At 42.4% G+C, this 134,377-nt stretch overlaps 3 protein-coding genes and 1 long non-coding RNA gene across 5 annotated transcripts; 2 read left to right on the top strand and 2 right to left on the bottom strand.

The window, feature by feature from the left end:
* Window positions 1-25,810: 25,810 nt before the first annotated feature.
* On the bottom strand, window positions 25,811-35,364 carry LOC121340301. Its single transcript, XR_005953277.1, has 3 exons — window positions 35,283-35,364; window positions 30,593-30,651; window positions 25,811-25,932 (listed from the first exon to the last, which is right to left on the bottom strand). It is a non-coding gene; the product is annotated as an uncharacterized LOC121340301 (long non-coding RNA).
* Window positions 35,365-52,916: 17,552 nt separating this feature from the next.
* PTDSS1 (phosphatidylserine synthase 1) lies at window positions 52,917-80,367 on the bottom strand. Of its 2 annotated transcripts, none has more exons than XM_041412882.1 (13): window positions 80,063-80,367; window positions 74,670-74,761; window positions 73,129-73,173; window positions 70,878-71,002; window positions 67,708-67,866; window positions 64,953-65,104; window positions 62,816-62,957; window positions 61,813-61,925; window positions 60,270-60,335; window positions 57,351-57,450; window positions 56,113-56,181; window positions 55,510-55,579; window positions 52,917-54,179 (listed from the first exon to the last, which is right to left on the bottom strand). In XM_041412882.1, the coding sequence occupies exons 1-13, from the start codon at window positions 80,239-80,241 to the stop codon at window positions 54,067-54,069; spliced, it is 1,425 nt and encodes a 474-aa protein (XP_041268816.1). In that variant the 5' UTR covers window positions 80,242-80,367; the 3' UTR covers window positions 52,917-54,066. The 2 variants fall into 2 exon arrangements, with proteins under 2 accessions (XP_041268816.1, XP_041268817.1); XM_041412883.1 differs by having other exon boundaries at window positions 52,917-54,176.
* Window positions 80,368-80,498: 131 nt separating this feature from the next.
* MTERF3 (mitochondrial transcription termination factor 3) lies at window positions 80,499-94,959 on the top strand. Its single transcript, XM_041412658.1, has 8 exons — window positions 80,499-80,600; window positions 81,021-81,363; window positions 83,715-83,867; window positions 84,856-85,045; window positions 88,007-88,154; window positions 89,383-89,454; window positions 92,173-92,334; window positions 94,702-94,959. Exons 2-8 carry the CDS (start codon window positions 81,036-81,038, stop codon window positions 94,894-94,896), a joined length of 1,248 nt encoding a protein of 415 aa, XP_041268592.1. The 5' UTR covers window positions 80,499-80,600; window positions 81,021-81,035; the 3' UTR covers window positions 94,897-94,959.
* Window positions 94,960-97,195: 2,236 nt separating this feature from the next.
* LOC121340141 (cytochrome b-c1 complex subunit 7) lies at window positions 97,196-101,950 on the top strand. The gene is made up of 4 exons (XM_041412659.1): window positions 97,196-97,283; window positions 98,485-98,556; window positions 100,288-100,454; window positions 101,713-101,950. Exons 1-4 carry the CDS (start codon window positions 97,265-97,267, stop codon window positions 101,788-101,790), a joined length of 336 nt encoding a protein of 111 aa, XP_041268593.1. The 5' UTR covers window positions 97,196-97,264; the 3' UTR covers window positions 101,791-101,950.
* Window positions 101,951-134,377: the final 32,427 nt, after the last annotated feature.

Here is a 134,377-nt window from a genome sequence, read left to right as displayed (position 1 = left end):
GGGCTGCAGGCTGCGCGCTGCCGGCTCCGCCGCCCTCCCTCCGCCCCGAGTGCGCGGCGGCGGCGCCGCGGCTCCCAGTTAAACCCCGCAGAAATTCCTGCAGGATTACAACACAGATTGGCAGCTCCCCCAGCCAGTGGAAAGAAGCAGCGCGCCGCCACCGCCGGCTCTCGCCCCTCGCAAATTCAAGCAACTTTCTCCCCCTCCCTCCTCCTCCTCCTCCTCCTCCTCCTCCTTCGCCGCCCTCGTCTCCCCTCTCTCGTCCTCCCCCCCAGTGGAAAACATGAGCAGCGCCGCGGACCGACTGGACCGACTCAGAGAAGACTGGCCCCGTGTAAAATCGGGGACGTGGAAAGGCTCCCCCTTCGCAAGAGAAATGCGGCCGCGTGTTGTTGGCGCTGTGCTGCCGGGGCTCGCACCGCTGCTCCGTTAGCCTCGGTGGCAGCTTCAAGTGTCAGAAAACAAGTAAAATGGAGGGGTCAAAAATCACGGGAAGCAGGGCTATCCCGAAAATGCCAGCTCACTGTGAATCCCCACTTAGCTTTTTGCCTCAGGATTCATTTTTTTAGAGTTTACACCCTCAACAAGAAGACTAGAAACTGTTGAGGGTGAGGGGCGGTAAAGTAAGAGAGGGCTGCGATTTGTAGCTAGTTACATGGATCCAGAAGCTGTATCTTCAAAATAAATATTGCAGCAATTGACAGCACCAAGAATGTGTGCTCCAGAAGCCAAAACAAGAAGTCTTGCTACAACTAGTCCATGGTATTTCTCAACTGGGGAAAATAGTGCTTTTGCATAGCTTAGGAGCCTCAACCCGATTCACTTGCATATGCCAGAATGTTTCCACCACTGAACGTGTACACACATGATATCAGTCATTGGACATGGGAAAGGAGCAATAACCAGGAAAGCAAGATATCTCAGTCTCACTTGCAGACTACAACTGGTGATTTAAGTCAGAAGGTAGCAAACAGCGTTTTATAGCCTGAATCAAATGGTCACAAGGATCATAATGGTCTCTTTTGTTTGACCAAATCTATCTCTCTCAGAGGACCTGGGCCCTGGAGAGGGCAAGAAAAACCCAGGGATAAACCCTGGGGAGATGTTTTTCACAGGTCGATGTTTTTCCATGCCCTTCACTTTGCTTACCCTGTGCTGTGTGAAGGACTTTGGCCAACAGGTTGTGTTGAGATCCCAACTGCCTCCAGTTCCCAATCTGGTTGCCTTCCTATCAAAACAGGCATGCCATGTAAGAAAATAAAATAATCTGGCACAAGCGGTCTCTCACCCCTCTCATCACTTTCCCTGCCTCTCCCAGGCAAACACGTCCCTGGCGATGCCTGCGCAGTGTGGGTGCAGTGGCTGGGTCTGTGCTGGGACAAGGCAGGACCCTTCTCCTCAGAGAGGGGGCTGGCCATGCCTGGATTGCTCTTGCTGTGTGCGACCCCCTCCCAGGAACGTGATACCTCTCAGCAGTTACCACACTTGCTATTTCTAGATCCACCTTCTGGACATGCCATGTCATTGATTTTTAGGCTGCATTCCCCACTGCAATCCTACTAGATTTTCAGTGGTCTGCTCCTTGTTGGTGTCACACACACACAGATTGTTTAATATATTCCTTATATTGAACAGATTGTTTAATATAATCTTTCTCCTTCAAAGTATGTTGCAAATACTTAAAACCTAATTCTGTGTATCCTCTTCCTTTGTAGGCAGCCGGATTTCAATTCAACTAAGCAACAATTTCAGCGCTGTTTGATGTGGGTGAGTAAAGTACAGTGAAGCAAAGGGAGCAAAACTCCGTTTGGGCAAAATCTGTAGGACCTCACTTAGGCGTGGGGTCTTACAGGCAGCCCAGTCTGCAGGGAGGGGAGACATGAAGAGGTTGCAACTTGCCCCCAGTCAAGGGGGAAACAGAAAAAGCATTCCTTAACAGTAGGAAAACAGAACACCACATTAGAAACAAAAAACATTAAAGAGCAAATGTGAAGACAAAGACGCTGGATACAGGAAGCATCCTAAGGGTCATCAGACACCAAGGGGCAGGTGATTTACTACATTAGGGTGTTTTTTTTAGCATTCTTGAACACTTTTTAGTGTTCTTTAACAGGCATGTCTTTTAACTTACAAACCAAGCTCAGCTTTACTTCCATGTTACAATGCATGATTATCAGGGTTTTATATACTTGGCAGAATCTATCACAGATCAAAATATCATCTGCAACAAATGAAAAGCAGGCTTTCCTCAGGCAAAGATGATGGGAATAAGTGGGCTTCTCAGGGACCACCAGTGTACTTATGGGCAGAGCCCTAAAGGATCTGGGGCTTAGACCTGCAAAACCTCCAAATCCTTCAGCCTCTGTGGTAATGATGTCTGATGCAAACGTGAAGATAGATACAACACATTAATGCTAGAAGGAGCTGAGCTAAAGACCAGAAGCCAGACAGATTATTTGAAAATATAGAAATGAGCATGAGGATTAAAAAATAGAAAACAATTAACCCTTGTAGTTCACAGAAATAACAAAATATTGTCCTGTATCCCACTTACTCCCTGCCCACTCACCTGAGTCTTCTGTCTGAGAGCACTGTAGAGAATTAAGAGCATTCTACATGTGGTCCCAGGGAGAAGCAGCTGCAGGCCTGGGCATTTCTTACACAGACTGTCAGGCAGTGTTCACCGAGTTGCTTTTGTGTCACCCTGGGTCCCCCCAGCCCTCCAGGGCACAGGCAACCCAGTCACCACAGTGACATTGAGTCAAACTTGGCAGGAGTGGGATTCAGGTGAGATTAAGGGACAAACTTCACCAAAGGCCAATTTTTTTTCAAAATATGCTATATGCTGGAAGGCTGCAAGGAGACCTCAAATGCAGCATGTGCTGTGTGGTTATCAACTACAGAAGACCCCAATGTCCACCAAATTTGGAAATTGAGTTTTGGGTCTCTCCTAAGGGGAGAGTTACTGGAATTTTAGGGGAGTCATGATTAGAAATACATGGGAACTGTGCAAAAAGCAAGTTGGGAAATCTTGGGAATAAGTTTCCAGCCTATGGCTGCCAAGGAACCATTGAGGATAAATGTGCATCACAGTTTTTTGAGTGCTTCCCAATAATTTGTTTTTTCATGGCCAGTCCTGCGGGTGACTTGCACAACCAGCAGGGCTAAGGAAAGAGATCTACATGGGGAGGAGAATTCCTAATCATGCCATGTCTCCATTAAGATTTGTTCGGTAATACAAGTTGTGGTTGAGAACACTTGACCCAAAGCACAGCCCTGGGCCTCACACTGCAGTGGGTGACAAGGTTGACCAGAGCTGTTTGTTAGGTAAATGACTGATTTGTTGTATTTGTTGTATTTGACTGGTTGTATTTGTACCCAGGATGGGATAGACTTGGCATCACATTCAAAGATCATAAGAGGGGGCAAATTTTCTCAAATAACTTATTCAAAGAGAGACAGAACCTGTGAAAGGGAAAAATACAGCTGACATTAAATCTGTTTGAAGCCACACTGACAATGACCTAAAAAAAAACTTGGTAAGATGTGTTGGTAGGACAGTTTAAAGAGATTTATTACCACATCCCCAACCTCCCAAATTTTATGCTTCTAATTTAAGAACAATAGAACTGCTCATCTCTTCTATAGAAATATTTCTAAGTAATATTCTTCTATGTAATGTTTTTAAGTGCAATTGTGTTATTTTCTGTGGTATAATCTGAATTTAGGGGTGTGGTAGAATGGGACTAGTACTCATGGGGCCATTGAGCCACAGGAGAGGTGCCAGCAATTTTTGGTAACACGTCAGTGAATGCTGGCTTTTCTACATCAGTTCTTAGCTGTGTAATTACATGAACACACATCCTTCCTCAACAGGCTCTTGTTGTAAAGGGTAGCTCTTCTGAGCAGCCTCAAAATACCTTAGGACATGCTTGCTTCTCTTTGATCAGAGGCTTCTTTTGCTCTGCAGTTTCTGAATCATAGACATATGCAGGTTATTTAATTTTTATTGTATCTATAGTTTTATTTTGGTTAGATATGAAGTTCAAAACATGTCTGCACAAAACCAGGCATCCCTGATAGCTGAAACAAAGCTCAGCAGGAGCTAAGGGCATTGCTGAGCAACCAGTGCTTGTTGTGTCTGCTGTGGCACCTCTGGGGCTGCACAGCTGGACTGTATGGGGTTATAATGATAGGCTTTACATGAATGCATCAGAAAGTCTGAGCATGGCCTGTAACAGCTGACAAGAGAAACATGCAGCTGACAAAACTTTATTTTGTTCATTTTTCATAGACAAGTACAGTGGTGGGAGGAGTAATAAGAAAATGAAAGCTGGCATTAAAGGCAGAGCACAGGCAGCAGCCTCCTAGAGATGGTGGGTTGGGTGAAACAGTCCAGAAGTAGCCTGCAAATGGGACTGGTCCGTGTTTGTCACTCTGCAACAAAAGGAGTGAGTATCCATGCAAAGAGACAGAGACAAGCACCTGGGCTGGGGGCTTTGCTGCAGTGAGGGGATGCAGGGGGATGTGCAGGGCAGCAGGGGGATCTGGAGTCATCTGTGCTCATTGGGAATGGTGTCAGCCAGCTTTCCAGCAGAGCTTCTTTCAGAAAGTCCCCACCCCTACTAGAGGGAACATCTGAACCAGTCATTAATCCAGATTCAAAGGTGGCCTTTACACCTGGCATTAAAGTGCAGCTCTGGCAGCACTCTGGAGTAGGGCTCAACCCCTGCCATTCAGCAACTCGCTGAATCTTTTAAATGTAAAATACATGCCCCAAGTGCCTTGCTGATTTAAGAATCTCTTTTTCAGGGTAGGTGCCTACCAAGAACCATAAGTAAAGTGAATGACACAATGCTGACGGCTAGGACTACCAAAAATTATAAAACTTGGCCAAAACCCACTTCTGTCCTGGGTCCAGAAGCTTTGTCTTTGGATGTTAACTGCAGTAAGAAATTCAGTGTCACTTTGTGCTGACCTCCCGAACAGGGTAAAATTTACCACTCTGACAATTCTAGCCAAGGCTATTGCGCCTTTTTGTTTGTTTGTTTGCTTTTTAAATTAGGACAAAATGTACCTTTAAAATATAAAAGGTATTTTTTTATCTCTGAAAGTTCTATTTAGAGCCATGGCTCAGTATTTACCTGAGACATTTGCATACCTGAAAGTGTCTCATGTGATGATCTCTGCAAATGAAATGTGTTGTTGATTTAGTTTATTATCCCAAAAGATGATATCATAGTTAAGGTTTGTATGCAGTACATCAGAAGAAAAATACAGAAGGGTGGAATTGAAATAGATTTTAATACTGCAAAGTATACTGCTCAAGTTAATGAAAGTCAGACATACATTTGGCTGCTGTTGCTAACTGAATAATACAAGTAATTACAGAAGCATCTATTCAATTCCTGATGAACATGAGTAATTTCCATTATCTTAAAATGTGTAGGAGTTATGAATTAGAGGTACAGTGATTGCCCAACACTTTTTCATTATTATATCTTGTTGTCAGTTGCTTATACATTTGCCAAAGTTTAATGCAGCAAGCTGAAATTTCCTATACTGGGTATCAGCCTCCAGCTGACTTAATTTGTTTCATTTTATTTTTGTTTTGCAAGTTTTATCAAGAATGCTGCATCTGTTTCCAAGAGCAAGGTTAGGAGAAAGTATGTTATTTTGTCTGTAGTAATACAAATTCCCTACAAAATTCCAAATTCTCTTCCTTCCAAAGAAGATGTTTTTCCTCCATGCATGGAAGGAAAGCACAAAAATTTGGCAAAAGAAGTCAACCAAACACCAGAAATTTTCTTTTCAACGCATTTGGGAAATGATTCCCAGCTTTGGACCATGTCTAAGCATTACTGTCTTTGCAGTTTGTACATGCTCAGTAGAGACTTGTTAAATTCTGACATCTAAAAATCCCATCTAGGCCAGACATATTCCAGCTCAGAGCCATAGAAATCTTTCTGTGCTTGGTCTCCAAATAAAAGAGCTGTAGAGTTCCCCTTGGCACTTGTGAGACAAGGTCTGCTGTGTGTGCCTGTGCAGCAAGGGGAAAGAGAGGGGAATTCGGTTTACTCATGGAGGAATAAAGAGAAGTTCAGTGGTTGTAAGAGTTGGAGACTGAAGAAGAAGAAGAGGGGGCATGTAGGGGGGATATGGGGAGGGAGAAGGACAGGAGTGAGGGTAGAAGGAGACGTTGGCACAGAGGGGAAAGTGTCAGGACATCAGGCCCGTGGTAGGTGATACCCATGGGGGCAGCAGGGGAGGAAAGCAGGACCTTGCAGTGTCTGGGTGGCTGGGAGAAGAAGGGGAAGGATACAGTCCTGACCAAGACAAGATGATAACTTCCATCATTGAATAACTGTGTTCTCCTCCTTGAAATCACACTGCCAGACGTAAGGCACCATCTTCCTGTGCTGTCAGCAAATAGCAAAGGGAAGATGTCTGTCAGCCCAAATGCTCTGCATTGGCTGATCAGTATAAATAATAGGCTTTTTAGTGAGAGATAATGTTGTCAGTAAGATCCATGCAGCAGTAAGGTCCATGCAATACTTTGTTGCAGAAATTTAAAGCTATGAAGACAATGACACGGATGACTATAATTGAAGATGGTATCAAGAAGCATTAGATACAAGGACAACATTAATTTTGATTTTTCTCAACTTCAAGCACTTTGTCTTGTAGCTCAAATGTTTTTATAGCAAAAATTTGCTTCACGTTGTTCTCAATATACAATGCCCAACATGTCCCACTTAACTAATTTCAGTTGTCTGGCCCTGGAAATCTGTACCCATATGAGTAATGCTTGCACACATGAAAAAATCACCAGAATTAGCTGACACCACTTATCACCTCCTAATTTACGAGAGTGAACAGATCCTGAAATACTTGCCCATTTAATTTACTGAACATGCTAAAGTTAGTCCAGTTTGTGTGTAATTAATGAAAGTATTTTAAAACAGGGTCTGCTGCCTCTTGCCTGCTCCTGCTTTGTTGTTCAGATACAAATACATTTTAAATAAACATATATTCCTATTCCAACAGCAAGTGAGCATCTGTCTGTGTCAAGCCTTATCACAGCTATCTGGGTTTTTTGCATTTCTGTTTCTCTCTCTGTTGGTGTTGCTTTTACCTTCTCAGGATGGAACTGGATCCAGAGTCAAAAGAATGAAATAAAGATGTGTCCAGGTTGTGCATGTTTCGGCATATTTATTCCAACTTCAGGATATACATCCTGTGAGCATCAAAACAAATTAGTCTACAGTACAAGGAGTCTATGGTCTGGCTGTTTTCAAGAGAAAATGCAGCTGGATTTTTCGTGCTAGAGAAAAAGCTTCATTTTCCTGCAGCAAGCTTTTATTTTTTGAGTCTAATTGCAAACTCCTCAGGTATGTAGAAGAAGCTGTTTATCAGGGGTGAAATAAAATAATAATCACTGTCCCTCAGAGCTTGTAGAGCGGTCTCCAGGAAGTCTGGTACCTGGGTGAGAAGAGCCACCCCCTACTGCCATGAGATGGGGCAGTGTGGGGCTTCCCCTGGCTGGAGTATCCCTCATTTCGGGGTTCTTAAATCAAAGGGTAGTTAGTACACACATTCATAATAATGACCAGCTTTCTAAAATAGTAAAATGGCAATTATGTAGGGCTGCAAGCAAAGAACAGTTTCTGAATGAGAGAAAATTAGTTCAAAGCATGTGATTAAATAGTGGTAAGCTTAAGGTCTTAATTCTCATCTGCCACTACGTGAAGCAGGAGTAACTCATTTGTAGTCAGTGAAGCTGCAGAGATGTAAAATGGCATTGGGGGAGAATCAGGCCATTGTTCTCTGCAAAACTTACTGATAAGATATTAATTACTAAAGAGAAAATGCCATCAAAGTATTTGAAATGCTTTGCAGAATTCAGGAGACAAACTCATTAAATGCTATGTCATACAGGGAATTAGTTCCAAATTTGTGAATGTGGAGAAGGCAAATGCTGCACTACAGATAAATGAAAGATCATCTTGAAAGCCTTCTTCGGAAGACCACTTGCTTTTGGAGCGGGAGCCAACCCCCCACATTACATCCAGAGACATGAAACAATTCCAGATAAAATAAATCACCCTGAACCTTGGTCCATCTCACATACTGAATGCCAGCCAACTGCAGTTGTTTAAGGTTTGTAGAAGTTCACTGGACTCTGTTTCCTGCCCAGCCTGTCTCCCCTTCCTCCCCTCCACTCATAGCTCTCATCTTAGGTCAAACAAATCTTGGAAGCAGAAAAATTAAACACCATGTGCGGTCTTTCTAACTGAACACCCAGTTAAGGCGCAAGAAATCTCTGGGGAAAATCCCACCTCCAGGGATATGATAAAATCTATGGTAAACTTTTCATTTGATCTCTCCAAGGGCAAGATTTTATGCTCATCCTCAGGATAATCCCCAGATTGTTTTTCAGACCCTAACTGCTGAGACAGGGTGACCAAGGGTTTGAAGATTCTGCTGTCTTTTTGAACAAAAGCCCTGAGCAGTTAACCCTCGATTAAGTCCACCATACAGGAGATGAAGCATATTAGTTTACAAGAAGGAGCAGCAGAGGAGTTATGGAAATGACCATGTCACAGGGCACAGTGCTGTGAGCCTCAGCCACCACGTGTGCTGTGTCCTGCTGGCAGCCCCTGGATGCTGAGGTTCTCAGTCCAACATCATGGCTGTCTTCCCCTAGTCTATTTGCCACAGGCAGGGGCAAAAGCCCTATGGCAAAATGCTGGGAGTGAGGCTTCTCAGGGTTGAGTTCCACATCCGGCTGTGCGATGCAACAAGCGAAGCAGGACAAGATGTAGTTGTCACATGAGACAGGGCAAGGTGAAGATGCCATGGTAATATGTCCAGAATATATGACCTGTGTGCAACACTGTCCTGGGATCTGATGGGGTGATTACATTCCTGTCAAGAGATCTTTGTGGAGGGAAGAGCCCTTTGAATGTCCCTTACATCCAGCTCTTTCTTGTCGCTATTGTTCAAACCCAACCTCTCAAAGCAGAAGGTTCACACTCTGCCATTGGCGTCATTATGTAGTGATCACACTTTGGGACTGGTGGCAGGAGCTCAAAAGGATTATTCACAGTCCCTTGAGCTGCCAAAGAGGCTGTCCACTGCAGAGCAGCAGGAGTGGTTCTCTGGCTCACGGGAAGATGTGTCTGCCAGGACAGCAGTGTCCTCAGCTGAGGGCCATGTCTGCCAGGACAGCAGTGTCCTTAGCTGCAGGACTCACCTTGTCATTACCATCCAGTCCTGGGTGCCTGCAGTTCAAATTTCTGGGTGACAAGAAGCATAACAGGTATATAGCCATTGTCAAAGTGGTCATGAGAACACAATTTCACTCCTTAAAAGAGAGATGACTTGTGCATCAGCCAGAAACTGCTCTGATTATGTCTCTCAGTGAATGGTGCTGCTGCCTCACAGACATAATTTCCATCTTGAGTGGCACAATGCAAGTGTCACCTTTTCCTTGCACTCTGGGATGGATGCTCTCCCGCTACCAGATAGTTCAGACTAATCTTTGAGTTTTCATGGTTTAGAGCAGTGCAGCTGTCAATCCTGTGGTATAATTCCAGGCAATAGTGCAGACGCTCAAGGAGATCCTGTCTGACCCAGTGGGTGTAACCACAGAGGCTCACAGGCAGAGTCCCTGGAGGTGCAAAGTCTTAGACACGATGCAGAGACTGACCTGAAGAGTGTCCAGCTGCCCAGTTTGGAGAGGGTGGAGGTTTTGGTCGTCCTGTTGCAATGGTAGTGGTAGCTGTGAGCACCCTGGTGCCAGACAGTGTTGCTCACTGAGGCAGCATGTGGCCAGGCTGGCTGACTGCAGGTGTTTGAGACCGTGGTAGGAAGGGAAATGTGTGCCACTGGCTAGAGATAGATGTACAGCATGAGGTCCTTCAGTGAAGGTAGCCACTGTCTGTGTGGAGAGTGGCTGACCTGGCCTCTATTGTCTGTGATTTCCTAAGGCAGCAAAACCACGTGGGCCTGGGTCAGGGCAGGACCCAGAGAAGGTGTGAGCCAGAGAAACCACCTAGTGCTTCTGGGAAGGACCAGAAGTTGACATATATCAAAGGTCAGGAAAAGGCTTAGATGCAGCCACAATGGGCTTAATTTAACAAGTGAATGAATTACAAGCAGTGCCTGGAGCAGCCACTCGTCACATTAACATGCAGCTCCAAGGCCAGCCGGGAGAGTGTCCTTATCCAACAACAGGTCACAGATCGAGGAGACATAGTAGAAAGAGTGTCTTTTTTTGTGAGTGATGTGTTTTCAATCCAAATATACATGGAACCTATTTTAACAGGAAATTTATACTAAATTGAGGAAAATTTTAGAGATACCCTTTTTCATTCTTGCAAAGGTATCTTTTCAAAACAGACCAAAAAGTAGATTAATAGTCTGGAATAAGAAACAATTAAAACAGCAAACATCAAAGTCATGGCTGTGCTGCTGCAGTGTCTCATCACTGGGCATCAGCTTGCTGGAGCTGTGTCCGTTCCAGTGTTTTGTTAAAACACTGCATTGGGAACAGTAATTAAACAGATTCTGATGATGGTTTTCAACACATGCCAGCTGGCTCCCAGCCAGTGTTGAAGCAGAAACATTGTGGAAACTCATGGTCAATGATGACTTTGATCTTTGAAGGGCTTTGTAGTGGTGGAAGGAAATGGGAGGATAGGAGGGAGGGAGAAGGATGCAGGCAGTAGGGAGAAAAAAGACTAATGTGCATTGGAATTATCACCTTGACAAAGGCAGTGGCTGCTTTCTTCTTTCCCCTCTTTCTTTACATGGGATAGTAGGCACAGTCATAAACTTTATGGTAAAGATTCATGTTTGTTAATGGCAACCCATATGAGCAACAGAAGTCCCGTTAATATTCCCACACATGTCGTTGGGATTGCTCTGTGAGTGCCTTCCTCTGCACGCTGGCTTGCAGTGGCAGGCTCTGCCAGCATGTGGAGTTGCAGTGGACACTGCATAGTGTTGGAAACCTTCAGGACAGGATCCAGAACAAAGATGAAGAAGAGCTCTTCTGCAGCCAAGAGAATCATAAACACACATGCTATTCAAATTATCTGCTTAGACATTGCCTGAAATGCTACAACAGCTACAGCTCTTTAGGCACAAGAAGATCATTGCTTCTGTCCCACAAGGTTCACTTTACAAGGTTTAGCTGTTTCATGAATGAAGAACAGATATAATGGACAGCCACATCTGGGATGAACGAGCACAGAGGGATGTTTCTGCAGTTCTGACCAGTTAGTTGAAATTTGGTATGACTTTCCCATGTTAACAGCAGTAGGCACAAAGAAGGAGAATAATTTTGTCTTTTCAAAGCCTTAGAGACTTAGAGAGGTAGAGGATGCTGCTGATTTTCAGGTGTAATGCCAGCTGTGACTTGGTCAGAAATGAGCCCATGTTCCCAGCCTGTGCTGGAGGGCTGTGAATACTGGTGTGGTCTCTCTAAAGTAAACCACTCTTCTGAGATCACAGATGCTTTCACTCTATTGTTCTTAGGAAATTCTTTGCAGAAGTAGGATTTGCTTGACAGGAACTTACAGAACTACTTACAGAAGTGGGATTTGCTTGTCCTTCTGTAGGACCCCAGGAAAGCTGGAAAAACTTGCAAATATCTTCGCATTGAAAAAAACCAAACCTATTTGCCTTCCAAATTCTTCACTAATATTAGCTGGTGATACTTACGATTTTTCTTTCTTTCTTGTTTTCTGTAGTGAACAATATTTTAAATTCACTAAATCCTAGCTCAGGAAGGACACATTTAGCAGCTGCAGGGTTTTGGTGCAACTCCTAAGAATTTCAAAGAATAAAGTCCTTAATGACTCCTCCTGTGCTTTTGCACACACAAAAGATGCTGTCAGTGAGAATAACCTTTATTTTAGTTCAAGGATTCTAGCAGATAACTGAGTTAAGTAACTAACCTTGCATCAGCTGAGCTCCTAAAGACGTCAGTAATCATTTCACTCCTCACCTGCTTTAATTGCAAGGTGAGACAACTAAGCATGAACTCTGGTGGGAGCATTTTAAACTAAAGCATTTCCGCCAGAACTGAGTGACAGTAGTTCAGTTTTGTATCTGAGTCATAAGAAAACAATAAGCTGGAAAAGATAACCCTATTGTTTACAGGATAGTGTCTGGCCCCACTGCGAGGAGACCTTGAACTGGAATGAAAGTACAAGCAATCTGAGAATCATTCTTGTCTTTTATGTCAACCAGGTCCTCTGTGCAGACATATTTAATTGACTTACAAACTACTAATAGCAAAGGAATTTATGTAAACCAGTTATAAAACAATTTAAGGGTGCAAGATGGATCTCATCCTCTTAATTAAAAACCTATTAATTAATGTAATTTTTTTGTTTATACAATACATATTGCAAACTTCTTCATGTAGTGTAAACTTTGAACCTGGAACTCTGACTGCAAAAACAAGCATGGCATTGAATGCCTCAGCAATATGCAGAAGTACAAATGCCATTCCCAGAAAAAATATTCTGGTAATTACATCCACTGTGGACTCTTAGGTAAGGTATATTTCTGTGTGCTTCTCCAAGTGCATCACATAACTTGAGCATCCTTGCTTTTTGTATTTGTTTGTGTGCTGAGGCAGGCTTGCAGAAATGTGGAAAAGAAGAGCAGCATGAAATCAGAGGTGCTTCCTCAACAAATGGAGCATGTACCCACTTGGTCTTCCTGTTGGCTTGCAGGAAAGAGACCTGTAATCATAGCAGAGCCAACTAAAATGCTCAGCCTCTTTGTCATTATTTCAGTGCTATGACAAAATCCTTGTTTAAAAATTGGGAATAAAGAACAACTCTAGCTGCTGCAGTAGTAAGGACTAAAGCAGGTCAGCAGCCACTGCTGGAAAAGCAGGCTCTTCCTACAGGGCTCTCAGCTCCTCTCACTCCCAGCTCAGCAGCCATGGGTGCTGCCAGGCCCCTGACATAGAATAAAATCCCTGAAATTTTGTCCTATACAAGGACACCCCACCTTGCCCACCCTGCAGGGAGTCAGGAGCCAGGCCTGCAGCACAAGCAAAGGAGTAATTCTTTACAGAGAGTGCATGGCTGCCTCTCTCTGTCCCAGGATGCTGCTCCCAGCACTGGGAGGAGCTGCAGAGCTGCACTGCAGCTGGAGCATTGGCCACCTGCATTTTTAACTGGATTTTTCCCAGGTGGGTAGACATTTATCCATCCATGGCTGATTTTCTACAGCAAGCTGTGGTTTTGCTAAGTGAAGGTAGTAAGGCAGAGAATCTTGGTCTGAAGCAAGGCCTGGTTTACTGCAAGTGCAAAAGGGAAACAAGGCCAAGGTAATAATCTTCTACAGCGCTGCCAGTGAAGCCACTCTCACACTGGCCAGCCCTGGGGGCACGTGGCAGGAGGGGCTGGCACCTGTGGGGAAGGACAGGCACACTTGTGCTGCCCACGGGCAGCTGCAGCCATGTGTCACTGTGGGAAGGTGTCCATGGCCCAGGCAGGGGAGTGACAGCCACATGTGGCTTAAAATTGTCTTGTTGCAAGACCTCAGCACCAGGCTGGGAGCTCTGACCTCAAGCCTCTGCCCTGCCAGGAGCACCCACCATGAGGCTGAATGTTCAGCTCAGCTGCAGGTGGAAGGAGAAGGAGGGGGAACACTTCTCCACTGCCCAGGAAGAAACAGGGACAGGGCACTGATGGCTGAGAGGCTGTCATGTAGCAGGAGCAATGTGTCTACAGCTTTGTGTTTTGTTGGAAGTCACAGTATGAATGGCTAGGAAGTCACATCTGCATCCCAGTGGAGAGCTACACAAAGCCCAGTAAGAGTAGCATTTCTTGATGACCCTTCCTTTCTTAATTAAGCATTATTTTCCAAAGTACTTGATGAAACTGGAGCCACCATTTTCCTTGGTGAACCAGGTTGCTGCTACCCTTACTCTTCTGGACTGGCCACGTGAGAGGTGAAAGGGGATTCCTAAGAGATCTTTAGTCATAGTTTAAACAGACCTTGCTTTTTTGGTGGAGTGCGATGGCACAAAAAGTTACTCCTCCCTTAATGAGCCCCTGGGGATCCAGCTGTGTATTTTTTCAAGATCTGTGATGCACATATGTATCTATATGGCATCCTCCCAAATCCTTTCAAAGATAAAATGTGAGATGAACATCTGGTTTGCACTATTACAGTCCTTATTAAACACTAATTTCTTCTTCAGAAAAGCACCATCTGCCACAGCTCAAGCCCTTGTTTTCTAACATGGATTTTTCTTCAGAAGTACACAATGAAATAAATCCTCACCAGTTATAGTCCCCAGAAATTTCCTGAGATGAAAAAACACAGTGACAGTAGTAGACTCCAAGAGCTGATTTGTTTCAAAAGTCCTACATTCTTATTTGACTTGGTAAGAAAGTATGTTATCAAGGATACTAGTTCCACTTCACATTATGAAGAGTACACTTAAATGTTTTGATAAATCCCTTGCTGAAGAATTTGATACTTTTTCAGCAGCTTAGAGCCCTGCGTCTTCAAGCCTTAATAGTCAAGGTGCAGATTTAGCAAAATCTCTCTTGTTTCTCACAAAATTTCTGGAAAAGAGAGACAGCTTGTTATAGATATTAGAAAGTTAATTTTCATGCCAGTTCAGTTTGTCTTTATGACCCCTGTTCTTCTGCCCAGCAGCAGAAGAGAGGAAAACACCTCTGAGCCGTCCATCATCTGCTGCCTCATTCAGAGGCAACAGGATTCCCTGCATTTCCTGTGGTTCTGAGTCTCTCAAGTCTTTTACGTGACATTGGAAGGTTCACCTCACTCTGCTCAGGAGCTTGAGTGTCTAAAAGGATTATAGCCTCCTGGGCTCTTAGGCCCTTATTCTTGCCCATTACTAAAGCAAATCTAAATAAATGCTATTAAGAGGCTAAATTCAATTTGCTGTCTCCTGGTGTTCTGGTATCTCACCCATGAGAAGCTGTGTGCATATCACTGTGCCACGGAGCACCACAGAGTCAGCACCCTCACAGGGCTTTGTGAAGTGCTGAGTGGGCAATGGGCAGCAATGGGGCATGACTCCCACCTCTGCAGGCAGTCCTGCCTGGAGAAGATGAAGCTGAATGAGCACATTTAGTTTGATTTCAACCCTGCTCAGGTACTGGCAGCTGAAGAGATTTGCACAGAAAGAGCTACTGCCAGGATCAATGTTGGAAGACCAGGGTGGACTCAGCCCCTCCACCTGTAGATGGCTGAGGATCTGACTTGACGAGGACAGGCAAGCCCCTGAGGGGACTTTTTCTCCAAACATGATACTGTGGGTCCTTTCTCTCTGAAGAGACCCCCAAACCTGCTGAATGGCTGGTGTCAATGGCAGGCTAGAGTGTGGCTGAACTCCACAAATGCCTCACAAGGATGCTTTTCCTCATGTCAACATCCAACTGCAGCCTCCTGCACCCCCAGCTCTCTGTGATGACAACATGCTTGCAAAACTTGTGTTTGCAAGTTCTTGCTGCATTTTGATGCCTGTGTAATTCCCAGGTGTTTGCATGGTCCATGGTGCAGCGCAGTATGGGCACAGCCATGGAGACTGGGACTCCTGCTCTTCTCTGCAGCCTGCTCTGCTGAGCTGCCTGCCCTGCCTGCTCTCCTCTCCCAGCAGTACTGGAGTTTATGGTCACAGCAGCAACAAAAGGGAATTAAGAAAAGTAACCTCATCATGATACAGCTTCGTGGTGAAATTGTTGAAGTTTACATACTACATAAGCCCCATTTTTCTAGTCTCAACCTGCTCTCTGAAAATTACTAGAAAGTTGTACCAATTAGTGACAATGCAAGAGATGGGGGTATGCCTTTTAGTGTAAATCTGAAATTGATCCCAAATTTGCTGCTGATAAAAGTGCTTCAAGAAAAACCTTGGGAGGTATAAACAGTGTAGGGATTTTCATCAGTTATGACGTGTTGGGTGGAGGTTTATATCTGTATCAGCTTGACAGTAAATTTTACGAAAGTGAGGGATTGACAGGTAGAAACTGATTATAAAGAGTGGGCGAGCATCACATGGAGCCAGAAATGCCTGCTCACACCTTGGTGAACATGGGGAAGGCACGAGTGCTGGCATGCTGACTTAAGGGGAACTGTTTTCCTGCATGTCTGTATCTGATCCAAAATCTGTACACCTGAGGGGAGGGAAATGTTCAGCCTCCCATGGAAATTGACACCAATAAGAAGGGCTCAAGGGAGACCCGGGCATGGCCACAGCTATTTCAGGGAAGAATGACCTTTTCTTAGTGGTTTCTGGATTTCGGTGTTGATCCAGGTCAAATAGTCCTCACTTGCCCTCTGGTACCAGAACCAGACCGTGAGGTAAGGTTCAAGAGAGCAGCTGAACCACTGCACCTCTCCTGTCGGATACTCCTCTGCCTGTGGTGCTGCCCCTCAGACACCACACTGGAGCAGAGCAATTTCAGAAGCTCTGTAATTACCTCAGCAGGAAATGGGGCCAAAATCACAGTGGGTTCAGTGCATTGGTATCTTCTCGAGCTGTGCCTATTGCATAAAATCCTCCTGTTGGTCCTCCCGTGGTACATCTTTGCCAAACAGCTGGGGAGGTCTCAGTATACCTGCTACTAAAATGGAAACACAGGCAAGTGGTAAAATTTGCTTCAGAATCACAGGCAATCCTGTTCTTGAGGGTGGCACTGGCAGAGCAGCCCAGGGCGGGCAGGCTGCTGCTCTGCCCATCACCCAGCCGGGTTCTTTGCAGGAAGGGGGGTCAGAGGTGGAGGTCGCCTCTGTGTCGCCCTCCAGGTCAAGGATCAGTCTTGTGGCATTACTTAAAAAACAGAAGAGTGAATGTGTAACCTCAGCAATGTCACCAAAATTCCTTTTGACCATTAAACAAAATGAAAGAGCCATCCAGAGCCACGGGAGTTTCTGTGCCTGAAAATTACCTATGCAACATTGCTGTATGGTTGCTACCAGCTGATGGATATCCACTGCAGTTTTATATACCCCAAGTGTGAAAAATCCAATACAAACTCAAATTCCTCAGGACTTACTTCACAGGAATTTTAATTTTAAATGGCTCATGCACACGGGCAGACTTTGAATGAGAAGCAGATGTCCAGATCCAATACCTATTGTCAAGCATATGCAGAGGACGGTAAGATGCAAAGCAGCAAACTCTAAACATGTGACCTGAGTTGGTTGTGTGAGCCACGTCCATGGACTGAGCTGAGAGTTTACAGGAACTTACTGCACAGAATAATTCCAGCAGGGTACGAGGAGTTTCATCCCGTTGCCTGAGGGAGGTTTGATGACTCTGTACTGCATGCTGCAATCCTCAATCAAAACGTTTCACTATGTTCAGTTCACCGAATGGGAACATCTGGCAATTTACAGCAGAACGTCTTGTAGCATTTAATGCCCGAGTATCTCTTTCCTACAACCTATTTTCATTTACTGAACAGAGTCCCAATTTCCTGAATTTTTAAACAGTCTTGCTAACATAATCAAATTACCCTGATTCCTCGGCAACGATTTCTAAAAGTCATAAAAGCGCTGTTCTGGCTTTGCAGTGAATCCCTGTTACATGTAGAAGATTTTGTAAACACTTTAAATAGAATGCTTTTAATTCAATCAGACGAGTAAACAGTGTTTGGTTTTGACTATTCAATGTATTTGAGCCACAAGCATTTTTTCAAGTGAGTGGCTATGGGAGTTTGTAATGCAACACAAAGCAAACACTGAGAATATAAAATCACACTTGTTCAAACAGGATTAGAGAGTTTATTCTAGCAGAGTTTCCAAGGATTTAAAAGAGAAAATAGCAATTTTTTTTTTTTTTTGCTTAGAGAGGTGGAAACTATGTGATGCCTGGTCAGTGATTGTACTTGGTAGAATCCCAGTGATACCATGCAGTGGTTCTTGCTGGGTAGCAGGGCAGGGATGCCATTCATTTTTTACAGTTTCCCAGCCCTCTGCATCTCTCTCCAGTTCTGCCTTTGCTCAGCAATTGCTTTCATTGTATTTCGTTTACATGAACTGGAAGCCAGAAAAGAACTAAAAGCCTATTTCTGGCACACATGCAGCAGCTGCTGAAAATAGGAGCTGCTCCATGTGTCTTCATGTATGCTTTTTACAGGCCCTGTGTAAGACATGGGGTAAGGAAGGGAGGAGTTTCCTTGGCCTGGGGTATGGGTACAGTGCCTCAGCCCTTGCTTGGGCTCTTGCTCTCCTGCCCACATCACTGCACCTTCCCTGCATCCCTCCTCCCTCTCCATGCCTCCCTGTGCCTCCTACAAAGGTCTGCAGTTACCTTTTGCCAGCATTTCCCAGTAAAACCTCCTACACAGTACTGAAAACATCCAAAAGCATGGAGTGGGCATCATCCCTCCTCCACTTCCAGCATGGTGTCTGGCCATCCCCTCTCCCACAGCCTTCCTCCCCAAAGCAGCAGCACATCAGGGTGACATCAGAGCTTCATAGGAAATGACTGCAAAAACCTCACCCCATTCAAAATATTAGGCAGCACAGATGGGTCTCTGCAGACTCCCCTAGAAGTATTTCCTAGGTACTGCATTCCAATTTTCCGTGATAGTAAAGTATAGGTTGTGGGGGTGTGTGAATCCTTTGTCCTGGATGATGGTTATTTGTGAGCCCCTACCCATTTCTGCAGAGGTGCTTGTTATTTGTAAGCAGACATTGAACTGCTTGAACACATGATTTGTAGAATATGGGTTGTGCACAAACACAACCACACAATTTTTTTGTTTAGTTTTTTTTAATTTTTTTGGGGTTTTTTGTGGGTTTTTTTTTTTTGTGTTTAGTTTGGTTTGGTTTGGTTTTTTTTTTGGCTTTTTTTGGGGGGGGCGGTTTGTTTGGTTTTTTTTGTTTTGTTTTGTTTTGTTTTTTTTTTTTTTTTTTTTTTTTGTTTTATGCAATTGGCAATTTAAATGACACAGTGTTATTTCTGATCCTGCATTAGATGGCTGAAGTATTTTAAAGAGAAGAGGCGAGAACAGTAGGCAGAAAACAATGCCATTCTGCTGCAAAGACACATTTCTTCTACTACTCATCATCAACTTCCATGGAATTTTTGTAGGCCTGAACAGTGGTCCAAATATTGTCAAAATGTCAGTAATAAAATTCCGTTGTACCCAGGGTATTAAAAAAATATACTAAAAATGTAGATTGCTTTTACCAACTGACCTCATGTGTCTGCATAAACACCCACATTTGTACAGGGACACGTGGGGATGCAAAACCAGAAAAAAATATATTAATCTTGTGCAAATACCATGTGTACAAACAGTATGTAAGCATCTACTGTCAAAATATACAATTTTGCAATCCTTCTGCAAAGTTTGAGGAAATGTTTAGTGTTACCCATTATTGTGTAGAATCTCTTAATGCTGTCTTGATTAGTACTCTGTTAGTAGTACAAAATTCTTGTCAAAAAAGGTTAGAGAGCTGAATTTTTATTGTCAATTTCCTTAAAGTTGATGTTCAAGTAATGTTTAGCCACTGCAGTGGTACCTAATTATTTCTGCTTTTGTTCAGGACACTGGAGTGCTCTAGAGAGCCTGGGTAATACGAGTGAGAATTTATGAGTCATTATGGTGAACAGAAGCTCTGATACAAGATAAAACTGGCTATTCCCCATGGGTATTTCCAAGAAAGGGTGACAGTCGTCCCAGACATTTTGGGTCTGGGCAGCACTGCCCTGTGCTGTGCCCCTCTCACTGCTCCACAGCTCTTCATGCTGAGGGCTGAGCAGCTCCACTGCCCCAGGATTTTGAGGCTGTGGAAAAGCAAAGCTTGGAAGTGCATCCCTATATCAGCAAGTCCTCCCTATATCAGCAGATTCCAGAGCTAACAAAAGGTGCAGGTTAGGGCTCCTTTTCACCTCATTGATGATCTAATGCTCACTTCCATTTGACCAAAATAGGAAGAATGGGCTTAAAATAGGGAAAGTGAATGCCTTCAGTGGAATATTTAGATTCTGAAGAGTTATCAAATATATTTGTCACATGGGTGGGAGAATTTCCCCATACAGCTTGCAAGATGACATTGCAAAAAGACTACTTATAAGGGTAATATTAGGCAATAGTCATATTTTTAGCAACATTTTAAGTAATTTAGCATCTGGAAATAAGGAGAGAGAATCACTCCCAAGTGATTCACACTGTAGAATCTGCTTTGTAGGCCAGAGTTTGGGATGCTCTCTGCTATCAGTAGCTATTTCTGCAGCAGGCTGCAGTGTGATACCATGAATCATTCAGCACCAGTGTTTAGTGCTTTCTCAACAGCCTGTACCCAGGTCAGACCTTTCTTAGAATCCAACCACAATGGCAAAGCTTGCACAGGAGGATCTTCAGACATGAGACAGTCTCAACCTAGAAAATAACCTTGTCCACAAATCTAATGGTGAAGAATTCCTCTTTTTTCTCAGCTATACGTGTGGCATGCCTTTGACAGTGCAGGGACATGAAAAAGTCTATGGCCCTAAACAATGGTAATGGAGTGAGTTAAATGGTAATAGTTCTCCTGCTGGAAGACCTCTTGCAGTTTTTCAATCCCTCTTTCTTGGTTATTTTTATTTAGATAAATGAAACATAAATTAACAAAAGAATTACTGAGCATTTTGGAAACAAATTTCAAAACTTTATAACCAGCTGATATAGTTGTCTGTTTACAAAATACTGAAGCAATGAGATTCTCATTGCATTTGTTGAGAAGGGAGGGCTAGGGTATTTATAGAATTTATTTTTCCCTGACCAAAACCATGCTCACAATACATTACACCTCTTGCATCCAGGTATTGGTCTTTGAGGTTTTTTTTCTAGATTAAAGCCCTGGTAGGGTAGGATTGTACCATATCAAGATCACATAAAATAAATTAAAACCTCCTTTTCCACAGCTGCATGCTACAGCATCCATGGGGCTCACTGTTGGGGCCTCCAGTCAAGGCCAGCAATTCACTGACACGACAAATCAGATGGGGACACTGGCAGCTAGTAAGGCACAATATGAAACTTTAAATTCCTGCCTTTTATCATTTAATCTCATCACCTTGTCATGGAGGCAGCATTTTATTGGTAAGCTTTGGAAGTCGGTAAATAACATCGTGTAGAAAAGTGATGTGAATCAAGTGCTCATAGAGATTTCAAATACCTCTGCAGATGGTAGAAGCAGGAGATGGGCACTGGAATGTATGCTTTTTTAAAAATTTATTTTGGTTTGTGTTTGGGTTTTGTTTAAACTGCTGCAGGTTGTATAGTTCATTTGCAATTAAAATACGAAAGACCGAGCGGCCCCAGGAACAGAGTCATTTCCGATTGTGGCAGTGAAAGACAAGAATGTTGAAATTTCAGTAAATGTTATTCACAGCCTCTTACTTATCAAAAGAACCATGCTATTTAGAGGTAACTAATGGATAAAATATGAACAAAGATTAAACTACAAAGGCTAAAAAAGGATTATTTAGAGCATTGCCATTATGCAAAATCCTGACATTAATATTTAGACACTCATGAACACTTACATAACTGCAGCTTATTTTTAATGGTCCTCTATCTTGCTTTGACAACAGGCTGACAAAATGTAATTTAGGACTATAAGCTGTGAGCCCCACATGGAGAAGAAAAGCCTGTAATTCACATCATGCCCAGGCTTTTAAGACTTAAGAGACGATAGCAATTGTATGGCAGAGTGCAGCTTGCAGGGCAATATCCACTTACATGCCATTTGAGCACCTCAGGCTATACAAAGTGCTGCAGAGTGCATCATTAAAAAAACAGGATGAAAAGCCAGTTTAGTTACAAGTGAGCTGACATGAAGGCAAATTAATTCATAAAGTACGAAGAAGAAAGAAAGTCCTGGTTCTGTCAGTCCAGCCACATATCCACTGACTCGGGCACATCTGTGACTTCACTTTGTGTTGTTGATTCATCACGCCAGATTTTCTGTCCTTCCCATGGTATAAAACTGCAGGAAAGGGGTAAAGCATCAGATCAGTATTTCCCAGGCAAATAGAAAGTCAAGCAGAGCCAATGTTTTAAAAACCCCCATGGTTTGTGTGTGCTAGGAAATCAAGGTTATTAGTTAACATTTGTTTTTTCCTTATCCAGCCTTAAGTTAATAATTATTAAGCCTGTTTTGAGAAAGACAGGGCCAGGGCTTGACCCCTGTTAAACATGGATGTCACCAGTAATTAGTCAGGGCTGCCCCTGACGTGCTCCCTGGGAACTCGGTGTGGGTGACAGGCTGTGGAGGTGCTGCTGCAGCACCTGAGTGGCTGATCTGCCCCTGGTTTGCGTTGCTGCAGCTGTTTTTCGCTTGGAGGAATCTGTTAGTGGTTCCCTGAGAAAGACCCTCAAACCCTGGTGTGTGGCTGTGCTCTGAGTTTGGAGGTGAAGCCCTGCTCCTGCTCTCCACACTCAGGTGCTAGGGGTCGGGCACATGGGGCTGAGGACACTGAGGCCAGGTGGCTCTAAAGAGAGAGGAGCCCCAGACATCTTGGGGTGAGGGCTGATGATGCCTTGGAATGGCTACCTAGAACAGAGGCTAGACAGAGTTAAAGCAGGTATTTACTGAAGCCTTCAACAGGCCTTATTGAAGGCCTTGGGCAGTGCAAAAGCCTTGCAGAGACTACACCCAAAGTGGACGATGGCCACAAGTTTTTCATACAGATATAAGTTTGGACTGTTTGCGTATCAGGGGTTAATTGTCCAATTGCAGCTTCAGGTAATGAAGTCATATTCCCCAGTTTGCTCCTCCCCAATTCACTTTTGTTTATACTTTTTGGGGCCTGAGGCTGTGAGGGTGACCTTGGTTCTCAGGCCTGGAAGGATTTTTTTGTCTGACCAAAATGGGAAGAGAGCTTACTAACATTCTATATGGAGTTCAGAGTTAGATGCTAATGCAGTACAGGATCTGAAAAATATAGAAGCTAAAAATTTAAGGCATCACTGATGCTGCTGCTGTGCTGGGGCATGTCTCAGCGTGGCTGGCAGGGTGGCTTCCCCTTGGTTAGACCTCTCAGGGGCCAGTGGCCTCTGAGGAGTTGAGTGGGAGTCCCATCTCTTTGCTTGTCATGGTATGTCCTCGTTGTCTCCAGTTTTATGGCTGCATGATTTGGCCTTGAATTTATATGCATAAAAATAAGTGTTTATATTCCCACTCTAACAAAGGTTGGCTTTATTGAGAGATTGCAAGCAAGAGAGAGTGAGTATAAAAGTCAGATGAAGACAGAAGATCACAAATGCTCAGTCGGCATACCTGCCATCAGTGAAGGTCTGTTGCTGCACTACATTTCCAACCTTCTCCTCAACTAAACTCCCAGTGGAGGCTCATGGTGGAGTGTTGGTCTGGGTCTTGGACACTCTGGGAGAGACCGCAGACGTTGTTCCTGTCCTTCTCCTCCCAGAGCTCATCAGGGAACTGAGCAAGGCTCTGGTTCAGTGCTAGGCTCTCCTTGGCCAAGCCCTGGAGCCTGGGCTGCACACCACCACCAGTGGCCAGCACTTTTCACTCCTCATCCTCTTTTACGTAATGAGCTCTCAGCTGGGCTGTTTGCTTTATGTCAGCTCTGCAATAACTGGTTTAATCAACACCTTCATCCACTCTGGCTGGCTACAGAGGGAGGGAAGTAACAGACAAGGTTATTAGCCCTCTGTGTGACCTCCAGGCCTGCCTAGTGCTTTCCAGACCAGCATAGGTGTCCTGAACCTGGCTGACACCTGGCTCTTCCTTTTGTTGATGGAGCCTTTCTTAGATAACAGCCCTCTAGAAGGTGCTTTGTGGTTTCACAGCTTTCCCAAATCTCTAACTGAGATGGTGTAGTCCATCCCTGTAGAAAAAAGAAGCCTGATAACAGTGGTGACTTGCTAAAGAGGTGTTGGCCTCAATGTCCATGCAGATTATGGGAGGGAACTGGGACAATCTTAGTGGATTAGTCTGGGACAAGGATGGGCACCCATGCTTTCTGCTGAGGCTGCTGGAGAACACCCTTTCCCTGGAGATATGCTTGAGATTTCCACAGGATTGTATCACTTGGGTCATCCTACATATTGTTTAAGGATCATTCAGGCAGCCAGCCCAAGGGTGTGATCTTAAGACAATATTATCATAGAACTGCTTCCCTCAGCTCCTGCTGCCAGCAGGTAACATGAGCATCTCCTGAAGGACTGACCCTCCCAGATCAAACACTGCTGCAGAGAAGACAGTGGCTGATGGCTCTTAGTGGTGCTAATGCAAAGTGTGGTGGTGTAACTTCATGAGACTCAACATGCCACTGTGTTAGTGTATTAAAATGACTGTGAGAAAAAGTAACTTCAGATCTGACAGTTGTAATTTCTTTCTTCACTTCTTGCTATAAACTCTTCCTCTTCCATCTTTTTCTGATCATCTTTACTGAGAGAACTTGTGTCTTGAAGACATTTGTAATAGGGAGCTGGAAGCATCCTGTTTAATGTGTGACACTCAAAGGAAGTGACACTCAGTGCAGGATTAACCTGACAGAGGACAGGCTGACTTCGTCCTGAGCTGGAGCAGGCACTGTTATGGCTCTGTTGGAAAAGAGGCATCAGGCAGAAAATCTGGGGAGCCTGAGCTGGGGTTGCACACAGAAGCAGCACCAAGTGGTACCATCTGGGAAAAGCCACATTGCCCTACATGGAGCCATATGAAACAAAAGGGACACTACAGGTTCTCTGCCCATTAAGGGTATTGTAAAGAGAATATCATAAGCCTGGAGGGTGTCTGCCATGTCCCTACCCAGAGGGCTGCTGCTTTGGAACAACAGAGAATGATGAAACAGGGTGAACAAACCATAAACTGGAAAGAAGACTAACATCTCCTTCACAGAAAGTGGAGAAAGTGATTGGGGGTGCCTGCTCGGGCTGTATGAGGATGTCACCTTGGTGTGCAAAGTTTCAACTTCCCCAGACTGCAGGAGGGGCAGGAAATGCTCCTGAGACAGCCGTGGCTGCTGGCGATCTTATGCCTAAGAACATGAAGTGATGGTGACATTACAGAATTGAGCTAATGAACTCCCTCCACAATGACACCAGGTAAACCTCACAGGTCATGAGACTGGGCAGCTGCTGTCTGCCCTTGGACCAGGAGCCTAAATCCCACCAGAAGTACTGATTCTGGGAAGGAGGAGGCATGAAACTCTTGAGCCTTCTCTGACATCTTGGGCAAATATGGCAAATTCTGAGGTTTTTTAATGTGTGCTAGGATTTCTGTTGTGCTAATAATAATATCAGTGACCTTTTGGTTAGGCTGGGAAGGGCAAGGGAGAGGTTGGTGACAGCCCTACAAACAGCCCACCAGAGCCAGTCACTGTCTTGTGCAGCAGCTCATGTTAGCACTTGTTAAGTGGTTTTGACTCAGACTCAGCAGAAGCACATCCGTGATAATTCCGTTGCTAGAAGAGGTTTCCAAGTGGCACATCTACAACCGGCTTATATTTTTATGTGTGTAAAAACATAAGTGTATCACTCCAGTTCTATATGTATGCATAAATATATATATATATATATATATATATATATATATATACTATGCAAAAACCACAGGTAGAGTAGCTGTTAGCGCAAGCACTTCAGCAGAGTTGGAAAAGGGATGACAAGAGATGCTGGGGACTGCACACATTTTGCCTGCACTCTGAGGAAGCTGGTTGTTAGTGCTGTTTGTTATGTCAGTGGCATATTCTCAACACAAGGTAGTCCATTAAATATCAGATCACAAATCAATGATGTGCAAATGCTGTGTGCCACAGAGAGACTTCTGCTCATTTCCTGTGTGAAACTGTTTATTTATTTTCTTCAAAACCTGTAGACTGGAAATTCAGGCTTCTAAATTGAATGTAATTCATCCATCACAGCAGGATAGCCGTCATATTCCCCACAAAACCATCTGTAGTAATAAAAACACAACATAAAACCCAGGCCTCACAGTGAAAAGTCCACTTCATTTTTAAACCTTCTTCTTTGCAATAGTGATACTCTTCCCTTCCCTTTTGCTTACTGGTACTGAGAGCCCAGATGTGTCTGCCACACTGGTTTCATATTCTCTTTGGAATATGAAAAATATTTGCTACCAGCAAACCTGCCAAAGAAGGACTCTTTCCATGATTCAATGGCTGCTTTCTTCTATCAATCTGAAGTTTTAACTTCTCTGTTTATGATGGATTGGGCACCAGAGGAAGGGAATTATTTTGGGGTGCTGCAGAGCAAGATGCTTAAAGGATGTTTGGCTGTGGAAGTGTTGATTTGCTGGAGGGTAGGAAGAACTTCTCTGTTTATGATGGATTGGGCACCAGAGGAAGGGAATTATTTTGGGGTGCTGCAGAGCAAGATGTTTAAAGGATGTTTGGCTGTGGAAATGTTGATTTGCTGGAGGGTAGGAAGGCCAAGGCTGGGCTTAGACCAGTTGTGTGAGGTTTCACAAGGTGAAGCGATGAGTCCTGCACTTGTGTCACAAGAACCCCAGGCAGTGCTACAGGCTGGGGGCAGAGGGGCTGGAAAGTGGCCACTGGAAAGGACCTGGAGGGGCTGGTTGACAGTGGCGGGATGTGAGCCAGCATGTGGTTGAGAAGGCCAATGGCATCCTGGCCTGTATCAGAAACAGTGTGGCCAGCAGGACCAGGGCACGGATTGTCCCCCGGGACTCGGCACTGGTGAGGCCACGACTTGAATTCAGTTCAGTGTTCAGTTTTGGGGCCCTCACTACACAAAGACTGGTGTCCAGAAAAGGGCAATGGAGCTGGTGAAGGGTCTGCAGCACAAGTCCTATGAGGAGCAGTTGAGGGAGCTGGGCTTGTTTAGCCTGGAAAAAAGGAGACTCAGGGGTGACCTTTTCACTCTCCAAAACTGCCTGAAAGGAGTTTGTAGTGAGAAGAGGGTCAGTCTCCTCTTTCAAGTAATAATCTATATGACAAGAGGAAATGGCTTCAAATTGTGCCAGGGGATGTTTAGATTGGATATTATAAAAAAACATCTTCACTAAAAGGGTTGTCAGGCATTGGAAGAGGGTGCTCAGGGAAGTGGTGGAATCACCACCCTTAGAGGTATTTAAAAGATATGTGCCATTTAGTTTAATGGTGCACTTGGCAGTGCCAGGTTAGTGGTTGGACTTAATGATCTTGGAGGTCTTTTCCAACATAAACCAAAACTGCCTGAAAGGAGTTTGTAGTGAGAAGAGGGTCAGTCTCCTCTTTCAAGTAATAATCTATATGACAAGAGGAAATGGCTTCAAATTGTGCCAGGGGATGTTTAGATTGGATATTATAAAAAAACATCTTCACTAAAAGGGTTGTCAGGCATTGGAAGAGGGTGCTCAGGGAAGTGGTGGAATCACCACCCTTAGAGGTATTTAAAAGACATGTAGATGTGCCATTTAGTTTAATGGTGCACTTGGCAGTGCCAGGTTAGTGGTTGGACTTAATGATCTTGGAGGTCTTTTCCAACATAAACAATTCTATAACTATTTGTTTTAAACATTTCTTTCCTTGATCACTCCTCAGTTGCCAGACCACAGGGCAGCATGGAAGCCCTACATGAGTTTTGTTCCCACTGTGGTCTGCAGAGCAGCACAAATAACCAGAGAGAGCCCTTGCTGTTCAAATTCCTGAAACTTCACTCCTTCCTAAGGTCCTGAACTCAGCTGGGGCATCCTCACACTACAAGCTTGAAGCTTCACTGTGTCAATGGAAATTGAGTCTTTCTGGGGGAAGAAGAAGCCTTTGTTTCCGTCCATGAATGTCCTCTGAGTCCAGTTCATTAGGTTTCCGGTAGGCAATTTTGCCTTGGATTTCATCACAGATTTATCTTGATGCTCTCTGGGTCATTTCCTTGGCTTTACCTGCTGGCGTCAGGACTGTGGCTAGAGGCAAATTGATTCTCTGATGTCCTTGCAAATGAATTAAAAAATCATTTCAAATACAGTTGAGAAAGGTTTTTCAGGTTCCTGTGAACAGCGACCTTTCAATGCTAAATGATTCTGGGTCCAAATCTTTTCCTTGAAAATATCTTGAAAATAAACACTGTCTCATAAAATCATTTAACTTGAGTAAGACTGAATCCATAATTGCTGTTCATAATAAATGATTAATCCAATGAAGGAAATTTTAGCATTAGCTCCGTTTTCATTTTCAAAATAGAAAATTATATCAAATAAGAAAATGGAATTGCTTTTCTAACACAGAATTTACGGGATGGATTTCCCCCTCCTTTACATGCACCTGGAGTCCCTCTGGGTGAGTGTAGGATCTGTAAGGGGGGAGCCTAACTTACAGGTTCAGGTGTAGCCAAACCCAGGCCTGTTGCAGTCAGTAGGATGTTCCCCTTCACTTTGGGATGTGCAGACTGAGTTTTAGATGCACATTTTCCTTTAAAGTAAGCGCACACCAGTTAATTGTTTGTGTGTGTATGTGTGTGTATGTGGACCAGATGCACAGATTTGCAGACCCCAGAGAATTTCAATGCTTTCAAAGGATGTGATGTAAAATTCTGTACACTAAATTTATTTCTTCCCATGCAACTGTGTACAATCAGTTCTAATAGGAACTAGACACTTCCTGCATGTCTGTTTTTTAATGGAATCTGCTAAGTTTTACAAGGGCCATATTTAGCTGTACATCCTCTCAACTGTTAACTGTATTATCCTTTTAAGGAAGTCATTAGCTGCTCACTAAACACTCTTCCTATATTGGTTTTACAATGCATGCACACTGAAATGTGGTTCTCTGCAGGCTAAATAGCTCTCCGTAGTAAAAGAGTGCATATGTATGTGACTAGAATAAATGAGGAGAACCTCTTAAATGTATGGCACAATTAGCAAATGATTCCTTCCTCTCTGCCCTTCAACAGCTCCTAAGACAAACTTCATATTCTTAAACAATTTCCTTTTTTTTTTTTAAAGCATCTGATCCCAGGACTTTTGCTTATGCCACCTGGTCATTATATTTCCTGCTACATTTTTGTTCCAACTTGAAGGAGAGAAATTATTTTCACATCCTGACCGCTTCAGCATTTGCAGCTGAAGCTGTTTTATTCCGTGTATTATTCTGGACTAGCTTCTACTTTTCATCTCACACCATTCTGTTATGCTTTGCATGTACAAAGTGGAATCATCAACTTTCATCAACAACAGAGCCTAAAAGGTCTATTTTAATATGAAGGGGAAATAAAATGAGGAAGATCATAAGTGAAGTCTCCATGAAGAAGTTCACTGTACTTCCTTTTTATGAAAACAAACTGGAGGCTGCCTCTGGCAAATACAAGGTTTGTTTTAATTTAAGTGTACAGGAAAGACCTTACTCCTTGAACCTGCCACAGTCTTGCTCTGTGAAGTCTGTGTAAAGTTTACATGGGAGTCACAAATCAGGAAGAGAGAACAGTGAAATAAATGGTCTTTACTTCCTATGGAATAATGGTATTGTACTCTGCCAAACTGCATGTTGGATTTTTGCTGCACCTCTTATTGCCTTGAATAATCAAATACCAAGAAATTAGAATCCACATTCCTTTCTTTACTTACCTGCATCCACTTCCTTTACAAAAGCAAAAAATAAAGACCCCACCAATTCTTACTTTCCAATGTATATGTTTTTGTCCTAAGTTTTGTGGCTCTTCCTCCCTTTAACTGAGACTTGTGGAAGTATGTGAACAGGTGTCTGAACAATTTCAAGCATTCCCATGTCAGAAAAACTTCCCATTCCGACTCTGGGGGACTCTGTAGCGCCTGGAGGCGGGTCATTGGTAACAGGAACTGCCCATGGGCTTGCATAATCCACCTACTCTGCTGCTCACTTTTGTGGACTTCTCCCACAGCAGTGGTAGACAGCAGAAAAAAACAAATGGCAGACAAATTGTTCTGCATTACATTTTTGAGAATTTTCATGTTTGGACTCTTTCCTCTTGTCTGAGCCTGTCATGGGCAGGTCAAGGATGGATGGGGTCACAATCCCAGTGCAGAAGCAAAATGCTGAGGCATGGACACAAAAATAAGATGTTGCTATCCCAGTTGCCAATTGGCTGGCATATTTGGAGAAACAATGGGATGGCTGGGGAAGATGAAACCATGACAATGTGTGTGCTCAGAACAGGCAAGTAACAAGCCTTGGGCTCATCCTAGGATGCTGGTGGATTGTGACATCAGCATGACTTCTGCTCGGATGTGCTCTAGCCAGCACAGGGGCCAGGGAAGTGGGAAGGAGCTGGTAAGTCTTGTCTTCAGTCTGGCAAAAAGACACCTCACTCTCAGCCTCTGTGAAGCCAAGGGGCCACACCACGTCATTCTTCCCAAAAATGCAAATCCCAGGAGTCTGATAACTGGGAAAATCCAGAGTAAAATGTGAAAAAACTTTTTACAGAGTTTTCCCTTCATCTGCATTTTTAGGAGGTGTGATCAAACTCTCAAGGTTGTTAGCCTAACATTTGGCATCCATTAAAAAAATATTTATTTTCATCGTCCACACAAACAGGATCTTTCTTTTTTTCCCTCCCCTCTGAAAGAAAAAAATACCAGCTGATTTTTTTCTAGGAAGCTAACAAGAGCAAGAGAGGATACAAACCTCGATATGTCCACTTCCCACAAAGCTCTGCTATGTTCTGGTGTTTGTAGAACTTGGTCCTTTATGAATGAAAACAAGATAAATTAATTGAATTCAACATGACTTAAAACAAAGATTCCTGGAGAAACAATATAAGAACAATGAAAAGAAAGTGTTTCAATTTTTACAGAAATTATGGAAAAAACCTACTTTTCAAAAAATCCCCAAGCTTCAAAAAAACTACCTTTCAAAAAAATCCCCAAGCCTCTTTGTAAAAATAGTCAGAACTTAGTTTTTCAAAAATTCTCCTACATTTTGTTTTGCTCTTTGGAGACTACATCCGTTGGTGGAGCAAAGAAAGCATCAGGATGCCATGTGTGTAGCAGACATGACTCCAGTCACACAGAGGGCTGTCATCTCCATAGTAGGCTTCCAGGGAGAGCCCAGGGGTCTCATTCACAACTTGCCCCCCCACCCCTCCAAACTAGGCCCTGCAAAAATTCCCTGAGACACACACAGCCAATTTACTTTTAAGAGCAGAAACATACAAGTCACTGTTATTGTTATTATTGTTCAATAGGAAGTGGATGCGGAGGGTACGGTTTTGATTAAGGAGCAGTTTACCACTACTACAGGGAGGATTAAATGACTACACAGAGAGTGGAGCAATGGGGAAAACAGTCTTTTTGATGGGGATCTTCAGGCTAAAAGCCAAAGCTTGGTGTTTAGGATAAAGGCAGACCCCTGCCTCGTGAAGCTGGTGGGGAAACCACTGTGCACTGGCTCTTGGCAGATGCAAAGGATGAGAACACCTTGCTTCTTGACCAGTGACTTCTGACAATACTCCTCACCAGAGCCCTCAGGCCACTGCAGGCTTGGTTCCAAAAAAGGAAACAAATCACAACTTTTTTACAATGGAGGAAGTCACGGACAGACTTTATCAATTTGTGCTGGGACCTGCTGATCAACAGACTCATAAATGACCTAGACAGAGAGGTGAGTAGCAAGACAGGGCATTTTCTGATGATAGCAAGTATTGAGGATAGGAAGGCACCCTGCATTTACCAGGGCAGGGTTATGAAGTTCAAGCTGATGCATAAAACACACAAGATAAAAACTGCACATGCATCACCTAGTGGCAATGCTGGTAGGTCTAAACTGCCAATGGTGTGTCATATGCATAACTACACTGCAAATAGATTTATTTCAGTTTATCTTTTAATTAAATTCATGTTTATAAGCTGCAAAACCCAAATACTTCCTGTGGACTCAGAAGGGCTGTGCCGGATGGAATGACGTTCTTCAGCTTTGAATCAGATCTAATGGCCAGTGAAAGAGTATGATTAAGAAAGGCTAAAACATCTGGAAAACAGCTGATGATGATGTCCCCTCAGGGGACATCATCAAAATATCCTGAAAGAATATTTTTGTTGCAGAAGCAAGGCCGGTGTTGTACACACAGAAGTAATTTTTCTTGGGAAAATAAAAAAATGTCCTCATCCAGAAGTTTTTTCTTCTCTCTATTAAAATTCAGGAAAGAAAAAATTGAAATAGCAATTCCTCCTTTTTCGGATAATGAAAACAAATGCTTACTAATATCTCCATATTTAGACAGGTCAGCATTCTTGGGAGATGTAGTCACTCATTTGATATCAAGGGTTCCTTTGTTTGCAGAAGCAAAAATAGCGTTTGAACAACCCTCATGGACACTTGGGCCTTCAAGCACAGCATAGCTTTAATACAAAATTGCAAGTAGTTCAAACCCCCTTTGAAATTTATGTTGAGATTCAGCTCTTTAAAACGTCGGTGGAGAGGCTGGCTCAGGAGGGGTTTGCAGGGTGTTTGGTGTCACCAGCCGGGCTGAGCCCTCGCAGAGCTGCGCCTCTGGGCGGTGCAGCAGCCTCCGCGGGACAGCCCTCACGGGCCTCGCTTCTTAGTTGGACAGACAGATAACTGCACATCATAACTGCACATCAAAGCTCCTTCCACAAAGAAAGAGTGACCTGCCGCTCTTGTCCTTAAGGCCTGGACTCATTTCCTCCCTGGCAGAGTCAGACACTCCCTCTGGTTCAGCGACACAGGGCTCGGCTCTGTCCTCCATGGCCATGTGCTCATGGCATGGCACAGAGCCGGCATGTCACCAGCACAGCTGGTCAGGACAAAAGCAGCACAGCTAGACAGCTCCTTGACCTCGGTAATGAAGGGAATAACACCTCAAAATCTTCCTGAACAGTATTTCCACCTTCTGGCTTTCTGGCTGTGCCAGTCTCCTCTTAATAGACAGGAATGCATGGGGCTGGCTCCTTCAGCTTAACAAAGCGAGACCTTAGCAGATGCTCTCTGTAAATTCTTACCTGACCATCCAAGGACATGGAGGTCATGGGTCAGCTTCTTAGTCGGGCAGTAGGGACAAAATAAGCTGATGAGTTTTAAGATGGAGCTTGATCCTTTTTGTAAAGGACTTCAATGAGTTGTTGGGCTGCTTTGTAGCAGCCTGGGAGACCCAAGTTCCTAGGAAGCTATAGGCTCTGTGTTTTTCTATCTGTATGGTACCAGCTGTGTTCCCAGAGGATGACAGGCAGCATCAAACAGCTCAATCTTGGAGTGTTGTACAGTCACAGAAATGCTGGCCAGTACTGTTTTCAGACATTAACCTTTGATGATGGTGTGTAGTCAGTCATTGCGCACACTATGGTGGCAAAAGGCTCCTCCTTATTCCTCATTATGGGTATTGTCAAGTCGTCTTCTATTTCTAAGGTAGTTTTCTCTACTTCTTTTACATTTCCAAAGAAGAAACTAATGAATCAAATGGCCTTAAACCAACTTTTTTTCAGCCTGATGTTTTTCCATTATGTCTTGCGGTCAGCAGCCTCTTGTGCCTGCCTCCACGGGATTCATTTTTTCCCTCATGGCAGTATTAAGTTTATACAATCCTGCCATTACCTGCTGTGTTTCCAAGGTGAGTCAGGTAATTCTGGCGGGATCTCAGAAGCAGGCATGATTGACTGCAGCAATTTCTGGCACATGGCAAGTAGCACATTCCAGCTTGCCAGAAGCAATTACCTCTTTAAGGCAAAGTTAGTCTACATTCAAGGTAAGGGAACTGAGAACATGGCAAAGAAACTGGAGAACTGCAATCCAAAATTTTGTGTAGTCAGAGCCATCTGAGATCCCATGCTGCAAAGACTGGACAAGATATCTAAGGCTGCATCACTTCAGTCCCTCTTCACATCCTCATGCAGTTCTGCTGAAGCAAGGGATAGTCCATGTGGTTTCTACTATTTGGAGTTTCAGGATTTTTGCCTGAGTTTCAAACAGTTACCAGAATGTTATGGGAAATGTGATCACAAGGGGTCCAGACTTGGTAGTTTTCCTATATAGTTAATAAACACATTTATTTAAACTTAGCAATTTCCTGTGGTCTGCAGCATATTTCCAGAAAGGAAACTCAAGTGCTGCTGTACAACTGCTGTATATAAGCAGCACCACAGAAAGACAATGCACAAGCCACTTTCATTTATTTCACAATTCGGAAGTAATCACACTCCTTTGTAGTCATGTGCTTTTTACTCAAAGCTCTCTGTGTACTTCCCCTCAACACAAAGTCACGTTCTGTTGCTAAAATTAATGCTTCCTGAGTAGTGATGTCATGCCAGAAGAGCTGGTAACACCACTGACTCAGAGCCAGCCGCATGCATCACTCCACCCAGCCAGCACCTTGCCAGAAGAAGTCAGCCTGCCCTAAGGTGCAAGCTGACCCATGCAGAGTCCTCTCCCCAGCGCCGTACCCAAGGCTCCTAATGATCAGTGGATGGATGGAATGTAGGAGAACAGAGATAGTGATGAAGGTAATCTCACCCCTAGGGCGTTACAGCTGAATTAGGAACAGGCCTGCCCTTAATAGACCACAGCTTGATCCAGTTAGGATGGGTATTGTAAAAGAGTAGGTTGGCTGGTCGAGAAGTTAGATGGAGTTTATTTGCTGTGCTGTGAGGAAGAAGGAGTCAGTACTGCAAGGAGCTGCCCATGAGAAATCACCAATAAGGTATGGAGCTTTTGCAATAAGATAACAACAATTATCTGCTTTGTTTCTGGCTCCATAGCACAGCTCTCACACTATCTTTCTCCATAAGAGGTACTCAAAAGATTTGACTTGGCCTATCCAAGCTGGGTGTAGGACTTGATTTCCAGCCCTTAGTTAAATTCCCACCTGGTACTTCAGTGGTGTTTATTTAAAACAATAATGAACTCTCAAAGCAGTGTAGCATCCTGCTGTCCAAAAGCAATGCGTTTATGAAGAAGAGCATCATCACTCAAGACTACAAAAATAAATAGAAAAGGATGGTTACTTGGGGTATGTTACAACTGGATGCCAGCTCCAGGCAGCTCATGCTGTGCCATCAGACCTTCTCAGAGTCCATCCCTATAACACCGATTTAATCAGTTGTCAGTAATCTGGCTAAAGATGGTCTGTGGGGATGACTTAAAACAGAGGAAAGAAAACTACAGCAATAAAGGAAAGTGAATCTGAGAAATTATGCATAACAGTAAACAGCAAGAAACCTGGCTCCTCTTTTCAACACATAAAGGGTTATGAAAATTCTGTGTGACCATTACGGGGGGGGGCGGGGAACACAGGAAGCATTAAATACTTACAATCCAAATTCCTGCAGATTTCAGCTGTTAATGCAGGCACTGCTGCGTGACTTACCATGTTGCTGGCCCTGGGTGAGCCTACACTCCAAAGTACTGGATAGTTTGCCATGGGGAAGTCTGGGAAGAGATCTAGAAAACACGTTCACAAAGATATTATTTAAGATGCAGAAATTCAAACCAGCAAATTTGTGGCCAGATTTTATCATAATACTTACACTTATTACTTACCCAGAAAATGGACTAATTAACAGTTCTTCCTGTATCCACAGTAACTGAAAGTATTTGTACTGCCCAGGGACTCTCAAATCAAGCTAAAGTTTGAATTTCTAGCCAAGGCTCTTCACTGAGACCTTTGCCACTGCGGGCTTTGGAGTGAAATAATCTCCCCATCCTACCTTGGAAAGACTATCTCTTAATCCCATATCCTCTCTTCTGTTCCCTGTTGTTCCCTGTTCCCACGCCATCTGTGCAGGTGCTGCCACCAAGGTTTATGATCCCTTCCCAGTGGCAACTACTCCTGATGGGGAACTGATGGGAGTAAGCAGAGCAGGTCCCAACTGAAAGGAAAAATATTGCACCTGAGGCCAGCCCCAGTCTTACCCACGCCGTTGGATACAAACAAGACACCTCACTCAGGCTGGCTAGCAGTGGGGCAGGAGCAGGTTAGGTACCTGGAGACTTCCACAGGCTGGTGTGGAGGGCACCCAGCCGAGCAGGTCCTGCCTCCATCCATCCCAGCAGCCACAGGCAGGGTGTGCTCACCCACAGCAGCTGGAGCTGCTCAGAGCTGGGGATAAGCAAGCATGCTGTGGCCTAGAAGTTGGAGAAATGTTGACACATGGGTGGACTTTAATTTGTGCAGGCAAACTCTAAATATCACCGCATTGAGGGCGATTGCATACTGTTCTTGCTTTTCCAATTAGTCTGAGGTAATTTCATGGGAAAGCACTTAGAGTCTCAGGTGGGAGGTTTTCTCTGAAGCATGGACTGGGAGGGACTTTTAACTGGTTTTTCATGGTTCCCCCAGGGAGCTCCACGGGTAGAAAGTCTGAAGGTTGGCGAGCTTCACAGTGTGCATGTTGTTTTACATACGTGTGGGGCTAGCAATGCTATCCCTCCTCACACAGCAGAGCAGGATGTCTTTCTTCTGCCTTTACAAGCCATCACAGCATTTTTTTCTGCTTTTAGCCTTAGAAAAGATTGGAATAATTTCTCAGAGAGCAGCCAGGTTATGGCTCTAAACCTTAGTTTCATTTGGTGTAGAAATCCAACCAAAAGGAAAATGGCATTACAGAAAACTTGTCCTCATACAATCGTTGCTGTCTCCTTTTCTTCTCAGGCTTAGGATTTGTACTTAGGTTAACTCTACATTTCTAAATGTCTTTTTAATTTAACAGGGTTGGCAGGGAAGGGAAGAGCTGTCATAAATTGTTTCACCATCCTTTTTTAAAAATTATTATTCTAAATCAAACAAACTTTGAAGGAAACTGTTTTACAAACCAAAAAAATAATCTTTAATGAAACTTGGAGAGCTGTCTTGTCCCAGTTTCACACTGATTTTTGGAGCAATCACTCACACATGAAAATATGGATGTAAAATGCTGAAGAGGATCTGGTTCTGGAAAACTTCATCTAACCTATGTAATGAAAAGTATGTTTATATTATGAATGCTAAATATAAAAATATAGATAAGATTTTCAGGCCAATATTAATACTCAGAATGTTAAAAGGTGGCCCACTGTGCCCATTTCACACAACAGAAAAATTGATAAGTGATTGCTACCCTTTTCCTCATGCTTGGGTCTAAAATCACCTCCTCTGTTTGCAATGCTTTGGGAGAGGTTGCTTAAGAAGAGAAGGTGTGAAGTAAAGCCCAGCTTGTAAGAAATTAACACTTGTTGGCTCCAGAAGAAAAACTACAATGAGAATTAGATTTGGCCATTGACTATGGAGCAGCTAATCACCTAAGCTAAAATCAGATTACCCAAAATGAAAATCTTGCCTGGCTGCAGCTGAGTTTCAGATATTCTTATTGTAAGTGTACCAAGAGAAATCACAACCCTGTTATCCAGACGAGGACCAAAAGCCCAAATCAAATACCAGACAGATTAAACTGAGGCTTCCCATGTTCCCTCCCTCCTGCTGAGCCCAGAGCCAGGCACTGCCCCTCCTTGGACACCTCCTGCCAGGCACTGCCTTCGGCTCTCCACCAGCAGCCTCTGAGCCAACTCTCAACACCCAACCTGCAGATCCAGTTTAAAAGATGATGTAAATGCTAACTGAAAACTTTTTGTCTCGTTGGTCTCAAGCTTTTCCACTCTGTGTTCACACTTTGGTTGCAAGATGGCACATAAATTCAACAACAAATTTTATCCTCTGCAGGACAGGCATGCTGTGGTCAGAGATGGTGCAATATCATGTTGGCAAACATTTAGGCTCCTTGGTATTTTTGTAAATTTATTAATATTCAGCCAAAGTTTGCAGAAGGGTTTAGCTAAAAGGTCAGTGAAAGAATATCTGCATATTGTAAATCTAATAATCAGAGAAGATGTAGTTTGTGTAAATTTGTAAAAAAGCCAAAGTAAACACGTTAAAGAAATTGCTCATATATCTGAGGCTAGGAGTGGAGTAATAAAAATAGAAATTGTGTACATAGGACCTATTGTGGTATAGAAACTTAACCTCAACATATTGATTGAGGCAGTTCTTTTCCCTGAATTAATATATGCCTACAAGTGAGTATTTGTTTTAGGAAAGTTAAATAGAAAGGCCATGAATAAATATAAAGGCTGAGATGAAATAGCCATCTGGACTACATTAGCCCAAACTGCATAATTGAAGCAAAGAGAGCATACATCCTTTGATCCAGTCACGAACAACTGAAATGAAAGTCAATGGGCAATTCCTCTTATCTAATCATTGGAGCAGCACATGTGAGTAAGAAGGACCACTGGAGAGATCCAGCTGGGGCCACCTCTGCAGCAGGAGGACCCCAGGTGCACAGCCCACAGGTGTCCTCCTCTCTGGTGCTACATCAGGGACAGGACTTCAGTGCAAGCCCTAGCTAGGCTTATGTTTAAACTGCTAAATCTGTGTGTCCAGCCTTAGCATCTCTGCAGTTTCCATACAATTAGCAGCAGAACCATATGGCAGGGCAAGCTTGAGCTTGGCTCTGTGCAGCTGGAAGAGGTGGGGTGGCTTTGCAGTGCCCCATTCAGCCACGGTGGGGGCACCCAGTGTCCCACAGTGAGCAAGGGTGGGTAGCCAAGCAGGGAAACACCAGCCCCTTTGAATGCAGATTGGCCCTGCCAGAAATGGCATGGAGAGGGGGCATGCAGTGTTGTACCACTGCCTTGGAGTATCCTCCATTTGGTTAAAGGTGAGGACATGGGAATGGAATTGCCAAAAAATAATAATAGGAATGACAGCCTGTACTTTCAGAGCTTGAATTCTGCCTCAGCCTTTGAATCCAGGGCTGGCTCTGGTTTTCGAGGTGCGCAGATGTACTTAACTCTAAGGTGAAGGAGCAGACAGAATTGAGGTCTTTGAATAGGATTTGTAACCTGCAGTTGAAATCCCAGCCAAGTCCTGTATGAGTTATAAACTAATCAGAAACTGCCTTCAGTAAGCTCCACTTCCCTCAGCACCTCCTTGGCCAGGCCATGCACAGCCCATCAGGAGGGCTCTGACTCTTGGCCCCTTGGTGAAAGATGTTCTGTTTGTCAGGGCTGCAAGTACCCCTGGTCCTAGACCAACAGTGTTGTGCTGGCAGAAGTCTAGAGTCTAAGCCATCAGAGCATAGGAAACCTTTTACTGCTGTAGATGGTTTGAGAGGACCGCGTGGGGGGACAGGGAGTGGCAGGGGGCCAGGAGGCAGAGGCAGCTGCTCAAGAGCCAGGCAGGAGTAAGATGCCTCTTGATTTGGTGGTGGGCAGCACACTGCCTGAGCGAGGAGACAGCAGTGCTCGGGAAAGCAAAGCTTGCTGAAGGCAGCTTCTGATTAGTTTTTTGCTTACTCAGGAGCTGGCTGGGATTTCGACAGCTGGTTCAACCACAGTGAACCAAACTGTCTCCTAGCAGAGCCCTGTCTGGAAAGGGGGAAGAAGAAATTTAGTTGAATCCAAGGAAATAATTTTTCAAGATCCCGTTGTCAACTGCCAGCTTCTTGAATAGCTTTTCCATTTCTCCTGTGCTCCTCAGTTCTGTGCCTGTGGTTAATGTGTCGGGTTTGTAAACAGGCAGAATGTAAAGTCAGCCCTTCTGTGCAGAGAACACCAGCTCTGTGGCCAACAGCATAATATTATCTAATAATCTTTCTTCATTATTTTCACAGAGCAAGGGAAATGATATGCAATTGTTCACATATATACACACACACCTACATTACAACCTGAAATAGTCATATGGAGAGTTTTTCCATTATTTCCCAAGCTCAAGCAGAAATTTCTTAGATGGGTTTGTCTGACTGGCATTATGTAGATAATGTTATAGTTTTTAAAGGGTTGAGATGATGATTCCAGAACAAAATGAAGTAATTCTAAAGCCTGCTGCTTTTGAGAGTGGGAAAGTTTTAAAAGTTAAATTTTCAAATTCTTGAAAATCTCTTCATTGAGTAACTTCCAGACTGAGACAGACCCTGTCCAACTAGCTCTGTTATGCAGTGGCAAGACTGCCTGAGTAATTGAGAGATGTGTTAGATATGGCTTTCTTAATGCTATCAAAAATTATATAATGGGTCCTGGGACATATTAGTCATGATGGATGTTCTTTGGTAACAATCACCAGTCAAGTGAATGTGTGTGCTCTCTTCCAGTTAGTTAGGAAAGTCTGTGTGCCAGGCCATTATATCCAGAGTACAGACCCAGCAGAAAGGGCAGCTGAAAAAATACACTACGCCTTTGAATAACAGCTCTGAGTCCTGTCAGCTCCCTTATTTAATCCAATCTCCAAGCTGGAAAATAAGATGAAACAAGTTTTCTGTCAGGGACTGCATCACCCGCTATTCTGTCCATCCTCTCACTGGAAGATATCTTCCCTTTGTCCTCAACAGTTTGGAAGAACCCTTTTTTTTTTTTTTTTTGCCATTTGCATTTCACCATATTAAATGAGTAAAACTTGCACAAGAGTTCAGAAGAAAAGAGGATGCCCCATATCCCCAGCACTCAGTCTTTCCCACGCAGCATGGCCACCCTCCTGCACTGTCCATCTGCCAAGTAAAATTCAACATCTTGGAGACAAATGGGAAGGGGGAAAGATTTTTCATGAGAAATGGTGAGTTTTCAGAGCAAATACTATATTCATATTTGTCAGGAACAAAAAGTACCATTTATAGCAACGTGTGGCTGAATATAAATGAGTTTGCACAGCTGAGTTAACTTTAACCCTGCTGGGGAGGAAGAGATTTAGCTTAACTGGAAAACCCCACACCAGATTTCTCCAGCCACAGCCTCATGCACTCCTGTACTGGCCCTTTTGGTCACACCACTGCAACCTGCCAGCAGCATGAAAGATTTGTAAATGAAACACCATACTCCAGGACCAGGGGAAAGAAATACAGTTGAAGATATTTTCCACCCCATCGATCCAAGCCCAAATGCATTTGCAAACCTACCAGGAAAGCCCTCAGTGCTCTTACTTATCCAGACTTCATCGTGGTTCCATGAAGTCTGAAAATGAAGTCAGGGTGACCCATCTGAAACAGGAAGGATGAAGTCAGAGGGCGAGGCAAACAAACACAATTGCTACCTTTTGTCCCATTTCCAAGTCAGTCTCTCAGGGTCTATAGTTTCTAATTTAGAGATGTGGCTTCAAGTTCCTGCTCTGACCCAGCTATTCCTAGTTTTTCTGATGGAGCTGGCTGGTTTCTTGGCCTGCTCTTGCACGCACAGCACCTCTGTCCCCCCTGAGGTAGCCAGCTCTGTTGCTTGGTCACAAGACCCTGTTTCTCTCCTGCAGCCTCCCATTCAAGCCTGGTTTAGGGCTCCCTGGTAGACTCCCCATTGCTGATGTAGAGCTGAGTGTGCAGGCTGGAGAGAGGATGTCTGCATGGGACAGTGGCTGAGTGTGCCACTTGCTGCCTCCATGCCCTGTGGGGAAGCCCAGAGACCAGGGCTCTCTTTGATGAGAGTTGCACTCTGCCACTTTCTTCATCATTTGTCAAGGAACAGCTGGAGATACTCAGGACACGCTGTGATTAGCTGATGTGGACTCACTATCAGTCAAACACAGGCTGCCAGAGAAAAGATTAAGGGATAGAAAAGAAGGGGAAAACAATATATCTAGGATTTGTCCTCTTTCCACCCCGTGCATGTTGCTCAAGTTGTTTCAAGGCCTTGTACATGTGCCTGGCTGCCAGCTGAGAGCAGGAGCAGCAGGTGGGCTGTGACATCCTGCAGTGCTAGGGGTGTGCAAGCTCCAGAGCAGAGCAGGACAAGAGGTCCCAAGCTTTCCAGGCATGACTCTGGCTGGGCCCACTCAGGAAGGCAGCAGCTGCTCTGCAAGGAAAGGTGTTTGTGTGGCTGTAGGCTGGGGGAGCTGAGATGAGATGTCATCCCTGTTGAGCTGTAGGTCTGATATTGCTGGAGATATCGAGCTGTGGCACCAGTCAAGTGTCGCAGGCACCAGATGACAACCTTGCGTTAAGCAACTTCTGCCCCACAGTGAGAAACAGATTTAAAAGAGAGCATCTCCAGGATAGTACATCCTCTAGTTCATCCTTTGAATCAAAGTTAGTCGGTTGTGGGTATAAATAGGCAACCTGAGTAACTTGGCCTTAAAATTCACATGGATGGATGGATGGATCCACCTTCGATAAAACTGCCCTGGCCTTGGTGGCCTTGTACTGGATCAGCAGCTGCCCACATCTGGTTCCTGCTTGCTGACAGCTGGAAAGGCTGAAGCAGGCTGTGATTCACCTAAGAGTTGGACCGGATGATCCTTGTGTGTCACTTCCAACTCAGAATATTCTATGATTCTGTGATGGAGGAGCTTCTCCAGATTTTTAGTCTGTCCAAGGCCACTTCAACATCAACCAATTTCTTAAAGTACATGCAGTCCCTGGAGGGAAGGTGGAGCCCTGGACTCAGCAGGGGAGCTGGCAGGCACATGTTTAGTCCTTGATCCCTGAGCAAGAGAGTAAATACAGGACAGCAAAGAAAAGTTTTCCACAGGAAAAGGAAAAAGGGAGGGGGAAGAGTCAACTTGCCCACATTTTTATATCGAGATGAACTTGTCAGGAGCCATGAAACCAACACTTCACTAAGAAAGCAGGAGCCGTGAAGGGCTCATTTGCTGACAGGCTCAGCCTCCTGTGGCCGGTGAACTCAAGATCTACAGGGAGGTGAAGTACAATCATTTATATTGTTCAAAAAACCACTGGGCTTTATCAGAGCCTGCCACAGGAGTACAGTCACCTACAGATCTGGGAGTGTAGCTCAGATCAATGGCAAGACTAGAAAGGAGGGAAAACTTCCCTGGGGGTATTGAAAGCAAAACAGCCCCTCAATCTTCAAAGGCAGGTTAGCAAGAGAAACAGATCCCACAAGCTGATTTCTGCAGGCACTGCTTATCTTTTCCAGTGCTGGAGGTTTCACACTTTAAAGACTCACTTCCTCTACAGTGCTCACACAACATCAGTATAATATTATTTCCCCCTCCTCCCTGGTGTCGGTCATGGTCTTCCAGTCTCCCATATGTCTTACTCAGATCATAAACACTGTTTGTGGGCTCTTGTGCAGTCACCCCTTCACATGGACAAACAACAAATAACTGCAAATCATTCCCAAGGTTTGTTTTCCCAGTGCTGCCAGATTTTTCCAAGAGATTTTATAAAAACCATGCAAAATTACTTGTCATGACCCATGGGCAGCAATGCCTGTAGCTCATGGCAAGGGAGCTGCAGCCTGCCATTCTCTCCTCTCCCATACACTAAGGTCTGTGTCTGTCTGTCCTGCCGTGGTCTGTCAACCCACAGCCCTTGGCTTTTGGGCAGTCAGGAGTCTGGCAGAGGTAACATGGGAAACCAGACAAAAATCCTGCTCTTCACCCCTTCACAGGCATCCACAAAAATGGTACAGATAGTAGTCCTGATATGTTACTTGTTTTCAGAATGCTGTCATGGTCTGGGAATGCACAGCTCTGCATCTTTCTAAGTCATCCTTCCTCTAAAGAAAGCTGAAAGCCTGCTGTTTTGCATGTCATGTGCAGAGACAAGCAGAACAGACTGGATCCTCTGCAGAAAATAGACAACACAAGAAAATTAGTAACATTTGGGGTGATTTTACCCAACCTGTTAAGAGCTGTAGTTCTGACAGAAGATAAATTGCCAGTAGCTGAAGATGGCATAACAAGGAGAACCTGAAATATCCTATATTAGCATGTATGTTGGCTCAGTAAATTATCTAATTTCTGGTTTTCTATCTTTGGTCCCTGCCTATCCACAGCACTGCTTCATTCAATAATAAAATATTTTCTAAATAATGCTCCAAGCCCAAAGACCCCACTCTGGGTAAATTAACGGAAGTAAACAAGCAACCAGCTAACTGGAGCTAATTATATATCTGCCAGCAGCCTTGCTTTTAAGCACCTTACAGGTGAACATTTTAATTACTTAATGTGCTCTATTGTTCTTGAATTAGATGTAAGAAAAATAACATTGATCCAATCCTTTTTTTATTTTTACACACTGGAGTTGGAAGGCAAGTGGCTTTGTAAGGGGATTATGCATGCACTAATCCTCTTTAGCTATGATAAAGTTCTCTGCTTCCTAGTGAGGTTGTTTAACCCTCTTCTAACAGCTGAAGGGAGTTGGAGAAGACGAGTTACAGCTTGGGAGAATTGAAAACAGAAAGAAAGAAATGTTTGTTTCTTATCTTTTGACAGGCTGAATATTGCTTATCACACTAGCAGGAATACAGTCTCTAATTTAGCAGGTGCTGTAAGGAAACAAGTGAATGTCATTCCAGCATGGAACCCTTAGTTTCCTTTTTTCTGCTGTAATGGGCTCAGAGTATCAGCAGCATCCGAAAAGCACACCATCAGGAAGAGGGGTGACATGTAATTCCCATCTCATCAGATGGAATTATCCATTGCTGAAGTACAGTATTCCTGCATCTAGAAATCAGCATCATGCTGTGAGGACCAATGAGGAAAAGAGATGGATGCCTCAAATCAGTGGAGCACCGGGAGCATGTACCTGGACTCATCACTTGCAATCTGGGTGCTTGCAGGAAGTGATGCAAAGTGAAGAAGGCTGGTGTAGCTACACACCTGCTCTCAGCACTGAAGGCTCCTTTGGAGGTCACCTGCATCTCCAGAGAATCTGCAACCTCCCTTCCTCTTTGAAGACGCCTATAGAATATTCTTGACTGGCAAGGCAGCCTATGGGGACTCTGCACCTAATTAAGGCTCTTCTGTCAATTGTCTTAAGTGGAGATGAATCCAGGCATCCCATCCTGCTGCTGGGAGAGGCTGACTGCTGCATGACAGAAAGTGGCATGGCTGCTGAGGGAGAAGAGTGAAAAGTCATTGTTAAGGGAGCAGAAGAGAGGCTGATCCAGACTTGTCACCAGGACACATCTGTCACCCGCTCAAAGCTGAAGCCTTGTGTGGGACCATTTTAGATGGAAGGATAGAGATGAGCCAGGAACCCAGCTCAGAAACAAAGGCTTTATTTTAGTTCCTTTTTATTTTCACTGTAAAGTGGCTGTTATCCTCTTATCAAGTTCAAAAAGTAATTAGTCCTTAATGAAAGATCTCTGATGTGTCAAGGCAGAAGAGCATGGCTGATGGAAACAAACACCAGGGTCTGACAGGCTCAAGAACAGTTTCTGCTTAAAAAAAAAAAAAAAAAAAAGCAGAAACTGAAACTTTTTAACCTGGTACAAAGACCCTTGGGTCATTACCTCTTTAATTCTTGCTATAACAAAACAGGGAAAACACCTTTATGCAAAGATCAGCTCACTCAGCAATTACAATAAATGCAAAACCAAAACCATGAGGGCCTTAAGGTCCTGGTGTTAGTGGCAGGCCTTTACCAAATCATCCACTTTCACAAATTACAGTTTCTTCATGCAGGAAGGTATTGGATGCCTGGGCAATAAACCCACAGCAAACAGGTTCCTCTGGAGCTGTGCACAGCCCTGCAGGTGGGGTCTCACCAGAGCACTGCAGAGGGGCTGAATCCCCTCCCTTGCCCTGCTGGCCACTCTGCTTTGGATGCAGCCCAGGACACATTTGGCTTTCTGGGCTGGGAGCACACATTGCTGGGTCATGTCCAGTTTTTCTCCCACCAGAACCCCCAAGTCCTCCACAGGGTTCTCAATGAGTTTTCCCAGTTTGTATGCAAGATCTTCTCCTTTGCCCTATGTGTGCTGATCCACCTTTAGCAAACCCTACTTTTACATCAACAGCCAAGGTATTGGTCAGAAAGCTCACTGGAAAAGGTAGGTAAATTGAAGGAAGGCAGTGAATCAAAATGAAATGAAGATCAGAATATAAGAATGGAGGGGGTATCACCTTGCTCCTGTTCCATCTTACATTATATTTTCATTTTTAAGGACTAAGAAATGTGGATAATATTTCTGGAGTTACTACACAAGCCCTTTATTAGGAAGTCCCATGGTAGTTTTCAGGTAACAGCATGGAACCCAAAGGTCTGGGATTTTACTCTTCTCTTTGTCTTCAGCTTCCTGAGGAAATGTAGACAAGTGACTGACCCTTTGTCCCCATTTCTGTTCTTTAACATGAACTTACTGGCCACTCCCCCCATCAAGTTTGCAATGACCTATGCATTGTTCCAAAGAAATTTCTTCAACATGGAAGTGGTACAAGAAAAAAAACTCTACAGCATGAAAGATCATTACTGGTAATCATGTTACCATCCCCGTGAGAAGCACTGGGACTGAATGAACAGCGTGTGCTGCTGAAACCCGAAGTCACCGAGTGGAACATTTCACCCTGAGAGATATTTTGGGATGTTTAGAGAACATGTCACCAGGAAATTGCAATTCAGCTCTATCTGGTTTCTCCACCCCAACCTCTGTCCTGCTATTCCAGATGCATTTTAAATGTGGGCAAATGGAATGCATAGATGTGGATTTGGGAGCCAAATATGGCAAAGTCAGCAAAAGGGCAGAAATAATAGTATTTAAAAAGTTATAAGCATCATTTTGCATCACCTACAACCCTTACAGCACATAAATAAGAAAACACACAAACCCAAATGTCTCAGCTAATGTAATAAAAGGACTTGGTTTTCTTCCAGGTTATTTATTTGATTAATGGAAAAATATGACTCTCAGCAATATTTTTCACTGTATTCTTTTTCCTCTCCATTAAGTACTGAAGTCAGGCTACAAGAAAAACCAATACAGGCTTACCTATATTAGTGGCTTCCCTATGTAGAACCAGACTGAGAAGAGCAAGGACACTGGTTCCTCCTGCAAGGAATGACTGCAATTTCTTCTTCCAGCTGACCATATTAAAAGTTAAATGATTTTTTTCCCAATAGCCATCTAGCATTAATAGATAGAAGTCATAGTAATTGGTACAAGTTGGGTGCCTTGTTGAGGTTTGCGACCAGAAGGATTTTTCAAATCTTTAGAAAAAATGACACTTTAAGGAGAAATGGGAATTCTTTGTAGATGATATGAAGTTTTGAATGCTTGCTGATAAACACTCCGAGTCATCCAAAACTCTGAGCCTCATAAAGACACGAAGCAGTAACAATCTGCACCCAGTGGCTTCCCTGTCCCAAAGAGATTGGCAGGGATGAGGGACAGGCTCATCTGAGCAAGGAGATACTCACAACTTCATGGCTACAGCCACAAACTCAAGGGAATGGGCACCACTGGAAACCGTGCCCTGGTTCAGATGAGCTCCTGGGAACAAAAACCAAACCACCTTTTCAAACAGCAGTCATCCTATCCCTCCCAGTGTCCTACACAAAGCCCCGTGGGAATAGGAGGAAAGCCTGCACAGAATTTCATCCCAAAGAACCTCGGGAGGAAGTAGTGCTCCCTTCAAATCAGCAAGGTACTCAGACAAGAAATTGGTAGTCTGTGTATGGTGGAAACCAGAATAGAAGTCCATTTCTCTTGCTCTCCAAAGCCTAGAGCTATCATTTAATGCTTTAAATAAAAGTCTTCTCAAAGCTACTCATTTGATTTTCTTTTGCTTTGGTTATTCTGTAGCAAGTTTGACAACAAGGGCACTTGTAATTAAAGTCAACGGGAGTTATGAAATCTTTAAAACCAAGCCTGGGTGGCTAAAGCCAGTGGCTCAAAATTAGAAGCAACATTTGAAAATCCAGGTCATATTCTTTGTGTTTGTGCTACAGCATCACCTAGGGGCTGCAACTGAGATTAATGCCTGCTGCTCCCGGACCTTCCAGGGGTACAGACAGACTTGGATGCTTCCAGATGCTCAGGTGTGGTGTAGTCATGGTCACAGAGACTGTACTGAACCAGGCTCGAGCATTTTGATGAGAAAGTTCATCTGGTAGATTTATACGAACATGTACAAATGCACACAACTATTTTATGCATTGTTTTTTGAGCAAGAACCACTAAAATGCTGAACTGGAGGGCACAGCAGTTGTAGAACATACTTTGGATCACAGCCACAGGAATGCTGCTGCTGTAAATTCCCCTACTCTAAAAACATTAAATAAGCCATCCAGTTATTTCATGATCATCTGAAAGCTGAGATCCTCAAAAACGATGAAAATTGAACCCATGTGTATCCTTAGTATAGTCTGGCACTCACATTGTTGCTGATTATAGGAATTCAATGTTTATAATTTGCATTCTTTCCCACACTTGCTTTTTTTCTGCATTGAAGTAAAAACTCACTTGGTCTTACCATAATATAATTTAGACTGTTGAGGGCAAGACTGCTCCTTTGTGAGAAAAAACAAAATCCAAGCATGAGAGACCAATTCTTGTCTTTCATTGCGAAATGATAGAAACAGGAGAAGATACAGTCCAAATTATACACAGGAAGGAGCTGGAAATAAAAATTAACACCTTAAATTTCCTAAGTTCTTTGAGATAATCATGACTTGGACTCAGAGTACAAAGGAATTTGATACATTTTGCTGAGCAGCTGCCCAAAGTGAACAGAGAGGTCACAAACATACAACAGGAGACTTGTGCAGGATCTACTCTTTGTGGTGCTCTTCAAATGGATAGCATAATTGCAAAAAAGCAACAGCAGATCTAGAATCATCCAGAAACAAACAAACCAACCAAACCAAACCACTTTCTCCAGACCCAAACTCGGTTCTTAGAATCACCCTCATGGTTTATGCATCAGCTTTTAGGTACAGGCAGGTTACTGGCTTCATTGGTACAACAGAAACGTGAGCAAGCCTGAAAGCCTACTTCTTATTTTACTTATTATCTTCCCACTGCCAATGGTAAGCCCTCTGGCCCCAGCTGTGCTGACATGTCTGAAAGGTGCGTCACTTAGTCCAAAAAAAGCTGGCAGCAGCACAGCCTGACTATCAGCTGGCTTCGGGGGGGCTCATACAAATGAAAGCAGGACAGGGGGAGGCACCTGAGGTGCACCTGCAGCCAGAGCACTGAGAGATGAGTGAGCAGGCATAAAGGTAACAGACCATGCACCCTGCTGGGCATAAGCCAGGAGGTCTGGATGTCTTTGTACTTTTTAGCCTACTGTATGAAGAGCTTATGGTCTTCTAGTCCTACTTTCTTTGAGTAATATATAAGTGCCCAATTCCTGACCAGCCATGCTAAAGCAAAAGTGAGTAACATGGGCAGGGTGTTTGTCCAAAACATATTTTCACTCAACTGAGAAAATGCACCTTGAGGGAACTACATTAATTTGCTGAATTAGGACCAGGGTCTGCCAGGGCTCCAGAGAACAAAACTGTGATGTGGATAAGAAGGCAGATCACACCTGCAGACAAAGGGAGCCAGTGTACTGCAGGAGGCATTTTGAGCATCCAAGCAGCTCAGAAACCTCTGGTTAAAACTAATTGTGTGTTCCTTAAGAGTGCTCCAGCAAATACCAGAGGGAACAGGTGGCTCAGCAGTCGTGCTTAGGCCTATGCATACATTAACAGGACGTAGCTGAATGTGAGCACTCAGACACTGAATTAGGCACACCAACACCTATTTCAATCAGGCTGCCAGCTTTTGGCTCCAGCTTCTAGTCTGGGCCAAATCATATGATCTTAATAGTGTGCAAGTTGTGCCAAGGGTGACTGAGCACAAATGAAGCCACTAAGCCCATCTGACACTGCTGATTAAGCTCCACCCTCAACAGCAACTACCAAGACATAAAACAAAGATTGATCAATGTTCAAATGTAGTAGGGCTCCATGCTTATAAAAGAGCACATTTTTAAAGCATTGCTTCTTATACAAAGTTTCTTCCACTGTTCCAATTTTTTCCCAGTATTTTTAATGCTTTAATGAAGAATGGAAAGATAAAACATCCTCCCTTCCCCTTCTCTAATGTGGTAAGCAGTATTTTGAGAGGTGGCTCCTACAAATTTTTTAATCAGGTATTTTCCCACCCTTCAGATGTTTACAAACTGAACACTTGACTTTTAGCTGTTCTTCCCAAACTATGAAAAAGCTTAAGTCCTTAAATTAGGCTATCCCTAACTTTCCTACAACCTCAGAAGGTATGGCCTCTCTGTAAACCAGAATTCAAAAAGATAAGTCACGTTGAAGGAAAGTCCTTCCCAGCAAATCAGAAAGTCCCAGTATTCAAAGTCTGTACAGAGAAGGAACTTAAGAAGAAAAGAAAAGCTGTGCTGCTTTACAAACTACACATCTGGCTCTGAAGAGCAATCAACAGCTCACAGTAGGTATGAGGTATAACAGAACTGGAAACTGCTGTTGTGGGAACTGTCAGCAGTGGAAGCCAAAGTGTTTTAGGCACTCGGTGGCACCTTTATACTGGCTGTTTACTTGGTGACAGCCTGTCCTACAGCCCTTGTACACGAGGCCTCGTTTCTTCTTTGAAGGTCTGCCATGAGACCATCTTGCAACTCAGCTCTCCCATCCAATAATAAATAAATCCCAAAAAGAACAAGTAAGGCAAGAACTGATCCTGTACAGTAGATAAACTTCAGAAGGGATAATGTAACTGTTCTTGTTATCAGACCTGCTGCTCCAAAATAATAAATTACAGCAAAACCTTACAGTGCACTGTAGGCTGCTCAGGAACCATTGCATTTGTCAAAATTCATTTACTTAGAATAAAACATAGGAGCTTCTAAAGGCAGTATGTCAATTTCCTATGCCTTACAGGTACAGACAAACACATACCAGTGACATGGGTTGATTTACACAATTATTGCAAAATACAATACTTTGCAATCAATACAGAGCAATTCTATTCAAAAATTATTAAATATGTGGTAACATCTGTGTCCGCTTGTGATAACAAAGTAAAAAAAATTAAAGTTTTAACAGCTGGAACATCAAATTATGATCTTCACAGAAGAGTAACAAAAGAATTGGTTGAAACCATGCTCAAATATTTAATAAGATGTGGTATATGATCTGTGCAGCAACCTTAATACTGGAATTCAGTACTCAACATGAGCTCTGGTTCATAGTATAAATCTATTTTATAACTCTCCATTTTTAGTTAATCTACTACTTCATGTTCTTGCCACTACCCTCTGCTTACACCACGCTGCCTCAAATTAGCCTTCCTTCAATGACTGACACTGATGGACAGCCTCTGGAGGGCCAATTCCAATCTCTCCACAGCAGCACGGGAGATCGCTGGAGGACAGAGATAGGAAAGAACATCAAAAGCAGGAAAGCAGGAACGAGAGGCTGTGGCAGAACAAGTAGTTTAAAACAGGACAGCACATCCATGACTGTTACAAAACACTGTTCAAGCAGTAGAACTCACACATGGATGCTTGCTGCTAAACAGCTCAGTGATTTGTCATTCATAGGTGTTACACACATACAGAATTCAGCAACAGCACAGTAGCTGATAAAACTGGAATCACTAATTTTACAGCAGTGATCAAAAGCACCTTTCCAATGCCTTCCAGTGCAAAGCTCATATCCAAAGCGATGGGCTGAAAATGCAGTTGTCAGTCAGTGGAGGATCTGTGAGAACACATGTGAATTCCAGCCAGAACTGCTGATAGAGGAGACAAAGTGCCATTTACCAAGCAGCACTTGAATAGTTTACTTAAGTTTCCCTTTTCCCTAGCAAACTCTCTTTTAAAGAAAGAAAAAACCCCAAAAACACAAGCAAAAAAAAAAAAAACAAAAAAACAAAAAAACAAACAAACCAAATAACAACAACAACAAAAAAAACAAAACCCCAAAAAAACCCAAACCAAAAAACCCCCCAAAACAAATGACAACAAAAAAAACCCCCAAACAACCAAGACCCTCCCACCCCTCCCCAATGAATCAACACACACAAAAAACCCAACCAAACACAAAAATTTAAAGTAAAAAGACTTAATTTGAAATAATTTAAATGTGTTGTCAAACAACATTTTTACAGGACAGAGCTGTTGTAATAGTATACAGAAGTCAGCTTCCATCAAGATGACACTTCAATATTTCTCTTTCCAGTATTTTTAGGGTGCAGTTCAGCAATATGAGCACCAGGCCTACATTTACAAAATATGTGCTTGTCCCCACAGGCAGGTAGATGTTGTACTTCAGCATCTGTTTACACACATAAGCTTTGTTTACATAGTTGGCGTGTATACCCCTTGCAAGTACAAAATAGGCTCTCACATTGGAAAACCACAGTACTTAAAATACCTAAACCATTAGATTTCAAATCTCTTGCTTTGGTATTGAGTCAATAGAAAATTTACAATGTCATTCTTCAGTCTTACACAGACTGAGTTTTTAACCAAGGAAATAAAAGAAATAAGTCTCAGTATCCAAAGAAATCTACAAATACATTCATCAATATGTAGTACATTACAAATACAAAGGCAATATATGGAATTGCTATAGTATGAATGAAAACCAAGTTGTTGTAGGAGAGCCCGAAAGTCTTCCTAACATATTTTTTCATGTAACATTAAATGTCACTGTGGCAGTGATGATACAGCAGCTTCTACTACATTACTTTCCAAGTTGTACACTCCATGTTTGATTGAAAAGCAGGATAGGAAATTAAAGGCCTCTGAAGAGCTCAGCAGCAACACTTAAGTGCATTGCAAACATTGATAATCTGTGGCACATAGGAATTCATGGATTACACAGGATACTTTCTTCTATTTACAGTATCATACACTTGTATAAAAGTCTCTGCTGCATTTTTTCTTTAGTACCTAGCCTGTGGCAAATCACAGTAACATTAGTCAAAGAAAAAGCAAATCCTATCTTCTCATAAAGACTAAGTAACTAATGGGTATTACTTATCCTTGCTTAAGCTACCTACCCCTCTGAATGCCTTGAATCCCAAAACTTAATTGGCACAAAAACATTTTGATAACTTAATACAGAAACTGATTGCTCATGATTGCTTAACCTCTTGACTTAATCATTACAATCACTGCTGGAGAATTATCCACTCTGTTAGATGTCACAATTAATATATTAAAAAAACCCCAAAAGAACACCCAGACAAAAAGTAAATCACCCCTCTCAAAAAAAAAAAAAAAAAAAAAAAAAACAAAAAAAACAAAAAAAAAGCAATGTTTAAGATCAGTCCTGCAAGAAAGAAAAGAAAGAGACTTGGCTTTTGAGTATCTGATACACGACAGGAAACACCAGTGCAATGGGGTCTATCACATCATGCTGCCGCTCAGACACCAATGACTACTGCAAGTCTTCACAAATAATTACATTTATGGAGATAGTAAACAACTCAGCTTCAGCAAAAAACTGCCTTATCACCAAGCTCAGTAGGGCATCTGAGCCTTCAAAGCAGTTTCTGGTATCAGTCTGAAGACAATAGGATTTCTGGGTCCAGCTAGGATGGAAGCAAATAGAAGGAAGTAGGAAGAAACATTGTACACAATGTGGCACAGATGAAAAAAAGACATATTTACACTTGAAAATGCAAAACACACTAGAGTAGAGGAGGAAAAACAATGAAATAACATGACCTTTGTCACTGAGGACAGGAGGCGTGGCCCTCTACTATGACGCAGATTTTTATATATGTATTTTAAAAATTTTAAAAAATTGAATATGTACGACTCAAGCAGGAGGACAATACAGAACAAAAAAAATCTCTGTGTTTGAAGATCAATTTCACATCCTTTACAAGAAACCTGGACCCATTTCCTTCCTGGTAAAACCCTGACATAAGGGCTAAAGAGCCTTTAAATAAAAGCAAGCAATACGAAATTTTTAAATACTTACTAACAGTTGCATGGGAAAGTTTTGTTGTGAGACTGAGAAAGAAGGGCAGAGCTACTTTTAGTCAAAGGGTTGCATACTCTTCTAGAAAAAACACAATAAACCAAACCAAAAAAAATTCAATCAACTACACCAACTTCAGTATCAGTTTACTAACCTTTGGGTTGAAATCCTCAACTAGTCTATTAAAAATGGCCTTGCAACACCTGCACACAAAACAGGGAATACCTGCTATGATAAAATGACTTTTTTTTCCAATATACCCCTCATCAACTTTTGATGCCACACACTGAAGAAACTAGATTTATATCAGTGAATGGCAAGTGTCATCAGGCAACGATCTGCACTACACTGGTGGCTCCATCTTCATCATCCTTCTCTTCAACATCTCCTTTTTTAAACTTTAATTTAAAAATCAATCTTCCATTTGGTAATTCAGTGCCATGTCTGATCTTCCTTGTCACTTCTGGCCACACTGCAGGATGTCTATAGATACCATTCTTATTTCTTGCCAATTCCATTTGATACTTTTGATTTGGAGTGTCGACTCCTCCTTCTAGATGAATGGCTTTCACTATTGACTGAATGTTTTGGTGGACTATTGTCAGGACCTGCTGAGAAATAAATATTTATTTAATACATATACATATTTATTTAGTTGACACTGTCAAACTCCTATCCGAAAGGCAGTAAGGTTTTTTAGAGCTACAGTGCTAACAGTATGGATTATTTCAGGCTAATACAAATTGGTTGATACTTGTACTCCATCTAGTGGCCTATTTTTTTTTTTTAAAGCAATGTTTAAGACTCCTGTAAAATTCTTCCTTCTCCCCCGCTCCCCCCAAAAAAAAAATTAGAAGCTTGCTATAGCAGAGTGGTGAAACATCTTCCATTTTAAATCATATCAATATTTAAACCTCCTCATTTTTCTTAGTGGCAGGTACTACTATTAGAAATTAAGAATTATGTAAGCAAAGTCTTTTAAATATCTTTTAAGAGTATACTTCTAGATTTCCGTCTTTCAAATGAAAGAATATGTTTTATTCTGAGAAAAAATGGGAGGGCAGTGGGCACCAAAACAAGAAATCAAGAACAAAATGTGAAAGAAGCTTGAAGCCTGTAATTAATGAAGTAACAGGAAGTTACAGAGAAGGGGTCAGATTTCTCCAGCATGCATAAATGGGAAAAACATTCTGAGTTCAAATAATTTTTCTCCAAAATATAAAACTATAAAAGTCCACAAATTTACTAAACTGAGAATAAACATGCAGAAAAATCATGAATGAAATATAAAGAAAATCTGCTTTAGGTGCTTTTCAAGCTTATGATAAACAAGAAACATTTTTAATTTTACAAACACCTGGAACATAAACTCTGACAGATAACTTCCAGGTGTGAATTTTTGATATTTGTTCAAAAGCAAGATCACACCAAAAAGCCTACAAAGGAGGCAGATAACTGACCTCTAGTGTAGGGAAAAGAAATCAGAAAGAAGCTGCCTTTGCTTAGTGCAGAGAAAGCTGCTTATGACCATCAGGACTGCACTGACAGGGCAAGTGTCAGTAAGAACACAAGCTCCAGGGCCAATTGCTAACTATTTCTTAACAACCAGAAATAAAAGTCCAGCAAATCAAACATGCAATGTTCAGCGAGAAAACCTGTTCACAACAGCTATGAAATGCATAATGCCCAACACCTACAATAACGGCCTGGAGTAACAGCAGAAAAAAATCAGTTGACATATTAAAAAATAAATACATTTCCAAGAATCAGAATTTAAAAGTGAGCAAAGAAAAGTAGTTTTGCAGATTATTTATCTGCATTAGTCCTGCAGAGATGTTAAAACAAGTCCTGCTGAATCTAGGCAAGTTCCTCAAGCCTCATTTTCTAGTGCTGAGCCTTAATTATACCATTTCACGAATACAGCTACAGTAGTACCAATACCTCTGCTGAATTTAGAATGAAGCCAGGAAGCATCTGGACTGTATGGACTGTCTTCACTTTCTGATAAGGTCTGCAAAAACAAGGACATATGTCATTGGGATGCTGGTGGTTCATGTTGTCAGTACTCCTCCCATTTGCAACTGGACTTAGAAACTGTAGCAGAAGTCCTCATAAAACATTCAGACAGTACTTTGAACTTTTCCCTTCCTAGTCGGAAGGCACCACACAGATGATACAGTAAGAACTCACCACTTGCCACGTGATCTGTTGTGTAACCAAGTATTCTTAATATTCCCCTAGCATTCCACCTGTACAATGGGAACATTAGCTAACCATTCATCCTTGAACGCTTTGCTAAAATTACGGCCTCATTTTGAGTAACTAAGAGGACAGCATTCTTTAGAAACCACAGTGTAATTTGGGATTAGTCCAAGGCCTGCTGAATTCAGAGTTCTTTCTATTGACTTCAGTTACACTCTAGACCATCCCCCCTAATCCCTATTTATGCTAACTCTGGTAAAGAATTCCAAAATCTAGGCGCTTTGGAGTGTTAACTCTGGAATAAAAAAAAAAAACAAAAACAGGCTTCTTTTATACAAGTACCTTTTCTCGGTGGCCATAGTACTCTGCATACCAAACCATTCCATATAAACACAGGAAAGTTGTAAAGGCCTAAACAAGGGAGGAGAGAAGAAAAAGAACAAGAAAAACAACCTGGAAAACTTTTTCCAAATTCCTTGCTGATTCAAGGTCTCAGAGTCCCTGGAGATGCCACATTTAGACCTTCATGCTCTGTTTCTCCCTGTATCTTTTGTCAGGATGAGTAAGACTCATGCGTCAACTTCAAGCTACACACAGAGCCTGCCACCATGGGGTATGCAGAACAATTCTCAATGGAAGCACTAAAATACATCCAGATCACCCACAGGAAACACTGCCAGCAGGATTTCTGTCCACACTGTACAGCATCACACAAAGGCAGTTGGTAGGCACTTGTAGGTATATTATCAGGAGCCACCAGTCTGGGGGAAAACCAAATTTTCCTCCTCTCTGCCCCATGCTTCAGGCTAGGTTACATACTTAGTTTTGTGGTACTCTGATCTGAGAAGCAATTCAACACTTTTCTCCTCTGAAGTATCAGGAATAAAATCACCATGCTAAATAAGAGAACAATAAATTCTGACTCCCCATCACCTGTTCAAACAGTGTTCCCAATTAGAAAGAAGAAGTATTTATCTGTCAGCCCATTATAAATGCCTTATTTTTCACTGACCATGAAAAATGTGCTTGGCATCAGAGTTACAAGTCTGGCAAGACAAATGTCCATTTACTGTTATAAAATGGGCATTTCATGCTGCATTTGCAGTAATCACACTGAAGTACAGAAAGTTACAGGCTTAGTGAGAATGATTTGCTTGATAAATGAGGGTTGTTTATGTAGCTGTAAGACCTCAGTGTGGCACAACACACATTGCTTATTATCACTGTCCATTAACTCCTGTTCATTTCCAGCAGGCACTACAGCAAGCTCCACCAAAGCCAGGCTTGATCGAACTGACATGATCTCTCATCAAGATAAAGCATCCTAGAACTACTGCTTGTTTCATTGTTCAGCACACCAGTAATCTGCTATGTCAAGAAATGAGAAAAAAAGTTATTCTAGTCCCTTCAATGTGAGTTCTAAGCAATCCAGCATTTGTTTTTACTAGGACATGCATAAGGCTCTTTACCAGCATTGCCCCACAATGATCCCCTGCTGCCAGTGTTCCAGAGAGGAAGCTATTTAGATGCTTTCAATGCTTTTGTCATGCTTTATGTTTCACATGAGAAATTTCACTTACCACACAGAGAAGCCAAAACACAACATACAGTATTTGTGTTTTGGAAAAAAGATCTTGTCCAAACTTTATGCACACAATAGCTTCAAGGAAGGCAATTACCCTGTGGGTAAATGAAAGCAGGGAGGAGAGTGATTAAAAACACTAAGGATTTAACTCACATGTTCACAACTCAGACGCCAGACTGTCAGCTCTAAACAAGCACTACTCTCTAGTGAGCACACACCTCCCTGACAGCACCATTACATGAAATCCTTTGACAAATGTAATTTTCTTTCTATACTTTTCTCAGCATAAACAGCACACAAAGAGTGATTGACTGGCAGTTCACTGTTCCATGGGGCTCAAGGGAACAAGGAGTGTCTGCCAATAGCAGAGAATCTTCAATTGTGCCTACTACTGTGCTTCAGCTCTCACCACATATGAATTTCTTTTCCATGCTGAACACCCAACAGACTCCCTTGATGGATGAACTAGAACTGTGCTTTGTTTATTTCTCTACTAGATGTAAATTTACTACAATTCTACATTGTCTAGTTTGTTTACTTCACATGTATTTCCCCTATGAGAAAATTCATATGGAACAACATTTCAAATTCTCTGAGAATCCATGCATTTGCTCTGGTTTATCTGTAAACTCAGGTCCACATGACAGCCTCAGAGGATTTGGGGAGAAATGTGAGAGAAAAAAATGCAGTTTTTACATTTTCTGATTCTTTTAATGTCAGAGAGGAAAGTATCACCATCTCTCCCCCTGCTAACAGGTGTTTACATCTTTTCAGGTTCAAAGCTATGAGGGCTTTTCCACCACTTGTTTATGAATCCAAAGTTTCTACTGTCTGCCATGAAAATAAATCTAGTTTGTATTGTTCCTGAAGAGAAAATTACGTATGTTTAACAACACAAGTGTAGAAAAGTGCTGCATTAAAAGTGTAGGAAAATGACTCATCTCAATCTGAAGCAAATAATGAGAAATACTATTAAATTTAAAGCGTAATAGTTAGCTTGTTCAATAGAGACTTTAAGGTTGTACATCTGAGCAATGCATGAAATCTCCTCCTCACCAATGTGCAGACACCATTAACATCATGTCAAGTGTTCCAGTCTCCCCGGCTTGACACTGCAGGACACATTCCCTACCAATACTCTCAATAACCAGTTCACAAAAAAATGGCACTACTGCCTTTCAGGGAAGATCCACTTTCCCCCATGAAAGAGGAAAGAAAATGTGTGCTTGACTAAACCACTGGTATTGCAGAGATGGTCCTGGTGCAAGTAATAAATCACAGCTTTCCTGTAGTATTCAATGTGACTTCCAGCATGATGAATGGGGCAAAAACTTAAAAATGTGGCAGTAACACCCAAGTGACAAATACACAAATCAGTGAGATGCATATTAGCAAAAAACTGAGAGCAGTACTATTCTCTTGAGTCACTAACTATTTTTCTTTCTTGGTTTTATACTATTCTTACTGATCCAGCTGCAGAGTTAAAAAATCATGAAACTGATCTACTGGAGTGGGAAGAGAAAGACCACCATCAGGAAACAAGCACAGGGTTATGATACACTCAAAGGCATAAACAAAACAACAGGTTATTTTAAATAAGGACTCAAAAAAAATACAGCTGTTTGCCCTGAACTTATAGTTCTTTCTGTTATTCCTGCCAAGAATACTTGGGTTAAGCACATTTTACAATAGGAAAGCTATTACAGCTGATGAAGTGGTAAATCAAGAGAAAGAAGGATGCTAACAGTGAAGGGTATTAGTGTCCTGCTGAAGGGTGATGAGAGTACTCCATAGAACTAAATATGCTAAGTTTTCATTCAAGCAAAATGGTCTTGTAACATTCTGACAGATTTTCCTTTTTGAAAGGCTTCAACTTAATGAAAATAGTGCAATTTCAGCAGGGCTGTTGCATTGGCCTTGTTCATGCTTTACATCACCTACTGTACATCTATCAAGAGTGATGCAATAGTTATGTCAAGTTGAAAAGAAACAGTTTCGTACTAATGAAAGGCACTAATTTTAATTATACCCATAGTTAGGCTGCTTAAAATTCCATTTGTGCCTTTAGAAGTACCTTGGTTACCACAGAGATGAATGTTCCATATACTTCTATTAATTGCTTCAGAAATTATATTCTAGATAGTTACATTACTGGAAGATTTCCTCTTTTTTGCAGTCATCAGGAGCTCCTAGTGATGCTCTGTTGTTTCTAGCAGATTACAGAATTAAGCAGTAGGAAGGAGAATACTTAGTCCATGCACTTTTCCCACTATTAGACCAGACTGTGGGTGAATGTTCTATTGCAGTTCTTGTTAAGCAATCCTGCAGACATATTTGGTTATCTATTTATTGACACATGTTACATTAATGTATTCAGTGAGAGCTTTGGACTAAGGATGATGGGTTCTGTAGTGCTTAACAATTTTTCAGAAGCAACTATGCAAACTCTTCATTTAAAGGTATCCTCTAAGAGAAAAAGAGATTGCAGTCAAGGTCCCATGGCTCATCGTACACTCACAGAAATGGGATAACCATGGCTTGTTTCACTGTCCTCTGCTGTGATGCTGCTAACAGCAGCAATGCCCACCTTGGCAACCAGGGAAACATTACCCTCACAACCATCAAGCAAAGGCAAGCTATAGAGATAAAAGCTTTTTCCTTCTCACCTAAGAATATGGGTAGAAAGGCCAATGGTGCCTTGAAAGACCCTAGCTTAATCCAGCAGGTCATAGTTATCCCTTCTGTTGTCCTTACTCATTCCATCACTTCCCATGTTCTGCCTCCAAATTCAGAATTTTCCTTTCCTCTTGCAAAATGAAAACAAGGACTGGCTTCATGGGAACTGCCTGTTCCTGTGCTGGACCCATCCTTAACACTTGTCCAAGTGCTTCAGAAATGCAGCAAGAACACTTACCCGAACACCCAGCACTGAGTTCCCACCCTCTTGCACTGTGTGTCTGTGAGGTAAGCATAGTATTGCCTGAGAAGGGAAGAAAGAAAATTCTTCAGTGAAGTTGAAAGTCCCCAGAATATTTACATATAGAAAAAAACCTGTGTTACAGATGTATCTATAGTGAAAATGAAGTGCTGATGGTTAAATTCACATGCAATCATTCTGGATGTCTACCAGATGGCTTCAATTCTAGTAGGACAGATTATCACATATATCAAATAGCTTGAGACAACACAGAAAACAATCCTGAGAGCAAGAGCTGGGAAAGTACCCAAACTAGTAGGCTAGCAGCATTTGTCTCCTGCCTCTCCACTGATTCTCCAGTTCTTACAGGCAAACTGCAAGAGTTTCCAAAGAATTAAGAGGATTCCTTCATTTTTTTCCCGCAGTTTGTCTTTTATTTATTAGCAACTGCATTTTCTTCAGAAATGTGGGTTTGAATCTCAAAAGAATATGGCTATTCCATATCCTGTTTGAATGGTCTAACCACTGGCATGTTTTCCTCTCAAGAACAGTAGCATTTTTCCCTATTCTGAGAACAGTATGGAGACCATTCTGCTCTGCTCTCTATGCTCCAGAAATTTAAGAGTTTAGAGAGGGGAATTCCAAAGAGTGGAATCAGAGTTTCTGTCCTCAGTTTTTGATTTCCACTGACAGATGGAGAAGACAAGTGTTATTACTCCAACAATACAAGGACTGCTAAAGAACAAAGACTTCTACAGGTGTGCAAGTGCTACAATGGAAAAAAAAAACCAGACAAATTCACCTATGCAAGAGCTCACAGGGTATTTTGGGTGATTTAATTAATAGTGTGAAATCACTGCACATAACTTAAGACACTATTTGAGGAATAAATCAATTCATGGCTGCCATTTAACTGTCCAAGGGAACATCACTTTGGACATGAACAGGGAATTCTCTGCTTCTAACTTCAGATCTGTGTGCATCCTGTCTACCTCCAACTATGGAATGTGGAAAAAAAGGAAATTAAGGAACTTTGCTAACAACATAAAATGGCATGCATGACCGAAAGCAGATTCATGCTCCTACACAGCTGTCAATGCTGCATATATACTGTTCTGTTCTCACAATAAGCTACTGCTCAATCACAATCAGGAGATCTTAGAAAAACCAGCAGCTCTGGTTTTCCTCATCTACACTTTTGGGAGCACCTGACTCATTAACTTGAATACTTTCACATGCAGTCCTCAAGGATAACATATGCAGCTAACTCACAAAACAGGGAGATGCTACACAAACAGGAGAAGGAACAGACTGGCTCTGCATCCCTATGGCAACACATTGTTATGTACATTTTACCTCATTAGTTTATTTGTGAGGAAATACATGTTATTGATAAGAGATTATTGTTTTGCATTTCATGGTGGCAAAAGCATGTATTTTGTGAAATGTGCCATTCTTATTCACTAACTATATGCAGTTCTTGGATGCCTAGAAGTTAAGCTACTTTAAACTGAAAAAAACACTGAAGCAAAAAAATTACCTGACAGTGGGTGCTGTAATGATTCCTATGAAGAGAATTCTCCCCCAGCTTAAAGGGTGGCTTGCTTGGAACACAAAGATATGTTTCAAAAAGAATGTGTTCAACTCAGTTAGCTAGATCAAAAAAAAAGCTAGTTAATAGTGTTCAACTTACATAACTCCTGATGAATTAGTACAGCAAATGTGCAAAGATTAACATGGAAACTAAAACATAAGAAATTCCTGCTCTGTCTTTTGCTAGGACAAGCAAGTAATATACTAGTAAAACAAAAAAATTCTCCCCTAGAAACCTCTATCAAAGTATTTGCTCTCTTCTCCAAAACTCATGAAGGGACCAGACACTAATTCACCCTGTAGTGGTCTTCTGATAGCTTGCATATCCTAAATCAAGTACAAATAACCAAGACAATTTTGGGAGAGAAGCAGAAAAGATCATATATTAAAAAAACCCACACCTCAAAAAATATATTAAATATTTATGGTTTTCCTTTAAAACACTAAATTAAGAAATTTTTTTAAATTACAGAAGTTTTAATTTTAAGTTTTTAAACCATTTGTGACATGTTATAGAGTCTTGATGGATCAATTACAGTATTCTGAGTATTATTGATCCATTCAACAATCAATGGGAAAGGAAAAAAATCCAAAAAAAGCAAGGCAAAACAAAAACACCCCCACACAAACCAAACAATCCCCTGCCACATCAACACAATAAAACCAAAATAAATTGAAATTCCACCACCTAAACCCCACTGCCTAGCAGTGTCAATTGCAAAAAGCCAATACAGCAATCTGTAACGTTTGACTTTTCCCACAGATTCTGTAATTACACTCCTGAACTCCCATGTAACTCCCATGAAAGTGCCCTTTCCAGTTCCACATTATCAATTCATTTAACTGTGTACTTCAACAACAGACATACATTCCATCCAGAATATTTTTTAGTCCAATATAGCCAACAAGTAACTGAGCTGATAGCAGCTTTCACAGAATGTATTTCTTACCTGCCAAATAATCATGAAAAGGTAGACTCCAGCCACTCTCTGAAATGAAGACTTTGGGTCAAACCAGCGGACGTAGGTCCAGCTGGCTGGGGTGAACTGTAATACAGCCCTTTTGATTTTCCCTGTGGTTGTGTGAATGTCCCTGGAAAAAATAATGGCTGGAGTGAATACAAGGAATATGCCAGAAGGAAGAAACAAAAAAAGCAACAGCCCTGTGACTGATGTTTCTGAGGAACAATCACTTTTTTTTGGTCAGCAGAGATCTTCTCAGACGCAACTATGTACCAGGCAAGAGAGAATTCAGAAAAATAATCTGTTAAGCATTTCAGTCAAGGTGTGTGTTCTGCTATAAAAGCCTACCCTTCTCTATCCTCAGTCCATAACTCAGTAACTAACTACAAAACACATCTATCATTCTTTTCACAAAGAAACGAAGACAGCAATTCTGCAACTTCCTTGGAAAATCTAGAGGTTACTTCTTCCTGGTTAATGTTGCCACTGCTCTTACCCTAAACACTCCTTGTTTAGAGCTCACTGACATCAGTCCTTCAAGAATCTGTAGGATTCATTATTTGTTGTTTGTATCAGGGACTGGCTCCACAGGTTTAATAATACTACACCTCCAGCACACATAAGCCCTGCTGTTCTGATAGCAGATGCATGTGGACCTCCTGGAGAGGTGTGATAACACTGTTAAAAGCTAGAAAGCATTTAAATTCCATTTTGAAAGGGGATTTTAATGCAGGCTCATCTGATGTATTACTGATTCTTGCTTTTGGTAATATTAATTCAGATGAGCAACAGCACCCAAAGGACACAGAATCTAAGAAAAACTCAGAGCTTCATCTTCTGAAGGAAGACTAGCAGGACTAGAAGCCATTTTTCACCCTGTTATTTCTCTGGGCCTTCTAGACAAAAAAAACCCAAAAACAAACACAAAAAAACCCAAAAACAAACAAAAAAACAACAATGGCATAAAAAAAACAAAAAAAAAAAACAACAACAAAAAAACCCCCTCAGATTTGATATTTTCAATATTTGTGTTATTCTAGGCTAGAGAAAGCTTAGATTAGGGAGAATCTTCTAAACTTTAAGATCTGTATTTATTAAATTAAAAAAAAAAGAAAAATAAACTAAAAGGGCACAGGCAAAACATTCTCATTCTCATGAAGCAGCATCTTCATGTTAAAGGTCAGAAAAATCTACTCATGCATTTAAAAGAACATGAGGAAAAATTATTCCACAAAGACAGTAAAGACTTGGTGTGCCATAGTCTGCTGTTTAAACTTTCAGTGACCCTCTAAAAATAGAAGGATCATAAAACTCTAATAGAAATGCAGGAAAACTGAATTCAGACTAAAGGCTGGCTGATTCTTAGAGTAATTAACAAATCTGTGAATAAAAAAAGAAAAGCAGTACAGAAAGTCACACAAGGTACAAATTTGGAAGTCAAGATCTGAGTTCCTTTTCCATCTCTCAAGGCAATTCACTGCACTTGACCCTGTTTCATGTATACCATTGGCAATGTGCAGATAACCATGCTTGCTAGCAGGGAAGAAGGCAGGGGAGGGGCAAAAAACTATGGAAGAAACCACACCTGGACAGCCAGGAACTGACATACTAGGCCATAAGCTATTGCCCTTTCACACAACAAATGCTTCTTTATTTTACAATTACTCCTTTTATTAGAAGGTCAACAATGAGGTATGGCAATTCACAGCACGGGCACCATCAGCCCCATCCATGCCCCTGCTGCAATTCCAGCTAGTGCTGACAGACTGCCACACTAATGCATCACCAAGGTGAACCCAAATCTAGTTTTAAAATATATGATGAGAAAACAATCACAATTTGCTTTGCTCCCTAACTTCCTCAAAGTTTTATGTATACAAAATAAACTGAAAATGCAAATAGCTTAATTATTTTGTATTGTCAATTGGTATCAATGCTTGTAACTTAAAGTTGCAAAGGAAAATCATATATACAGTCACATCTACAAACATATACATACAGGAACATTACTATGACACCGATATTTAACATTTAAAATAAAATTAAAGCACTGTTAGCACAGACAGATTCCATGCTATTTTTATACATGCAAAACAAGGTTTATCAAGCTTTAATTTAGACCTACTTGAAGCTTGCCCAGTGATAGGTCCTCATCTCCAAGAAACGACAAACTACCATGCCCAACCAGATGCCACCCCCGTTACAAAGCAGGATGTCCAAAATGACTTGATCCCACCAGCATTCAGCAAAATTAGGCAGAAGGTGCATGAAGAAGAGCTATAGAATACAGCAAAAAGACTCTGGGTGAGGAACAGCATAGAATTAATATAAATTAACTTTTAAAGTACACATTCAAAAATCAGCTTTTCAGTACACAGCATACTTCAAGGGCATGAGCCATAGCCACTGAAATGTCATGGACATCCTTCCATTAACTTCAGAAGGCCTTGAACAGAATCACACAAGACATCAGAGATTTCCTTCTCACTGTTTCCTGTTGAGGCTATGCTGCATATAAGGATATCATGCAGCTGTTGGCCTCTCAAAGATGATACAGGATACATTAATAGAATGTATGAAACAAGCAGAACGACTGCGTTTCTTGGATGAAATAAGGTGGTTTGTGCTTTAAAAAAAATAAAATTACGAGAATCTTTGTTTCATTTTTGCTAAATAGTTTTAACTAGTATGTTTTCTAAACCAGCAACAAGATGAAGCAAGTAAAATGGATTGGTTTGTAATAGCTGTCAGTACTAAAGCATGGTGGTGTTCAGGACACAGGACTTCTTTATTTCAAAACTCTGTTTTCAGGAAATTTAGTGACTGTAAAAAAAAAAAAGAGTTCAACAACATTTCAAACACTTCAGCAAGCTTTGCTGCTATACTTAATACAGAATGGCTCAAGAAGTTAAGAGGACATCCACTCTACTGATGCAGTGAGGGGAACAACTGGCCAGAGTTAAGGCAAGACATAAACATATTTTACCAAGAGCTAGAAACAGATTCACTACCTCTCTTTCTCCTTTAAGAAAAATAATTTTATTATCTTATTCTATGAGAAAAATCACTGCAATCCAAAAAAATAGACTGGAAAAGTTACCTATGGGCAGGAAATCAAGACAGCCATATGCTGAGCAGTTCCTCTGCAATACTCAAGGAGGTAATTAACAAAATAGCAAACTAAAGAATGTACCTCCACAAACACAGTGCAATTCTTGTCAGTGAATGTACGTACACTGTGGCTGTAGAAGACTGGAAGATTACTGGTAGGATTTTGTAATAAAGTATCTTTTGTTCAGAGATGTAAGCATAAAGTACTGAAAAAAATCAGATTTGAGAAAAGGAACAAGAATGTTTTCTGTATACAACAGGAATGAATGCTGGCCCATTTACAGTACATTACAGTGACTAATACTGGCAATGACAATTCCTGTGAAAACTCTTGCAAAAGTGTATCAAAAGCAGTTGTTTTTCTTTGACAAAGCTATGTGGATTTCAACCTTTACAAAAAAGAAAATTTAAGTTTCTCTTCAAGAACCAAGTGATACAGTGTTGTTCATTGTCCTGGTAAAGTTTCCCTTTCATATTTTTAATTAATTTAGCCTGAGAGTGGCAATAGCCTACAAATGTCAGTCAGATCCACGCAAAGACACCAGAAGCTACAGATAATCAGGCAGCAAGACCCAGAGCACAGGTCTGACAGCCTCTAAGGCTCTCTAGCTGCTTTCTCACAATGAGAGACCAAGGTCTGCCTGCTTCCCAACTTTAATTCAACAGTATGGAGCATGAGCCAAGTTTCCCATTTCAGAGCAAGGAGCTGGCAGCAATCCGTGAATGCTAATAGGAAATACTCAGCTAAATCCCTGTGTAACTGCCCTGATAACTTCTGGAGGTTTCTAATTGCTCTCCTGAATTATCTTATTTATCAAAGATCCATTTGAGTGGTGATAACATATCTGTGTTTTGAACCTTGTCCAACACATTATCTGTTCCAATAATCTGCCTTCCAACAAGGGGAATACTGGACACCTGCTGCTGTGTCAAATTGAAGATGAAGATTGTGTGATAAACAATAAGAGTATGAGTGAAACAAATCCAAATACATTATTTTCCAGAGAGAAAAAAATGGTACAATAACTAGCTGAGGTATTTTCTATGAATGGGTACTTGTGAAATCCCAATCTTGAGCAATTTCAAAATCACTTAGAAAACACAGTATCCTTCAATGCTACAGAACAAAAACACGTTTTGAAGAGGAACTTACAGCACCAGAATTTTCAAACCCAAAATTTAATTTCAGATTAATAAATCCTTATCTATGTTTCTAAATTTACAAATGTTTTGTCAGACAAGCCAAGCATTCTCAAGGCAGCAAGCTTTACAGAAAACTGATTTTAAAGACTAAGTTCAGATGTTTACATCAAGAAGATCCCTCAACTCCATTTCATTTGTAGGTTATGCATGCCTATACACAATGTGTGATATTGTTGTATGTGAGGTACAGGGACCAAGAGAGTAGATCACAGATGTTGTAGGGTGAAAAAGGAGAACAGTTGCTCTGAATCAGGAAATATATGAAGTAGAAAAAGTAGCATGATCCCCATAACACCAGAAAATAAATTATGAATGGCACAAATAGGCTGACCTAGACTTCCTTTCTATTCAAGCAGCAATAAATCACTTACATAAAACCCAGCTTGCTGTTGTCTGTTCATTCAGCTGCATAAATTACTCATACTTATAAGCATCTGGCTTATAAGACTTAAAATGTAAACCTATACTGAGAAGTAGAGAGCCATCCTTCTAGTAACATTCACTCTTCCCCCAAGAACAATTCACATCTCTTACCTTTGTTGATAATTAAGATGAAAGTGGCCTACCTCAGTGAGCTCCCAGGTGATGCTAATAGTCCAGCAGAGCCCATAGCTGCGGATCAGCAAAGCCTTCATAGCCCACCCCCAGAAATGTCCAAAAGCAAATATATCAAAGTGGCTGAGGATTCTCTCCCAGGTGATAACATGACAGTTCACTGCATACTCCTGTTATGAAAATAAAAAAAAAAAAGAACAAAATTACTTCATCAACACACAACTTCAGAAAGAAGAAACATTTTTCCATCAAGTGCATTAAGCCTGGAATTGTAAGGCTATTAAAATTAGCATTATTTAATTTTCTTATCCTTCCAAACTGTGGCAGAAAACTTCCAGTATTAAGGCTCAGTGCCATCACAGTACAGCTCTAATTTAAAGGGAAATAGAATGGACCTTGGTGGCTGAAGAAGCATGTATTTTCTAAGTGACAGAGAAGCAACAAAAACAATAAAATCCATAACAATAAAACCAGCAAACAATACTTCAGAAAATACTTATTTGCCTTTCTTTGGAGTCTTGATTTGAAATAACCACCTTTCTCCACATTGATGCTGCCTGGTATTCAGATATGGCTCATTAGTGGCTAATCCTCCTCAGTTTCTGATGTAACGTTACTCACGTCAATGTTTACTTGAGTATCTTTTGTGTCTTATTTTCCTCATGAAAGCAATTTCCTAGAACCCATTCATATTGAAGACATTCAGTTACAGGCTTGGATTGAAAAAAAATTTAGGGGAAGATCAAAGGGAACTTGCAAACGTTTTTTTGCAGATGAGCAGCAGATTCCTTAAGATACTAATTAATATTCTAGTCACCAATGACCAAGGAACCAGGTTCTCAAAACATGTTGTACAGCAAGTGCTAGAAATCATTGCCCAAAAAGAAAAAAAAAAGTATTCCATCAGGAGGCTGCAGTTGTGGGGTTCTGTCTCATCACTGGGCACAAACAGAACTATTCCTAACAGGAAACACACATTTTATAACATCTCTGCTCTTCAATCTTCCTAAAATACACATTGCCACCTGCAGGTCACAACTCAGCACTGCTCAGTGCTGTTAATTCAAGAATTCTCTTTCAGGCCAGAACTATTGCTAATCCTGCACAAATGAACACTAATCTAGTTGAAGATGAGACAGCAGAGAAAGATATAAATCCTGGCCACCACAAAGAGAAGAATGCACAATTTCATATAAATCTGTCTATCAGCAGGCAGCTGAGTCCCACTGTGGGATGACAGTTGTGTAGATTACTCTTAAGTAACCTTTACTGCTGGTGCTTTCTTGTGTATGCCTGTGCTGCTGATCAGAGAAAGGTGCACCATCTGTTCTAAGGATGGTAAACCTGCAGCCTTAGTGCACCAGGAGAACTGAAACTGGCTCCTTTGCCGGCACGAGAAGCACAGAATACACGACAGAAGGTGCAGGCTTCTTGCTACACCAAGATACCTATGATGAGTGAACACAATGAGGCTACTCCAAAAGTAAGGTTTTTTCCACGGCTCTTGCTTTCTTCTTTTGTTTTTACTGGGGCTTTTTCCTCTCTATCTGATTTTTCCGGCTGCAGTTCTGCCAGCCATACAGCGAAATGTGTTGAACTTTTTTTTTATACCCAAGCAACTTTGCTACTCCTGTGCAAGCAACCAAGCGGCAGCCTTCATTACCACTGCACTTTAAAAATTTACTCCAACTTCAAACGACAATATCTGGATTGCAAAGCAGACCAGGGCAACTTTCCAGTGACTGCTGCAGTCAGGGAATCTGCTGTACTGTAGTTCTGTGCCAGTAGCAATACTAGTCCTCCCCTAGTTAGAATCTATTTCTAATGTAAATGACAGGAGAGCCAGGTGAATCTGACAAACCAACAGACTCCTTGTCTCACCCTTTTGCTGCTCAGCAACACCACTGACACCGGTGCTGGGGCTCCATTTAGCCATGTGTCCTCCCCCCATCCTAAGGGCTAAGGTTGCCCTTACCCCTCCAGCACACAGGAGGTTCCTTGCAGAACCCAAAGTCACAGCCCAGAGCTGCACAGCATGTACTGCTGACAGGCTGAGGTGCAATACCTGAAGCATGCAGTTTTCCAGGCAAGGAGCCTGCACACAGCCCTCACTATCAATCAGCTAACACGAGCTTACTGCACTGTAAAGATTTCCATTCCCCCATGTGCTACAGGGCACGAGTTTGCAGCCACTGCTGATGAGGTACTGGGTGTTGGCTTGCCTAAGTAGTAAATAGCCACGTGTGAAAGACAACCAGTCAATTTCCCTACTCAAGAGGTATGAGGCCTATAAAAGCACCTAGTATACAACAGGTGGCCATGGTGGACAGATGCACAAATCCAAGGTCAAGGGACCATGTTGATCACATGGTAAGGAGTAATTTGAGGTGATAATGAGGATGGCAAGATTAGCAACTCTTGCCTCCCCACGCATCCTCCTCTTCTGCTTGGTGCCCAACTGCTCACACTGTGTTCTGCTTGCCTCCCTGCATAACTCACACCCTTCTCCCAGGCCTCCTTTTACAACCTCAGCTCCCTGTGTTCGTGTCCCCACCTGCAAGGGAACGTTCTCCATATGGAAAACTCTTTGCAAGCTGCTCAGTGAGCAGAAGAACAAGCCTGGCTTTCTATGCCACTCCAGGTTATGGTCTATGGAAACAGCATCAGTGCTCAGTTGCTGACTGACTGGAAGGAAGCAGAGTCCTGCAGCTGCCATACACATACTCCACAAGCTCCATAGCACAACAGTAATGTACTAAGCTCAGAGCAACAAGATGAGACCAAAGTTCTTTGAGTGCAGCACTGTGGCATCAAAAATCCTGATCTGAGACACATACCATACAGACTTCATTTAGATATTACCTTGCTAAGTCTATTTTCAGTATCCATGCTCATATCTATTACCAAAAAGCATCCAAAGCCACCCCACTGCAAACATATATCCTGTTCCAAATGGTACACTCATCCAAACATCTACATTAGGAAAAAAAATATACTGAGAAGATTCTTTTTCACACCAGCTGATTTCAAAGCAAATAAATTGCTGACACAAAGGACTTGTTGATTCTGTCAAGTGTAGGCACAAACTTGCACTGCTCATGACAACAAATTCAGATTTATCCATTCCCACTCATATAAAACATGACTAAAGTATGTACAAAAAAGTGCCATGGACACATACCATAATATCTGCTTCCCTTGTGGCATATCGAAGATTAGGGTCCAGCCAGTACATCACAGCTTTTACCTGCTCAAAGTTGAGGAAGAGCACGAATACCAGGAACAGAAAATAAAGCACACTGAGACCTGCAAAAAGACTCAGTTTTACAATCATGCTCATTCAAAAAACTGCTTGGAACACAGAGTTCAAAAAGCTGCTTTCAAACACTTGTTCTACAAATGAATTTCTATACACAGCAGCTACAGAAAAGCTGAAGAGACACCAGTCAGATGGCAATGTCTGAGCACTCAGCCCTTCATATCCCCTCCTGTGACAAGTGATACAACACATGCTCAGCTGCATGAACAAAATCAGTCTAATCAATTTAGACGTGTAGTACAAGGCTGTGATCAGGAAGCTCCTTAGTAAGAGATACATTAGGATCCAGGATTGCATTAGCTCTGTCCCTTTGCTTTAAGTATTCTTGGTCTCACTAATCTAAGTCCCTAAGCCTTTACACAGATTTCAACATAAAGGTCAATTTAATAATGCCACCTGGCAATTCTGAGCTGTGCTGGTAATAAAGAGTAATTATAAACTAATGCATGTCTGAGTTACTTTTGTGAGCTGGAAAATTTGCTGCTTGAACCTTTTAAAGATAAATATGATTATTTATTTTCACAGCACTATAAATTATGAAACACCACTGCATTTAGGAGTACCATTTCTCTCCTCCAGTCTGAATAAGGATTTTTTTTAAAAAAACTGAAAAACTTATTAGAAGTTGAGTCCTAGGTATAGCTGTGTGGATAGATTAAGCTTTTGTTGGAACCATATCTTTACATTATTCATAAGCTTCCAGATAACCAAGACCACATTTGGAGGAGGCATACAAACACCATTTCCAGAGCCTCAAATGTATCCTGCAGCAACATCATGGAAGGCAGAAAGATTAATGTAAATAAACGAAGGATCTGCCATTCAAAATAAACTGCAGCAATTTTAAAAAGGCCTTTTAAACTATAACCAGGACTCACATGCTGATAGCCCCCCGTGTACACCAGAAAGCAACTTTTGTTCAGAGACACACACGCACAGGAAGTATCTATATGGTCCTGTGCAGTTCCTCACAGAAACACAAGGACCACAGATGCCACCCTGCTAAATGAAGCACAGCCTGCAGGCCAGGGTGCATCTGGAAATGTTGAGGATGCACCAGTCCTGCCCTTCATCTACCAAAGGGGTCTGAGAACTGAAACACAGCTAAATGAACCACACCAGAAGAAGGAGAATTACAAAGGGAAAAATGTTGCTCCTGATTTTGCATGCAGCCTTCTCCCAAAAGTACAAGGGTCAAGCTCTGACCGTATCAACATTGAGAATGACCTTTCACTCTACATGTGGTGAAACTTGAAGTGAGCAGTAGGACCTGGTGTTTCCAGTAGGAGTACTGTTTCCCAAACTTCCCAAGAAGCAGGTTTGTTTAATGAGTACTGTCTAATCAGCAGTATCCTCTCAATGCCAACAGATGAGTAATCAGCTACTTTGGGAACCTACTTATTTTTAGATATAAGGTGGTAGGAGAGAGGAACATTCAGTGTACCTAAAAAATAATCAAACATGCAGTCTACCATATGCTCTGTGAACCCTGAATTATTTGAAAATAAAATTCCTCATGATTTTGCTGTGTAAATCAGATGTTTAAGTAACAGGATTTCACTTGTTACTTTTGTAGCTAACAGAATTATTTTTCAAACTATGAATGCAACTGATATTTACAGGTATTATTAATTAAATAAGTTAAGAATATGAATATATACATGTCAAGAATATTATTAATTGTTAACCTATGCAATGATACAATTTAAGAAACATATAAAGTTACAACATATTTTTCCAATAATGAAGAGAAACTAACTATTCAACTGTGTTTAGAAGTCAAACAGTATATGCAGTAGCTGGAGTTGGAAGAGCAGACAGTAGGAAAGAAGTGGGGGAAGGAGATTGGGAAGCACAAAACAGGATTAAAATTGTATCAGAATGAATGATCCCTTTTTTGTGATTTCATTTACACCATCCTGACACAGAGTAACTACAATGATATTCCCAAACATAACTAAGAACAGATTATAAGCAACTGCTCAGGAGCAGGAGCAAAGTAACATTCACACAAGTTTTACACACAATTATGGTTCATGACAATTCCATTCATCAGAAAGCTAAAAAGGCAGGTCCTGCAAAATCAGGGCAAAAGTTGTAAACACAAACTTACCAAAAACCATCCTCCATAGAGCAGGATGAGGACGTGTAAAGGGTCCTAAGACAGCAAACAAAAAGCTTATTAGGAGACAGTCAGTAAAAACCACAAAATTTATTTTTGAGTATATCAGATACGACTACTTGGCATGAGCATGGATCAGTTCTTCATCAAACTATGTAATACACCTGAAAGCTGGAGCTCTATGCTGTTAAAAAAAATTCAGCAGTTTTCAGGGTGGAAAAAGGAGACTGCCAGTTGGTAACATGAAGACAATTTTTCACTGTTTTTATAGAGTCATGTCCAGAACAGTAGCATGCTGTTTGTTCACCAGACACCACATCTCAGGTGTCACCTGAGGATGTCCTGACCTGGTTTCCAGACTGCAGCTTGCTCCCAATCAAGATATCCCATACAAATTTGTCTGTGTTAACAAAGAAACATGGTGCTTAGCCTTCAGACCAACGAGAAGTGTTACCAAACAGGCCTGCTGAAATTTCTAAACTGAGCATCATATACAGATGACAAGAAGGAAGACACCTACGCTCTTCACCGGTGTCAAATTATTTACTTTAGAGCCAGGGATGAAACTGATTTATTAGACTAAAAACCTCTCAGCTAATGTGAACAGGAGAGAAGGTAAATCAGGTGAAACTGGAAAATGTCTGAAGGTGAATCGTACATTTAGGAGGCAAGAAGTGGCTCAACAAATATTTTCAGCACACACTGCAGACCACTCTTTCACCACTGTATGCACAAAGCTCCTTTTTCTCTGGCATTCAGTTTTTCAGGCAGCACTTTGTGAAAAGCATGCATATAGGATTTTTAACATATCGGAAAAACACATCCCAGCTCTGCAGCACAAAGCTGCCCTGAACACGATCACTGTTTTTTCCTGAACATTGCCAGCTGTGAGACAGTTTAGACTTGACACAAGAATCATGATTTTGCTGACAGGAATAAGCAAAAATTAAAAAACCAAAACAGACAAACCATGTATAAGCATTTCTTCCACAGAATTAAGTGACACACAAATGTTCTTACATTTTTATACTTTCTACTCCTCACACAACTACCAAAACTTTTGTCCAACTTTAACTTCTACTGAGCAACTGTGGTTTTACATTGTAAATGCAATTTAAACCATTTCTATTACTATCTTCTGGTAAGGTGTTGTGCCTGAGAACTTTTAGAATTACACTTCTGTAGAAACACACTGAGGCAAAGTCCTCCTAAACATTATTTAAAGATCTGTTAGCATCACTACTTAGAATCTGAGCTGCAACTGCACATCTGCAAATAGGACACTGATTTTGAGAACTTGACTTCCTTGTTAAATACAGACTATAAATAACAAGCTATAAATAACACTTATCTCTGCTCAGTATGACTACAACCATTTTTAGACTGTTCCTTAATATAAAAGAATTCAAATGAGTAAAGAAAAAATACACTGACAATTGGTATTTAAATAAAAGTAAAAGTAAATATAGCGGCAATAAAGAGAAACTCACATTTAAAAAACATGAAGTACAAGCTGTATAAACCTTACTCACCATTAGGAAAAGCTAGAACACTGATGATTAGAAAGAAGAAAATCACAGAGAGGATACCCCTCCAAATATTATCCTCTGGTACAGAATCATCCCTAAGGAGACAGACAACACAGTATTAAAGTACATTATAAGGATGAAGTCAAAAGGCTCTCAAGATATATTATTTAAATAAAGAATACATGGAAATTAACTATAAGAAATAAGCATGCCCATTAAGTAACAAGTTAAGACAGTAATTGCACGGAATGATTTTCACACTACACTTCTGGGTTTCTCTCTCTTACAAGAGGGTTAAATATTTAGTAAACACATGCAAGCCATTAGCATTATTAGAATTTAGTTTAGAAGCAATGACCAAATTTAACATAAGGTGAAAAAAATCTTCCGGCTTTAATGCTTATAGAAACATCATTAAATTACTTTTACACAGCAACTTTTACTTTTACACCTAAACTAAAACCTCTGGAAGCCTGGATGCAATTCCTAGGTTTCCCTTTACTGTTTTGATGGTACTTGCAATACACTTCCCTTTGTCTATCCTCAACATTAAATGCCTGAGATGAGGGCAGAAATAATGGTTACAATCAGTCTTTAGAAATAATGAAAGTACAGCTTAGAATCAGTAACAGAGACAGAGCACAACTTAAAAGATCCAAGGAAAAAATATCAATTTGCTTTTAGATCTATTAAGCCAAAGCTCTGAATGTAACAGAGACACAGCACAACTTAAAAGACCCAAGGAAAAATATCAATTTGCTTTTAGATCTATTAAGCCAAAGCTCTGAATATACATGCATTAGTTGTGCTGTTACATTATAGTCACAAGACAGCCCTAAGAATTCAGTTTGGAATGCCAAGGTAAACTTGACAGAGCCCTTTCTTTTCAGGCAGGTAGAAGATTAACAAAATAACCCTCACCTAACTTTTCCAACCAGCAGACAGCTTCTGGAATAGATACTTCAGTAATACAAACAAACTTCAGACTATCATAGCATAAACAGTGAATACTTCATAATGTATATAACCAACTACAACTAAAATCAAAGTTTTACTATCTGGGTAGTTAGCATGTACTTAGGATCAGTTTGTTCATTTGAGTGTATTTTTATTATTTTTTCACAACACAGTAACAAAATAATTCCTAGCAAACTTTGAAGGTATAAAGCTCTTCCTGGAAGAGCATCTGTCACATTTCTGGATGGTTCAGTAAAGAATTCATGACAGCATAAATGCTCTTCTCCACATTAGATACTTGCTGCAGTTAGAAAATATTTCTCACTTAGCCAAATTATTTTTCTTTTCCTCAAAACTGAACCTTAACAGCTTCACAGCAGGCATTCATCACTGTGAGGCATTTAAGCACTGTGTTAGTTTAAATGTATGGAAGGAAAAAGTGCATTAAACACTAATGGTTTCTCTGCAGGCCTTAGGGACTTCCCACAGTGTTTTTTTTAAACCAGCTGAGTTCAGCTTTACCAGTCGTTTTCCAGCAGCCATGCTTCACAGGCTGACACCTTATACCAGTTAAAAACTCCAAGTCCTAGAGCTTCACTCTGGCTCCCCTGGCAATCCCAAGACCTTATGCCATCCAGTGCACTTCCTAGCCAGAGCCTCCAGCTCTGATGCCTCAGACAGCAAAACCATATCCCTCTTTTAACACATGTAAATAACACACTGGAACATTCTCTCATGGCTGCCACCAAGAGGATGAACTAATTTTTTTATTTTTTTTTTATATAGAACAAATAACTACAGTTGCATCACATCAATTCATCATTTCAACAAAGAAGTGAAAGACATCGTGATCACATCACTTAACTGCTGCACCAGGTGAGACTAAAGGTCCACACCTTTGCATATCAGGATTCTGAGTACTACTCAGCTTCAGAAAAGTTCTCCTAGTCATGTTGGCACCACTTCTCCCAAAAATCCACAACGATGCATGCAGTGTTAAACTGCAATTCATTCCAAGTGAGTGGCAAGGCATTTTATTTTGGCTTGCAGATACATTTCACAAGGGACAGACACCTAATCTTCTTGCCAGAAGCAGGTAAGAACAGGTGTGAGCAACAAACTTGCTGCTGCACACTAGCTGGTGTAAGAATTATAGTGTTTACCTGGAAGAACTATTTTGGGGAATGCTAAAGGGAAAGATACAATCATAACAAGCTGTAATTGGGAAAATGTGCTAAATCATCTCCTCACATAGCCCCAGAATTGTTGACTCTGATTTTGAAATAAAAGAATTCATGCAACAGAAGCAAGGTTTCTAATGCTTACATGGGAGGACACATGAAAATTCTCTCAATTTTAACCCACTTTACTAGGGCATTTATCAATTCTGTGGTTTTTTAGAGAAGAATATAAAAAAACAAAGTGCATAAAAACTGCATAATCTTTATCCCTCCTCTGTTCTTCTCCAGAGCAGTAGATTACAAAAATGTCAACGAGTGAGTTATCACATCACAAAAAAAAAAAAAAAAACTCAGTTGAGGAAAAAATAGCTAGGACACTAAATTTGAAATGTAGGAGAAGGAGGAAAAACAGTTCCATGAACTCAGCCAAATCTAAATACACAATAATCCAGTTTAATCAAGCCCATTAATCGAGGGATATGGAAGACAAAAGCTCTACATCCTACAGGTTTACTCCTGCTTCCACAAACCCCAGCAGCTTCATACCAGAAGCCACTAGTCTGTCACCCTTCTTCTCAGTCCTGTTGTTGTGTTCCACAAAATATCCCCTCCAGGACTTATTCCTGCCAGTTGCCTCTGGGCTCAGAGAGGGCCACACACCTCTATCTAGGGTGAAAGAGGACAGGGAAAGCTAGAGCCTTCCCCACCTTTGCCCCAAGGCACAGGATGGAAGCAGAGGAGCCTCTGTCTGGCTCATTCAGCAGGAAACAACCAAGGAAGCTGCAGCCATTGTCAGAAGCACTACAAGGATGTGCTTTAAAGAACAGAATACCCTCTACTCTTCACTTTAACAAAGAAAAATTAAAATTACATTTACTTTGGACTACTATTATTAATATTATTATCATCATCATACCTGAAGATTCCTGCTATCTGAAGTTCAGTTTCACCCTTATCTGTCAGCTCAAAGACAGTAGCAGCCGCTCTCAGTGATCCTAAGGAGGACTTCATGTTATGTATGGCTTGCTACACACAAGGGAAAAGCATCTTCTAAGTTTCTCAGAACCCTCCACATAATTCTGACACAATGCAATTATAAAAAAGACAAGAATTTAAGGAACACAGAATTTCCTCTGTCTACGGTGAAGTTCCTGAAAAAACAAATTTTACTTCACAACATCAGCATGAATCTATCATAGAAAATTCCCCACTCAATAAACTGCCCAGGAGAGCTACGGAACAACTGACAGCACAGGGGAAGCAAAGAATCACTTGTGACACCTCACAGGGAAGTCTACAGGGCCTTGTGCTCAGGAAGTGGGAAAATGAACTTAAACATCACCTTATTGCATGAGTCAGTGCAATAAGCTGATGGAATGGAGCACAGACTGTAAAGCATGTGGGAAAGTATCTCCTCTTCCCCAGTTTGTCAAAGAATGTATATGGTTTGGATAGTGTCCCAAATGAGGCCCAGAGGCAGCACTCTGGTATCACTCAGGAGATCTATGAAACTCCTACAACAGTTGAAAACAGCAGAAGGAGGAGAGGGGAGAAAGTAAAATCAGAGTACCTTCTACAATCTGAGAAGAGGAGAAATAGAGAAGAGTTAAAGAGAAGTCAACTGGTATTTAATCACAGGAAGTGAGGCAGAGAGAGACAGAGGGAAGAAAATGAAACTGAAGAAGTCAGTTAGAAAGACAACAAAACAAATGGAAAGACAAACCAGCAATCCTCTTGGAAAAATGAAAACAAACATCACAGAAGTGAAGCAATTTTATCTGGGCCTAGAAGACTCCAAAGTGCTGAATTTACTTCTTGGCTCATCCTCTGCTTGAAAGAATTAATGGCAAAATTCCTTCCCCAAAGGTGAGCAATCCACTAATCCATTAATCCTCCAGAATGACATTGTGATGAGAATTTCATAGTGAGTCAGAACTTTGACCTAAATTAGCCCTTCAGGGTGAAAAGTGATCAGGCAAGGGGATGAGGAGCACTTGTAGCAAAGGTCTGTAATTAAACAGTGTAGCAGAGCACAGAAATATGTCTCTGATTTTGGAGTTAAGAAAGGATCCAAGTAGAACAAGGGATGTGCTCACCAAAAGTATCTCCCCTGGGGCCATACACGTGTTGAAACAAGAAAAGGCACACCTCAGACCATCCACAGTTACACTGTTTTACTTTTCCTTATGCTCCTGTCTCAACTCAAGCCAGGTTTGGCCATTATTTCACAGCTGATGAAAACTATACATCTGGATTTTTAGAATAAAATGAGATTACACACTGAACTGTGTATCAGGCCTAGCGACAAATAATAATCTTCTTGCATCAAATGGAGAGCTGTCATGTATTAATGTTTTAAGGTCACTTTCAAGGGGGGGATTCACCACCATCAGAGTTTAAGCCACAAGACCACTGAAATCCGTAACTGTGTACACACAATGCTAGAAAAGTTTAAATGAGCCTAAAACGCACTGCACTACCTAGCCAAAACCTCTCAGGAACCACTGCCTACATACTACACAACTTAGTCTACAGGAGGATTAGGCAATGGTCTTCACATTCAGTAGGAGGCAATAAAAAGCATACACAACTTCAAAAAACATGCAAGATACCCCCCAGACTGCACCGCTGTACCCTTTGTTTTCAAGCAAGTTCCCGAAAAACCTGTCTGTTCCTGGCAGGACGGCCATGAATGACCGCAGGGGTGATGCCCGCAGAGCCCTCCCCTCCTGCGGTGCGCCAAGGATGCGGCTGAGCCCACCCGTGCCAGGGCCTGAGCCAAGCCGAGACCGGCGCAGGCAGCGTGGGGTACAGAGGCGGTGCCACAGAACACTCGCTGCCGTCCGCTGCACGCCTGGGAAATCATCTCCATGCCTGATGGCACTGCGGACAGCCTAATAAAGCCCATTTCTGGCAACTCCTTGAAACACACATTTTAGTAGAGACTTTAGCAGAGATCCTCAGAACGATTAACAAGTTCCCAGGAAACGCAGCGGGGATGATAGCCGCTCTGGAAAGGAGGGGAGGATGCCCGCTCTCCAGCAGGGGCCTGCCGAGCAGGGGCGCGGGGGCCGGGCGGTGCAGCACCGGCCCGGGGAGCGCACCGCAGGCACGGCACGGCACGGCAGGAGCCGCGCTGCCCCTGCTCGCCCCGGGGCCGGGCACCGACCCTCGCCATTCCCCGCCCGGGAACCCCCTGCGCCCCGGGGCTGTGGGCACCCAGGGGCGGGGCTGCGGCTCTCCGCGGCGGCCGCGCACCTGGTGAAGGCGAAGGCCATGAGGCTGAGGATGGTGAAGCTGAGGAGGGTGATGGTGTGCGGGCGGTAGAAGAACTCCAGCGTGATGTCCTCCACCTGCTGCTCGTTGATCATGCGGAAGTGCAGGCGGTAGTTTACGTCGTCCTTGCTCAGGGTCCGGCTCCCCACGCACGACGCCATCTCGTCCCCTCTCTCCCCTCGTCTCAGCGCGGCTGTGGTTGCGCGGGGCGGCGCGGCCCGAACCAGCCCGGCCGCCCGCCCGCCCGCGCCGCGTCCCGCCGAGCGCAGCCGAGCGGGGCAGCGCCGCGCCCGCCGCGCCGAGGGGCGGAGCTCGCCCCGCCGCGCCCACGAGCCGAGGGCGGGAGAAAGCAACGGAGAGCGGGAGGGGGGTGGCGGCACCACATAGTCCTTTTACAACACGCAGAGAGAAGGGCGCTGCTGCCTGCTTTCCCCCCCTCCGCTTCCTCCCGAGTGGTCTCGCCCGGGCCGGGCCGGGGAGCGGGGCGCACACGTGGGCCGTGCCGGGCCGTGCGACGCAGGTGAGGCCCCGGTGGGTCCCGCTGCTCCCGGGCCGGGCGGCACTGCCCCTTCTGTAGGCTGCATGCAGTGGCTGCCGGCGTGGGGAGCCCTGCGAGGGGAGGGCGGCGGGCGCGGCCCGACTCAGCCTCCTCGCCCTGTGGAGAGTGTGCGGTCGCGGCTTTATGCGGAGGGCCCCGTCCCCCTGGGAGGGTTTAGGTCCGGGCTGGGCTTCCCCCGTGCTCCCAAGGGAACGGCTGTCCTAGAGGGCGGCGGGCGGTGGCTCAGACCCGGCTCCTCCGTTTGTCGCGCGTTTAAAGCCTGAAGGCAGCTAGGTGGTGCTTTTTAGTGAGGGATTGCTGTAACGCCGGGGCGTTCACGCTCCCGGCTCTACGGCGAGGCGGGAGCGCCGGTGTCACTCCGCGGCCGTTCTGTGCCTGCAGGATGCCGTGCTGGTGATGGCTCTGTGGGCTCGGCACGCCTCCCGCTGGGCTTGCCTGCTGAGCGCGGCCCGTGCTGCTGAGCTCCCTCGGGGGCTCCGGAGCGGCGGCTGCCCCGCTCGGGCCTGCCGAGAGTTTGCCCGTCGCGCTGTGCTGCCCGCCGGGAAGGAGGCGGCTCTGTGCCGACTGCAGGCCTGCAGGCCAGTGTCCCTAGGGAGCTGTTCCCCGCCCGGCGGCGCCGAGGATGGATCCTGCTCTTCTCCGGAAAGTAACTTGCCTTCAGTACAACAGGAACGAGCAAAAGCAGAAATATTACCTGATCTGAATGCAAAAATACTGGACGAAGGTAAGAGGCTTTAAGGGATAGTATTTCTCCCAAATCCTCAAATTATGTTTTCAGTATGCTGCGGTTTAACCCCAGCTGGGTTCTCCTTTTTTGCCCTGTTTGCCTAGAATATGTGTTTGGAGTTCCTGACTTTCACTTCTGATTAGCTCCGTAGTTAATTGAGATAGTTATGGTCGATGTGGCATGCAAAGAATACCTTTAAAGTAAAATAAAGGTATAATGTTTTGGGTGGAAATGTAGGTCTGGAGCAGCCATTTTTTTTGAAGGAGTTTTCATAACCTTACCTGCATCTGCTGAGCATTTGCCTTTCCCTCACAGATGTGGTGGTACAAACTAAAGGGTTTTGGTTTGAGTTTTTTGGGTTTGGTGGTTTTTAAATTTTTTTGTGTGGTTTTTTTTGGTTTTTTTTGGTTGATTGTTTTGGGGTTTTTTTGCCTCGTTTTGGGGTGCTTTTTTGGGCTTTTTTGTTGTTGTTTGGTTTGTTTTTTTTTGCGGTTTTGTTTTGTTTTCTTGGGGTTTTTTTATTTTTTTATTTTGAGCGAGGCATGGAGATCGCACACCTGAAGCAGCTCACACTCCACGGTTTGAGGGATCAGGGCTGGCCAACAGGAGGCAGTGGTGTGAAACCTCCTTAAGCACTGCTCTGATGAGAAGTGCTCGCCCAACTGTGTTCTGAGACAAGGACACGAAAGGAGATAAATACAGCGGCGCCTTGGTGTTGTTGCCCTGAGGAAATTACTCACTTTTTCCCCCTATTTTTACATCTAAACAAGGATTATAATATTGCCATTCTTTCCAATTACTTTGTGTATGCTGAGGAAACTTGCTCTGAATTACTGAGCAGCCTTTTATGTTCAGATTCTGCTTTGAGCCCAGCCAGCCTGGATTATACAGAGTTTATTATTTGGGGTGGCTCAGACCTGCACCAGAGGTCTGTGTGCATAGCTGGTTCTGACCCAGTGCTGACCAAAGTGATGGGTCAGCAGCTGGTATGTGGCTGCACCTGCGATGCAGTTTATCCACTTGCCAGATTTTTATCTGCCAGCAGACTGACTGGAGGATGTGTGTGTGCGTGTAGCATTTTGCCCATTTGTCAGTTTATATAATGGAATAAACGTAATTGATCATTTTGGGGGGTTTTGGTATCATGGAAGTATCATTCCCAATAGGAAGTGTAAGGACCTTAAAGAGACAATAAAAGACATGCATGCATCTGGAATGCACTTTATTGTATATTGGTTTGGTCCTCAACAAGTAGAAAAAAAACACTTGATATTCCTATAGATTCCTAGAGAGTTCCTGTTCAATGTGTAAGTGTTGCTGAAAACATTTTACTGTGCTTTTGTTTCTGAGGCTGTGAGAAAAAGGCAAGACCTTCAACAGCTATGAAACTAGTCTGTGCAACTCTTCCTGGAGCATTAGGCACATCCTAATTACTTTGGAATTACTTGTAGTAGAGTTCTGGTGTGCCTTTGTTTCTTGACTTGGAAGAGTGTTACCCTGGTCTCTCAGAAGCCATTATACAAAGGTATAGAGCACTGAAAATCCCCTTCCTGAAGAGTTTATAATCAGGACATCTGATCAGTAATCAAATTGATGATTGATGTGGATGCTAGCCTGCGAACAGCAATCTTAATCTTGCTGCTGTGAGCTCCTATGACAATGGAAATATAGATCTGTTTAGAGAATGCTTTTTAAAGACACTTGTTTTTAAAGACACAAGTGTCACTTGGAACACTTAAGGGAAAACAAGCATAATGATGTTCCCTTTGAAACCTTAGTGAGTAGCAAGCTATTCCTTTTGCTATTAGAGATAGTGGCAGTGAGCTTTACCTTTCTGTAGTGGATAAGGCATAACAGCTTGGCTGGAGTTGGCTATGAAATACATTGAAAGTTAAAACAGCTGCATTTCAGACATCATATTCAGGAGAGCCACAAAATAGTGGGCTGGTGTGGTTATGAAAAATAGTCTTTGCAGTAGCCTTTTATCTGGCTGTCATCAGGCAAGAATGCATTTGTGAAGACATGAAAGACGATCCTTTTCCAGAGGATGATATGATCTATTGTCTGCAGTGGTCTGGGCAGCAGACTGAAGGCAGGCTTGCTGGGTACTACTGTCACTTGTGGCCATATGAGTAAAAGGTGATAGGCAGTGACCAGGAGGTGGAACAGAGGCAAAAACTGGGAGCAGAGTCTATGTTTTTATGTTTTCAAATAATAGGTTGGCTGTTTATCACATGGCACAGTGTTCCTGCATTTTGGAAAGGATTTTAAGAGATCTGTATAGCATTTGGTGGGAGCAGCTTTGTCTTTCACAAAATGCATTTGGGTCTTCTATATTTGTTTCTCAGACTGGGATGACATCCCACCTTCATCTGCTTTGGAAGTGATTTCTGAGGAAGAAGCTGTACAGATCATTGCAGAACCACTTCTCCCCATTCAGTCTTCCACGCTCCGAGATTATGTTGATCACTCAGAAACCCTTGCGAAACTTGTCCACCTAGGTATGTGTGATTTTGTTTGTGTGCTCTGCCTATAGCAGGAGCCTTGGAGATCCTGTAATTTCTGCTTTGCTCTTACTGGTTACCTCGTAAACTTGAAGGTGGGAACAGTGACCAGTAGTAAAAAGCTGCAGAATGTTATTTAGGGTGAACAGACAAAAACGGGACTGTATCACTAGCAATGCCATGCTACTGGGAAATAAAGCTGGCTGGTGTTAGTCCCTGAGTGCTGTGGGTGTTAGAAGGAGGCATCTCCCACAGCTTCAGGAGGTGGGGATCACTGTGTAACTTAATTGGTCTTTCTTCTTTTGGGCTGGTTAAGGATGCTTTAATTTGCTGCAAAACAAGGTGCAGCTCTTCATCCTTGGAAGGAAGGAAAGAGGATGGTTGGCATACATAACATTAGGAGTGAGGCACAGCACCCTGGAGAGGCAAGAGGGGAGGGATTGGCAAGAACCTTCTTTCTCATCCAAAAAAACACTTGGAGTACAGAGATACCCATGTTCAAGCTTTCTCACCACCATGTTGCCCAAACGTGCAAGGAAGACTGGAAAGAGGTTGTAGAAATTAATATTTGAGAGGGGGAATCTGTCCCCATGTAGTAGGAAATTGTCATGTGTGAGTGAGTATATAAAGTCACTTCACTGCAAAATTGTCATCTTCCCTTTTATAACAGATGTGGAAATTTCATGCACACATACTTCTGTGCAACAAGAGCAGGTCTCTAAATGTGGCACATGCAAGTTTCACTGCAAATGTCTTTCTTCAGAAAATAAACTCAGCAAAAGCTTCTAAAATGACTGCTTATTTTATCTGGAGTCTTTCCACAATATACAAGGTGGTGTAGCCTTGCTGTGTTGGGTAATTAAAGTATGCAAAATCAGTGCAAAAAATTGAGTAGACCTATAAATTCCAGCATGCCTTTGGGAAACACTTACAGAAAGCAGGGTCTGTGTTTAATTAAAACAACTTCTAATTTTGTTTGTTGTAGGAGTTGACTTATCCCAAGTGGAGAAACGTCAAAAGGCAGGTCAGCTCTTACTGACCTTGGACTTTGAAAAAGATGTAAAAAAAATACTTCTGTTTCTTAAGGATGTGGGTGTAGAAGACAATCAGCTGGGACCATTCCTGACCAAAAATCCATACATCCTTGGTGAAGATCTGGAAGCTTTAGAAACCAGGTAAGCCTTTTGAGTAGTAGCAGGGTGTTAAGCCCCTTGGCTTGAAGATCTGGCTCCCCAGTTGGTTTAACCTTGTCTGATGGAGCTGTGCTGCGTGCTGCCTCCTTTCTTACTCAGCCCCTGGCTCTGTATTCTTGTGCCTCCCCATCTGTTGGCACTAATGTGTGATGGTATCATAAGTCAACACCTTCATCCACCTGAAAACTGCCTAGTAACAAATTTTTACTGCCCATCCCTGTCTCTTTGCCACAGAGGAAGCAGCTTGCCACCTTAGGCCACTTGCTTAACTCGTGTCAACTTTCTTCCCAAAATGACATCCCTTAGGCTTTACATAAATTTGTAGAGCAAGATTAAACTCTTTGGTCACAATTTGAAACCTCATGATTTCTGCAATCAAAGAAGATTTATTTTGTGTTGACATCTAATAGCAGCAGGAGGTTTTGGTGACTTTTTTCCTGTTGTCCAGCTGAAACTCAACACAATACTACAATGAGCTAATTTGTGTTCGTTTACACTTGTATGGCCCTAAATTGTTCTTCAGTCTTTACAATGAACTTTAATTTATAATATTATTCCTAATTCAATAGTTTTCTTTCAGAACAACTCATGTGTATATGTATGTGCATGTTTAATGAACTCAAAACTTCCCAGTACTCCAGAGAAAAAGTTTGTGGTCTTGGCTCTTCCATGTAGTAGCATTTCTGTCTGAAATCTGAAAGTACAGATACTTAGAAACAGGCACATGACTAGACTCTTGTATAACATAGACCTAGCTTCTTTCCCCTCTGTTCTTCTAAACTTCTGTTCAGTAAGTGGCCTTTCAGAAACAATATTCAAAAAAATACCCTGTGTCATTTTACAGCAGTAGCTTTGAGTCTAGATATCTGACCAGATTGCTTAGCTCTTCTGAACAGAGGTTTGTGGGTTTTTTTGTGATAAATACCCTAGCTCTTCCATGAAGTCAGATTTAATTTTCAGTGACACTTCTGTGGCACTGGTTAGTTAGGAAAGAAGAGGCTAAACAGAGCAATCTGATTTCTTCTTAATTTTCTGCAGTATGATTCTTCTGTAAGATTTACACTGGTGAATGATCTCCTGCAGGCTTTAAAGTAGGTGTGCTGTAAAGACTGAAGTGAGTGTGTCTCAAATAGCTTTCTTTTGAAAGCTGAGTATCACCTTTACATAAACAGTTCGGTGCAGATGGACGTGGTATTGGTTACATCACTCTGGAATGTTTTATTGCTATGGATTCCATGTTGCCAGGAAACAAAACACAAATTTCAATAGGTTTGGCATTTGACTTGAGATAAACACTGTAAAAGTCAAAACATTCCATAATTCCTAACAATTTTGACAGTTGCAAATCAGTGTCTGTACTGCAGCTGCACCAGATGCTTTGTTTCATGCGGGTGTTAATGATGACTTCAAACTGTTAACATGCTACATAGAACTGCTGAGCCCTGTAGTGGAACGAGGGCTAACCTCGGTGCCAGCACTCACAGATGTATCTCAAGCTTTGGCCAGGTTGGATAGTTGTGTTCCTTTAATACTCAGTTTTCTATAGTCAGGTTACTACAAACTTGCCATCCCTCTTTTAAGTTTCTTTCCAGGAAGAAATGCTTCAAGTGTGAATGCTAATGACTTATTAAGAGAAAAGAAGTCAGGAGTCAGGATAGCCAAAAGATTTGATTTTTAATTGGCTCATTTAGCTGTTTCTGGGGTGCTTGGAAGCTGTGCCAGTTCCACTGTCATTGTCTGGAGCCTAGGGGCTACCTTCTGTGTTGTGGTGCCTGCTCAGTTAGGAATTGGTTCTTTAGAGCTTGTTTTTGTATCTTCCATCTGGGAGTTCTTGGCTTGTGATAACTTAATTTCTGAGGATTTGTGGAAAGAGGGAAGTTGTAGTGACTGGAAGGTAATTTTATTTTTTTTTCTTCACAAGACATGGTTTAACAGAAAGCCCATTTTTTGCGGAATATCTGCTTCTGCAGAATATCCTGCAACCCATTCAGTATCTTAATTACTACCAGATAAACCAGTTCTTGTATGCTCTAAGTTGATCTGACTGCAAATACTTCTCATATTGCAACTACTCTCATCCATAACCAGAGGAAGCCTCTCCAAGTGATAGTTTAGTTGTTTAGTACATGGTAGTATGTGGATTAATTGTGTCTCTTTACTTGGTGTGCTGGATTTCCCCTCTTCAAGCCCTTTTTTCTGGGAGCTGTGGTAATCATCTACTGCAAGTGGTACTTGAAACAGGATTTCACTTTCACTGAAATCAAAGTCTGGAAAAAGTTTTGACTTGGAAAGAAAGGAAGAAAGCAAGCTCTGTTAAATATCAAAACTTCAGTCAACTCCTCTTGCTTTCTGACAACCAGATGTTTGTTACTCGCTTGTTAAACCAGTGACTGAAAATAGGAACCTGTTTGTGGCAAACACAACTTCAGCTGATGTAGAAATGTCTTTTTCAACATTATCTCTACACATAGCATCACTGTATGATATTTCTACTCCAGTGCTATTGGCAAAATGGGAATGTATGAGGTATAGTACTCTGTTCTTTCAGCAGTAGAAATGGAATTCATTAACATAGCAAAAGGCTGTATATATCTTCTTGTCCATACCCTATTAATGTGTTTGCAATCTAGGAGACAGACTGGTAGTTAATGTAGGTTAACATAGTTATCTGCTTAAGTACAGCTGGAAGGAATTAAAATCTGTCTTCAGTATTGACATTCTGCTCTGAGGTTTATTTTACTTCTAATTAATTGGAAGGGAGGGTATTTTGCTTTTACGATAACTGCAGATTTCACCCTAATTATTTTTGGCAGGGTTGCATGTTAATGCTAGAACATCTGTCCATTTATAAGATATCACTGAGGAATTTAAGTGATCACTAAATAAATGGAGGCAATATAATTTTCACCACTGGATTTTATTTTGTTTTTCTTCTCTTTTTAGAGTGGCTTACCTAAAATCAAAAAAATTTGGTAAGTCGGAAATTGCTCAGATGGTCTCAAGAGCTCCATATTTGCTGTTGTTTTCAGTGGAAAGACTGGATAACAGACTGGGTTTCTTCAAAAATGAACTTGGTCTCAGTGTAAAAAAGGTAAAGACTGAAGTCTTCAGGTATTTTGTTAGTGACAGTTGTAAGGTCTTGCAGTATGAATACTCCAAGTTTTCAGAGATTATCAGCAAACATTGTGTTAACATCAGTAATGTCACTAGAGGGTTACAGGAGGTAACATGGATTTAACTGTAGAAGTGATATGAACATCTAACATGCAGAGGACCTGAAGTACAGTTTCTGAAGATGACCTGCTACAGGTTATTATCAAATAAGCATGTGTATGTCCAGTTCTATTATTTGAGGTGGATCAGAGGATTGAATTAATTACTGAAACAGCAAGCAGCTCTTTTAACTTCTGGAAAATTCTTTGGTGCTCTTCATCTCTTTAAGACACTTAAATAATAAGTAAGTAACATATTTAAGTAACATATTTAAATAATTTAAAAAATAGTCTAATCTGTGAATATCTTATCAAGATAAATGCCAATTCATATGCTCAGCTCACCAAGAGTGACCTCTGTGTGTGCTCATGAGTGCATTCCTCATTACATGCTCAGCAGGTATTCAGCACCATGCTTTGGGATCTTCAGGGCAGGTAGCAGCTGGACTTGCCTGGAGTAAGTGGGCAGTGTTACTTGTGTCCTGCAGTAGGTGGGGATTGCAATGAATGTCAAATTCCAAGTGGAATCTTGGGTTCTTCTATTAGCTGAACAGTCATAGCTACTATAGTGCCCTGTTGCTGGCCTTTCCATACTTGAGGTGAGACATTTCCTTAGAAAAAGGTTTAGCCATCACCTTGTACTCAGGGTGGATTACAAGTAATCAGACACTTCAGGGAATGTGGAGTATTGCTTGTAGTGCTGTTACACTGTGATCTAACCAAATTCAGAAGTTAGCTCCACTGCCACTAAAAAATCCTTTTATAGCCTTCATCAGGTAGTGTGTTGTTTATTTTTTTTTAAAAAGATGGGAAGAAACATCTTGAGGGCTGAGAGAAAATGGGCAATTGAGCATACTTTCTCCTTTTGATGCATGCTTTTACTCCCTCTTCCTGTCTGCTTTACAATTATATTATTTTTTGTTTTCCAAAAGAACATATTTGAGTAATGTTTTGCATTTTAACATACTGCTGTTTCATGGAAATTCATCTTTGGTGTAGAGATAGAATGAAATACAAAATGAAATGCAAAAAAAAAGTTTATATAGGATCTTTTTTTTGAAGCCTTCAGTAAAACTCTTTAATTTATGTGTTTTTTTCTAATTGTAGACAAAGGATCTGGTAATTCGTCTTCCAAGGCTACTAACTGGCAAAATAGAGCCTGTAAAAGAAAATCTTCAGGTGAGCTTATGAATAGATAGTAAAAGTGTATTGTATATAATTTATGAGTTGTCAGAAGACAAAATTTGTGTAGAGGATGGTGTACAGAAAGAATATAATGAAATAATTTTAGTGGTGATATAAAATAACTGTTAAAGAATGTATTTTCCTCTATAGCCTGCAAGCCTACTTAATGCATGGAGTGTTACCTTATTCGGTCTTCTACTCTGATGTATTGCCTTCCTACCAAAAGTTACTATATGATGACATAAATGGTCACCCATTTTTTAATGAGTAGAAAAATACTCAGTCTTTTTTTCCCCTCCCCTTAATTATTATGGTTTTTTGCTAACTTGGATTGTCTGTGAGTATTTAGGAGCAAGAAATGTGCAGTTGATTATTTTTCTCCTGGCAGGTAACTAGCCTGCCAAAATGTGCATTTGACACCTATTGTCTGATAGCAGATGGTCATTATTAACAACTGTTGGGTAAATAACTTCAAACCCATGGGGATTCCTTTCCCTTTTGAAAATGTAAGTGTATTGCTTTAATTACTGTGCTGTAAAGCCATCGAGGCCAAACAGCATGATGTAGTGTAACAATTTGTGAAATTCCATTATTCTATAACAAATAACTATAAATCAAGATGTATAATTTTCAGACAGGCTCACTGTTCTGAAACTATTAAATGCTAGAAATCTTGCAGTCTGAAATGTGTGTGTGGTAAGGGAGGAGACTGGAAAGTAGCAGACTGTTCTAATTAATAGTGCTTTCTTTTAAACACACATTGTTTCCACAGTCTAGGGAGCCATTATTATAATGAATGTGTTTTTGAGGTCTTTAGTTCTATGTGACTATCTTGTTTATCTACCAAGAAATACAGCATAGCACCTCTATTTTTAAAACGTGTGAGAAAGGGAAAGAAAGGAAGGATTTTGGATTTTTAGGTCCCCACTGTTGGAATCTACTCATTCTTAACAGCTCAAGCTTTTCAGGAGACTGGATTCAGAATCTGTGTTCAGACCTGTATGTCCTAAACTGCTGGTGGGAGGACAGTACTTGGAAAGTGACATCATTACCAACAGTTCAGAAGCGATCAGGTTGTGTCCCTCGTTCTGAATGGACTCTTATTCAGAAACAAGTACAGTAGCTGATCTTGGTTGTCATAAGATACCAGTCATGGACTAAATGTGCTGAGGGATGGCTTAGTCCATCCTCTGAGGGTTTATAGAGATTCATTGACAGGGTAAAACCTGTCAAAGCTTTCATTACCACTGCCTGTTGTGGGAATAAAACATACTTCGTTGACTGTTGCTGAGGCTTATGCAATAATGATATTAGCATGTGGCCTAGAGAGTTATTGAATATTGAACATGTTTGCTGTCAGACTGAGTGCAGTCAAAGCAACTTACACTTGAGCTCACTGATCATGTCGAGGGAGCTGTTCTGTGTCACAGAGTAGAAGATAAAAGCTCAAGATTCTTGCCACAATTACCTCTGCAGTGATTTAACATGGGGTCTTAACTCCAGTTGTGTATCTTGATGCATGAAGTTACCCCTGCCACCTCAGGTCCATGGAAGATACCACTCGTGCAAACACTTATTTTCATACTTGAATGCTGTCTTAGTTGATTGGTATTTTGTGTGGTGCACAAATATTTATAAAGAAGAAAAGTTAAAATGAGGGCTTGAAAGACCTGGTTATAGTTGCCTTTAGAAACAGTTCCCTGCAAGGATTTGGAAGTCCTAAGGTAAATTCAAAACCCAGATTCTAAGTCCTCCCTTCATATTTGACAAGCAGTTCTGGAAAAGAGCTGCAGTCTTGGCACATCAAACTGGGCAAACAAAAACACCACCTTCTTGCCAGCTGAAGTACCTTAGTTTGATATGAAAGTCTGGTTATGTTAACTGGCAAGCACATCCACTTCTGACTGAAAACAAGCTGCTTGTAAGTGTCACTGGAGGATAGAAGAAATGACTGAGTTAACAGACAGTCTTGTATGCTGAATTCTTTCTCAACAACTCAATGAATTGCTTGCCATTCTGCACTTTGGGAGGAGTGCTCATGATTTTATTGAAAAAATGTGTTTTGCTTTCCTTTTGGGAAATCATAATTGAAGTCAAGGCAGTCTCTGAAAAAGACATCTTACTTTAGACTTTATTGAACTGTAGAGTAAATTGAATACACTATATATTCTACACATCTCTTTTAGGTTCGGCAGTCTTAAGTTGAAGACTAGAAATTATACTCCCTATTATAAGAATGTAACTTGGATACATTAGCAAAAGAGGTAACACATTAGCAAAAGTAGGCACTAGCTATTTGATTGCTGTGTTTTACAGAGCTCAACAGCTCCACAGGAAGAAAGTCTCTTGACAGCTTGGTATTGAAAATTATAAAGGACTCTTAGTGGAGAATTTTTATGCTTTTAACTGCCATATATATGGTAACGTGTTTTTTTTTGTTCATATCTCAGACAAACTGGAAAATACATAACATTCACAGAAGTTATCTTTATTTTGGGGATATTCTATAAACAAATTGCACTTTAATCTAGAACAATAAATAATTTGCATTGTATGACTTGAGAAGAACTGAATTGGCAGATATTTTTGTGGTTTGCATTCTTGTTGCTGTGTGTAAAAGGATAGAAGAATTTTGCATTAGTTTATTTCAGTGTCAGATTAAAATAAGTTAAATTTGCTGACTTGCAAAGGTAAAATTGTGCTCTTTTTCAGGTTTGTCAAATTGAACTTGGTTTTCAACGTAATGAAATTCAACAGATAGTGTGTAAAACTCCCAAGATTTTAACTGCAAGTAAAAAGAGACTCAAACAGACATTTGACTACTTACACAACATAATGGGCATTCCCCACCACATGCTTACTCGTTTTCCTCAGGTGAGCTGTTAATGTGGGAATAAACTGTAGCTGCTCTTGTCACAGCCACTTCATTAATGTGCTGAAGGTGGAGCCTTGCTCTATGCAGAACATAAGTGAATTCTTCAGCTTTTACTCTAATTGAGATAACTTTTATTAGCAATTCAGAAACTATTGAGGATTTCCATGTGGAACTGCTGCTTATTTTCCCTTAGCATATATGATATCACTACCCACAGTCTTGTGATATTTACAGTTTTCAACAGAGGTAGTCATGCTGATGTCTTCTGTGTTCATGCAAGAGATGTCTTCTGTGTTCTGCAAGAGATTACTGCCTGCTTAGGGATTTGCTTGGCCTGAAATCTTACCTAAAAGACAGATTATGCAGATTATTAATCTTACAAGAAAAGACAGATTATGCAGAAGATCTGTTCATTAGATAACATTATATCTATAGAGACACAAGAAAAGACAGATTATGCAGAAGATCTGTTCATTAGATAACATATCTATAAATATAAACATTTCTTTCAGGTTTGTCTACTTTAAAAATAAGCTTTAAAAATTTTAGGATTTGAAAATACAGTGTAAAGGTAAGAGAGGTTCTGTCCATTAGACAATCAGATTATCATAGGTCTTCTTATTGCTGCAGCAATTGCTAAAATACCACAGGATTGAAAATAGATTCATTTCTTGATTACTATTTTGGGGTTTTTTGGTACCTCCTCATTACTGCTATTTCCTCACAAATTAAAAGTCAAAGTGTTAGTCACTTAGTGCAACTGCATGTAGGCATTGAATAATCTTCTTACAAGGTGAAAATGAAAGCAGAAATTACAACTTCTGAACTGCAGTAATTTTCTTTCTAAAGCAAGCTTAATAGAGAATCTTAAGTGGCTAGAAAGCCAAAATTGCATGGGGGAATAAAACTGCTCCTCAGGATTTTGATTATCTTGCTGTTTAATCTATCTTTACTTAACAAGGATGCTTGCTTGCTTTTATGCTCATCTTTGTCAGTTTGCCCTCCTGTAAATGGCTGCAAGTTTTTCTCACTTCTTCTCAGTTGTCTTATTGTTGGCTTTATGGTGGTTCACCTCATTATTTTTCTTCCTTTTGTTTGGTAGGGTAAGTGAAGTGTTTCCTCTGTTCCTTGTTCTTGCCACAGTCTCTCCCTCTCTTTCCTGTTCTTCCCTTTCTCCCTTGAAAACTGTGAATTCCAGGATACAGGTAGTGCACATCGGACTGTATATGGTTGGACCTTTAACTTGTGCCTTCCCAAATGCATGTTTGTCTCCATCTGTACTCACTTTTATCCTGAATGACAATAAGGTTGAAAATAGGAAGTATACAGGATTTTTTTTTTTTTTTGGTCACATTCTCTCTGATGTTACAGTTGCTCTTGTAACCATTCTGTCAGCTATCTCCATAAATGATGGTTAAGTGTTCGGGTTTTTTTTGTCTCCTCTATTTTGACTGCCTCTTAAAATTCAAGGAAGGCAGAGGAGGAAGAGTAGTTTTGTTTTTCCTTCTTTTTTCAAATTAGTTTGCATCCTCATGGAGCTCTTCTTCCATCAATAGAGTCCTTTTTTTTTTTTAGTAAAATCTCTGCTTCCTGTAGCATTCATATTGTCCTCATTATTGCCCCCGTAGCATCTCTCTCTATTCAGTTGTACTGCTCAGGAATGAACTTAGATCTTTGCTTTTACAACTTAACTGTGCATCTCATTTTCCCCACTTCCCTCTCTTTTAAAATGTTCTGCTGATTTCTTTTGTGTTTCCCCTACCACTGTTCTCATCTTTGACTGTCTAGATTATTTTTTTTTGTGCCAGGCATCTTCAAAGGTAGGCATTGCTGTGCAGCAGAAGACAAATGATTGCTTTGAACCACTACACTGTGCCTTCTGGCCACATTATGATGACAGGAGTCACATCCACTCACCTTTGCCCTTGCCACTGTACCATTTTGTTATTTGCATTATGCCATGTGGTCACCTCTTAATTTCTTCCTTGTAACAGTGGTCATTTGAATCTGTCTGATGCTAGAGGGAAAGTGCTCCCTGTTACTGAATACCTCCACTTTCTTGGCTGTGATTACACAAAAGTAATACAGTTGGTAGATAGAAACAAATCCCTAGCACATTAGGTGTATTGTATCACTCCGTTTTTTGTTGTGTATGTCAGCATATTGCATTGAAGTATTTATTTAGAGTCTAGATAATTTATATATAAATGTAACCTACCTGGTGTTGGATGTAAATTAAAGGAAAATAAGTGTATTACTTGGATGCTTCCTAGATCTTTAGTTTGTCTAAAAAATTCTCTTATTTTTGATGCCTCAGGGTCTGAAGTTTAGACAACCTAAAAAATTCTTCCCTTTTTCTTTCTTAGGTTTTCAACTCAAAGCTACTGCGAATCAGAGAGAGGCATATGTTTCTTGCATTCCTGGGAAGAGCCCAGTATGACCCAGCAGAGCCCAGCTACATCTCCCTGGATCAGCTGGTATCCCTGCCCGACGAGGTGTTTTGTACAGAGATTGCCAAAGCGTCTATGCAGGACTTTGAAAATTTCTTAAAAACGCTTTGATTAGTAATAAATGTAAAAAATTATAGAACTGAGTTGCAAAATAAACATATTTTATAAAACTACTTCCCTTTAAGGTCTCTTAACTTTTTAATTACTGGTTTAAGAGCTCATTGTTTATGAAGCAGGTAGGATTTAAAGGCTTACAGTAATACTTATAGTAACTTTAAAATGTATTTCAGAAGGATTGAGCCAATATGTTGATTGCTACTAATGCAAGCCTTGTAATTAATCACTAACTTAAATGAAAGTGGATGATGCAGCACATTAACAGAAAGGTAAATTAAATTTTTTCTTTTTTTCTTTTGATAATAGCAGAATTTTGGGAGATTGGAAAACCAGCTAGTGACTTATTCCTTGTCTTGCCCTCTGTTATCTTCTCCTTTCACCCTCTTCCCCAAAAGTTAGAATAGCAAGATAGTGTGGTAGTGAAGTAATGTTGTGTTTACCTGCTTGAGCTAGTAATAATAATGTTATTCTTGTATGGCAGAAATAATTACACCACTAATTTGTGAAACTCCTCATACAGAAAGGCATTCTTTCAATAGGTTGCAAAGGTGTTTCTTTTTGAAGCTGGCTGCTGAAATTAGTATCCTAAAAGCTGGTTAGAAATGTCAAAAAAAAAAAAACCAAACCCCAGCAAACAAAATTTACGAAAATTGTAAAAAGAAAAAAAGCTGTTACTGTCCCTGAAATCTAGAAGAACTTTATTTTAATTAGTTTTCTCTTCCCCTTGTTCAGTTTTTTCCCCCCATACCAATGAGATTTGTGTGGCTTTAATACACAAGTAACCACATGAAAAGAGGCTGTAGTGTATATTAAGGTGATAGAGTTGGTCAGTTGTAAAAGCTGCAGTAAATTCTGACATTGGGCATCACGGGAGTATTGAAAATACTTAATCTTATCATTAAACAAAGCACATGAATATGGAATTATCAAATGCTTCGCAATGTATTTGGGAAGAACGAAAAAGCTGCATAATCCACATGCAGAACTGTTTGATGTTGTTTAGAAGTTTGAATTTCTTCATTAAAAACAGCTCAGGAAATCTGAAACCCAGATGTTTTAATTTGGATTTAAGCTTCTTTAATGAAAAAGCCTCAATGTTTTAAGACCGCACTGTTGAAGGTAAAAATAGCAATTTTCAGGCACACAACAGAATAAAATCCAAAGGCTAAATTCTACTAATAGGTGGGAAATAAAGAAAGATTAGAGATTTAAAGAATGAGAATAGTAGTGATCTCTGGATTATGACTTTGGATAAATTCTTATTCATTCAAATTAAGAATTTGAAAAACAAGTGCTTGAAACACATTGAAAAATCACATTCACTGTCTGCAGTATATAGCTGAGATTATCTCTTTTGTATTTTTTTTTTCTCATGTTTCCTGTTCCATGGGCCTGGAAAGATTGCTTGAAATACTCTATTAAATAGACTGTTCTTGGTGGAGAGGCATAAGAAATTTCATGGTGAAATGTGCTGACTAAGCACTTTCCCCCATTTCCTCCTGTTAAATAAAAGTATCCAAAGTCAAATATGCTTACTTGGATTTTTGACTGTATTAAATGCTAATAATAAACTAATCTTCAAACAATCTTGTAAAAAATAGTGTTTACAGTAAAAATGTTAATAGAAAATATGTGGGTTCATAATGTTGGAGTTAACTTTTGCAGATTTTCTCCACTAGCCTTATTACTATCTATTACCATGTGACAAACCATTGTAACAGAAATTATATTACAGTCTATATATTTTGAATGTCTCAAACTTTGAGCTTTAAATTCCTTTAATATTTTTAAATGTAGGAATGATTGCTGCCAGAGCTAAACCAGTTTCTTTGAAATGTTGAATGCACAAGCTTCTGCCAAAATAGATGAAGAATGAACACAAAACATTTAAAGGGAGTGCTAAAAGGGAAGGGGAGAGGGGATCGAAGAACTTTTTGAGGATCGTGACAAAAACTTTGTGGCTTTACGATTAAAAAAATAAATAAAACCACAAACTTTTCTGGCTGAAATGACCCACTGCGTTGCGTCCTGCCTGTTTCTGTGCTCCCCCCATGTCCGCAGTTTGTTTCTTTCAAACCTCAGTGCTCCCTTCCTGAAGGAAGGCCTGGGCAGATGCAGCGCTCTGTGCTCCCCGCTCACCTGGCGGCTGCGATACCTGAGCAGAGATAGGTTTTTGCTCCTTGGCGTGACCCATTGTTGCTTTGCGTATCGTGCTTTGCAAAGCTAATTTTTATTTTTATTTTTATTTTCGTCTGTCCCTTATTTCTGCCCTCCCGCCAGAGCGCAGGCGCCGGGCCGGCATTGGCGGCTCCGCCCCGCCCCGCGCCTTACCCAGGAGCCCGCGCGGCGCGCCGAGGTCAAGATGGCGGCGAGGGCGCCTGGTGAGGCGGCGGGGGCGCTGGGGGGGCGGCGGCGGGGTCGGCTCTGTCCCCGGCCCGCTCCCGCCTGCGGTGCTGGGCTCACCTCGGCCCGCGCTGGGCAGCGAGGCGGGCCGTGACGGGGAGTGGGGGAGCTGGGGAGCCGCTGTGCACCGTATGCCCTTGACGGGGACAGCGAGTGCCGGTTCCACAGTCGCCGGGCGAGGCTCCTTGCCGGCCTTCCCGTGGCGGCGGCGGGAGCCTGGCCCCGATAGCTGAGCTTTGTGGGCGTAGAGCGTGCTCGGGAGCACTGGAGGAAGCCTTGGGCTGCTCATGAGGGCCCTCGGGGACTGCTGTCCTGCGCGGATACCGACTCGGCGCGCAGTGGTCTGAGGTTATTCCTTGTCTGGCCCTAAAGGACGAAGGAGTAACTAAGTAACCTGCTGAGGTAGTGCTCTGATGAGCTCCTGTGGGGTGTTTTGGGGGTGACCTGGTGAGACTGATGATTTAAAAGTCGTCATGTGAAACAGCTCGCCCGCATTGCATTGCCCGTGTTGTGCCGTTCGTGTCCCTTCCAGACCCCTTGTTGAGGTGTTTGATAATGTGTAAAAGCACCTCTGCCGTCCCAAACCACACTTAAAGGAAGGTGAACGTGCCATATGTGGTGTGGAGGTCTGGTTTTTTTGTCTGATTAATTTTTTTTGTTTGGTTGGTGTTTGTTTTGATGTGAATTTCATGGTTGACTTTGGCAGCTCCTTGGAAAAGGAATAGCATTCGAGTATCTGGAGAGGAGAGCAGAAGATTAACAGTATAATAATATGCTGGGCTTGAAGTCACATAGCGAAAGCCAAGGAACCTAGATAAATTATTGGAAAAGCCTGATGGTTTTGTTTTATGTAGACTATGGGTTTGGCTCATGTAAGTGTTATGGAGTCTAAGAGTTTTGTTGCTGTCTTTGATGAGGAATTGGTAGCATTTTTCCAAGCCTTAAAGCAGCCTAATATTCAGATTTAGTGAAATGGGTGAAACTCTTGTATGTAGTGAGTTCAGTGTCAGTTACGGGATGCTGAGAAGTAGAGCCCAAGTCACATATGGTCAAATTCAAACTTGATAAAATGTTACATTACTGCACATGTTGGAGGCCAGCAAATATTTGTGTACTGCCACAGTAAGGTGTTAATGTTGAATTTTACCTTGCTGTGCTACTGATGATGGTCATGTTCAGTTGCAGGAGGTGGTCGCCTGTTAGACAGGATTTGCAAGTGGTATTACAATGCAGCTGGGTTCAACAAATATGGTAAGTGTTTCATTGAGTTTTAAAAACTGCAAATGTAACAGTTCTCAAACTAGTTACGGGTCATGGGTGGCATATGTACACAATGGCATAAGTCCTTTTGATCAAAACTAGCTACTACTTTGTGGCAAAAATGTTGACAATAGCTTCAATTATTTCTGTGTTTGCTCATGTTCCAGTGAATTAACTTCTATATAATATATATTTTTATATATATATAATATATATATATATAACTTATAACAGCTAAGGCCAGGCTGGGGAAGTTGAAAAAACTTTCACAAAGCAGTCGTGAAAGCTCAATTATTTACATTTCCCCACTGAGTCTCTTTCACTGGCCAGTGACTTCTAACCCAAAGACTGCCCTTGAAGCTGGAGAGGTTCCCACTGATCATAGTCAGCCTATCTGCAGTACTTATGCAAAGTATCCAAAGTGCAGAAAAGATTACAGTTATTCTGCCCTTTGTGTCCAAACCATAACTTCAGCTGGCATCACTCTGGCCTGCACAGTGGTGGAATGGGTGTCAAAACAGGGCTTCCTTAAGGAAGGAGAAGAGGGTCCCTTAATGGTGTTGTCTTCAGTTTATTCAGAGTTGTTACCAAGTTTGTTTCAACCATTTAGATGGCAGAACAGTTCTTGTATGACAAGAATCTGAATATTCAGATGCTGCAGTTTATTGCTCACCACAATACAAGCAAATCTCTTAAAGGAAGTTAACATACCTGCCCTGGGGAAATTAGAAAAAAATTACAAGAAAACTGTAAATAAGTAGCTTAGATCCTTCCTCCAAAGGTGCAGTGCTTAATTCCTCGTAATGCCTGTCTGCTGAAATTCTTACTTCTGCTGCTTCCCTTGAAATGTGAGTGAAAAATTAGCAAAGCATGAAATTTAATATAGTGATTAAACTAGAAGCAGTGCTCCCTGTGCCTTTGAAATAAATTACGAAACTGAATTTAAGAATATGTGACTCAAATATTTGTTTATTGAGACACTACTGCCAAAACAGTTACATGAGATTAAAACCTTTAAGCACAAGTCAGAAGGTATGTTGTAGTAATCATCTCGGAATGCCACAGAAGTAATATTGTCCTATTTTGTTAATACTGAACCTTACAGAAAGGTTGGTTGTGTTCAAGAATCCTGTGTTCCACAGAAGGTGTGGGAGTGTGCTTAGTTTTGAGAAGACTGGGTGTTTCTCCCTGATTTAACTTCTAATTTGGAGCTCACACACCAGCATAGAGCTTTGGGTTTCCATAGCTTCATATAGTCAGCAGAGGTCTGGTCATCATGAACAGGGCAATTTAGGAAAAAATTCTTCAGTACTGAAGGAGTCTCATCTGTGGCTGACTGACTCTAATGGATTCAGAGCTCTCAAAAACCCTTTACCTGGACAGTCATCTTTAACAGAGATACAAAATTAGATGCACATGAGTTCACCCCTTGGATCCAGAGAAGTTTTTGTTCTGTATATGCATATTCTCATGAAGCACATTGAATTAAATACCCATTTTCCTTATTCCTCTTTAAGAAAAGGAGTGAAAAAAGTAAATGAAGTCTGAAAGTCAGTGTTTGGGATTGCATGTTCTCTCTGAACAATTAGTGGCTCTCCTGGATTGGTTTGGCTTTTCTTCATAAGTTTGTGCTGGCAGTGTTTTGCCCATGGTACATGTGTCAGTCCTAAATCTTACTGAAGAACATTCATTCAGTGGTACTGTGAATTCTTCTTTGTTCAGGGTTAATGCGAGATGATACATTGCATGAAGATGAAGATGTGAAAGAGGCACTGAAGAGACTTCCAGAGCATCTGTACAATGAGAGAGTATTTCGCATAAAGCGAGCGCTGGACTTAAGCTTGAAACATCAGATCCTTCCCAAAGACCAGTGGGTGAAGTATGAAGAGGTATGTGCATGGAGTGTTTCCAAGGTGCAGGTCTTAAATGGCACTGCTAGGAATGGTGGTTGGGATTTTCATTCTCTGGGGAGACACATGTTTACATGTTCTTTATCATGAATGAGTCAGTATCTCATGGAGTACCTCTGGAAAACACTTTTGATTGCAGTTTAGAAATCTGTTTTTCTGTACAAATTACTAAATTTTTCTCAAGATGACGGAAGCTTATGCTGCTGCACCTCAGAATCACAGCACATTGTTTGCATTTCTTTTAAGCTGTCAGATAAAGAAATACAATGTAAATAGCTTTGGAATTCTTAAAGAAGGTCTCCTGCTTTTCTGAATAATTTCTTAATCTTGCAGGAAATCTTGAGCCAAAACTTTTATTCATTGAAGGTGCCAAGGAAGAATAATTTGGAGGGAAATCATGCATTAAAATAAGTGTCACCTTGTACTTCAAAAAACAAACTGCACTTTCCTTATCAGATGTAACTAAATTTTATTTTTTGGTAGTAAATTGGTTGACAGACTTTGCATCACTGTCCACCTCAGCTTTCTCCAGGTTACCTGGCAGGGAGGAATTTTATCGTCAAACTTTTGACTCTAGGAGAGTATAAACGCATGAGAGATGTATTAATGCATCTCTGAATAAGCAGAGGATGTTTCTTGTGGTCTCATAGGTCATATTTAGGTAACTGCTGCATTGAATAACTGGTCAATTCCTCAAGCAGAAGTTTGGTTTGTAAGTGTTAAACATGGCCAGGGTGTTCTATCAAATGCAAGTTTACAGTGCTGTTTAGAAGTTAAGCTCAAAAAGAGATTATCTGGAGTATTATTGTTGGACTTTGAACTAATTACAGTGGATCTTGCACATTTGAGTATCTGCCAAAAAGAACACTGTTTCTAAAGGCATAGCTGGAAGCATCACTTTGCCTGCTAATGTTGATGAGGCATTAGGAATTAGTGGTTGCTGCAGTACAGAACTTGTCATCACAGACTTGGCAGATACAAAGTTTACCTTTTCAGGGTAAGTAAGGCTGGATTCTTGTTTGTTTGGTTGGTTTGTTTTGGGGGGTTTTGTTTTGGTAGTTTTGTTTGCTTGTTTTGAGGTTTTTTGTTTTTTGGGTTTTTTTTTCCTTGATAGGTTGGTGTTTAGTCAAACGTGGGAAGGAATGCAGAAGAAACAGTCCATAGGAATGACTTGAGATGTTTTTGGACCTTGCTGTAAGTTTAAATATATTTCTTCTATATATCTCTTCTTTTTCAGGATCACCGTTATCTCGAACCATATCTAAAAGAAGTAATCCGTGAAAGACAAGAAAGGGAAGCATGGAACAAGAAGTAACTGTTGAACTACTTCATGCAAATATCCAGATATTTCTGATATTTTAAACATTTGGATGTAGAAGTCCATAGGGAGGCAGTTGTGGGCCTGAGGAATACTGTTTCAGCTTGTTCATTGAATCTGTTCATCCAACTAAAATAAACATGTCAAACTATAAAAATCTTGGAAGAGTTCTTTCTAAATGTTAACAAGCTAATGTTCAGATCGTTCCTGTGAGCATATACATTACACATTAGCTTTGTGGTATGCAGTCTTCATCCCAGCTTTTGATTCTTACTCTTTTCATCATACAGCTGTTTTCTGCAGTAATAGAATTAGGTTAGAAATGTTCAGGACTGTTGGTGCTAGTTGCTCTCTTAAGTTAAAGAAGATTTGGTCTTCATTTGTCACTTGTCCCTGTAGGCAACAATACAGAACCAGTGTTTGCTGTTACAATGGTATTGTGAGACAGAAGAATGTAATATTCCGTGTACCTGAGCAGATATATATTGTAAAAAAGGAAAATATAGATGATTCCTTAATCATAAAATGGGAAATGTTTCCCTAACTTTTTATACCATATACATTGTTAAGCCTTAAAAATTATTTTCATGTAAACCATAATGAATGTCTCACTTCAGCTTTTTGAGACTTTTTATTCTTTTAAAGAGTAAAAGTGGTATTCTGATGTGCTTTGAACAACATAGCACTTAACATAGTTAACTTCTCATGGGTTTTTTTCATCACCTAAAGCATGCTCTAGTTTTTAGTGATTCATATGCAGAAAAAACTGGCCCTTACTGGCTGAAAACCTGGACTTTAGTCTTCCATAGTTCAATGGTAGTGTGAATTTGATGCAGATACTGGTATAAGGCATGAAATTCAGAGCCTGTTGTGTAACCTGGATGAAGTACAGAATCTTGCATGATGGCCTCAAGGTTAGTGTTTTTCCTTTTGTTGTGCATGCTTGTCTGCCAAATACAACACCCAGTTTACCAAAAGAAAAAAGAGCAAACCACATCTGCAGTTTAGAATTGGTATGACCAAATAAATAAAATACTGGATTAGAAGCTTTTAGCTTTGTTCATCACTCTGTTACTGACGTTCACCTGCTTGCTTAAGTCCCTTACATCTGTAGGATGGATACAATGATCCCTCAAAACTTGACAACCTGATGTGGCAAAAGAAAATTCTGCAAAAATACCTTCATTGCCAATGTTCCTCCTAAGTCTGTATGGAAAATATATTAAGAATTTGAGGCTTCCTTTTTCTCCTGTAGTAAAATCTAATGATTGAAGCATACATAATTTGATGTGTTTTTAGGAACTTCATGATTTTCTTCCAAGAGACAAATAGGGCATGAAGTTTCACACTTCTCTTTATGGAATTATTAGAGTATAGCTTTCTAATGAAATCAGAACTATTTCATTATCTCTTAGAATTATATTAGAAGACTTAATTACATTGTGAAAGTGAAAGTAGTACTTCACAGCTGGTCAAATTTCTATGAAAACTAGAAATGTGTGGAATACTGTACTTATTTGACCACAGGTTTTGATTAAGAAAAAAGTCTCTCAAAAATTACTTGATATGTACAAAGGGGCTTTGTTGGCATAAGATGCTTAAAAATAGGCTGATCTTTGAGTGAAGTGCAAAGCAGCCACGTTGCAGTTGGCCTAAACCATCTGAAATCACTGACCCCTTTACTCTCAGGTGTAACATCTTAAAGAGTCAGAGGTGAGTAGTAGAAGTTAAGAGTCTTTCCAAATGATCTTTTTGGGCAGCTCAAGGGAAAGAGGAAAAAGAAAGCCATGTTAAGAGCTTTCCTGCTCACTGAGGCTTCATTTAGATGAGTTTTCAGATGCTTCTGACTTGGATTGATAATTTTTAACTTTAAATTTCCCTAATGTCCGAAGTAGTCTTCTGTCGAAGCATTTTGAATTGTCTAGTTGTATCTTGGAGGGCTATTGGTATTAGTAAGGAAAATGTTATTTACCATTTTTGGCAGAGATGGGTGTGTATTTGAAATGTTTAGAAGTATCTAAAAATGGTAAGGAACAGGGAAGAAGGAGGCTAGTGTAAGAGTGGCATCTATTGCCTGGGAGCCATAGCAGCTCTGTGTTAAAGACCAAACCCTTCTTTAGGATATGTGGTGTGAGATTTGTATGCCTCTGCTACTGGCTAATGAATGAGTAGCTTGGGAGACATTTCATATTTCACTTCCTGGTGTTCCCCTCTATGCACACCAAGTTGACAAGCATTAATCTTAGCCAGAAGAAATGGGAGTTTCCTTGTATGTAACATTTGAATTCTGCTGGTGACAAGTTGGAGGGTCAGCATGATTCCCAATTTTGAATGCTTGCAGTTATGCTTAAAAATATCTGGGATGGGAAGGAATGCATTTGCAAAAATGGGTTTCAGATCTGCAATTTCACTGTTGGTTCTACCCCACCTGTCCATCTCTCTGTGGGATCCTGCCCTCTGAATCATCCCGGCCTGTGCAGCCATTAGCTTGCTGTCTGCAAAGTTGCCTCATTTTAAGGAAAAGGTTAGTAACAGTAAAGGGGATCAGATAGCTAGAGGAGAAAAGAAAAGAAAATAAGAAAATAGAAGAGTCTGATGAGGAAGGAAAGGGCCTTCTGCTTTGGAGAACTGGGATTTCTGTATTCTGCTATTACAAGGTTCTTCTGTAATACTAAGCAAGACACTTTGTTCACAGAAACTCCATAAGAATTTTGCTAAGTGCTTAATATATCTGTGCTTGGAGCTACATCTGCAGAAGTGCGGAGTAATCACATCTGTGTCTGCGTTCAGTTCATTGGTTCTGAAAATATTAGGTGCAAGTGTTGGTATTTATCCATACACACAATGGTTACTACAGGTGGTAGTAGCAGGAGCAAATTTCACAGGGATTGTCACTATCCTCATTCCTCTAGTGGTAAGTGCAAAAATACTTACATAGAAGAAGATGTATTTGTGACTTGTATCTGGTACTTTCAGAAAGCAAGGATGAGTCGTGCACTGAAGAGGATTGTAAAGAATTTCTGAATGAGAAGAGTGCCTAAAATGTGAACCTGCAATTTAAGGTCACATCATCATGTACAATGCAACAGTGAATCTTGCATCTCCTTATTCCTGATTTTGATACCTTCACCTTTGTTAATGTAGTTTTTTGGATATAAATTTTGTAGGGATTCCATAAATTACTGAGCTATTTTTGTCGTTCACCACATCCAAGTTATGTGTGTAAAATTAAGAGTCTGAGCTGACATTGCTAGTCCTGCAGTTTGATGATAGTTTTAGCTTAAATTATTCTTCATCACTTGAGCAAACTTGTGCTTCACTTGAAGTTCTCTTTATTAAATACATAAGAAATATAAGAATACATTTTGATTGCTGAAGATCATGTTTGCTATGTCAGACTGATTTCCTTAAATTTTGAATTGGTCAACCCCAAAACAATGGATTTTTTTCAGCACTATAACAAGAAACATATGCTTGTTTTACATCCAACTTCCATCTGAAAGAGAGCTACAGCAGATACAAATCCCATAAGAATTTTGATGAAACATCGTGCTTGTCATTTTAATAGAAGCGTTTTAGCATTAGTATGGTAAACACATTCTGACTTGAGGCATTTTCTCTCTAGAGAGCAAAGGTCAAAGATGACCTTCAGGACATCTCCACTATTGGCAGTTGGTTTTCATGGACTGAAACTGGCCAGGGCAAGGGCTGTTCCTGGGCAGCAGAACAGGCAGGCAACCCTCCAGGGTGACACCAGAGTGACTTCACTTTTCATAGCCTCTCTTAGCTGATCTACAGCCCAAAGGGCTAACATCTTGAAAAACTGTAGGCCACAAACTTCATTGTAAACATATAAATACCATGAGGCCTGATCCCAAACCTATTTCCTCACACTCCCCTGCAGGCCGTGTGGAGCTGTAAGCTTCCTTCAGTGTCAAGAAGTTCCTGACTCACCCAGAACCTCTGCTGGTGTTACTGGGATGAGGTGACAGGCAAGTGTGCTGTCCCAAAGCTGTGCCAGAAAGCATCTGCACCTCTGCCTTCCTGGCAGGGTATGTGTTAAGACATGTCTGGAGAAGGAGCCCTCAATGCCTTCTGCTCACTGGTGATTTAATGCTAGGTTATGCTGGCAGCCTGTCAGCTCAATTACTTTTTCTTCACAAAAGGTGTCGATTCACGGTTCCCTTCTTGGTGAATGCTTACATATTTTACATAATATTTACATATTTTCTGGAGTGCAAGTGGGACTATTAATCCTTTTGGCTATCTCTCTTCTGCTATGAGAGATCTGATAAACTGTACCAGGAGACACGAGGACTCAAATCAGTTGCTTAGAGCTTTTTTCTAGGCTGGTTTATGATGAGCTTCAAAATAAGGGCAGTGCCTGACTCCACCTGCCTAGGGGCACTTGCCTGTCTAGGAAAATACTGCCCACCAGCTTCTGCCCTGCTCTCTCCTGTAGTACCTGAGCTGTGGCACTGGATCAGGGAGCTAGGCCAAGGGCTTGAGTGAAGAATGCAGGGTGGATGAAGGGTTGAGGTAGACCCAGGATTAGGGAGTCATGTGCAGGGATCTGAAGGAAGTATAAAAAATGTAAGTTGACCTCAATCCCCTTTGCCTGCTTTGGAGGTGCACGGTGAGGATGAGGTGGAGTTGATGCATTTATGTGCAAACGTGGTTTAATGCATTTTGGGAAATGGGAACACTGAGTATGAGCATGTGGAGAGAGGTATGAGGTAGTTTGACAAAGGCAAAGGTGCTTTTCAGGCCACTGCAGAGAGTGACACCTGTGTGTCCTAACTTTGGGAATGCCAAGTTCATGGCACTCATTGAGGCTTACGTTTTCCCCAAAGAATATTTAAAGATCATACACTGAACCTTACTGTGAGTCCAAGCTGTCCCTGCCCCGCCTCCAGGGTGCCTGGGCATGGCCTAAGCGTCCGTCTCCTGTGGGCCAACCTCATCTGCTTCTTTCACGAAAATCAGAACATTTTCAAGAAGATGCCCCCACAGTGACAGGGTAGGTCTGACTTTTGGATGCTCACATCTCTGCTGCAAAAGAGGAGCAGTGGATCTTTCTCTTCCAAAGCCTAAGCAAGTGCTGGAATTGTTGTTGCTGCTTTATGACCGTGTGCTGCTTTGGTTCCTGTGCTGGGAAAGGACCTGGAGCCTGAAACCTGATCAGAAGGAGGTAACTCGCCACAGCTGGGCTGTGCTCTCCTCAGCCCTTCCCAAAGTGGTTCCCCACTGGCCTGCATGGATCTGGTTCTTTGTGTCTAAATCTTCTGGATTGCAAGGGGCGGCTGCATAGTGAGACATGGAGTTAAGCACTACTGCACTCAGTATTCCAACACCTAAGCCCTTTTATGAAGCCTCATACTCCCACTGCGGCCTAGCAGATTGAAATGATTGTTTATAAGCAGCAAAGTTCAGAGTCCAAAGCTCAGATCTCTTCAAGGCACTTCAGAGGGTTTTCTGTCTGCAAGTTGCGTTCCCCTGTGGAGTATTAGTTTAAAAAGATACTATTATGAAATAGTCATAAAAGCAGCTTGATCTGTTTGGTTTGCTTAAATTAACTAAAAATTCTCCAAGTTCTCCATGTTTGTCAGCCGCACTCTCTCATCCTGAAGAAGGTGGGTGAAAACTCCATCAATGTGCAAGCGGGCCCCAGCAATGCTCAGCACTCAGCCAGCCTGCTGCAGCTCACCACACTGTCGTGGCTGTGTAGAGGTGGCTCTGCTGAAAATCAAGGTGCATCCTGCTGCCAGGTGAGGCTTGGCTCAGCTCTGCTCTGTGCACTGCAAAAGCCAAGGTACCAGAGGAGGGGTGAGATCATCATTTTGGAGCTCTGTGGAGGCAGTCATCCCTGCCTAGGAGCACTTAGGGCAAAGTCAGAACATGGGGCTGCACAGACAGCAACTAGACATGCTTTATTTATATATTTTATATAGCAACAACACAAAAAAAACATTCTCAAGAAAAATAACAGACCATATTGCCTTTCAGAAGTACAGCTTTGTTTTTTATCTGGTCACAGACTCTTGCTCTTTCTAGTGGAAAGGAGGGGTGTAGTCACCTTCACCTTTGGAGCTCTGGGGGATCTCTTTCATTAATTTCCATCCTTAGCTTTTCATAAGTATATCAAACCCAGTGGTGTGTCTGAATGTGTCCAGAACAGCCATTAAAGCCTTATTCAACAAGCTACTTCAAAAGAACAAGAGGAGGTATGCTTTGAAAGGGGCCTTCTCCTCCAGCTGCTTCCACCCAGCACTTTAAAAACACATAAGACACAATAAAGCACGTGTTGACATAAGTGAGCCTCAAAAAAACCACTGGATTATTTTGAAGGAGTATAATCTTAAGTGGGGAGAGTTATCATCCTTCACCCAGCAAAACAATTACATCAGTGTAGCTTGGACTGGGATCTGCCTTAAGATCTCCCAGATGTTGCAAATGGTGTAGCTGCTGATCAGTTGCCCTGGGTAATTATAAACTGTCAGATGGAGGAGGGGAGGTTGGTTCTCAAATGAAACAACATAAAAGCTTTTTGGGGAATTGTAGAGAGGAAGATCCACTGTTCACAGCTGACACTGAGAGCCACAACAGTCTCTGCTTATGCCTGAGTGGACATGTCTCTGAGCCTTAGACCTGAGCTATGGCATGCTGCATAGAGATGAGCCCTGCAGCAAGGGGTTTGCTGCGGACTGATCCTAGCAAATCTGATCAGAAATCATTTTAGCAGAATCTCCTAGCCTAGAATGAGGGACCTGCTGCCCACCTCACTAGCAGAAGCCCATCTGATCCTGACGCAGCAGATGCCAGCCCTTACACTCAAATGGAAAGAGGCAACCTGGTTAAAAACTGTCACTTTGCTGGTCCTGGGAGAAATCAGCTTTCCCGGCCACAGGGTTGGTCCCCTGCTCAGACCTGGTCTGAGCAGCTGGAGGACAGAGCCCCAGATGAGGTGTTGGTGCTGTGCTGCAGCACAACAAGAGTTCAGGACTCTGGGAGCTGCAAGGAGATGGGGAGCAGGTCCCTGATGCTGTAGCTGGGTGGCTCAAACACTTACCAGAGCCTGTCCCCAGCCCAAAGGGTCATTTTTGTGCAGTTTCTCTGAAACATTTGTTGTTTGTAGCACAAACAAGCAGTGGGCATGGTGAGCTTATGCCAGAAATAAGCCTGGCTCCTCTCCTCATTGCATGTGATTGCTACCTCCCTTAAACACACCAGCAGTCACTGGACTCATGGAGCATGTTCAGGTCATCAGTGACCCTTGAAGGATTTGGGAAGGCACCAGTGTCCTGAATGGTCTTTGGAAATCAGCTGGGAGATGCTTCAGCCTTAGAAAGAGAGGGGATATTGGAAATTCCCCATGCTGGTGTTTCCATGGGTAACATGAATTGGTGAACTGCCTCTCCAAGGTCCCTTCTGAGAGTCCCAGATCACAGTCCCACTGGGCTCCAGCCCATCTGTCCAAGTAGCTGGGGTGTCCATCCCGGTTCCTGCAGCCCAGGGCATGTGACAGAGCCATGTTTGCCAGCTTGCAGCCATACCCCAGGCTGTGAAGGTGGGAGCATGGTGAGGGTGAGGAAGCGGGGTGGGCAGCAGCCATCCCCACATGGCCTGCCCAGGGTGGTGAGCAGCGAGCAGCACCAGCAGCTAACGCTGTGCCACGGCAGAGGGAGCACAGGCTCCCAGCCATGGCTCTGGCCTCTGTTACCAGCACACTGCTGCTTCCCCACCACCTGCTCTGTGGTTCCTGGATCCCAGAACAGACAGGGATGCACTCAGGGAGGGTGTGCTCAGCCGCCACCCTGGGAAGAGCTGCCCAGTGCCAGAGATGCAGGTGGCTTCATCAGCACACCAGGGTGACAAGCTCAGCATTAGGTCAGCTACACAAAAACGAACCCCTGGCAATGCCAATGCCCCAGGTGGAGGGGTGGCTTTGTCCTGGATTCAATGATAACGGTGGGGAAAAACATATCACCCATCTCCAGCATCACCAATCAAGGCTAGCTCACCCTGACACAAGGTGGGGCTGTGCTGTAACAGTACAAGCACCACCAGAATGTCCTGGCATTGTCTTCTTCCCTTTTTTAATTTCATTTTTCAGGATGACAACACTTTAGAGGTTTATGACCAACAGGAGAATTTACTACTAAGTCATATACTGATGTAATGAAATCTAATATATGCTGTGTAATGAGTTATGAGATGTTATTTAGTTTCAGGGTTTTATTACTTCAATCAGTTATGACCATATTTCCTTTTATATGATTGCTCACCCTTTAAACATACCAGATGACTGTATAAAGAACACCTAATAAAGTCTGGAGATGTTAAAATATAAATGTTTTAATTTTTGCCATAAATTTTTTCAGTTCTACCAGTGGTGGCTTTTGCACTGGAAGCAGTGCAAGACCCGGGCAGTGTTGACTTGTTCCTCTGTAGGAAGGAGCTGGACAACTGTGCTTCATTACAAAGCACAGTCAGTCACCAATGCACGTCCCTGGTGATTGTATGTTGTATTGTGATTTTTCATGCTTAATTTGTACTAAGTTGTACGTTGGGTTGCTCCTTTGTACCACTGTTTTAATGGTTCCGTCACAGTTGTCTCCTCCCTCCTTTCTGTTGTCAATCCCCATGCCTCCTCCCCTGTTTCCCTGGAGACCTGTGCATCACTCCCCTGATCCCTCCTGGTGCCCCTGTCCATCACTCGGCGACCATTCCCCTTTCTCCAGAACCTTCTACCTAGGCATCGAGTGATTGGTGCAGGGGCTGGGGCTCCTCCCCAAGGTTGTCCCCATTGGTCCCCCTTAAAGTCAATCTTCCCTTTCCCCAAGCCCCCCATGTCCTATTGGCTGGAAGGCAAACCCCTCCCCTGCTCCCTCCCCCCTTTATAAGCCCTTGCACAGCCCCGCTCTGGATCTTCAGCCAGTGGGCCTCCCTCGGCTGGTGTCTTCCCTGTGTATTCAATAAACTTGGATTGCTGCCCCAGCTGGAGTGCACTCTCTTTGCTTCTGGCGCTGCTGCCCAATGTCTTGTCACACAAAGGTGGAAGCCTTAGCCCTAAGCTCTCCTGATCCCGCAAGGAGCGGGATGGTGTGCCCTGCTGCTGGCTGTGCCGGTACTAGCTGGGACAGGCCCACCAACGCACTTGGACAAGCACGGCTTCAATTATGCACAGAAATGGGAAGTTTTTTAGAATATAAACAAATGAAAGACAACACTGATCTGTGATAGAAGTCATTATCTTAATTAAACTCTCATATTTACCTTTGCAATTGTTATATACACGTGCCCTGGATTCTACCAGTCTTCAAGAAGGGAGAATCAGGCTTATAGTCTTCAGTATCAAGATCAAATCCAGGGATGTTGTGCCAATTTACCATTTGGCAATCCTCCTAATTTTTCCACATGTATGCATTGTATTCTAAAGCCTTTTGGGATGATGTCATAACAGTGGAATTATATAGCTGTGAAATAAGGTCAGGATCAAGTCTTTAATAAATCAATGTTTTAGCAAGGAAAGGACAATTGCAGGAGTAGAGTCTCAGTTGTGACGTATTCATGGTGAGTGTGGAGTTCCCAGAAATTATTGTAGAATGTATTTTATGATGTTAACAACTCCGCAGTAAGAGTTTGTGTCGAGTGGATACTGACTGTTGTAAGACTGCAGCATACAGCTGCTCTCTGGTGAGCCACCCACTCCTGGGAATGCAGAGGTCTCCAGCTGCTGGCTGGGGTCCTGCACGGGTGTCACCTGCCTGGAGATGACATCTATGTATAACAGATCTAATTACAATGCTCTGATTTCCTCCCCACCTCTGCAGCAGGCAGCACTCGCATGATTTTCTGAACCTGGTGGAAGTCCCCGCTGCAGGAGTGCAGGGGAAGCCAGGCTATGCTGTGCTGCTGCACTGCTGCTGAGCTGGCAGGTAAGAGCCTGGTAAACCTGGGCCACTGTACAGGTTCTCTTGGCCAGCTTCAAGGGGGAGAATACTTCCTTTCAGAGTACATTTTAATTTAGTGTTTGCAGCAATCAGAAGTACTTTCATCATGTTTAATCTGCTGTGACTATGGCTGCCACGTGTGCCGTGGCCCAAGGATGACTTTGTAGGGATGATCCCTGCTGTTCTGTTGCCTGCAGCAGAAAGGTACCAGAGGTCCAATTTGACAGAAGTTCCATGCCCATCTCCATCCCAGCCTCCGAGTCCTGTCTGTGACCAGCCTGTGCATTGTTTTAGCTGTGGGCAGTATAGCTGCCATATGTATTCCCTTCCTTCCAATTCTGCAAGGCAGGCTGTCAACCCAGAAGAGTCCTTCTGGACAGCTGTTTATCAATTCAATGTTTTTCAGTTGTATGTACATCAATATGCTTTACTTCTTCCAGTGTTTATTCAATTATTGATAGAGATACTAACGGAAGGGAAAGATTTCTAAATAATCCATTTTATTTTTCTATTCTATTAATATCTCTATTGCTAATTACATACATTTTAGGAGAACTACAGCAAGAAATGAAATAAAGAATATACTATTCACAGTTCCAGACTAATAATTCAGCCAAAGAGAATCATACATCAAATAAATGGCCAAGTGTACTTAAAATGTGTCATTGTACAGTAACAAGGCAAAATTTAATCCCATTAAGAAAATGTTGGCAGTGGCTCCGTGTTTGGGAATATGCCACTGAACTGTCCTGCTGTAACCTTGGATGTAGGAAAAGTTGAGACAAAGCAGCATACTCCGCTTGACACATCTTTGCCCTTTAGGTCCTTAATGCTGCAGTGATTTACTGAAACATTTAATACTGTTTAGCTGCAGAAATTGTCTCATATGCGGAAGCTAAGCAATAACATGCTTGCTGAATGTGTCCTATTTGCTGCTTCATAAGCAAAGTTTATTTGCAGTTCCATAAAATACAGAATTCTGAGCTATCTCAAAAAAGCAAGCACATATTAATTTGTAAGAAACAAAATCTTTGTTCCATATATCTTATTTAAAGAATAAAAAGACAGGTGGGTTAGTATCTCACTAACCAAGGATTTAAGAAAAACTTTTTTTTCCCCTCAGGTTTTAGTTTTCATCTGGGTTACTCTGCTTTTACTTTGCCCCCACTGTTCCCAGAACAATCTGGAGTACTTCTCTATTTTCCAGGTACTTTGTATGTGGCACTCTGCTGCCAAAACAATTGACTTCTTTCTAATTAAGGATTTCATGTTTACCATAATAAAAAATAGTGTAGCTAGATGCATTTCTCATGACCACGTGTTGTATCCTTGGAGTTTTAGTTGTGGATCTGAAGAAAAACAGTGTGAATTAATGAAAGCATTAGATTTTCAAGACAAAATCACAGCTCGCTCAGTATAACCTACCTCCAGCAGCATGCTGGGGGCTCAGCACCGCTGCTCTGGAGTGCTCCCCACACTGCTTCTGCTCCTCCCCATGCACAGAGCTTCCTTCTCTTCTGCTGGTGTGGCACTTCCCTGATTCTCCAAGCACGGAAGGAAAATGGGTGCTTTGAGTGCTATTAAAATGCACAAACACTGTGAGTTGGAAGTATCAATATTCAGTGCCTTCCACAGTCCTCTATTGAAAGTCTTGCTCCTAAAGTATCGTCTGTGTGGTTTCCCTCCACTGTTACGTGCAATATCACGTTGTGTGGAATTAATCACTTGACAGAGCTTTGTGTCTCTTTGTACTGCAACAGCTTCTAGAAAGATTCAAACTGGCAGTTTTTGTAATAAGTCATGAGGAAATATATCTGAATAGTGCATGTGTTTTATACTGCAAGGTCAGAGAGTACCCATACATCAGGGGCTACGGGGGGAATAAGAGGGTAACTATAGATATATGCCTAACACACAAATATAAGTGATTATTTTCTAGCTCTCATCCTCTGGCATTTGCTGTCAAACCAAAGAGAAAAAAAAATGCTGTACCTTTTTTGTGTGATTGTAGGAGTCTTCACCTCACAGAATCCAGTTCAGAAACCGCAGGAAGCAAATAGTATGGCTCATAGAGATGGAGTGGCCCCATTTCTCTTGCACTAGTCACAGTGCTAAGGATCTGGCACAGATGCTCAAAGAGGCTGTGTCCCGTGCTGGCAGCCCCATGGTCATGGCCAGGATGGGGTAACTGTGCTGCTTCCAGCAGATTTACTTCAAGGAGCAGAGGAGCAGCACAGCATGGTGGGGTGGTGTACCCTAGCAGGGCTCAGCACCAGCACTGGCTCCTAAGTGGCTCTTTGCTGCCGACAGCCTGGTGTTGATGTTTTAAGGGCAGCTTGCTGTCAGTGGAGGTAATATGACAAAAATTAGGTAGGCAAGAGGGATTAAAACATGTACAATATTGCAGAACTTGTTAGGCTCAATTACATGAGTCAGGAACTAGTGGAGTGTTTGAAGACCTGGAAATAATTCCAATTTGTCATACCAGGAGACTCCTTCCCAGAAACCGGCTGTGTAAGCAAAGGCAAGTCCACCATATGGAGAACAGATGTCTCAAGGGAGCTGAAAAGAAGATACTTTGCTAGTACTAAAAATATTCCGTATGAGGAGGTGATAACAAGTGCTTCTAAAGAAGAAGCAATTATTTATCATTGAGTAGACAATTTTTACTGTTTCCTAGAACACAAACCTAATAACCTCAAACTGCCAGAGTGAAGAGGCACTGATTCACAGCTTGGGGTAGAAACTATAATAATAAGCAGATTGCACATCTTGTTTAACCATCTGATTTTTAAAGCATATTTTGTCACAGTCTGTGTCACTGTGAAAAAAGAAAAAAAAAAAGGAAGTCAGAAGACCATGAGTTGTTGGTGTATAGTTGTTTCAATGTACAAAGCAGTGCGGTTGCCTTTGCCATTTTTAGCTTGGATGTTTTACTTTTTTCCCTTTAATTAGGAACTGTCATGGTGGTTGACTCAGTTTACAACTCAGTCGTGTTAGAATGGTGTCTGTGAGAGCTGCCTCCAAGAACAAATCTGCTAAAACATCAGGAATCAGATTTGAGAGAAGCACTTCATTGCTGCCTTTGGGTGCCTTAGGAGATGTGCTAAGGGAAGATCCAGCTGAGCAAAGAAGCTCAAGGACTGCTTGATTTGAAATGGAGCTTTGCAATGACTTGCTCTACAAGCAGAAGCATGCAGCTGTGGCTGCTGCCTGTGTAAGTACCAGCCATGGTGCTTTCATCCAGGCAGATGGCTGGGTTTTCCTCATGACACAGCAGCAGAACAAGAGCTATTGGCACAGCTCCTTCAGATCCAGCAACTCCAGCAAATTACTGCAGGGAAAGATAAAGCAGTACCAGCAAGGGCCCTGTGGCTTATTCTCTGGTGCTGGGGTGAGAAGAACTGTAACAGGCTGTCTGCAACAGCCATTCATCTAATCTGTAACCTCTAATGACTGCACACCCCCCCGGTCGACAAAGGCAGCATGCTCCTGAGCTTATATTTGTTTATAGCTGGGTAGTTTGTCCTACTATCTAAGCTAAATCTCCCTTGCATCCTGTTAAATCTATTACTCCTCATGTCTACTCTCAGTGGATATAAAGATAACATGTTTTCATCCTCTTTACAGAAAAAAATTTTGAAGGCTATTATCCCACTCCCTTTGGACCTATCTGTCTTCTCTTCACTAGACTAAACAACTCCAAGATCTTTCAATCTCTCCTCACAGGTCAGATTTTACAAACCTTGTAATACCCTTGATGGTCTCTCAGGGCTTTCTTATTTCATTTAAGTCTTTTCTAAAAGGTGATGTCCAGTTGCTGGATGCAAAACTTGAGAAGTTCCCAATGAAGTTACCACTCAGCCCTTAGCTTTCACATCCCCACACCTACCCTTGTGGGTGTCACTGTGGTCAGCTGGGGTGTGTTCACCTCCAGGTCTCTTCTGCTGCCTGGTTGGTCACTCCTTGTTTCAATACGAGGCCTTTTGACCTCCTAGCACTTTGCATGTATCCCTCTTTGGTTCCATTTGTTGATTCTGGAAAAGCTCTCCAATTTTTCATAGCTATTTTGAATTTTAATCCTGGGCCCCAGTATGCTCACAATCCTCCTGGCTTAGTGTGATGGGCCGATTTTATAAGCATACTTTATTCCATTATCCGAGTTACTAATGAAAATATCAAACTGAAACAGGCCCCAAACAGACCCTGGGTGACCCTATTAAAAATGAATTTTCAGTCTGATGACTGAAACCATGATAAGTTCAGCATGTTTTCCAACCACTTGTGCACCCACTGATTAATGATTTCGTCTCTCCTTAGCTGTCTGTGTGAGAAAGTCATGGGGGACACATTCATATGCCCCACTCAGTTGGGCAATTGCTGTTTTAAAACTGTAAACAAACCTTATTAAATACATTGTCTTTTTCTTCTGATCAGTGCTGGGGTCTGCAGTGATCATGAGTCTGTAATGCACCAAGCACCCAAGGAAACAGCTAAGAAGGGAAGGAGGAGAGCAAGGCAGCATCTTCTGCAGGGTGGCAGCCCATACTGGGACTCCTTCCCTCTCATCCCGCATTTGCACGTGGGTGCTCCAAAGAAAAACCCAACATCTCTGGTAGCCAACAGTGAGAGCAGCAGCACCCACAGCTCCAGAAAAGCCAAGGGATTGTTGCCAATTCAAGGTGAGAAACATTCTCCTTGATTCAAGAAAGGATCAGCATTTCCATGCAGCCCTCACATGCATGGGGAACCCTCCTTCAGTGAAGGATCTGTCAGGGAAAAGAAACATTCTCCTGGGAGAGCACAGGAGAAGGTTGTTCTTTTCAGGCTCAAGCTTGAAGAGGATGCTGCAGGAGTGACAGAACTTTATTGCTAGGGAAGAGACAAATAATTTTGAGTACATGTTTTGGTTGCCCAGGGCTGAGTGTATACTGGGTGTCACAGCAGCTTCTGCAGCCACAGGATTCAGGACGGAGCCTTTTCTGCTGGTAGCTCTGGGCTATGTATATTACACCTTTACATTCAACATGATACTGCCTTTAGCCTGCTGGCCCCCTGCCAATGCAGCTGCAGAGAAGTTGGGGAAGTTTGCTATAATTTGCTTGGGAATTCTTGTGGAAAGTGAGTTTCACCTACTGCAGTGGAAGGGGATAGGTTTAAGAGGTTTGGGTTTCTTTTTGTCCTGAAATGCTCATCCTTACTTAGAAGTAATGTGGAGTTTAACATCAAAATATTTCTGCTTGAACATACAGGATAACTGGAAATCAGTGCTGGAAGACTGTTCAGAAAATGTACTGAATTAATGCTCCAGATTCCCAGATTAAAACAAGGCAAATGTTACTTTAACCATCCAATGGATGTTGCTAATAGCAGAAGAAGAAGATAGTCTCAACCCAGATTTTGGTGAACACCTTTAAAAAGCACCTAGATGGGTGTTTTAGTCACTGCTCAGCCAGCAGCACAAGCTCAGCAGAGTCAGGCTTAAGGCAGCCTTGCCCACATGCTGCTTGGCCAGCAGCCAGCCTTCCCCTGCCTTCAAGGAGTGAAATCCTGGCACTAAAACCTCTGCTGGCACCAAGAGCCCCAACTGCTGCACCCTTCAACAGCAATAGGGGTCTCTTAAGCCTAGAGGAAGAGGACCACAAGGGTATGGACAATTAAAGATGGAGACACAGTGGACTTTTATCTGTTTCCTATCAGGAAAAGCATAAATGATGTTTTAGGTTTTCAAGAATACCCTAACTCAGCATTTTGCTGCAGCAGGGTGGTCACTGGGCTTTGGACTGCAGCCCAGCCAAACAGAATGGAGCTTTTCGTCAGTTAAAGTCCAAGAAGGGAATAATGATCTCAGAGTTTTGTATTTATCATTGGACTTGGCCTCCTGACCCTCCTAAAGAAAGGCAATGACTTGAAACAGTTTTCACAAAGCCAAGAAATAAATGGTTGCAGTAAAAATTAATTTTATCCTGATATCTTTTTTTTTACCCCCAGATACACAATTTCTGTTATGTTTGGATAAATCTTACCCCCTGGTTCCCTCAGAATGGTCAATGCAGTTCTCCACATTGGAAAGCTGTGCTGGTCCAGAGATGTCACTGTCTTGGCAATAGCTCACACAGCCCCAAACAGGGCTATGTGGAGCTATGTGGAGTTTTTATGATTCAGCAGCAACAAGTGTGAAAAGGCTGAGACTGCTAGCACTCACCCTTCCTCAACCTTTTCGTATTCCTGGCACTCCCTGCGAGCATTGCTGGCTGCAGATATTTAAAGAGTGAGTACTGAAGTTAGCCTTTTTTTTTTTTTCACTTAGCATTTTTTTCCTTCCTCTTTTTTCATTTAGGCAGATCTTTATGCTTTTATGGACATGACAATCTTCCCCTGGTTTATTAGCACCAGCACAGATCATCTTGTCCTCCCAGCAAGCGCCATGCAGTGATGAGCAATACTCCTTGTCCCAGCAGCCTTTCTTCTCATGGCAGGCACTCTTCCCCCTCACGCAAGAAAACAAGCAGGGTTTGTGTGGTGAAAGCACAGGAGTTTTTCTGTCACATAGTGGGTGTACATTCAGTGTGGTGGATCACAAGCACTGGCTAAATGATGAGGTATCTTATATGTTCACCTTTACAAGCTGCACTATACCAAGAGGTCTTTGCATTTTTTTTCCAGAAGGCTGGACATTACTGCTCTTTGAAAACTGAAAGACCTCCACATAAAAAAAAAAACCCACAACATAAAGAAACTGAAAAAAGACTAGGGGATTTCTGTGCTTCCCAGTACACCTATGGAAAATGGAGACAAAATCTTTCCATGCTACACCTACAAAAGCATGCTACTAGATTCCTTTGTGCCTGCCACAGCTTGAAGCTCCATGTTTTGTCCTTCTAGTAGCATTCTTCTGGTATGAAATAGGGGCAAGATCTAGCCAACCTAAAACACATGTAAATAGGGACTTTAGACTCAAAATTCCACCTTATCCTAGGCTGTGATTTAGTCTCCAGGGTTGTATTCTCCAAAGAAGTACTTAAATGAATTGGGTACTTCCCAGGCCACTGGCACCTAACTTCTGACATCTATGTGTTCCTCAGGCATAACTGTTAATCAGTGTTAAATTAACTTGGTGGTGGCTGGAGGTTTTGAGGAGGGGAGTTCAGAGAGCCAAACCCATTTGACAGGCAAGATTCCTGTCCACCTGCGTTGGCTGCCTCGGCAGAGGTGCCAGTGATTAAATGGACAGAGCCTCGTCTCTCAGCCAAACATGGCTTTCCAGGTGCCCAGTGAACAGCACTGCTTGCTGCTGAATGCAGAGCTGAATTTCCTTTCAGATGAAAGCAAATTTGGTTACAGTCCTGGCATTGAAAGAAATCACATGCTTAGAGACCAAATATGTATACTTGGTTTTATTCTTCTTTCTCACAGCATACATGACGGCTGGAAATTTTTCCCGTGCACAGTCTTTTCTTTTTCTATTTATCTGTCCTTATTCAAAGCTAACAGCTGGTTTTACCTATGAGAACCAGCTCACAGATGCACTTCAGGATATAAAGCACATTTATGATAAGACACCTGATAAATCCCTTTATGTTCCATACCTTTCCTGTAAAGCTGGGGAGGGGGCGAGTGGAGAAGGAGAAAAGACCTGCCTTAGGATGATGTCATGGCTGTCGGGCACATCTGCCCCAAATTAAATTGCCATCTAAAGGGCTTATTTCTCAAACATATTTCTTTTCAGCTTGGAAGGAGACATAAAGCAGTGTATCCCTTCAGTTTGCATTTGGGGAGTCTGAAAATTTGGGATCACCCTCCACAGTATGCCAACAAGATTTACTAGTGCTGAGCCGCTCAGGTGATGATGCTGTACAAGTTGCATGAAAAATGAATCTTTTTTGGTTCCTTGATTAAGTTGTGACTCCTAATAAATCTTCCAGAGACATCAAGCCTGTCTTGCTAAAAGCATGAGGGACCTTTGCAAAGCCCTCTAAGAAGGTGTGAGAAAGAGGTCTCATCTGTGAGAAGAAAGCTTTAAAAAGTGAACCTGTTTGAATTTAAAAATATTCATTCTCAATCTTTCACAGTAAACTATGTGCATGCCAGAATTGGAAGACTAAAATGCAGAATGCATAGAAATAAACAATGTTTAAACACACCAAGAATGAAACGTTTGCAAATGGACTGCTTTTTCTGCTGTCCTACCATCCCCACCCTGCCCTCCCCAAAAAACCAAAAAAGGCAACAGGAAAAAGGAAGAGGAGACATGAAGGGCAACTATCATTTTTTTTTATACTTTCTGTGTGATCTTTTCCTATGAAGGCACTCAGCCTCTATGGTTTGTGGATGAAAAAGAGGAGGAAAATGCTGCACCAGACAAAACCCTCATGCTCTTGCTGCCTCTCAGTGCCAAAGCAGGTGTCCCCAAAATACTCAAGGTGGCAAAGCCCCGTGTAACAAGGCAAACATTTTTTTTCTCCTGAGCAGATCCCCTGGACCCAGTGGCCATGACAGAGCTTTGCATGTGTGTGATATTGGAGGAAAAGATGGAAAAGATACAGCACATGCCACACACATGTGCAGCCTTGTAACTGCCTGGGCAACTGCGTTGCCTCTTTCAAAGCCCCTGCCAAACAGCATCAAAACACAGCAAAACCTGCCAGCCCATATAGAAACCATGGCCCTGGTTTTCCAGCACTCCAGTTGGTGGAGTTACACTCATTTACACCAGCCGAGGGTCTGTTCCTACATTTCCACCTGGTTCCTGAAGATTTATATACTAATTCCCTGCAAAACATTACAATGGAAAAAAAAATTGCCTAATTGGGTCCACAAGCTCTATTTCATAAGTGAGTTATCTCAGCCTTGCTGGGTCAGATCTTACTGAGAGGATGATACATCCAGGGCTGTCATGTAAATCATTTCCTTTTGAATACTTACGTCTAATCAACTTCAGACCTTGTTTTGGACACATTGTATGTTTCATAAGCTGAAGAACTCTCTCTGATGAAATCCTTGCCTCCTGACCCCAAAATACATCTGAACAAAATTGTCCCATCAGGAGTTCAGATAATTGCTTGGCCTTTCCTGTCAGTCATAAACCAGACAGATGCAACTTTTTTGGACACTTCCCCACACTTGACTGTGCGTTTCAAACATATTCCAAAGAGTGTAAGAGAATAGGAATGGTTGCTTTTATAAATGTGTGGTAGTTCATATGCTTAAGAAAAGAAAACAGACTCTCTTTGCTGGTGCCATATGTATTATTGTGTGATAAAAATTTACCAGCATGTAGTTCTGCAATTATTATCCTTACAGCTCCATTAATCTTAAATTTGATTTATTTCTGTAGACATTTTTCTTTCACTGGAAATCCCAGGCTCTCCCTTTTCTTGCACCAAAGCTTACAAAGCACTGTGTAGTCCAGGCACAATTTGAAGACTCCATCTTTCTCACACCCTGAGAGACTGTGTTTGGGAGTGGTCTTTCTGCTCCCACTCAGAAACCCCTTCCAGACCTGCAGCCGTGCAGTTCTGTGGATGCAGCAGAGATGGCCAGTGGCTGACCCAGCAGGACATGGGCACTGAGCGAGACTCACACCCCCCAAGGCAACTTACACCTCACAGGGCTGCAGGAATAGCAGGAACAGCCCAAAGTCCTCATTGAGGGCTGAGCTGGGACACTGCCCAAGCACTGGTGGGGTCAGCAGGGAAGGCACGGTATGGACTCTGCAAAAGTTTTCTGCTGACTTCTGAGGGCACCACGATTTTCTTCTCCTTGCTTTCCTTGACAACTTGCTGGTGTACACAGGAGAGCTTGGAGAGGTGAGAAAAATTTGCTGGAGGAAGCCTGGAACATATCTGCTGGTGAATGGCAAGTCACCCCATGCACTTGGATGGAGCTAAATCCTGAACAATGAGAAGTATTACAAATATTCAGACATCACAGACAAGGGTTTACAGAGATCACAGTCTTGAGTTGAAAGCCTGGGAATTCCTCAAGGAGAAGGTGTGGTCTGGCGCAGTGCATATGAGCCAAGAACTTTCCAAGTGCCTCTGCAGCTCCCAAAATCTGATGAGAAAATTAAGTTCATGGGCAAAACTCATTGTGAAAATGGAAAGCAGGCTGCTACACTCATCAGTAAGTTGAAAGAACGGAATGTATGTGGATGTTAGAAAAGAAAAATCATTAGAGGTTCATTCTACATCAAGAAGAAAATCTTCTAAGGAGTGGGAAACAAGGACCTGCAGGGCTGGGGTGCCACGGAAGGACCTCACTTCTGCACCTGGCTGTGCAAGCAGAGCTGCAGAACCACACGTATTGTCTCACAGACATTTGGATGCTAAGCCTGTATGTGGCTCCTGCAGACAGACAGGCTCTGTCAGACATTACTGTGCCTCTTGGCGTTGCCAGCCTCTTGGTGGTTTGACAGAAGTCATCACTGTCTAGCAGAGGTGACAAAACTGAACGTAACATGACTCCATCTGCCACAGTTGTCGTCTAGCATTTTACACCTGTAGCAAAGAGTAATCTGGAAACAAAATTGGTGTTTCTGCCTCCAGTGACACATGGGGCAGGGTTTGGCTCCAGGACAACCTCGCATATGTGCCCAGGTCTGCATGAGTTACAGAACCACTCCTGAAGCTCATGCTGGCTTTGTAATTTTGCAGGGTACCTTTGTGAGCCTGTAGTCTCAGGCAGAGCTCACACAGGGTTTATTTACAAAGCTGTCCTGTGAGGACGTGGAAAAAAAGCATGAATCATTGGAAAAATTGTATTCTCTGTGGGAACACCTGCAGCAAAGGCCACAGGAGTCCCCTGGGTAGCTGCTGCACCCATCAGGTTGCCAACAGCCACAGATCAGTGCATACTGAGCTGCTTCTCTCCAAACTTTTCACTCTTGCCAGATGTATGCTAAGCATAGGAAAATAACTTTCAATTTTTTCATATTTTAGCATTTCTCCTCTTTACTATTGTGATAAAACCCCTTATCTCATAATCCTGCTGTGTGATTTAGTTGGATGCCCACTGTTTCAGCTTTTACCTTCTGGTTTCCTCACCATGGATGCTCTCTATAGCTGTTCTCTGTCTGTGCTGTCATTCCTGCTAGATCCTAGCAGCATGCAAGGCAAGTGTCATCTGGGAAAATCAGGCTCCGCTTTGGGGACTGGAATGAGCATGTGGAACAAATGAACACAAAAAGGAGGTCAGAAATTTTTGGGAAGTGGAGGCCCTGCAGCAGAACGACCCCATGGGCAGCGTCGCCCCAGGGAATGGAGACAAAATTAAGGGCGTCGTCCTCGAAAAGGCCAGTGTGACTGTCACAGCGGCGCTCAGGGGCACTCAGAGCGGGAATCCCAGCTGGAATCCCAACCGGGAGAGCCCACCGGGGCCCTGGGAGCGGGGCTCCGCGGGGCCGCCGCGCGGCTCGCTCCGGCCGCCAGGTGGCGCTGTCGCCCCGGGCACGGCCCGGCCGCCCCTGGGAGAGGAGCGGGAGGGAGCGGGAGAGGGCGGCACCGGGAGGGACCGGAGCGGGACCGGGGCAGCACCGGAGTGGGGACGCTGTCCCGGTAACTGGGGGAAAGGCCCGCCCGTGCCTTCCTCTGGCCTCTTTCCCGGCCGGGGGTCGGAGCACTCCCGGCTCTTCGGGCCGTCCATAAGCTGGAGGTGCGAGGAGGAGGTCAGGAAACGGGAGCAGAGCCCTTGCGCCGTGTGTCCCCCGCAGAGCCCGCGCACTCCTCAGATGCTGGCCTTAAGGGGGAACAGTCTGCTCGGAGCCTAAGTGCCGGTCCCACAGAGCGCATTTCGTGTCACCCGGTGGTGACGCCCATCAGGTGCCAGTACGATCCCCGTTTCCACTCGGACATCTGCCTCCGAGGACGTTCCTTGACACACTGCCCGGGTTTCACTTGCATGCTGCTGGTTCATTTGGAGTGATGTGTGGAATGATTCGGTAATTCTCCCGAGGACCCCCTGAGCAGCAATTTCTTTTTGTTCTCCCCGTGCAGTGCCTTGCACAAGCCTCAGAAATACACAGTACCGTCCAAGCATGGTGCTTTGGTTGTACTTTTAACCGCCTGTCCATAGAAAAGCATATTTCTTGTCTCTGCTCTGATCGTTTAACTTGTGCTAGTGGCTCTGAGTTTACATCTCTGCTCAAAGCACACGCAGCATCTTTGCTTACTTCAGTTAGAGACATTCGGGACTGAAGCAACCCACCACTCAGAAGTCCTGCACAGTCCAGACACAGTCCCCATCCCGGTCTGTGCAGTCACCAAGCCCAGGCAGCATTTCATTGCCCACCAGTTTTCTCCATAGCTCACTGATACAGGCACTGCCAGGTGATGTGCTCGGCTCCCTTCCCAGGCACCTCATCAAAGCACAGCCCCTGACATTTTCCAAACACCATCTGCTAGTGTTTATTTTGGCCCTTCTACAGGTGTTTCCAAATTATTTTGTGGAAGAACATGGAAAACATGATTTAGGGCAATCATTGAAGGAACTGTGAGACTGAAGGTGAAATTTCTCCAGGCGACATCTGCTTGTTTTGCATCCTCAGAGCTCCATCCTGCCTTGCTCTAACCCTCAGTGCAAATGTGCAGTGCTGAGTCTCTCAGGGAAGGCAAAGCCCATCCACAGTCCTCAAAACAAGGGCTTGGGAGTTTATACAGAATTCAACCTCTGCTCTGGAAAACCTGTGACTTTGGAGACAAGTGGGATTTGGGGAGGCTGAAAATGCAACAAGAGAAGATTTTCTTCAGATGTGTGGATGCTGTTGTAGGCTTCATGAGGCATCAGTAAAGGAAAAATGAAGTTATTTTAGTAAACAAAAATACACATGTAGGCATTGAAAGGTGAAGTCAGAAGTTTGGAGTCAGTTTGCATTTTAACAGACACAGAAATAACAATGAACTGAGGAAACATGCTTGTTTATAAGGCTGCCTAAGCAAAGTCATGCAAGTCAGACAGAGAGCCATCAAACTCAGTTATGCTGATTAATATCCTATTACTCCCTGGACAAATAAGCCAGTTCTCACTGGAGCTATCAAGGAATACCATTCCATAAATTATGTACAATTCTGACCTTGTTTTTTAAACATACGCTTTTTGTGGGGGTAGGAAATCCATTACATTATTTTCAGTAATGCCCTCTGTTCCTATAGGTCTGATGAAGCTCAGTCTGTGAAATGTTTCTTCAGCTACCTCAAGGCAAGTGCTGACATTACCAGGAAGCAAGCAGCGCTTAAGAAAGAAAGGTACATAAGTGAAAGCCTGGGCTGAGACTGCATGCGATGAAATGGAAGATGCCCAGCCAAACATTAAAGTGTTTCTGCTGACTTACCATGGAACTTTGTCCTTTTGCTGAAGAACTACTGTGGGATTTCAGGCACGGTTGAGTCTTGATGAATTGTGAGGCAAAATTCGATTTTGATTAATTATTTGGTAAGTTCTGAAAATTGCATACACACGGGGAAGTCTCCCTATAACATGCATTTCTCTGGTTTCCATTTCTTGTTGTGCTGCTGTTGGGGATATTGAACACCTCCAGTTGTGGAATCCCTGCCCCAGGAAAAGGACGATGTCAGCTAAGCACAGGCAGTGCTGAGATTTATAGAGAAGCAAAGACAACTTCTGTTATTAAGCAAAGAAAGCTGAGCTGGATAAAAAGCTTGCTTGAGTAAAATGAAGCTTTTATTTTTCTTTTTTTCTTCTTCCTCTTTTTCTTTCTTAAGCTTAACAAAAAAGAAAAATGGAAAATCCCCACTGATTGCATCCAGCTGTTAAAATTTTATGATACCGAGATTCCCAGTTGTCATGACCACTTCATGTAGTTTAATATGCAGTCGTATTCTTTTCAGTTTCATTTTCTTCCCCAACTTTAGTTAATAAAACACCTTTCAGACAGCCTGTTCTTAGCAGTTATAGAGTGCCTGGTCTTCTTTTATAAAGAGGAGAACTGTGTGCGGCTGTACCCTGGCACATGAGGAAGTTAAACTGCGACCATAATTCCCATTACTGTCAGCGGGAGCAGTGCTGATGGAAAGGCGCTGTGGGCTGAACGGCAGCAGGTTTCTTCTGATGACCCTAGGCCAGCCCTGCAGTAAAAGGGTCAGCTCTCTGCCCCAGCCCACTCCCCTTGCCTGTGGATGGCTTTGGGCCCACACCCAAAGTGAGCAAATCTGTCCAAACCTCAGACATTTAGAGGCAAACCAGCACCTCCCAAGCTATCGTACTTTTATTCTGTTTGATCCACAGTGAGCATGAGGGTTGTTTTCCACACTGTTTGCACAGTTTCAGCTTGGCTTTTATAAAGGACTTTTTTGCTGCTTGATTGGCACAGATAAAATACACAGGATAAAGGCCATGCCCATAATTTGACTTGTAAATGCACCAATATTCTTATTCTGCCATCACTCGCAGTTCCCTCCTGACTCACTGGTGTCTGCTTACACCAGTGGCCATGCACGATAGGAGGTGTGGAAGTGACTCCCCATGCCAGGGCAGCACTGGCAACAGTGGGGAAGAAGAATTCTCCAACCAACACTTCTGCTTTAGAGCTCTTTGTTTTATACAGCACATTGGCATTGCTCTGGCTTGCTGCCATTGCTCCTGTATATAGAAAAAAACCCACTATACATTGAGAAAGAATAAATGTACACATCAGGAGCTCCAGGATCAGACCAGCTGATTTAATTAATCCCAGAACAAGCATTCAAAATAAGGGAATTCAGAATTATGATTAAGCTGCAAAGGAAACAAAATATGCTACAGGCAAGAGGGTTTTGCTGTTCTCTAGCTGGTGAATGCTTCTTTTTGAGCCTTGGCATTCTTTTGAGTAAGTCTTTAGCCTTTGTGGTGTTGAAATGGTTTAAGGAATCTGTTTAATGATGCAGGTTTATGTAATAGGTAACCACATTACTGCATTAAATATAAAGTAGTCAGAGGAACTGAAAATGAACTTGTTGATTTCCTAAGAGGTAGCACTGATAAACACTTTGGTCAACCAATACATTTTGTGGACAATGTTGAAGGAAATATTATCTTCTGACATGCTTAGCTTGAGAAAGCTTTATCCTTCCAATGCCGTATTTATAGTCATAGTTTAATAGGAAGCCTCTAATGATAACATCTTACTGCTTGTTTAAGCATCTTTTACTGAACAAAATAGTTGAGTTAATTCAGGACCTATGAAGGATGGACACTGTGGCAGGAGCATGGAGGTTCCCTGTGGATGCTGGCAGGCATGGGATTGTGTTGCAGCACTGCTCCCTGGAGAAATACTTCAACTGTTTCTCCAGGGCAAGTCACCAGCTTCTGTTTGCCGTGCCTGCCTCTCTTGTGATAGGGATAGGAAAAGTGGCTTTTCAAAACTACAGAGATTTTAAAATGCAAAAAAGAAATGCAAAGGGAAAGGAACACTTGCAAGATGTGGGGATGTTTTCTGAGGTGGAGTAGTATTCACATTAAGTCCCTTTATTTAATGGGGAAGATCCAGCTGGCAGCTAATCTTCTGATATAAAACCACTACCAGCTTGCCTTTTCCTGTCTTTCCTTGATCCCCTCCTCTTCCTCTCTCTGCCTTTCACTCCCTCCTCAGTAAACCAAACAAAAAGAAAGGGGAAAAGACTGTAATTACCGTGACAGCTGTCTCCATCACAGAGTTTAGCCTGTGCCTCTCCTTCTCCTGCCACCATCCTCAGGCACAACTTCTCTGTACGAGGGAATATCCCCAGCCTGAGGACTGCTGCAGTCCATCTCCTTCCAATATCAAAGCTTTGGCAAGGGTCAAAATGAATTTTGTACTTCCCAGGAGTTTGTTTTGTTTGCCAGAGCCTATTCCATTGGCACCTCCCTAGTTTGGATCCATGTGCAGTGACTCTCCTGCACTGCTCCTGAAGGGTTTCTCTAGGGCAAATGGCTCCAAGTCGTGGTCTGGGAAGGCAATAAGCAACACCCAGTGGGCTAGGCAGAGCTAGCACTGGTAGATTGCTTTGAACTAATGTAAGGAAAAATTAGTATTTCCCTACCAAGAAAATAATTGACAGTGGCATGGTGGGAAGCAGATCCTGTCCTAAAGAGTTTGTAGGTGAAACAATGAATAGGCAGAAACAACAGTAGGGAGACACACGGTGACACTCCTGAGGTAGTGAGAGTAGGGATGAGATTGGTACCCACACCTCTGAGGTGTCAGATAGGTGCTCATTTTCTCCCCAGAACTAGTAACAGAATAGTAACCAAGACATCTTGAAGTCATCTCAGGGTCTGTGGGAAAACCCAGCTGCCATGCTCCACGTGCTGAAGTGACAAGAGGGACATGAAGGAAAACGAGATGGGTGAGAAAGGAATTGTAAAATAAAAGGATGCAAAGAAATTTCTTTGTGCTGTTAGGCCAGACTGCAGTGCTGCAACACTTGAACAAACTCCTTCATCTTCTTTTGAAAGGAATTTCCTCTATGTCCCTGTCCCTCTCGGTCAGAACGTGTGGCTCTGATCATTTATAACAGCAAGCATCATTTAATAGCACCAGCCTGAGATGCCAAAGATGAAAGTCTGAGCTGAGGTATTCCCCCAAAAAACTCCAAATGCACAGTTAAATCTAATTATCAAAACTGTACATATTCTTACATAGAAGGAAAAAGTAAAAAAAAAAAAATCTGAAAATTATTTCACCTTTTTTCTAAAATGTGAAGTTACTGTGCATATATGAGCTCCCACACTTCCTCAAGCAAAGAACAGCCCTAGGCATATGGCCACTCAGTATAAAAGACAAAAAATAATGTAATTCAGCCCACAAATTGAGGGCTGAATCCTGCTGGATTTGAGTTCCTTTTGTGTCCTATAAAATTAGGAATTGTGGATATCAAAGAAAAAATGCTGAGTATCCTCCAGGGCTGGTTCATAGCCTTGCAGAAATTCAAACTAAAAAGAAAACAACAAATTAAAGTCCCACAAAATTCCTCAGAACAAAGAAAACTGCATCGAAGCAACAGCTTTCACTTTTACCCCCTCAAGAGCTGAAATAAGCAGGCACTGAGGTGGTAAGCAGTTCTCATCCTGCCACCAGCAGCAGGATATACATTCTTTAGAAAATACAGAAATTGCCTGATTTAGCAGAGTAGCTGAACAAATTAGAAATGATGGTGTGAGTGAGGGTTTGGTTTATAGAGCTGGAGTTCCAAGACAGAAATACAGATTATGACAGGTTAATGGAGACTGTGACATTCCCTATACATGTAAATAAACACTGAATTTGAGAACCTCTGTTTTCCCCAAGCACTAGTAAATAAAAGTATAACAGAGAATTCGTGTAAAGTAACCATATGCTTATAATTATACAAACATTGTGGATCCCCTGTGTGAAATTTCACATCTTTATTGCGTCTATGTTAATGTTTACAAAGTTAGCAGTAATTTTTCAAAATCAAATCTATCCTAAACAGGAAAAACAATTTCCTACATCATTTTAATTTTCTACATCAGAGCAAATGAAAGCAGAATCACTGTTGCAAACTTCTTCCCTTTCTCCTGATCTATAGGTTGAAATTTGTTTTCCTGATGTTAGGATGTGTTTTGATATACCAAGAATGCAGGAGTGGCTTCCCTCTTCACGTCCACGTATTAAGTTTTTAACTGTGAGTGAGGGACAATGTGGTTCTAATCGAGAAGCAAAGTTGCCACTGTTTTGTGGCAAAATAAAACACTGCAAAAAGCAACAGTGATGCACAGGGTTAGCCCTGCTCCTTCTCCCGACTTTTCTTGTGAAAGACTAACCGCCAAAAGCAGGAGCAAAAGGAAGAGAAATGGGACAGCCTGTTCCCATGCTGTGGGGCTGCACAAGCCTCCCCTGAGCCAGAACATGGGGGGACTCATCTGGAAGAGCTCTGAGGGCTGTGGGGCGCTGCGAAAGGTGCAGATCCCTTGCAGGATGCTTGGAAAGTGAAACAGGACTTTCTTTGGAGGACCACAATGCAGGAGGTACTTCAGACTCCTAAAGCAACCCTATTTATTTGGGTATGCTCCTTTGTCTGCTGTTAGTTCACACACCATAGTTTGGGCAGTTAAAAATCTTGATCTGATTAGACTTTTGAGGTTTATGTTGATGGTTTGGAGATGGGGCATGCTGAAATAAATATGTTTAGGAAAAAAAGGATGGTTTTCTGTGTTAAGGAAAAAAAAAAAATTGCTAATGTGACGGTCCAGAATGCGGGCAGCAGAGTAGGAGTTTGGTGCTCCATCTCAGAAGATACTCTCAGCCAAGAGCAGGGCAGCCTAGCCAGGAGGGAGGCAGGGAGAGGAGATGGCCCATTATCCATAAGGGAAGAACCATGTGGGGAAGGGCAAACAACTCCTGGGCCAAAATATAGCTACTGAAAAATAAATATTCCTACCAGTCTGAAGCACTGAAAACCAACCTTTTCAGGGGCACTGCAGAAAAGATAAGAGGTGCTAAAAATGTTGAGGCTAAAAGAGTAAGAATTTAATGCCTCAGAATCAGGGTTTTTGAAAAAAAGTCCCATTTTCAAAGCCAAGGCTTGTGGAAGCTAGTGTTTTGAAAATCAGCACATATGGACTACATGGGCATTTTGGAAAATGTGCTAACTGCTGTGCTGGTAGGAATCCCTGCCCCCTGATTATGTGGTGCAACCACAGCCTTTTTGGAGCCTGTTGTGCTAAAGTGGGGAAAAATCCATAGTTTGAGGGGGTACATTTTCTAGTCATCCTAATAAAAAATTATTTTGGTTCGCAGAAATAAAAATCCTACAACAGATTGTTCATGTTAAAACAAGCATCAACCTAGATGGGAAAAAAAAATACTAAGGAGGAATGTCTACAAACTGATCAGCTCTGCACTCATCTCCCTTACATACCACAGTAAGTCTTACAAATGACCACAAACCAGAGGTGAAATGAGTGATGCTTATGTCTTGGCTTGACCACTTTGCAGGGATGAATTTTAACCTCTGTCATTCTTCCTCAAGATGGCTGCTCATGTTATGGTTATAACAAGAGAAATGTCCATTAAACTTCTAGATTAAAGAAATTGCATTTGATTTGGACTGCTTCCTGACTTTGAAATTTGTTTCCATTCGTTTATACTATTCCTCAGAATACCAAATTCACAGAAAGAAAAAATGTGAAAGATGGGATGTGCGCTAGTGCAAGCAAATTAATGAAACTAGTTTTAAAACTGTATTTTTGCAGTCTCCAAGTTGCTTTAGTTCTGAGAAACATATTTGAAATTTTTAAAAAAATGCTACAAAATATGTATAATGCAATTATAAACTGAAATCTGGCCAACTTTTATTGTTGAGAAAACCAGAAAGGAAACAAGTTTTTAAAACACTATTCTTCTTTTCTGGTGCCTGCTATTATTTTACTCTTTTTATTGTTGCTGCCATTATTTCACTCTTTTTTGCCATGCACTGAGGCAGGGATCCCAAGTGTCTCACAGGCGCTGATTCATTCTCATGCTGCCCCACAAAGTGCCCGCTCCTGCCTGCAGTTCTCAGGTCCAATTCCACACAGTTTTCTCAGGGACAATCAAAACCAAAGCTTCTTAAGATGGCTCAGTATATTCAAGTCCCTCTCAGTGACCTGACTGTCGCTCCATGAGGCGCCACAATTGTTACACCCCCCCAGTTCCGTGCTCTGCCATTCCCTTAAGTGACTGTCTTGGCAATTAGCTGTATTGAACAATGGCATTGTATTCCAGAACGGCACGGGGACAACCCTGAGCAACCTAAAGCTTTGAGGAACAGGCTGGAAACAACACTGCCGATTTATGGCTGTTACTGCTACCTGTGTGCACTCTCACCTGCTAAGCCACAGTGTTGGGGTGCTATGGGGGGCATCTGCCTCAGCAGGGCCTCAGCCTCCACACTGCCTGAAAGGTCACAAGAGCCAGAGGAAAGGCCCTGTTGGCTGCAGAGGGCTTCAAGTCAGGCCCCTGGTAAAGAAGTGACAGTGCAAAGCAGCCATCCAAGTCAATTTTGGAGAAAGCGTTAAAACATGCAAAAGCAGCAGGTAGACATTAAATCGGGCTGATGGAAGTTGCTCTTGAGACCTTGCAGCTTTGCATTAGCATGAAACTACCTCCCCTTGGGAGAGGAGGAGGCCAAGGGAGGAAAAAGCTGAGAACAAAGAGGGAAGAGGACAGACAGACCAAGAGACAAAGGCAGGAAGGGAACAGACACTCCGGGAGCACCAGAGGGGACCCTGGAAACCAGCAGAGTGAGAGTGGGAAAGGGCAGCCATGCAGCAGCAGCATTTGGGACCACAAGGAGGGGATGTGGGAAGCGGGAACAATATCAGAAAAGAAAAACAGGACAATGAAATACAGCAGGAGAGAAAAGAAAGAGCCTGCGGGGCTAGGGTTGGGCAGAAGTTGATGGAGGAGAAACTGGAGCTGGGCAGCTGATTGGAGATAACCAGCAGGAGCATGGAATAAGTGAATAGGACACAAAAGGGGCAGAAGGAAACAAAAAAGTGATGATAAGGCTCCGGAAGGAACTGGGTCATGGCAAGAAAAAAATAGCCAAAATGCTAAGTACAGAGCAGAAAGGATGGGACTGGCAAAGGGGAGCAGAAGCAACAAAAGTGAGGCATCAGAAAAGAGAAGGCAAAGGGACAGGAGGAGGGGGGATGCTCCAGTGCAGAAAGCAGCTGATGAAAAGGGAGGGTAGTGGTCAGGAGGGTGTCAGTGAAGCCAGAGGATACACAGGAGGAGTGAAAAGACAATAAATAAAATGGGAGTGAAGAAATGGGACAGAATGAAGTGGGAAATGGTTTTGCAGAACACTTGCCTCATTTCTACACTGTCACTGATACTTTTTTGTAGCCCTGTCTCTTCACAGTTCATCTGCCAGCACCTCGCAGTACATCTATCGTGCTAAAAAGAAGCCAAGGCAATGACGGGCCCCTTTCTCTAATCCCAGCTGCATGATGTGTCCCACATCCACATGGGCACATCCAAATGGCCATCTAGGGACAGCCCCTGGCACAAGCCATAACTTGTTACAGACCTGGGTATTGGCTGGGAGAGTGCTAGTTGGCATGAGCCAAAACCACACCAGGGAGCTCTCTAAGCCATGTATGGAGGGTTGCATAGCATGAGCTCCTGTCTTGGAGTTATCTTTTTTTCTAGTAGAGATGCAGCAAGGTTCACTTGGAATCTGAGCCTGTCACTTGCTTTGAATTTTCCCCTTGTGTTCCTCATAGTCCCTGCCGTCTCTCCGGAGGAGATGGGGAACACAGTGGGACTAAACACCCTACAGGCAAACTGGGATGTGCCAGGCTAGAAGCCTGCTTCATATGCTCTGTCAGGGTCTGCCTCATCCCACTGATCCTGTGTTGCACTGTAGCTCTCCTCAATAAACCTGGACTTAACCTCCGACCAAGCTGACTCCTTTCTGCCACCACTGTCCAAGTGTCTCACCCAAGTAAGGCCAAAAGCCTTAGCCACCCCCCCGACCTCCCGAGGAACAGGAGAGTGTCCCCCACTGTCCGCTGCACTTTGCGACCATTTCATGCAAATATATGTATGTATTGGAATATTCAAAATTGCTAAAATGGTAATGAGAGACTGTATGATTTGTCAAAGGATAAACAGAAAGTGAGCCGGGAGCTTCCGAGTGGACACACGGAGTGGCACAACGACAGCTCGGCACAGGGCAGAGGAAAGCCACATGGGAAAGTGGAAGAGGGTGGTTTGTGGCTGCCTGCAGCAGCAGTGTCATGGTTCAGGCAGGAGAATGAGGATGAGAAGGAGAAGAAGGTAGTGGTCAGGACAGGTAGAGTTAATGCAAGCATGTTACTGTGCCTTGTGATGGCTGTGAACCCTAGACAGGTGATTGGATGAAACCGTTGGAGAACTGACACCAGTTTTATGCTGAAGGATGCACCTCGGAAAAGCCAAATGAAAAGGCGTGGGTGAATTTCTGAATCCTTGTACTTCTGCTCCACTGCTGTCTTTTGCACCAGGACAAGACAAATGTGTGCCCTGCCTTCTCCAGGCTACCCTGATCATCTTGACAGTGCTGACTGTCCAGCAGTGCCCAGAGCTGCTTTTTGCCAGGCCCCAGCCTGGCACTGTGCTTCACTTGGGCTGGTCCCCTCTTGGTGGCTGATTTGCATATTTTGAGACAAGAAGAATGGTCTCTGGCTCTTCCTATGCTTTTCCTGCCTTCTCTAATGCGTGTCAGGGCCTGCTTCAAGGCTGCTAGCTAGATGGGCCCTTGCACATCCCAAGGTGAGACCCTCGCTTGTCACCAAATTCTCCTTCTTATAAGACCCCTGCTTTGTGCCAAGTTTTCGGGCACATAGCCACGGGAATACAAAGAGCCTCAAGTGAAATCATCAGCATCACACGAATCGGCCCACACTCAAACCTGTAGAACCTGTGAGGCACCTGAACAGATGACAGCACCGCTGGGTCGATGAGAAGCGGTACCCGAGAGGTGGCAGCAAGACGCGCGGCATCTCTCTGCGGCCCTCGCGCCCGCTTCCCCCGTGGAGAACACGGCGGGGAAGGAGCAGAGGGACCCCCGAGCACCCGACCGCGGGGTGTCCCGCCCCGCCGCGGACCGCCCCGCGGGGGCGGGCTGGGTGCCCCCACAGGGCCGTGCGCGGCGGGGCGGTACCCACGG

Source organism: Onychostruthus taczanowskii, unplaced genomic scaffold (assembly GCF_017590055.1).
Source record: "Onychostruthus taczanowskii isolate IOZ18803 unplaced genomic scaffold, ASM1759005v1 scaffold4, whole genome shotgun sequence".
Lineage (NCBI taxonomy): Eukaryota > Metazoa > Chordata > Aves > Passeriformes > Passeridae > Onychostruthus > Onychostruthus taczanowskii.
The sequence above is the reverse complement of the archived record's forward strand: the minus strand, read 5'-3'. Positions and strand labels throughout refer to the sequence as shown.

Coding starts and splice junctions, on each gene's coding strand:
- PTDSS1 (XM_041412882.1), bottom strand. CDS start 80,241: ATGGCGTCGTGCGTGGGGAGCCGGACCCTGAGCAAGGACGACGTAAAC. Junction 73,174..74,669: donor TGTTCTAGCTTTTCCTAATG/GTGAGTAAGGTT, acceptor TTGCTGTCTTAG/GACCCTTTACACGTCCTCAT. Junction 55,580..56,112: donor ACTATGGCCACCGAGAAAAG/GTACTTGTATAA, acceptor TTGTTTTTGCAG/ACCTTATCAGAAAGTGAAGA.
- MTERF3 (XM_041412658.1), top strand. CDS start 81,036: ATGGCTCTGTGGGCTCGGCACGCCTCCCGCTGGGCTTGCCTGCTGAGC. Junction 83,868..84,855: donor TGCGAAACTTGTCCACCTAG/GTATGTGTGATT, acceptor TGTTTGTTGTAG/GAGTTGACTTATCCCAAGTG. Junction 88,155..89,382: donor TTGGTCTCAGTGTAAAAAAG/GTAAAGACTGAA, acceptor TTCTAATTGTAG/ACAAAGGATCTGGTAATTCG.
- LOC121340141 (XM_041412659.1), top strand. Junction 98,557..100,287: donor AGCTGGGTTCAACAAATATG/GTAAGTGTTTCA, acceptor TTCTTTGTTCAG/GGTTAATGCGAGATGATACA. Junction 100,455..101,712: donor AGTGGGTGAAGTATGAAGAG/GTATGTGCATGG, acceptor CTTCTTTTTCAG/GATCACCGTTATCTCGAACC.